The sequence below is a fragment of the Peromyscus leucopus genome, chromosome 3, assembly GCF_004664715.2.
Source record: "Peromyscus leucopus breed LL Stock chromosome 3, UCI_PerLeu_2.1, whole genome shotgun sequence".
NCBI classification, from domain to species: Eukaryota; Metazoa; Chordata; class Mammalia; order Rodentia; family Cricetidae; genus Peromyscus; species Peromyscus leucopus.
Genome location: NC_051065.1, coordinates 45,435,463 through 45,577,351, shown reverse-complemented (window position 1 = coordinate 45,577,351; position 141,889 = coordinate 45,435,463). Strand labels below are relative to the sequence as shown.

The 141,889-nt window shown below is 44.4% G+C and overlaps 6 protein-coding genes across 12 annotated transcripts; 5 read left to right on the top strand and 1 right to left on the bottom strand.

Annotated features, from left to right (window-relative positions):
- The first annotated feature begins 22,229 nt into the window (after positions 1-22,229).
- On the top strand, positions 22,230-23,192 carry Tas2r40 (taste 2 receptor member 40). Its single transcript, XM_028876424.1, has one exon. The coding sequence runs from the start codon at positions 22,230-22,232 to the stop codon at positions 23,190-23,192; it is 963 nt and encodes a 320-aa protein (XP_028732257.1).
- A 31,082-nt stretch (positions 23,193-54,274) lies between these two features.
- On the top strand, positions 54,275-58,712 carry Gstk1 (glutathione S-transferase kappa 1). The gene is made up of 8 exons (XM_028876467.2): positions 54,275-54,461; positions 55,138-55,219; positions 55,406-55,534; positions 55,982-56,082; positions 56,232-56,267; positions 57,640-57,756; positions 58,085-58,178; positions 58,476-58,712. Exons 1-8 carry the CDS (start codon positions 54,390-54,392, stop codon positions 58,523-58,525), a joined length of 681 nt encoding a protein of 226 aa, XP_028732300.1. The 5' UTR covers positions 54,275-54,389; the 3' UTR covers positions 58,526-58,712.
- An 11,203-nt stretch (positions 58,713-69,915) lies between these two features.
- Tmem139 (transmembrane protein 139) lies at positions 69,916-72,518 on the top strand. 2 transcript variants are annotated; one of them, XM_028876422.2, is made up of 4 exons: positions 69,916-70,094; positions 70,418-70,526; positions 71,025-71,286; positions 71,724-72,518. In XM_028876422.2, the coding sequence occupies exons 3-4, from the start codon at positions 71,042-71,044 to the stop codon at positions 72,121-72,123; spliced, it is 645 nt and encodes a 214-aa protein (XP_028732255.1). In that variant the 5' UTR covers positions 69,916-70,094; positions 70,418-70,526; positions 71,025-71,041; the 3' UTR covers positions 72,124-72,518. The 2 variants fall into 2 exon arrangements, with proteins under 2 accessions (XP_028732255.1, XP_037059505.1); XM_037203610.1 differs by lacking the exon at positions 69,916-70,094 and adding an exon at positions 70,160-70,272.
- Positions 72,519-72,998: 480 nt separating this feature from the next.
- On the top strand, positions 72,999-91,639 carry Casp2 (caspase 2). 4 transcript variants are annotated; one of them, XM_028876464.1, is made up of 11 exons: positions 72,999-73,211; positions 75,569-75,719; positions 75,992-76,159; positions 76,309-76,390; positions 76,981-77,075; positions 77,364-77,540; positions 81,641-81,769; positions 85,773-85,863; positions 88,877-89,026; positions 89,175-89,284; positions 89,441-91,639. In XM_028876464.1, the coding sequence occupies exons 1-11, from the start codon at positions 73,138-73,140 to the stop codon at positions 89,570-89,572; spliced, it is 1,359 nt and encodes a 452-aa protein (XP_028732297.1). In that variant the 5' UTR covers positions 72,999-73,137; the 3' UTR covers positions 89,573-91,639. The 4 variants fall into 4 exon arrangements, 3 of the variants coding, with proteins under 3 accessions (XP_028732297.1, XP_028732296.1, XP_028732298.1); XR_003735290.2 differs by having other exon boundaries at positions 73,070-73,211; positions 89,175-89,720; positions 89,964-91,639; XM_028876463.2 differs by having other exon boundaries at positions 73,070-73,211; positions 89,175-91,639.
- Positions 91,640-96,719: 5,080 nt separating this feature from the next.
- Positions 96,720-129,181, top strand: Clcn1 (chloride voltage-gated channel 1). Of its 2 annotated transcripts, XM_028876459.2 has the most exons (23): positions 96,720-96,988; positions 100,160-100,280; positions 100,796-100,927; positions 101,537-101,665; positions 101,864-101,997; positions 103,216-103,293; positions 104,338-104,416; positions 109,769-109,894; positions 110,203-110,287; positions 110,487-110,588; positions 111,064-111,148; positions 111,389-111,538; positions 116,280-116,349; positions 116,527-116,637; positions 118,576-118,789; positions 119,020-119,153; positions 121,714-121,946; positions 122,346-122,463; positions 122,732-122,811; positions 123,012-123,050; positions 124,926-125,030; positions 125,107-125,193; positions 125,702-129,181. In XM_028876459.2, exons 1-23 carry the CDS (start codon positions 96,803-96,805, stop codon positions 126,071-126,073), a joined length of 2,970 nt encoding a protein of 989 aa, XP_028732292.1. In that variant the 5' UTR covers positions 96,720-96,802; the 3' UTR covers positions 126,074-129,181. The 2 variants fall into 2 exon arrangements, with proteins under 2 accessions (XP_028732292.1, XP_037059504.1); XM_037203609.1 differs by lacking the exons at positions 96,720-96,988; positions 100,160-100,280; positions 100,796-100,927; ... (1 more) ...; positions 101,864-101,997; positions 103,216-103,293 and adding an exon at positions 103,424-103,799.
- Positions 127,283-136,846, bottom strand: Fam131b (family with sequence similarity 131 member B). Of its 2 annotated transcripts, XM_028876461.2 has the most exons (7): positions 136,653-136,846; positions 134,114-134,223; positions 133,792-133,827; positions 133,405-133,498; positions 132,939-133,136; positions 130,844-130,987; positions 127,288-130,619 (listed from the first exon to the last, which is right to left on the bottom strand). In XM_028876461.2, the coding sequence occupies exons 1-7, from the start codon at positions 136,678-136,680 to the stop codon at positions 130,147-130,149; spliced, it is 1,083 nt and encodes a 360-aa protein (XP_028732294.1). In that variant the 5' UTR covers positions 136,681-136,846; the 3' UTR covers positions 127,288-130,146. The 2 variants fall into 2 exon arrangements, with proteins under 2 accessions (XP_028732295.1, XP_028732294.1); XM_028876462.2 differs by lacking the exon at positions 133,792-133,827 and having other exon boundaries at positions 127,283-130,619.
- Between the last annotated feature and the right edge of the window lie 5,043 nt (positions 136,847-141,889).

Genomic DNA, 141,889 nt, shown 5'->3' with positions numbered 1-141,889 from the left:
TGGAAAGAGAGACAGAGAGCACACAGCTTTGAAAGTTGGGATGAATGAATCTACATGACCATTCAAACAGAAGGGCGGGCAATGTAGTCACACGTACCTAACCCCACACTGGTTTCTAATTCTATCAATGGTAACTCCTTTCTTTTAAGCAAAAGTGAGAAATTCAAAGAACTGCACACCTAGCTTGTGGGATAACCTACCTCTGATTAATATCTCCTAAAGTTTCCCCTTTCTGCTAAACTATAAACCCTTCCCATCAAATGGATAGAAGAAAGACTTATGCTTGCTCTATTTTTTCTATACATTGCTCTATTTCTTCTAGTCAGCTGACCAGCTCTCCCACTCAAATGCTCTACTGGACTGGAAGTCACATCTAGCAGGTAGCCCTACTTCCTTTAAGGATCATTACTTATGCCACCACCACCATTCTTTCCTGAAACATAATGGTTTACCACTGTCGAAAGGTCAAAGCATACCAATAGAGAAAAAGTAAAGTGTGGAGACCAAAGTGTCAACCTGAATTTAGAACACAAACAAATGTGGGGGAAGAAGAGGGAAGAGGAGGAGACTGATTCTTTTTTGGAAATAGCAGGGCACTGTACTGGGAGCGTGTATGTCATAATGAAGGATAGGCATAGTCTAACGTATTGAGGTAGGATAGTTTTAAGGGAAAAAAATGATATTAGGAGACTGCTATTGGGCATTATTGCAATAATAATCCTTGACCATGTTGATTAATAATAAGAGTAGTATCAGTCTGAAGTTAAATGGTTGGACAAGTGTACCAGAAATGTACATTGAAGAAGTATGTTTGGAATAAGGCTTCTGTGACACTTGCATTATGTTGTAGTCTGGCAGGGTCTTTCATGATAGTTATAGTTCAGTTGTGTGTAGGAACACTTTCTTGGGGCTGAAGAGACAGCTCCACTGCTAAGAACATTTGTTTCCCTTGCAAAGGATCTGAGTCATTACTCAACACCCACAACAGGCTGCTCAAAACTTTCTGTAACTCCTGCTCCAAGGGCATCTTATACCCTCTTCTGGACTTCACGGGTATCTGTACTTGTGTGGATATACACACATAGAGACATATACATAATTAAAACTGAAATAACTCCCTCCCCTTTTCTTGAAATACGGTCTCACTGTGCGGCCTCTGCTGACCTGAAACTCACTATGCAGACCAAATGGGCCTTTCACTCACTACTTCTGCCTCCCAAGAGCTGGGTTTAAGGGCATGTACCACCATACCCTGCATAAATCTTTTAAAAAAATAAAATAAAGTAAAAACTCTCCCTTCACAACTTCTCAGCTTTATTTACTTTTTTTTTTTTCCTTTTAAGGTTGACACAAGTGACTACATTTTGGTTCGGCCAATTTTCACATTTCTTTTTTAAAAGGAAAGCAAATCATTCAAATATTTTTAGACATTTTAAATTCCATAAATATTGATCAATATCCACCTGTATATACACAAATGATAGATGATAGATTAGATAATAGATAGATAGATAGATAGATAGATAGATAGATAGATATAGATAGATATAGATTCTTTGCATTTTAATGTTCATGACTGCTGTCCATGTTAAAGCACCTTATTTATGATAGACTCATGTATACTATCATGCAAGTAATTTATGAAGAGAAAGCAAGACAGTAGCTTCTGAGAATCATACAACACAGAAACCGCATCATTTCTTCCAAACATGCAACTATGGAACAAAAGGCTGAAGCCACCAAACATGAGCTGAGAAGGAGGCCTCACCCTCTCAGAGGTATGGGGACAGAGGCCTTAGGGCAGGAACGAAATAAAAGAGGCAATGCCCAGGGGGAAACTAAGTGGTAGATTGGGGGGGTGGGCAGCAGGTAAAGAGAGTTTACATTACAAGGGTCCTGAGCTAAATGGTGGCCAAGAGGGCTGGTTACCCTTACTGGTGGAGTAATGGCTGTACTCCAGCACCACAATCCTGAAAGGTATCTACCATCAAAGTAGCTTCTCTGCTTTCTCAATCACAAACCAGGGCTTGAGATTCCACTCACAGACCCAACTGTCCTCTCCCCTCCTGCTTTCCCCACTTGGCATTCCCCTTCCCTCCTTCCTCCCTTCCTCTCTCCTCTCCTTCTTAACTTCTCTTCTTCCTTCCTCACATTCTTCCCTCTTTCTTTCCCACCTTCATTCCTTTCACAAAATATCAATAGATACACCTTCATTCTTAAAATAAGATGATTTTGAAGAAAAAGTTGGGGTCAGTGGGATGGCTCCAGTGGGCAAAGGCACTGAGTTCCATCATTGGACACCTCGTGGTGGGAAGGGACCCCTGTGAGTTGTCGTCTCGCCTCCGCATGCTGTGACACATGGAAGCACACATCTCACACACAATAAATAAGCTAAATGAATGCTTAAAGTAAAAGAAACTATTCCAAAGTAGATCGTAATGCATGAGTGCACTGAGCAAGGCAGACTCTAACTTCACTTAGGTACTCCAGCGCACCTGAACGAGCTATTTCTACCCATGCCCTTTCTTGGCCAGATAATCTGTGCAAGGCTCCAGAAATGAAGACAGCATGTGGCCACAGTTGTAAGCACAGAAGCACTGCCTTAATTCCAACCATCGCAGCACACCTGCATTGGCACTTTAAAGGCTTGTTGCTATTTCTGAACTAGAATCAGGTTAATCCTACTTAACTCTCTTTGCTCCCCCTAAAAACCTCGTCTCACTATACTTACCATGTAAGAACTGTTAATAGATTGGTATTAATAATAATAATAACTGTTAATAATGTCATTTTGATTCTTAAAATCACATATAGATATATCACATATAATAAAAACCACAGGCAAGTTGGTTTTAGTCTAATGATTGTCATATATCATTTTAGCCTTTGTGGATAAATTCCCCTAATATGTCCCTGGGTCCCAGTAGGACAGGATGAGGTTGGGGAGGAAAGAGCCTCATTTACCTATGAGGGGACAATATTGGGTTTATGTCTGATTAGTGTCCTCAAGAAACCCACAAAACTTTTCTGCTTTTATCTAGAGAGTCTAAGCAAGCTATCTCTTTATGCACTGGGAAGCATTTGGAGGCTCGGTTCTGAGCTGCCGAGCTTCAGCCTGTGCGTCTTCCCCTCAGTAGCCATATGCCCCAGCTTTTCCTGCCAGCATACATTTAAATCTTGTCTCCTTGTTCCTCCTTCCTGAGCGGGCTGGTCGTCACTAGTCCAGGCTTCCCATCCTTCTCCCCCTCCACCTTCCTTCCTCTTACCTCTTTTCTCAAATATCCAAATAACAGAAACATACCCTGTGTTTCTGTGGAAATAGGGAAAGCCAGAAGCTTCCCAGGTCCCTAGCAACCTCCCATTCTGTAAGAGGAACCATTCCAGTCTGTGGCTGGCTCAAGAATTTTGAAGTCCCCTTTGCTTCCAAAACAGCACACTCCAGGTTTATCAGAATACCTGGATTCCAGGGGGCATTATGAAGGGTAACTTTCTCTACACCATTGCCTTTGATTCACTCTCCAAGACTGCCTCTCTTCAGCTATGAGCAGGCAACCTGGCGGAGCCTATAGCTCTGGGACAAGTCAGGAATTAAGATACCATGGTTTTCAGGTTAGAAAAGTTTAGTCCTGTTTTAATTTTTTTAATGACTACTATCATCTAACTGAATGTTCTCTCCTGCTAGACCTGACCCACAGAACTCCATTCTACCCCTAAGAATAAGGAAGAGTGGAGTGGAGTCTGTTTTTCCAGTTCTCCTTGCTCAAATCCACCAGTCTCTTTGAGGAGGCAGGGTAGAGAAGAAAGAAAGAACCTCAAGGACTTACCTAACTACACCATGGCTGCTCAATACTGACTGGTGATAGACAATGTAATGTCCCCAATGATGGCAGCCTTCTAATGTGTGACACACGTGGCTATGTCCACAGACATGGTGAAGGGGGATTTGCTGTTGTGACTAAATAGAGAACTGTGCAATGAAAAACCAGCCCCAGATCGTGGAAGTGAGCCTAATATTACCCAAAGCCTTTTTAAAAGTGGAGAGAGGCAGAAGGGTCAGCATCCAAAAGGGAATGTGACAATACAATCAAGGGTCAGAGTCATGCCACTGTTGGCTGAGAGCTAAACTAAGACGTGAGGGCAGTCTTGGGAAGCCAGAAAGGGCAAGCAAAGGGATTCTCTGGACAGCATATCCAAAAGAAGACAGCATCTCCTGACTTCCAAAATGATATGTTATAATAAATTAGCAATGCTTTATGCTGCCAAAATCTGTTACTTGATTATAAATACCAAGGCAAACGAAAGCACTTACTCCCTTGTGTGATACTTGATGGGTTTTCCAGACCCCACAGCAAAACTTTTGATGGAGCAGCTTTCTCAAAAGCAGAGTTTCTCAAGCATGGGTGCTGTATGACACCCCAACGGAGCATTTCTAATGCATGAAGGCATTCAAGGTAATCGTGACTTGGGCAATGCTTCTTGAATCAAGTGGATGCACACAAAGCTGCTGTTGAACACCCTGCAATGCACAGGAAGCCCCAGAGCGAAGAACTGTCTGGTCCAAGACTCCAGGGCTGCCGAGATTGAAAAAATCTTAACTAAATCAGGAAAGAAACCTCTTGACCTCTTATAAATCTCCTTCCTCTTCAACACAAAGCTCCATTAAAGTCTGTCACAAAACAACCTGAACCTAGTTTAGAATGCAGCTCAGTTGGTAGAGCGCTTGCCTAATATGAATGGAGAATCCCTGGATTCAAGCCTCAGCACCATTTAAAACTGGACATGGTGGAACACATGTGTAATCCAGAATTTAGGACATAGAGGCATCATTATCAGAAATTCACAATAAGCTGAACCTGGTTACTTGGAGAGGAAAGCATTACTCACACATTCCAGACAACAAAAGTGCAGAAAACCTGCTGTTTCTCTCTCCCTCTCCCTGTCTATCCCCCCTCTCTTTTTTTTCTGAGGATTATATGAAAATTACATTATTATTGAGGTTGGACAAATGGCTCAGTGGTTAAGAACACTTGTTGCATTTACAGAGGACCAGAGTTCTATTTCCAGTACCCATGTCATCAGGTGGCTCCCAATTGCCTGTAACCCCAACCCAAGGAGATCTGACACCCTCTTCTACCTTCCATAGGCACTAGCATGCATGCATACACACACACACACACACACACACACACACACACACACACACACACACTTCTTAAGACTTTGATTCTCTATTTCAAAATTTGGAGTTTGGGATGTCATTATGTTACTGTATTTTAGGCATACTCTATGGTATGAAACATTTGCAATTTACAAAGCTCTGCTCATCACAGGAAATGACGAATGTGGCAATGGACATGATACCAGCTGATCTACATAGTGCCACGTGCATATGTGCCAGGGTGTACACTGCATTCTGTTCTCCATGCCATCATAGGCAGCTGAGGAACCTCTTCTGTGAAGATTCACCAAACTAGTAAGGCATCAACCTCTATATGGATATCACCCTCAAAAACAAGGCAGTGCTCCTCAAACAGGGCACTTTGTTACCCAATGGATATTTGGCACTGTCTGAAAACATTTTGGCATTCTATAGTTTGACCAGGAGAAGTTATCTCTAGAAATTCTGGTAAAAGAGAAAGTAAGAATTTAAAAAAAAAAATGGACTCTATTCCAATGAAAGGGAAGAAAAAGGAGAACTTCAGAAAGTTGCAAAGCTATTGAAAAGGTAGCTTAAAGGTGTGGAGGAAAAAGAATGGGTACTGTACTAATAAGAAGTGAGCTGAACACAGCTGTAGGCATGAGGCTCCTTGGTTGGAGTGGAGGACAGAGCAGAAGCTACATCCAGAAGGTATGTGAGAAGTGACAAGACCTTCCCTCAAGACAAACTCTCACAAGCTTCAGGTCCAGTATCAGGTGTGGTGAGAGAGTGATTCCTACAGGACATGGGTCAGAGTGAATAAGAATCAAACCTATCATCTATATGACCCTAAGGCCAGCAGCCAGGTCCCATCTTAAGAGAGAAGCTATTGTTAGCTAGGGGTGGCATCGCATACCAATAATTGCAGCTCCTGGGAGTAGAGAGAGGAGAAGCAGGAGTTCAAGGTCATCCTTAGCTCCATAGTAAATCTGAGGCTAGCTGTCAAAAACTAACCTACCATGGGGCCTTAAAACAAAGAACACACACAGATCTGGGGGCTCAGTGTAGCCTGGCACAGGCCCCAAATAAGTGAAGGCCCATGAAGGCAGCTGTGGAGTGCAGGAGGACCAGAGGTCAATGAGCCAAACTGCAGGTGGCAGAAAGCTTGGCTCAGGCAGGAAACTGCATAGAGACAGATAGTTCCATACTCTGCGCCCAGAAGCAGTTCTCATTATCTGAGAATGGACTGGAGTTTGACAGCTCTTAGCCTGAGCAAAGGAGGTGACTCCACCCCTGAAGACACCGATGTGTCATTCACAGCTACAAATCCTGAGAACTCTGAAATCACAGCAGTGTACTTGATATTCATGGCCGCATCATTAATACTCAGGGGGTCTGGAGAAGTGAAGACAGGTTCTCTGCCTGTACAGATCTTGTTTCACACATGCCCAGCACACTTGGGAGATGCTCCAGGCTAGAATGTTAGTCGGCTTGGAAGAGGAGAGAACCTGCCCAGCCCATGGACTGCAACACCAAGTGTGGCCAGCAGAGGCTCCTGGTACACAAGAAAGGGACATGACAATGGGAAGATAACTGATCCACATCAGACATGTGTACCCCAGCCTCAGTCACGAGGAAGATGAGAGTCCATGAGCTCAATTCATCAGTCCACATATATAACTGATACTGTCCATTTTCTAAGGACCCAAGAAGGAAACACTTAGACATGCCATCTTTTGCTTTCTGACTTCTGTGCTTCCTTTTATCCTTTTTACTGAACTTTAGCAACATTTTTACTATATTGTATTTGGGGAAATGTTGTGCTTCCACATTTTTGTTTTGTTTTGTTTTGTTTTTTCGAGACAGGGTTTCTCCATGTAGTTTTGGTGCCTGTCCTGGAGCTCGCTCTGTAGACCAGGCTGGCCTCGAACTCACAGAGATCCACCTGGCTCTGCCTCCTGAGTGCTGGGATTAAAGGCGTGCGCCACCACCGCTGTCCGGCTTGCTTCCACTTTCTTATTCACTATACAGTGCTGTGATATTACTTATATATTATTTTCACTACTCTTTTCATAATAGTTTTTTAGTTTTTCTTCTTTTTTGCTTTATTACCTCCTTTTATTTTTTCTACATATCTTTTTAAAATACACCTTTCTAATATTTTTATTTCTTTTAGTGTAATTATCTTCTCTTGCCTTTGCTATCTTTTCCTTAACATGTTCTCTATTTCTCCCCCTCTTTTCTTCCTTCATTTATCTCATTCATAAATAATTTATTTATAAATGATTTATCACTCCATAGCACACTCTACAGCAGTGTTTGCATTTTGTAATTCATGATGTTCAGGACTTTAATCCATTTTAAGTGTATCCGTGTACACCATGATATTGGTGCTGTCACAGTAGTTCCTTTTTCTCCTGAGTTGTCCTGGGATTAAGTTGTCAGGAATCGATTCCTCAGTAAAAAGCTTCACAATAAACTAAAGCTAAATCCAAAGCAGCAGGAAACCCAGTTATAACACAGAAACTCTGGGCACATGGAAAAGCAAGACTGCATGACTGCTCTGTAAACCATAGCTCCTGAACTTCTGAACTCAAGCATGTTGAAATAAGTAAATTGCCACATGGATGTTTCAGAATTTTCCTGTTAAAAACAATGGATGACCTTAAAGAGGAATAAATAAGAAGCTTGATGTAGTGGGTAGCCATTCCAGCTTGGATCTGGAAGTTCCAACCCCCATTGAGACTCTGGCAACTGTCACGCCTACGAAGCAGGGCGAGGGGAGGCGCCTGGGGACCCGAGAGCTGGATGGGCCAGCGCTCTCTCTGTGCGCTCTCTCGGTGCCGGGACGCTGAATGGTGAAGGTGGACTGTGCAGAGCTCCGGAGAACACCGCTGGACTGCGTTACACCTTCCCCAGACCTTGCGACCTACCCATTACTTAATTTGTGAGTTACGCCATTAAATAAATATCCTTTTAACTACGTGGAGTGGCCAAAATAATTTTTCCAATAGCTTGTTGCAAGGTAAGCCCACCAGAGAACACTACATGGACACTCTTAAAGCCAAGAAGAAAGTACTGCCAGCCAGAGGCTGCAAGGGGAACTTGTCCAAATCATGCATCCCCAAGTATTATATCCCTTTGTCTTTTATTCACAGAAACCACATCCTAGTTGTCATACTTCAGTTAGCCAGAAGCAGAAGTACAGCAGCCCAAAAGCATTGCTAGTACATTTAGGGATTGTGCTGGAACCATGGGCTGAGTCTTTGATGGATTAGGTCTTTGTTCCTGCTTTGGCAAATGTTGGGCCCTATGTAAGGGGTCTTAAGGTCAGAATGGTGCCTCCAACATAGCATCAGTTGAGCTAAGGTCTGGGAGCCTGTTATAAACTAAATTCCATTCAGGACCCAGAGTTAACAATATAGAGGGAGATCTCATCAAAATGGATGAAAAATCAGCAATAAGCATGCAAATGTCAGCAACATAGAAGGGAAAGATCTCCAAGGAAGTTAGGATTTAAAAAATAAAAAAGTTGAAGATGAAAAACTCAATGAATCAAAAAACACAGTGAAAAGACTCACAAGTAGACTTTATAGAGCAGAAGAGAGAGTGTAGGGATGTAGGGAAGGTTGATTAAACACTATATTCACACATCAACAAAGAAAACAAAGAAGCAAAAGAACTCTGGGATACAGTCAAAGGATAGAGCAAGGAACTGAGACAAATGGTAATGGGAAATGAAATCTCTTCTATGAAACTATACAAGAGAACTTTCCAATTTGGGGGGAAGAAAATATCCAAACCCAACAGGTGTTAAGAATCCCAAATAGGCATAAACAGAGAATAATTTCTCTCTCCAAGGCATGGTAGAGACAAGCATGGTGTGTTAATCAAAATTCTCTAGAGGAACAGAACATATAGAATGAATTTGAGGGTGTGGTATTACAATGCCTTACAGGCTGCTTATCCAACAATGGCTTTCTACCACAAGAAACCCCAAGAATCCAGTAGCTGTTCAGTCCATGGGGCTGGATGTCTCAGTCAATCTTTATGCCCTAGAATACCAAAGAAGTAAACTCTAATACCAGTGGGGGAATGAACTTGCCAGCTAGAGCAAGAACAAGCAGGCAAAGAGCAAATGCTTACTTCTTCCATATCCTTTATATAGGCTACCAGCAGAAGGTGTGGCCCAGATTACAGGTGAATCTTCCCATCTCAAAAGATAAGGATTAAAGGTGGGCCTTCCTACTTTAAATATCCAGATGTGTAGTCAAGTTGATAACCTAGAATGGCCATGACAGTGCCCTACCAAGATCCAATGGATGGTTGCAATCCAATGCTCACTCAGATGATAACAAAACCACACCAAAAGTTGTGACTCTGGGAAAGGGACAGGAAGAGAGAAAGAGGAAAGTGACAGGGTGGGAACAGATAAGAGAAGGTGAGAGAGAAAGTAATCAGGATGCATCATATACACATATGAAATTATAAAATAATAATTAATAAAAGCAAAAGGAAGAATTGCATAGCAAATAAGAGTATAATGTCAGAAGAAAATGCCACCTCACCTACAAAGGCAGACATAAGGAATACCAGTAGAATTCTCATCAGTAACCCTGAAAGCCAAGAAAAATGAAAAGACATGTTTATTTCAAGCCCAGAAGGAAATAATCTAGATCTATATCTCTCCTCCTCAACAAAAATCAATTTAAAAATGGCCTTAATGGAAGACTTGGACCTTTGAAACTTCTCTAGGAAAAGACAGAGAAAATACTTCAAGACATAGGTTAGGTATGAATGATGACTTTCTGGAAAGAGTGCTGATAGCTCAAGAAACAATCCCCAAAACTGACAAATGAAATTAAAAGGCTCCTACACAGCAAAGGAAACAATCATCAAAGTGAAGAGACATCTATGGAATGGGAAAAAAATCTTTGCCAACTACACAGAAAACAGGGGATTAATATCTAGAATATAGAAAAGAACTGTGAAAACAGAACATCAACAACCATGCAGTCTATGAATGAGCTAATAAAATGAACTGACAGTTCTCAAAGAGAGAAATACAAATGGCCAATAACTATTTTGGAAAGTGTTCAACATCCTTATCTATCAAGGAAATGTAAATTAGTACTGCTTTGAAATTCATGCTCATACAAGTCGTGTTGCCTATCAATAAGGAAAAAATTGATAACAAATACTGGTGGGTATGTGAAGAAAGAAGAACCCTTTAAACTGTTGATGGGAGCATAAACCCTCCAGTCACTACAGAAATTAATACAGAGATTTCTCAAGAACCTAAAGACAGGCTCTTCCCACATCACCCAGCTACACCATTCCTGGACATATATCCAAAGGACTCTTAAGTCAACATATCACAGAGATTCTTACACATCTGTATTTATTGTTTCACTGTTTACTATAAGTGGGGAAAGGACACAGCCTAGATGTCCATCAACAGGTAGGGTAGATTAAAAAAAAAGTGTGGTACATACACACAACGAAATTTTTTCAGCTGTAAAGATAAAGAAATCATGGCATTTGTAGAAAAATAAATGGAACTAGAAATCATTGTAAGCAAAATGAATCATAGTAGTAAAGACAAATGTTACATATGTGGTAGGTACCATGATGTCAAACTGCCTTCTAAATGTGTTTTTGCTCATAGATTTGTGCTGCTCTCCACCTTGGTCAAAGAAGAGTCACTTTTCAGTGGGCACTGGCTAATGCAGATTCACAATTGGCTGGAGTACAGAATATTAGTAACTGTGGAGTGCTCAGCCACAAATGTCACATTTGCATCTGTATCAAAACACACACACACACACACACACACACACACACACACACACACACACACACCATGGCTCAGGGACCATGATGGAAGAGAAGGCAGGAAGATTATAAGAACCAGAACCAGAGGTCAGGGAGGATCAGAACAGAGCAGTGTCTTCCATACACGACAGGATGGCTGCACTCATAAACTCACAGGAGCTGTGGCTGCTGGCACGAGACCTTCACGGGATCAAGGCATTCAGCATCCCAGTATGGAGTGTGAAGGGGCTCAGGAGGCCTCAACCCTACCTGAGGAGGTAGGGGAAGTTAACAACTTCTGGAAAAGAGAGCTGGGTTTATTAAGGGTGTGGTTCCTGGTAGGTCTACCATGCTTCAGTGGATGCCAGAAGTATATTGAAAGCACAGATTGGAGGCAATAGGTATCAAATTTTAAGAAAATAAAAAGAGGACACAAAGCTAAGTGGGAACAGAGGTGATGGGTAGGTCTGGGAGGAGTTAAAGGGAAGAGTTGGAGGTGAATGTGATCAAAATACATTGTATGAAATTCTTAAAAGATTAATTTAAATTTTTCAATTTTTAAAGCTTTTTTTTTTAAGATTGACTTATTTATCATGTATACAGTGTTCCACCTGCATGTCTGCCTACACACCAGAAGAGGACACCAGATCTCATTATAGATGGTTATGAGCCACCATGTGGTTGCTGGGAATTGAACTCAGGATCTCTGGAAGAAAAGCCAGGGCTCTTAACAGCTAAGTCATCTCTCCAGCCCAAATTAAAAAAAAAAAAAAAAAAAAAAAAAAAAAAAAATTAAAAGTAAGAGGGGGGCTGGTTTGGAGACAAAGGCTTTCAGGGGACGTTGGAGGAAGACGAGAGAGAGAGAGAGAGAGAGAGAGAGAGAGAGAGAGAGAGAGAGAGAGAGAGAGAGAGAATCCATCATGGATTGAGAGGGCTCCCCTTGTTCCTACCACCCCTACCTGAAACAGCATGGGCAGCTGAGGGAGAGTGTGTCACTTTTTCTTTCAGGGTGTGATCACTAGTTTGTTACCCGTGCCCCAGTGGGTAGCCTCCTCATGTGCGTATGGCAGCATTAATTTGACTCCGTGGATTACAAAAAAAAAAAAAAAACCTGGACATGAATCTGTCAAATTTGTTGTGAGGCGGTTAGTTCAGGGAGTCAGGAGTGGATACGATCAAGATACACTGGTTACATCGTGAAATTTTCAAAGAATACATTTAAAATATCCTTTACAATGAAATTTTGTTTATGTCATGTATGTGTGTAGATGTGTCTGTGTTTCTCTATGTGAAGGTCATGAAATCAGAAATAAGGTCACGAGGGAGGAGGAAGAGGTCTTGAGAAGAGGGGAGAGGTAATGCATGTGATATGAAAGCAAAATGAGAGAGTGCCTAGTTGAAGGAAAAGAATCAGCAAAAGCAGCATGGGGGGAGGGGGTCAACTGGGAAATGGGTCAAATTGGAACATCGTGAGACAACATGTGTGTGTGTGTGTGTGTGTGTGTGTGTGTGTGTGTGTCTGTGTGTCTGCCATAATGAAACTCTTTGTATTGTATGCTAACTTAAAAATTAGTAACAACAAGTAACAGAAATACTGAAGAAATTGGCCAGACATAAAAGAAGGGTAGTGGCTTCTGGCACTTAGAATGTCAGGGCTGTACTTAAAGGAAGGGGACATAAAGAGCCCTTTGGGGGCCTACAATCAGAGGGCCCAACTTTAAAAAAAAAAAAGTGAGAGACAGGAGAACACGTGTAGTGAAAAAAGAGGGAGGAATGCTGAGGGTTTAGAGATCAGCTAGGGAGGGGGCAGTGGGGTGGGGAGGAGGCAGTAGTGGATGACTTAACCAAAACAAGGGATGTGTGAAAAGGGCCTCACAGAGACCCACAGGTCAGCACATTGCTCTCTGCTTACAGCAAATCCTTTTGAAGACTCTTCTCAGTTTGGAGGTGAGAGACAACTACAGGAACATTTCTTTAGTTCTGGGTCCACCTGTCATCCTAGATGCTGCTCAGAGAGCTCAGCTGAAGTTCAAGACCCCCTAATTAGCAAACTGTTGCATACCTTCCCTGTTGGATAGTGGAGATTTCCCTGTGAACTTTCAGGGAAACATTGAGAGCCAGCATTTCCATTCTGTGCATCTTCCACAGAAATATGCAGAACTAGAGTAGGAAGGGCACACTGATGCATGTACCAGAGGAAGGACATACATAGAGGACGAGAGAGGAGGAAGGAGATCGGCGCTCATGTGCTTCATGCAATATTTATTTCAGTAAGTACCAAGTGTTGCCTTCTTGCCAAAACTTTGCTTCGCCACACATTTTTAAATAATGCCACCACCAGAAACTATTTTGAAGTGGCCATATAGTCTAGAGAAAGGACCCTATATCTTCTCTCCCCCTCTAACCCTTCACCCTATTTTTCTTCTTTTCGTTTTTCTTTTTCAGAAACTGGTAAGTTCTTTCGCAAAGTGACTGCATCATTCACTGCCACCAGCAGTGGACAAGGGTTCTCCTTTCTCAACATCGCTGCCAACACTTTGCATCATCTTTTCATTTTACCACCCTAAGAGGTGTGGGATAACAGCAGCATGGGGTAACAGCTCCTTGGTTTTTGTTTGTTTGGTTGGTTGGTTGATTGGTTGGTTGGTTGGTTGGTTGGTTGGTTGGTTGGTTGGTTGGTTTGGGGTTTTGTTTCTTTATTTTGTTTTGTTTTGTATTGTGACAGGGTTTCTCTGTGTGCCTCCGGCTGTCCTAGAACTCATCCTGTAGTCCAGAGATTCATGTGCCTCTACCTTCCAAGTGCTGGGATTAAAGGTGTGTGCCACCATCACCCACTGTATGGGTTGTTTTGTTGTTGTTTATGTACATTTCTCCATGGGTAGAGAGACTTGGCATTTTTTTTTCACATGACTTTTTTACTATTTCTCTGTTTGGAAAAAAATATCCAAATCCTTTGCTCATTTTTAATTGACTTTTTCTTATTCATTAGTAAAAGTTTTCACATAATATCTTTATATAAAAGCCTCTTATATAAAGATAATGTTGATTTGCAAATATTTTTCTTCCACTCTGTACACAATTCTTCCATTTTCGTGTGTATTTTCATTGTCCTTTGAAGCAAAAAAGTCCTGTTTCTAATAAAAGTTTAACTTATTTTTTCTTTGTTTATTTGTGTTTTAGGTCTCATCTCTAAGAAACCATTGTCATTGCCATAATCCAGAGCCAAGACAATTTCTACGAATGTCTTCTTATATTTAAGTCTTCAATCCGTTTCTGTTAATTTTGCATGGAATAGAGTACTTGACTGGATATTTGGTTGTTCCACCATTTATAACCACTGTCCTTTCTCCCCTTGCCTAGCTGTCACACGCCTGTGGAAAATCAATTATTTGATTGCCATAAGTTGCCAACTGAAATTATATCATTTTTTTTTTACCTATCATGTGTCTTTTCCAAACTCCTTGATTCTCTTTCCTCCCACCATGTCCCCATCCCCCACACAAAGTAGATGGTTCTATTCATGAAGACAGTTACATCTCACTTAATATTTATTTCCAGTGAAATAAGGGGTCCTTACTGCATATTCATGTTAGGAAGGAGACAAGTTCTGCTGAGAAATAATGGTCATTTTGTCCATCTACACCTAAATGAAGTACACAACTAATTCTCAGATTAAATAAAAGGAGCCTACTTAGGCAAGTAACTACCCATTGGTAAAGAAGCCACAGAAATTTTAATAGAAACCAAGTACAAATATGAAAACACCAGTCAAAGCTCATTCCTTGATATTCCAAACAGGATCTCAATCGGTGTACAGCCTTAGGTGACTCACTTCTTAGTTTACTTGCTATGAATGGAGTGCTCTAGGGTTATACCTGTACTCACAAGCCATTATTCTATCATTCTGACTCCTATTTTCTTTAGAAATAGACTCTGTAGTTGCCTGAAATTCACTTTAGAAATTAGAATTTTTACTTGCAATTTACTTTTCAAAAGTAAGTATGGCCATTCTGTTTTAAAAGATAATACTTAATGAAAAGATATAACACTGACCATGATAACAAAAAATGAGAAATCTCCCTAAAAGGTTGGGCTGGTAAAGCTCTTAGCCAACTGCCTAAAATAAAGAAGGTTTTCTTGAAGGCTCCCACTAAGAAAGACAGAACGTGATTGCTCACCAGTGGATGAAGTAAGGAATTGCTTCACTTAAGAAAGCTTCATTCCTCAGCTCCATCTCGTGGTGAAAAGGGCTAAGTATTACGTAACTCCTTGAAGCTGCCAGACTTGCATTGATGGGATTCACCGAAGACTTCTGAATCTACAGGAACCAAAGGCATAAAGATGTATGGCTGACACAAGAAAATTCAAATTAGCTACCTAGAAAATAACTACTTTAGCTTGCCAAACTATGTATAAGTATGATGACTGTCATAAGTTCATTACTTAGAGAAAGCTGAAAGAAATATCTTATGTCAACATTTCTCTCACAATATATTATGTTTCGTTTTAACACAGAAATTTTTGACTTTCCTTTGACACCAAAACTACATTGAATATGTCACGTTGCAACATAAACACAGAATCCAGCCTTCGTTAGAAACCATTCACCATGGCAAATACTCAGCTCTATGTAGTTTAACAATGGAAAAGAACTGTTCACAACGCTACTTATTGGGCTTTATTTTAAGCATGTTTTGGGAGAGGCTATCTGGTCCCATTCTTAGCTCAGGGGTTATTGGCAGTTAATGGATGCTGGGGGAAGGACAGTCACTTTCCTTTTAAATTCTGGCTACTGATATGTTGCCCACTTCCCAGTGGATGGCCCCCACACTCATGCACATGTGGGCAGTGATACCTGGTCTCAAAGGAAAATAAGTGAATAAATCTGAAATTAGGAGGGAAAAGTGTTGGGTGGGCCTAAGTGTAGCATAAATCTTAAAAAGTTCTTATTAATAAGATCAAACCTGGACCAGGTATTGGGGTAAATTCTGGAAGATCAGAGAGACAGAACAAGCCACAGCTAACCTCACCTGGCCATCTTCTCAGCTGGTCTTGTTTCCTCAGACTGGATGCTTCTGTGTCCTCATCCCAATGGCTCTCAGCTGAACTGCTGCTAGAAGCCTGAAAGCTTAACCAGGCCAAATGCTTAACCAGCCAAATGCCGCTAGTTTCTGGTCCTCACACCTTATATACCTTTCTGCTTTATACTACCACTCCCTGGGATTAAAGGCTCGCTTTCTGGGATTAAAGGCATGAGTCACCACGCCTGTCTGTATCCTTGAACACATGGATTTCTGCCTCTGGAATGCTAGGATTAAAGGTGTGTGCTACCACTACCTATACTCATGTTTAATATTGTGGCTTCTCTGTCTCTGACCCCAGATAAGTTTATAAGCATGCACAATATTTGGGGGAATACAATACCACACCTAAGGGAGTTGGAGAGTGAAAGGTGGATACATTCTAGATATGTTGTACACATGCATGAAAGTTTCAAAGAGTAAATAAAAACATTATTTAAGAAATAATTGGTAAAAAGGTAAGTATTTTCATATTAGTTATTTTTCTTACCACTGTGACAAAATGTCTGGCCAGACAACTTAAGGAAGGGAAGCTTTCTTTACACTTTGACAAGAGGGAAATACAGTCCACTGAAGAAAGAGGGGCCAGGCAGTGGGGTGTGCGGACTGGTCACATTGGGTCCACAGTCAGGATGCAGGGAAAGCAAATGTTGGTACCCCCACTGCCTTTCTCCTCTTGGTTCATTCCAGAATCTCCATCCATGGAACTGCCCACAGTTAAAGAGAGTCTTCCCACCCCAGTTAATCTAATTAGAAACTCCCTGACAAACATGCTCAGATTTGCTCCTAGAAAGTTCTAGATCTTGCCAGGTTGGCGATTGGCACTAACTATCACAATTTTCCAAAGTGAGTCTTCACATGATTGTTAAAAGCGTTTGTAGGCATTTAGCCTTCCATCGTCACATCATCTATGACACCAGCGATTAGCCATCACTGCACAGGTATGACTTTGTGGCTCCCTAAACTGCAGGAGAATGCCTCAACGAATCTTAACTCAATAACCATTTGGAGAGAATAACACAGGTTTCATCATGCCCTCCATAGCATTCCTAAGAACTAATATACACAAAAAAGGTCTTAGAGATGAAATGCCTGATGCATCTCCACATAGTGTCTTATAACCACTATGGTTGCCTTTAAGGGAAACATTCACAGGGTTTGTTCACTCAAAAGACCAATTGTGTGATAACAATCTTTAGTGCTCAGCATAAGCACATTTTTTTCCCATCAGATGATGTAAGTTGATTTCTTTCAACAGACCAACAACAGTTCTTTTGTTCTGCTGTGGCTGAGCCTCCTGCCCTATGTGCTGTGAGTGGACTATGCACTTGCTCTGTATCTGATTGTCAAGTCTGTGTCTCCAGCTTGGCCAGGAAACTCAGTGCAAGTGGTGAGCAATGTCTGTGGCATCTTCCATTTTTAACTTCTAGCAAAAAGCAATGCCTGTTGAATAATGCAAATGAGCATATGCAAAGCTTGTGTCCTTACATAACTTGCCACATAAAACTCAAGTTTCAGTGCAAGTCCAGTATTAACTCCATACATCCCAGAAATGGCATCACACAGGCACACAGATACATATCCAATTGTTCAAAAGCTTCCCTTTTCACAAAAGCTAATTTCTGAATTGCTTCTCATTATTGCAGTACTTCACACTGTCCAAAATATTTCCAGTCGTAAAAATTTGCAGTCCCATGGTAAAGAAATAAAGTTAATTATTACATTAACATATTTTAAATATGAATTGGATAACATGCAAAAGCAAACTTTTTTACATAAATTATCTTTCAATTTCTTAGCATGCCCATTAGAGCAGCTAATGAAATAGACACTCTCTCTTGTCTCCCACACCAGCTAGGACTTGAAAAGAGAAAGATGGATGTCCAAGAGCCCATCCCATGGCAGCCAATCCAGGCAGACAGAGTCTGAGCTACAGCTAAGTAAAAGAAAGGGGGAAGATAAGATTTAAGCCAAATACGAAAATAAACTGAACTGTTAATAATTTTATTAGAAAATATAAAAACTGACCAATATATCATTGTGGGATGACAAAGGGGGAATTCAACAGCACTCAAAGCCCATGTTGACTTACTTAATCCCCTTATATGAGTTGACAGTACCCATAGGGTAATTATATTTTAGTGTTTTCTTAGTTATATCAGCCATATTATACATGTCCTTACTGGATTTTCTCAAGAGTTATCCTTCCTGCTCTTGCTGAGATGAAATCCATACCCTTAAGTGTCATACTCACATGGCATGGTAGAGGTTATAGGTAGAGGGATGGAGTCTGTCCCACAGTCTTCCATTGACTTTAACTGAATGGTTGACATCTTGTCAGAACCACTTTTTAAGTTTCCTGGATACGGCCTCTTGCTTCTTTGGGATTCACCAGTTTCTTCAATGGATTTCCAACTCTTTCCTGTGGGTGCTACGAGGGTTTAGCAGTCTTCCTAAGGGGTGTTTCTGCAGCCCCGTCCACCTTTGACACTCCCATGAAGTCTTAAGGAGGTGATCAGGGCACAGGTCTCTATCATAGAGCTCCTCCTTCCTCTTCTTCCTCCTCTTGTTCTTTCCTCTTGAACTCAAAAAGACATTTTCTATCTATGTGTTGATGGAGAGAAAAATATTTCCCCTAATTAAATACTCTTCCAAATCCAACGAAATTTTTCAACCTAATAGCCATGGTTCATTGTAGGATCTTCCCTGAAATACAGATCCCTCCTCTCTTGGTCAATAATATGCTATCATAATAGAATTCCACCAGTAAGGGAATTTATTAAGATTAGAATTTTTCTTGTTGTTTGTTTTGTTTTGTTTTTTCTTTTTTCTTTTTCAAGACAAAGTTTCTCTGTGTCACCCTGGCTGTCCTGGAACTTGCTCTGCAGACCAGGCTGGCCTCAAAGCCAGAGATCTGTCTGCCTCTGCCTCCTAAGTCTGGGATTAAAGACGTGCACCAACATTGTCCAGCTAGAAATTTATTAAAGTTCTAGAATCCAAGAATTACAAGGCCAGGTATTCTTCATGTGGCAAAGATCTTTTTGCTGCATTCTTCCAAGGAAGAAGGCAGAAAGAAAAAAAAAAGTCAGCAGGAAGTGGCTGAACCAATTTCTACAATAAACACACTGCTTGAAATAATATCAATCTATTCATGAGGGCAGAACTCCTATGACCAATCACCTCTTAAAATTCCCTCTCAAGTGTTCAAACTAGATGAGACAACTATATCACACCTCCTCCCCACAGGCTCTTCTGGCAACATCTTGGAAGAGAGGATAGAGAGATTGTAAGAGTCAGGGGTTGGAGAGGAGTGCTGGGAAACAGCGTCTTCTAGTCAAGCTAGCACTACGGATGGCACTCACTCTCATAGCATCTGTGGTAGATGCACAAGACTAAGTCACTCACAATTCCAGCACGTGTGAGAGAGGACCTCACAGTGCCCCACCCTCAGCTGAGGAAATATTGGTGGCTGATAGGTACTGGGGAATGAAAAGTCAGTTTTCTTTGGTTGTATGGCCCCTGATAGGCTGGTCCACACTCCAGAGGATGACACTCCACTCGTACATAAATTCACATAGCACTAGTTAGACTCAGAATGTCATTAAAAAGGACATAACGTTGGGTGTGGGAAATGCGTTGGGGACATCTGGGAGGAGTTTGGGAGGATGGATGTGGTCAAATTACATCATATAGAGTTATGAAATTCTCTAAGAATAAATAAATTTTTTTTAAATACCACCTCTCAATATTGTTGCATTTGGGGAAAAGGTTTCCAACATATGGACATCAGGAATCACATTCAAGCCATTGTTCCTCCATTCTAGCTCTCCAGACTTAAAAAAAAAAAAAAAAAAAAAAAAAAATGGGTTGGCACCACTACAAAGAGAACACTTTGAGTGGTTTGGATTTGGTAACCTTAGACTTGCAGCCTGTGTAGATACTGAGCACCCACCCCCAGAACCACTGCCTGCTGTCCACCCTCTTGCTCAAGTCTCTGTGGCTGCAGACAGATCCTGCCTAGCATGCCCTTTGGCTCTCACATCCTAAGAGGAAAGAAAGGCATGACTGAAAACCAACAGAAATGGTACCAGACAGATAGAAATCAACAGCTACATGTGAGATTTATTGCAAACTTTCATAGGTTGAGACAAAATAAAAAGATAAAGGTTGATGCTCTCTAATATGTAAAAGCTGCTGACAATCACCCTGTTCCTCTCCTAGGAGAAGTAACTGAAGCCAGTGAGCCTCTTACAGGAAATGTGAGACTGGTCAAGAAATACTATTTCCTGTTGCTGTCTGTGATGACTAAAGCAGCTATGAATTTTCTTGTGTAAGTCTCTATGTTGACATTCGGGTTTCTTTTCTCTGTGGAATACTTTAGTCATTTTGTGATATCCACCTTTGTCTAGTAGTATTTTTATGCAAACATGATCAAGTAACACAATATGATTTGGCTGGGTTTCATTTTTGTTTTGTTTGTTTGGGACACAGTCTTGCTGTATGTAACTTGATGTATCCTCAGACTTGCTATTCTCTTGTTTGAGCATCTTGAATACTGAAATAATAAGCAAATTACACTGCATCAGCTATACAACTCAGTTTCATAGTAATAAACTTTTAACTTCTTTATTTTAAATCAAATTAATTTGGGGTTGTGTAAAGTCATGATTTATCATCCTTTTCACCTAATAGGACAAACTCATAAGCAAATGGTAGCTGACACCAAATCTGGATGTCAACGGGTGTTGAGAACTGGGCCATATACTGTTCTACTGAAAAGCATATTCCTTGTTTAAAACAAGCAATCTGTCTTAATTAGAGTTACTATTGCTATGATGAAATATGAGGACCAAAAGCAACTTGGGGAGGAGAGGGTTTATTTCATTCACAGTTCATACAGCTGCCCATCTACAAAATGCAGGAATTCAAGCAGGGCAAGAAGCTGAAGGCAGGAGCTGATGCAGAGGCTGTGGGGGAGTGCTGCTTACTGGCTTGCTCCTTGTGGCTTGCTCAGACTGCTTTCTTATAGAAACCAGGACCACCAGCTCAAAGATGCCCCCACCCACAATGGGCTGTGCCCTCCCCCACCCATTAATCATTTATAAAGAAAATGCTCTACAGGCTGGCTTACAACTAAATCTTAAATTTTTTGGTTGTGAGCTGTGAGCCTAGCCTTGAATGTTTGAGCCAGCTCTCCAGCTCTGCCTACAACCCAATTTTAGGGAAGCATTTTCTCAATTGAGGCTCCCTTCTCACTGATGACTCTAACTTGTGACAAGCTGACAAGACAATGGCACAAAACCATTGACCAGATTCAATCAAATCACCATGCAAACTCAAAAACAAAGTAAAAATCTTCTGGCTGCCTTGAAGGGTGCTGGTGCTGCTGGGGGGACCAGGCAACCAGGTGCACGCACCCACACCAAGCAGCCTGCTGGTCCTCACAGGACAGATAGGTTCCTCCACACACCTACATCTATCCAATGACCAGAGATAGACAAAGCCATCTTCTCAGAAGACTGTGTCGTCATCGCACTTAGTCTTTACTGCTTGGGGCCTTTCCAGAAGAAGCTTCATTCTAAGTGAAGGATATTCATGTGTGTGCTAAAATGAGTTTGTCCTGTGCTTGCATGGTATCTTCTTGCAAAACAAAGGCAATAGGAAAGAAAGCAAGAAGACTGAGCACAGTGGTTGCATGCCTATCATCCCTGCTATTTAGGCAGCAGTAGCAAGAGAATCATAAGCTAGCCTGGGCAACATAGAAAGGAAACATGAGACGGCAGTATGTTTTTACAAATAACAACAAGTAATCCTAGTTTTGTGAGATAAGTTTTAAAAAATACACGGGACACTGAGATTCCTAACTTGGAATTCTAGTGAATATGGACTAAAATAAATGAAATGGGAAGATGCTGTACTAGACATTCATTGTAAATTCGGTTTAATAAGCTTCTGGGACCACCCCCCCTCCGCCAAACAAATGGGTGTTTATGAAATGGAGTCAGAGCCAGTAACCAAATCCTTTCATAATTTGCATGTCAAGCCTCTTACTTGTGGTCATATGACAAGCAAATGAAGAAAAACAGGACATGGCTGTCAACTAAGAGGGGGAGTTTTGCCATGATGTTGACTGTGGGGAGGATTATACAATAGCTATCACTTCTCGGTGAGGAACCTGAAAGTCAGAGTCAGACAGAATGGCAACAGTAACCACAATTGCTACTGACAATCATGATTCCAGGTATAAAATCTTTATCACTTTTGTGGTCTCTACAATAGACTGTGTCATTGGCATCACTGGCAATGGCTTCATCACAGTCATCTATGGGACTGAATGGGTCAGGAGCAAAAGATTCCCGACTGGTGACCAACTTATGTTGATGCTGAGTTTTTCTAGGCTCTTGTTTCAGATTTGGCTAATGGTAGATGTTACTTATAGTCTATTCTTCAGGATCATTTATAACCAAAATTTTGTATATAGACTCTTCAAAGCCACCACCGTGTTTCTGAGCTATTGTAACCTCTGGGTTGCTGCCTGGCTCAATGTCTTCTATTGTCTTAAAATTGCAAACTTCACTAACCCTTTGTTCCTTATGATGAAGCGGAAAATCATAGTGCTGATGCCTCAGCTCACGAGTCTGTCAGTGTTGGTTTCCTTCAGCTTGAGCTCCTTCTTCTCAAAAGACATCTTCAATGTGTATGTGAACAATTCTGTTCCCATCCCTTCCTCCAACTCTACAAGGAAGGAGTACTTCTCTGAGACCAATGTGCTCAGCCTGGCTTTTTTATATTATATGGGGATCTTCATTCCATTGATCATGTTCATCATGGCAGCCACTCTGCTGATTGTCTCACTCAAGAGGCACACCCTGAACATGGAAAACAGCACCACAGGCTCCAGGGACTCCAGCATGGAGGCTCACTTGGATGCCATCAAGTCAACCACCTACTCTCTCATTCTCTATATTATCAACGCACTGGCTCTATTTATTTCCATGTTAAGCATCTTTGATACCTACAGTTTCTGGAACACTCTGTGCAACTTCATCCTAACTGGTTACCCAGCTGGCCAGTCAGTGTATCTGATATTGAGAAACCCAGGGCTGAGAAGAACCTGGAGGCGGTTTCAGCACCATGTCCATCTTTACTTTAAAAGGTAGACCCAGTGACTGGGACCCAGGGAGTTTTACAAGACCTAGTCCAACCAGTTCTGCCTTTTCCTCACAGACCTCTTCATTTACTTTTCCTATACACAAAACCTGCTCTGACACTAACTACTCCTTGGGTAACTGGATCCTTACATGAATTTAAAGTTGGATTAACTTGAGAATCTAAGCAGGAATAGCTAAACAACTTGAAGATTGACTTTTTAAAAAAAAAAAAAAGTTTCTTGACCCATTCATTCAACACAGATTCATTCATGTCTCGGCCCAAACTCTTCTCTGCTCTCTATGAAGCCCTAAGGCTTGGAGGAAGATCTCAGTTTAGCCCAGAGAAGCTCTGATTGCTGTCTGTTATTTATTGACCACTCTTTGATCCTTGACGATATCTTGGTCTAGACAGAAAATTATTTGGTCAGTCTACTTTTGACACCCTGATAGCCCCAGAGTACAAAGAGGACTGCATCAGGCACAACATCCAGGCCTAAAAGGAGAAGGGAAACCAGAATTCCTACAGAGAAAGGAATTTAGGAAAGAACAGCTGACCACAGCTATTAAGGTGTAAGATATTAGGTCTTCCTAAGGAGTGAAACATGAAGACGCTTTGGATTGGATAGAGTGGAGGCCATGCTTACTACTAGTGGAGTGGTAAGGTTACATCCAACTTCCAGAAGTTTCCCAAGAGGGAGATGAAAAGGTAAGAGTATGTAAAGAGAGAGTTTGTAAAGACCAGTAACACAAGGAGTTTCTCTGGATTAAATGATGAAGCAGAAGGTAGAAGATAGAACCATATAAAGCCAATTGAATGATTTGTTTTTTCCAAATGGGAGGGGATGAAGAAAGAAGAGAGAAAAACAAAAATGGAGGGGAAGTGCCAAGTGAGCAGAAAAGCCAGACAAAATGTCTATGATGCTTACTAACCTACTTACTGGCAACAGAGGGGCCACCACTGGTTTACCTATTCCAGGCTACCTTGAAGAATCTAACGGGGAAGGGGTGGGTTATACGGGAGTGGCTGTGGAGAAAGAAGGCATTCCTCTTCACTGTCACTCTTCAGAATGACATTGGCAGCATGGTTTCACATGATTGTTTACAGCATGGGAACCTGAATATTTCTTCTAGTGTGTACTTTGTAAATTAAAATCACTGAAGAAAATACTGATGTACATAGGAATCTTAGGGAGCTCCCAAATAAAACCCAAGATTGACAGCAAAGATAAAGACTAATAATTCTGCATTTCTTGCCTCTCAGGTTTATGTGATGGAGTACATTACACCTAGAAACAGCAGATGAGAAAAACAAATCACACACACACACACACACACACACACACACACACACACACGGTGGTATTGTGTTCCCCAAAATATTGTGCACCCTAATAAACTTATCTGGGGTCAGAGACAGAACAGCCACTAGATACAAAGGCTAGAAAATGGTGCCACTCACACCTTTAATTCTAGCATTTCAGAGATTTCTACCTCTGGATCTCTGTGAGTTCAAGGCCACATTAGAAACAGCCAGGCAAGGTGACACACGCCTTTAATCCCAGAAAGTGAGCCTTTAATCCCAGGGAGTGATGGTAGAAAGGAAAGATATATAAGGTGTGAAAACCAGAAACAAGAAGCATTTGGCTGGTTAAGCTTTTAGCTGGTTAAGCTTCAGGCTTTTGAGCAGCAGTTCAGCTGAGAGCCATTGGGATAAGGACATAGTCTGAGGAATCAAGACCAGCTGAGAAGTTGGCCAGGTGAGGTTAGCTGTGGCTTGTTCTCTCTGATCTCCCAGAATTCACCCCAATACCTCGTCCGGGTTTGATTTTATTAATAAGAACTTTTTAAGATTCATGCTGTACACACACACACACACACACACACACACACACACACACACACACACATCCACTCACTCAAATATGTTACCTGGTGTTAATATTCTGACCTGCCCCTTGCCGCTGCCCTGTGTCCTGACATAAAAGTCTCTTTTTAAGGAAAAATTCCACCTCTTCCTCACTCTCTCCTTCCACTTTTCCTCCCACAAAGTGTGAACCCCCCCTCTTTCTCCCTCCCTCTGTCTCTCTGCCCCATCTCTCTATTATAATAAACTCTCCACATTGATGAAACATCTGGGTTGTGTATTACTAACTGCCACTGCCATGCCCACATGGCATGCATCTGCCAGCATGTTTCCTAGTACTATCGGGATACCCCAGGAGGATGGTGCATAATAAATCCTAACATCAGCCCCCAGCATTGCCGGGCAATCTCATTGCTTTCTCCTGCCAGCTAGCAGTCTGAGGAGCTTTTGGGACCCTGTACCACCCATCATTTTTCTGGCTGGAGGACCATGGGAAACTCTTCACCCTATCAGATCAGTAAGATTCTTCCCTTCCCTTTTGGCCATTTTCCCACAACTGAGGATTCGTCTCTCTCGACTGTGGGGCTGGTACCACTTATCTTTTGGGTTCTAAGCCCATCAGGCCTATGCCCTCCGTGGCCAATAGCCATTGTGACAATGGTCCATTAGCTATCTTGCAACATTCGTTCTCACTGACTCTCTGGGACACTGGAGGTCAGTCTCATTTCACTCGCTGGCACCACTTGTCTTTCGGGCTCACAGTCCCTTGGCTCCCACCCCAAAGTGACGGCTAATGGAGGCAGCCTGTTCCCTCTGAATTCCACAGCCCATAACCTCTGTGGCGATGGTCCGTTGCCTATCTTGCGTCATTATACCTCATTCTGGAAAAATGTGCCTACCCTATCCCAGCCCCTTCCTCATTGCCAACTCCCCGAGCTCCTCCAGCCTCCGCTAGGCAGTTACATCATCACCTGTCACCAGGCTCCTTTCCAGGACATGTAAAATTGCCCGCCAGGCAAAAAGCTCGCTGTCTTTGCCTGTCCCTTGCTCCTAATTCCCATCCTTGTCTGTTCTGTCTCTTAAATCTTTTCTCTCTGTTGCTTTGACTCTGCTGCCAGGACCGCCTGTTCCACCCTCAGGACTTGGGTGCGCAACCCTGAGCCCCACCCCACCGGCCGCCGAGCCCCTTCTTCCTCCCTCCTGCAGCCCTTGGACAGCTGCACAAATATTTGATCACTTCACCGTATTTCTGCCCCCACCGCCACCGCGCGGGCTGAGCCGTGGGAAGCCAAGCCCCTCCAACAACCTGTCTTCTTGCTGCCCTGTGATTGGGGCTCCACTCGCTGCTCGGCCACCACTTGGAGTCCCACCCTTCCCTCCTCCAGCACCCCACCTTTCCTCTGCTGCTGCTGCCGCTACTGGGGCATGAGAGATGGCCACGTTAACTTGTTTCTGATTGACTTTTGGATGCTTCACTTCGCCTGTTTATCTGTTCAATTTGTCTTGATAAGAAAAAATAAAATAAAATAAAATCACATGACCACATGCTCGCCACCATATTTCATAGGGACAACCATGTGACCAGGTGGTGCCATCTTAAATATGGACAACCATGTGATCAAGCCACCATCTTATATAAGGGCAACCACATGGTCTAGCTGCCATCTCAGCTAAGGTCAAAACAGCAGGTCATATGACCTCATCGTCAAAAGGCAGCTTGGGCAGGGCACCCAGCGCTGAGGCCATTGGTGTGGAAGGAGGTGAGCGAATTGCCTCCCATCACTCATTGTTTCACCCTTGTTTTATGGACTGAGGAAAAGTCCTCCGGTCTCGGCCTGGTGCTCCCCAGTTGCCTCTCTCAGGCTCCAGATGTCTGGACAGAGGAAATTTCAGTTGCAGCCTGGGCAGCCATTCAAGTGAGTGGGGACAGCACGCTCCTATGCCAGGATAGGGTAGCAGCACTAATGCTTAAGATTTTAAATTTCAGATTTTAACATTAATACAACTCTGATACTATTTGGGTCACAAGCTCGGGATTTTAAATCTATAGGTATGAGTCTACTGCTGCTTTTCAGATGTCCCATCCCTGCTCCAGTTCAGGAGTCTTTTCACATGTCTATTCCTAAGGATGGTAATATCTCTCTCTCTCTCTCTCTCTCTCTCTCTCTCTCTCTCTCTCTCTCTCTCTCTCTCTCTCTCTCTCTCCTGGTCTTGGGGCTCCTGCTCTTCCCAATTACTAAGACCATGGGGCCAAAAAGGCTCCAGATAAATTCATAAATTTTAACCCTTGTCTCCAGCCTGCATCTGTTTCAGTGGGTTGAAACTGGCTGACTGACATATTCAGGCATCGGCTACTGACTTCAACCTATGAGACATGGACCTGCTGAAGGTTGATGGTGGATCAGGTCAGCAAAACATAATTATTTTCTTTCTCTACTACTAGGTCATATGATAAATACCCCATTGCCTGGGTCCTGAACACCTGCACCCCAGTTCAGCTTGAAGCAGCTACGTTGCCCTGTGCTCCCTGTTCCCAAGACAGGATGGAGGGCAGGTTAGGGGTGGAAACCCTGGTGTAGAGGCCAAGAGGATCCTTTTCATCTTCTCAGAGAGTCCTCTTCTCAGAGTTGGGCTGCACCCTGACTCACCAGCTCCTTTTCTCCTGTTCTCATTTGGCCGTGGGACCTTTTCCTATCAATCTTCTTTGCCTTCTCAGGAGACAGCTTAAGAAATAATTATTTCTATATAATTTATTCAAGATTATAATCTGGCTATACTCAAAGGTTAGCCCCCCTGTCCTTGCTAACTTCATTAAGCTGTAACTAAACTGGAAACCTGTATATTCAGATTTAAGTCATATATATGCGCTCAAAGTTATAAAAAACATCTAACAGATTTTGTCCCCCAGTCCTCAAACACCTGTAGAGATCTGAGAATATGGCTTTTAATATAAAAGCTTTTTATGGTAAAGAGACATGGCAGCTCCTGGCAGCAGCATCCTGTATCTTCTCCAAGGAAGATAGATGGCCAAAGAACCTTCACCTGGAAGCTTATGGGAAGGCCAGCCATGCAGCAAAGTGCTGAGATACTGTCCAGACCATGAATAAAGAGGAGCAACGGGAATAGATTATCCTCTCTGCCAAGACAGGTAGGACGACCTTCCCAAATTCCTACTCCACAGAAAAATCTGTCAGATCTTCTGGGCCTATCAGCTGAACAAATGCTTCCTTTGGGGCTTCTGCCACCCCAACCCCCACACCTCCCCACACTCCCACACACCCCACCTCCCTATCCCCCCACCCCCCTACCCCCACAATGACCACAGAGAGACTTGGAATTGCTGCCTAGGTAGCTGGAAAGCTGTCTCACTTCTTAAATTTATCTTTCTCAGATATGGCAATGTTTGATGACTAGGGTGTATCAGTTTGACAGTCCTAATCCCAAGATTACTGACAGTTCATTAATAAGTTTCCAATTAAAATTACAGACAGCTATGCCTCATTCACAGACTTCATAGTACAGGATAGACTGGTATCAGATATAACTCCAGAGGTTCAAAACTTCAATACTGATAAATGCAGCTTTGATAAACTGATACAACATTGACTACAAATAGTTCTTAAAAGAATTTAAATGTCTATGGATTTTCAACCCTTTGGCTATGATGTAAATCTATTCCAGCTGTCTTACAGATACCTACAGGTTCCTGGGGAAAGTTCTGTTACTACATCAAAATATCTCCTCTGATAAAAATTAACAGTCTCCAGATCCCATTTTGACGTCATCCATTTTCAAGAATATTTTGCAGTTTCCCTCCTCCTGCCTGGGCCAAGGGCTCTCCAGCTACACCAGCCCCTGCACCAGCTGGCACCAGTTCTGGGGATGCCAAGCGCCAACCGAGGATGCCAACTGGGATGGAAGCACCCCCACCTCCAGAGAAATGACAGATGTGATGGCTCCTACAGTCTTGAAGAACACATCCTTGAATTCACTGCTGGTGCCACCTCTCCAGGCTCAGGCGGGCACCTGCCCAGCAACTGGAACCTGGCTTCCAAGATGTCGCAATGAAGGGCATATCTGCTCTCGTGTCTCACTCATTCACCCTTGCCTCTTCTGTACAACTGGACACTTCCCTGTCCCATTCTTTTTGGCAGTTATCACTCTATCCATGGCTAACACAGCTCCTAAAGCCAGTGATAACAATCTATTTTTTTCTCCTAGCAACCTCAAGGAACAGATGCCTGAGATCTCCACGTCAGAGATTTCCACGATGATAGCTAACAATGCTTCTTCACTCCTGCCTCCTGCCATGTGTGACTCCCAGCATACCCCCCTCCCCACTTCACCTCTTGTCAGCTTGAAGTAGCCTCGAGAATTCAACGCCCTTGTTCCCCCACTTGCTCCCATAACTCACCTCTCTTTATGATAATTCAAAACAGAGAAATGTCAATATTTTGACCTGCCCCTTGGTGTCGCCCTGTGTCCTGACATAAAGGTCTCTCTTTAAGGAAAAATTCCACCCCTTCCTTGCTCTCTCCTTCCTCTTCCTCCACGAGGTGTGCACCCCTCTTTCTTTCTCTCCCTTCCTCTCTCTCTCTCCCCCACTCTCTGTTTCTCTGCCTCTTTATCTCTCTATTATAATAAACGCTCCACATGGATGCAGTGTCTGCGTTGTGTGTTACTGGCTGCCACCACCACCACCGCTGCATCTGCCCAGCATGTTTCCCTGCACTCTCAGATACCCTAGCCCTCACCCCCAGCCCATGTAATAAATCAGAACACCTGGGAATTGTGAAAATGCATTGTTTGATTTTTTAAGTGATACCTTATTTATTTAAGTGATCATTCCCTTCTTACAGTTGTTATAGTAGAGATAAATATTAGATTGCAAAAATTCATTCCAATTCCTATGGAACAGAGAAGGAAAAAAAAAAACATTTTACAAGTAGCGGATGCTGACAAAGATCTTCCACACCCGCTGTATGTATGCTAACACATCACAAAAGAAGCAGGAAACTAACTTGGAGTTGATAGTACATTAGCATGGCTCCTGACAAGATGCTAACCTGGATCGTCCCTCTCTGGGCATGTTCTGAAGAAAGGGCACCGCCTTGTTTGCAGGCACCTACAGCAGTAGGCAGGGGTCTGAGTAGTTCCACGGTGGCTTCTATGTGTCTTTAAGTTTACAGGTAATTTCACTTTTCATTCCCTCCTGTGTCCTCTGACTTGGGTCCCTGGATAAAAGGCTCTCTGCCTCCTTTTCTAAATAGGCCAGGAGCTGCCAGCTGCAGAAGAAGCAACGGATTCAGGGAAATGCTCACCTCCTGTGTCCTCTGGCAAGAGGTAGTAGAAGTTTCTACTGATAAAAAGAAGATGGAAATATTCTATGGCTGAGAGCAGACAGGTCTGGGTAGGAATGAAGTGAGAAGAGGAGCTTGGGGAGAAGAAACTGTGAAAGAAAGGGTAAAGGGTGCTAAGAGCTCAAAGTCTGTCTTGGCCGGGTTGAGGTTGGAAGAAGTTTTCTTCCAACAGCTCTGGCTCAGTACTTCACATCCAGCAAAATAAGGATTTCTGAATAGCATGATTCCTGGTTAAGGGTGAGTAGAGCAGAGGTGCTCTATGTAGGTATGTTCAGCCTCCATTGAGAAAATAAAATGCACTGGTTCATCTTTCATTTATATATAAAAGACATAATTTATGTATATATTTATTTATGTTTACACATGATGTATGTATGTTATTTATACATACATATGAGAGACCATAGTAGCACCATGGTGGGCTTCTCCCAGCCCTAGAGGCCTGAGTTTCAGTTAAGTTTCAGTTTTTGTTTAGGTCTCAATTTCTGTTTCAGTGCCTGTTTCTGATTAGGCAGGTGAGGATGAAATTGCATACCAGGCATGATTCAACACTTACAGCCCCAGCCAATCAGAAACATGTTCATGTGGCTGCTGCTTGCTTGGCCAATCGTGTTTAAAATGACCTAGTCCTCTCCCAGCTGTCTATAAAAGGAGCCTGTGAGCTGCTTGGGGGGTTGTCACCATTTTGTTGTGTGACTGACCCCTGCATGCAGGAATTCTTCTCTCAAGAAATAAACACTCTTGCTTTTGCATACGTGAGTGGTGATCTTTTGTGGGATGATCTGCCTACCCTAACACATACATAATGTTTTATGAGTGCTCACTCTCTCAAGTTACATCAGGAGAGAGAGAGAGAGAGAGAGAGAGAGAGAGAGAGAGAGAGAGAGAGAGAGAATTTAAGTGATACAAAAAAGGGATGGAGAGAAGAGTTTCAGTAGTTAAGAGCAATTGCTGTTCTTGCAGAGGACCCAAGTTCAGTTCTCACAACCCTCTGTAACTCTGGTCCCAGAGAATCTGAAACCCTCTTCTGGCCTCTCTGGACATCAGGTACACACATGATACACATACATCCATGCAGGCAAACATTCATACACATAAAAATAATAAAACTTTTTCAAAAAAGTGATATAAAGCGAAGAGAGTCTATGGTTCTCTGCGCTTGGGTGTGACTCGGCAGTAAGCCAGGTTGCAGAGAAGAACCCCAGAGTGGAAAGTCAATAGGAAATCTTCTGGGACCTCTTGGACTGTGGCACACCCACCCTTTGTAGCCACTACAGGCAGGAAACCATGTTCATTCAAGTCCTGGCTCTGCTCTTATTAGTGTGGGATATTGGCTTGTGACTGTATCTCTGAGCCTCTATAAATCATAACACCCACCTCTAGACTCACAATGTCCAGAGCCCACTCAGACCCAGTTGGACACAGGGAGCACCGGGCCTGGACACTTCTCAGACTTGGGGACTGAATGTGAGCACAAGTTCAGTAGTAGTTTGTTCTATTTGAGTGGAAAGTGAAAAATGGAAGGCAGATGCCCTGAAGCCTTCAACCCCTGCATCTCCACTGGGCAAGAAGAGAAATGGTTGCCAGGCAGCAAGCATTCCAGTTTTAACTGCCTAGGAACTGTTTCCGTGTTGATTTGAACAAAATAGGGCACTAGGTCAGGGGTCAGCAAGCTTTTCTGCCAAAAGCCAAACAGTAGATGCTTTAATTTCTGTGAGGCACAAAAAAAAAAAATCTGTCACAGGGACTCGACTCATGAGAGAGTGAAAAAAAACTGTCAGAGACAATGTTTAAGAGAATGGGTGTGGCTATGCTCCAACACAATTTTATTTATGGACACTAAAATTTGAATTTCATATCCTTTTCAAATGTCAGGAAATACTATCCTGCTCTTGAGTTTGTTTAACCATTAAGAATGTAAAGCAATGCCAGGCATGATGGTACATGCCTTTAAAGTCATCACTGGGGCGGCAGAGATAGGCGGATTTCTGAATTTGAGGCTAGACTAGTCTATTACAGGACAGCCCAGGGCTACTCAGAGAAACATTGTCTTCGAAAAAAAAAATGTAAAATATATTCTTAGTGCCTGGCCTGTACAAAGAGGAGGGGGAGGAGAGGAGGAGTTCGGATTTTTCCCAAGCCGCAGCTGTAGATCCTGCGTGGCAGCCTGTTTGCACTGCAAATCACCAATGCACAGAGTAACAACCTTTGCCATTCAGTTTTTCCAGTACTTTATCGCTTTTTATTTCTCCAGCTCTTTCCCACGCCTTTTTAAACCTTTCAGACACAACCCTACAGAGAGAACCAACTCCCAAGCTGTCCTCCGACCTCCACACATGCTCTGTGACATACTTACATTTGGGCACACATACATACACACACACACTGCACCACACCCATACACATACAATCAATCAATCAATCAATGTGAAAAATAAAATTAGGGTCGGTGAGGTGGCTCATCAGGCATCAGGTAAAGAATGACCTAAATTCAATTCCTGGGATTCACATAGTGAAAGGAGAGAACCACACTCTAGCATGCATAAACCAGGCGTGTGGCCCAAGTCTGTAATCCCATCACTTGAAAGCAACAGGCTGGAGGACCAGAAGCTCAAGGTCATCCTCAGCTAAACAGCAAGTATGAAGCCTGAAGAGGATACAAAAGATTGTCTTTTAAAAAACCTAGCCCTCCAGTTCTTTGTAAGAATAAAACATCTAGTTTCAGTTTCCACTATGAAGGGTGTTAAGGGCCAGCACAGGGCCTAATGCTTTGAAAGACACTCTGAAGCCACTCACTCAACAGTAACAAACAAGAAGAGGTCCACAGCTTCAGTCTCAGAGTATCTGAAGGCATCGTCTGCAACTTTCAAATTATCACATCTTTGCCAACCATCCACACTACACTGAACCTCAGGCCAGACAATTTCTCTTCCTGTGTCTGACCCTGCATGGCAAAGCTTTTGTTTTGTGTTCTTTCCATGAGGAAGTAACAGGCTAGTGTATTATATAATGATGTGTGAGGTTGAGAGTCCTAGTGGACTATGTGGAAAACATACTCTTTGATGTCAAAGCTTTAGACTTGGATTTCTGCTATGGTGATCATGGATACTCTGAACCTGTTTCTCTGTCTGGAAAATAGAATCATAATATCCACTTCCAGAGCTGTGAGGCTCAAAGGTAATTGTAAGTGTATAATATACTAGAAAGCAACATATAAGACTGATGCATGTATTCATTCAAATGAATATATGTTCAGAAATTCAAAGATTAAGCTAATAAAACTTGATTCCTATATGAGTGAACTGTCTGAGATGGGAAGACTGACTAAATTATATCTGGAAAATACTCTGTGTGTGGGTAGGGTAGGGAGAGTCTGTACACTGTGGGTGGAGTCAGAAATGTAAAGTAAGCCTCAAATGACCACAATTAAAACTTCTACCCTGCAAAATATAAATGTTTTCTAAATCTTCGCCTTCCTCCCTTTTGCTCTTTTACCAGAGGAAGGGGAGAACATGGAGAAAATCTCTTGATCTCAATAAGTCAGCAGAGATCAAGGCTGGAAGACATGGGAATTTTCCACTGAGCATTTTCAAAGACCCACATTAGAGAAGATGCTGCAAATCAGAAAAGGGTCCTCTTACACCCTGCCCTCCCTAGGGAAAGCGACTATTTGCATCTTTTGTTTAGAGCCTTTGAATGAAAATGAATCTTTGGTTTATTCAAACCATTTTGTGGATGATACATTGAGGTCCCGATTGCAGCAGGGATCACAAGTGACAGAAATGTTCACAGGAAAAAAGGCAGCAATATTTCTCTTAGAAAAGACCAAGAACCACACAAGCCCCCTTTCTTTCTCATTGTGCTCCATAGTGGAGGACCACCACACACACCATACTTGCTCATTCAGTGGGAAAAAAAAGTGTGTTTGTCTTTGCATTCAAAGGCCCAGAAAAATACCTCAGAAACCAATAAGTAATAGACAGAGTCCAAGGGAAGCACAGACTACAAAGTGTTTAGTCACAAGAGATAAGCCAGATGGCTTTTCATGTCTCTAAGTATCTGTAATAGGGCAACCCTCTAGAGCCCAGGAAATCAGTCCCCACATATCAATAAATGAGCTCCAAAGTCCAAGCTGAAAACACAGGTGATTATGTGGGCTAGAACTATTCTCTATGCCACCTCATGCAGTCTCTGACCAAAGGAAATCATTCACTTTCTCCTTGGAAGATTAGGTCATCTTTCATTTACCCAGACTTAACCCAGGGCCTCAGTCATTGCACAGTTCAGCCACGCCTAAGGGCATTCATCAGAAAACCCTTCCCCTAGACAAACTAAGAGAGTTGGTCACCCTAGCACCACCCAAACCACTGAAGCACGGCTTTCAATAACGACCTTTGAACTACAGCTACGTTGTTTATTCTAACGCCATTACTTTGTGAGCAAGAGACATGTGAAACCTTGTGCCCTTGAACTACATATGCCCGAGCACACACATGCTTACACACACACTCATACCACCTACTTAAAATCCTCCAGAGACTTCTGATTGCCATAGATGTGTCCGTGGCATGAGGGGGGTAAAGCCCCTTGTTGCGTCTCAGGTCAGTCTTTTCTTGACAGATCTGGGTGTTTTCTTCATGCACCGTAGCAAATATAATCACTTAAAGAGTTTGATGGATTGGCTCCCTTTATAGTTTTGATTTTGGAAATTTTCAGTCTCACAGAAGAGTAGAAGAGATATGACATCATCCCTGTGTAGCCACTACTTAGCCTTGATAAGGGTCGTTTGGGGTCTGAAGGGTCCCATGGAAGGCTTAGGTCTTAACAGCTTTATTCCCAGATCATGGCAGAACTGAGAGGTTATTGGCTCAATGGATGAATGCACTGCTAAGTTCATTGCTGAATGGATCAGAAGGACCTTGGCTGGAAGAAGTACATCCATAGATGGGGAAGTTATGTTCTTGAAGGGTATGTGGGACCCTGGTCTCTCCCACACTCCTTTTCCACTCTTCTAAATCTCCCTCCTAGTAATCACAATGTACTGAGGAGCTCTTCTCCACGAGTCCCTCCCGACCACAACACTCTGCCACCACACAGGCCCACAGTGATGGATCCAAGTGACCATCAACAGAAGCTGCTGAAATTGTACACCAAAATAATTCTCTCCTCCCTTACATTGTCAAGTCTCGGGTATTTTGTTACAGCTCTCATCAAACATTTTGCCAGAACTGACCAGTGAAGGTTTTTGAGAGAGGTAACTATACTTTTCAAATATTTCTTGGGTCTCTAACGCTAAAAGTTTTTATGGGTTCTTTGACTTCACATAAATTTCTACTTCCTATAAAAATGAGTGGGGACCCAAAATCAGTCTTTGATGTGTAGGATGAACTGCACCAAAATGTGGCAGGATTCAAACTACCAACAGGATGGCTCTGGAAGATGATCTTCCTTGCAAATGTTGCAACAGAAACTCCAGAGATGCAGTTTTATTGAGTACAGCATTATATTTGTGGTGTTGGCAAAGTGCTCAGCTCCCGTAAGACTCCGTTTCCTCATCGTTAAATAGAGTGATAACTCATTTTAGGGATGAGTATTGATTTTACTTGGAAGCTTTCTCACAATGCCTAACATGGTGACTTTTGGGTGTCGGGCCACTAGATGGCGACCGAGTCATTTCTTTAGCATAAATCTTTTTTTCTATACCTGTTTCCAATTCAACATTCAACAAACCACAATTCAAATATATGAATTAAATTGACGGAGTTTATTTTCCTCTCTGTAAACTTTTTGTTATGAAAATTTTCATGTTTTCCCTTGAAATTCTCCTGGAGACTGGAGATACCGGCCCTTGTGTGCGGCCATCTCTCAAGCCCCATGCAGAAGCTAGTTCCCATTGGGAGTGACCATTCCCCAGTGAGCTGTAGGAAGAGCTCTATCTAACCAAAGCCACAGCAGTCTCTGAAGGGATCAACTTCATGGCCTTTGCTGTCCCTCTCCCTCAAGAGAAGACAAGGTGGCTTAAATTCTGACCTCCATTATTACATTTCCCACCTAATCAATGAAAGGGGATCATTAATCAATTCAAATAGTTTTATGGATACTGGTAGAGCAATATCGTGAACCAGATGTAGTATCAGACACAGGCCAGGCATCCCACAGACAGAGGAGGTAAAAGCAATCAAATATCATGGAGAAACAAGGAATTTACATCGACAAATCCTCCTCCAGTGCTGAGAGGGGAAGTGGACATAAGCGCCCATTCCTAACCAAGAAGCTATGTCCAAATGACAACCACTTACAAAGGAAAAATTAGTTTTCTCCAACAAAGTCTCACTGTGTATACAAACCACACTTAAGGAAGGCCTCATACCCATTAATAGATGGCCAATATGAAATGCACAAATGTTTTTGTGAAAAGGTTTTTGGTCTCATATTTCTTTGTTTAGGTTTTTTGTTTTTTGTTTGTTTGTTTGTTTGTTTTGTCTTACTGGCCTTTTGCTTGTATATTATGGTTTTTGATTTTGTGTTTTTATGGGTTATTTTTTTCCTGTGTGTGTTTCTTGGGTTTTTTTTTTCTTTTCTTTCTTTCTTTTTTTTTTAAATTGGGACTTGTTTGTTTTTGTTTGTTTTCTAAAGGGAAAGAAAGATAATCGAGTTGGGTGAGTGGGAAAGTAGGGAGGATCTGGGAGGGGTTGAGGGAGGGAAAACTGATCAGAATATAGAGTATGAAAAGTGTTTTCAATTTAAGAAAAAAAAGTAGTAAAGATAGAAAGGAAAAGATACCTCTAGCAGACACTGAGGCAAACTAAGTTACAAAGTAAGCATCAGAAATTACAGCAAAAGCAGATTCATTTACTCTTGGAAACATGACAAATGTGAATGATGTCTAAAGGCAGGTTATTAAAGGTACTCTACAAGAAAGTCAGAGTTTGTAGAGAGACAAAGTATGGCCTGGTGCTTTGATTTCATTCACAGGCAAGTTCACATGGATAGAAAATCCCAAAGAAAGCATTTAAAGCTATAAAACCAAACTGAGGCTACAGCTCCATCGGAAGAGTGCTTGACTATGAAGAAGGCTTTGTATTTATTGCCCAGCATTGCATAAAACTAGGCATGGAGGGGCAGACCTGTAAGCCCAGCACTCGTGAAGTGGAGACAGGAGGATCATCTTCAGCTACATAGTGAGTTTGAAGCCAGCCAGGATTACATGAGACTCTGCCTCAAAAAATATTAGAATTAATTAGAAATAATAATAAAGTTATAAAACAACTCGATAATAACAATAACCTTATGGCCAAAGAGTTGGGGGTGGCTTTTTAAAGAACATTCCAAAAGCTATGATCACAAGGCAAAGACTGATTGGATGTCCTTTCAGTAAGACACGAGTGACAGCCAGGTTCACCAGCTATATTTTTAAAAACAAGAAACAATTGGCTAGGTTGTACAAGGGAATGCACATGTATATGTGTGCACTCACACACAACACCAACAGACAGTGTGACTCCTACAGACTGGTGTATAGAAGAGGCATCCGTGCTTACTAATAACTAGATATATACCTATAAAACAGCAATAATCTGAGCAGTGGTGGTACACACCTTAATCCCAGCACTTGGGAGGCAGAGGCAGATCTCTGTGAGTTCGAGGCCAGCCTGGTCTACAAAGTGAGTTCCAAGACAACCAAGACTGACTACTACACAGCCTCCTGAGTGCTGGGATTAAAGGCGTGTGCCACCACTGCCCGGCTTCTGTCTCAAAAAGAAAAAGGAAAAAATCAACAACAGTAAGATTTAGCTGCCTCCATGTATCCAGAGCTTCAGTTACCCACAGTCAACAAGAAGAAAGGTGAGTGCTGGACCATAAGATTTTTAAGAGAGACCACATTCACATAACTTATATCACATCACAGTTACAATTCTCCTTATTTCATCATTAATAGTTGTTAACCTCTTACTGTGCCACATTTACATATTAAACTTTACCATAGGAAAAATATAGTATGTAGAAAGTTCGGCACCATCTTTAGTGGCAAAGATCCCCAAGGGGTCTTCAAAAGTATCTTCAATGGATAAGGGGTTGGGAGTCTGTCACAGCATTCAACATTCCTCAAAACAATAAAAAATTATGTGAGAGGGGGGTTTCTTCCTGCTGCTGGCTGGAGTGCCAAACTGCACTGTCATTCTGGATAGACCTTGCACACCTGCTGAAATAAAGTACTCGCACGCCCTTTGACTCAGAGATACACCCCTGAGAACGTTTCCAGGAGAAGTGTTGGCACCGGTTCCTAAAGACATACAGATAAGATCTTGTGTCGTTGATGTCATGAGTCGAAACCTCCCAATGGGAGAATGGGTCAATGGGGCGTGGTGGATAGCCAGGGTAAAGTGTGTAGGAGTCAGAAACAATTAACTTGGTGGGTTGATAGCCACGTAGACAGCACTGAGAGAGGGACGTAAGAGGACAATCAAGACCTGGAGTACAATGCCATTTACAGTTATGAAAAAACATATCACATGCAAAATGATACCATACATTAAAAAAGGTAATACTTATGCCCAAGGTTAACAGCAACCATAACAGCTTGTGCATCTAGACACACACACACACACACACACACACACACACACACACACACACACAAGCACGCAGAGCATAGGATAACACAGCATGGCTCTTAGAGCAGGGCACACTTGAGTTCAAGCTCTGCCTCGGCCACCAACTTGCTCTGTCACCTAGGGGGTGAAAAATCTGTAACTTTTTCCTAAATCTGTTTCTTTAACTTAAAAAAAAGGGGGGAGCTTATCACTGTAACTCTTCTGGGGAACTGCAGTAAGGCACAATTGAGTTACTGTAAAGTAATCAAGAAGTGCCTAGCCACTGGGGGGGGGGGGCAGGGGGTGTTGGCAATTGTTAGCTGCTGGGAGAAGGAAAGCGTTTTCTATAAGAGTATATTGCAGCCCCTGGTAAGTTGACTATGAATGGAAGGAGGACCACAAAGACAAGAACATTTGGGCAGCACAAGGGTGCCTTGAAGGTTTTGTTTTTCTTTTTTAAGGACACAAAGTTGGATGGATAAGGAAGGGAGTATGGATCTGAGAAAAGTTAGGGAGAAGATGAATATGATCAAAGCATATGGTACCAAACTCCCAAAGAACTAATTTTTAAAGGTGTCTGGCTGTAATGTGCCAAGTTTTATTACAATAATATAAGCAGGGGGATCAAGAATGAAGAGAAAAATAAGATCTTTATTTAAAAAAAAGGGTTGGTGGGAGGAGGATGGCCAAATGTGACAGTACCCTGTGTAATCCCAGAACTCATCCAACATCATCAGATTATTAATATGAAGCCAAGCTAGGCTATACAGTCTGAGAGAAGCCAGTCTCACGTTATAACATAGTAAGGCCTGTGGTAAGAGAATGCAAAGATAACACAACACCTGTGCTTAGTCTGGAGGTTTGCAACAGCATTCTGGAAAACAAGGGTCTTCGGAAAGGCGTGATTCAAGGCCTAAGATTTGGGAAGCAAGTCAGGATCATGGCTATGTCTGTATTTTCAGTAAATTACATTTCCAGGGCAGCATCACCTAGAAGACAACCAGGCCCTGTGAATGTAGCACTAGAACTCAGAGAGTCCTGTAAAGCCTCACCACAGCCTCAGTTCTGGTCAGCCTCAGCTCTGGTCAGCCTTCTCTAAAGGTAGTCATAGCCTGAGGAACCACACCCAGCATGCCTTCAACCAATCATGAATATGTTCACCTATAGTCCTGATGACACTTCTTCCCACTCTAATCAGAATATGGAGAAGGTGGCTCTCTACATTCTTTCATAATCCTCAACGAAGTGAAAATGCAGAGCATGGTGGTCATACCAAATTGCGAAAGCGGTAGAGGCAGACGATGATGGCAACCTTTAAAATCAGAAGGAAGCAACTAATAGCCAGAGGCAAAAAGGGTCCTTTGAGCAATTGGCTCCTGAGTCCCTGGCAGCCCACACACCATCATTGGCGTGTGTACTGCAGGCTACCAGCTGCTGTGTTAGAAAGAAATCCAGCAGGCACAAAGACTAAATCAGTAGCTTGGATGTTATTTCATCCTAAGAAGATGGATCTTGTTCCAAGAACAGGGATTTATTCACTGATGGGGGGCGGGGTGGGGAGGGGGCTTACAAATCCCAGCTGAAAACACTACCAAGGCTCTTTCACATTTCTCATGGAAAGAGCACAAAAACGAAAACGCTTCAGCCTCCTGTAATTTACTTATGGATCACCTTACAAGCAAAGATGAAAAATAACATCACAGGGATTCTGTTCACTCCCTATGGATAGAACCGAACAGCATATTCTCTAACATTGCTGAGACGAAGTACAGACAGGGGGTGTAGGCAAGGTTTATTCTTGAAAACTTTCAGCAGCTCCAGAGGCAGTCATCACCAATGTTCTGTGCAGAGTCTGCAGAGGCAGGCTCGGGATGGCAAAGCTGCAGCTGCCATCTCCAGCTCCTACAGGATTTATGGTCGTGTATAAATTTCTGCACACACTAATACAATAGAGATGACGGTAGTGATAATACTCCCCTGTTTTTGGAGTTTGTGTTGGTTTGTTTTTGTGTTTTTTATTGCTCTGATAAAACACCATGACCAAAGCAATGCTTAGAAGGAAGGAGCTATTGGGGCTTGTGGTTCCAGAGGGACAGCATCATGGCAAGGAGAATGGCAGCGAGCAGGTAGGCATGGTGATGTAGCAGCAGTTGGGAGCTCACATCTTGAAGCACAAACAGGAAGCAGAGAGAGCACAGTGGAGATGATAGGAGGCATTTGAAGCCTCATTAACACACCTCCTTCAATAGACCACACCTCTTAATCCTTCCCAGATAGTTCTGGTAACTGGGGACCAAAGATTTAAACACACAAGCTTATGGGGATCATTCTCATTAAAACCACCACACTACCTGAACAGCTGTTTTAGAAGTTTGTTGGTTTCTTAAAAATTTAAACGCACTTATCATTGGACTTCATGATTACACTTTTAGATATCCACTCAGAAGAAATACAAATGTATGACTCCACCAAGGCTGGATCCAAATATTCACAGCAGCATTATTCCTAATGTCCAGTATCTGGACACAACCCAGTCACTGAAAATAAGCAAAATGTGAGACATCCATACAACATTTTTGACAGTAGAGAGTAAAACACTACTGACACATGCTACAACATGATCACACCTCAACAGCATGCCAACTAAGCAAACGAAGCCAAGTATAAAAGACTATATATGATATGACATCTGTGTGCAAAGTCACAAAGACAAATCTATACTGACAGAAAGCAGAGAGCAGCTTGCTGAGGTGGAGCTGGGAGTGCGACTGAATACAAACTAGCACAGAGTAAGTTTGGGGGATGGTAGTAATGTTCTAGAACTGGATCCGGGTGATGCTTGTAAAGTGCACCTGGCAGAGGTATGGGTGAGCCAGCCCCGATGTACTGAGCACAGGAGAACTGTCCCCATCCCCCATCTGTTTTGTGATAGCATAGGTCAGGGAGAGTTGCTCTCCTTCCTCTTTCACTTCATCCCCCACCCATCAAACCCTGAGGCAGGTAGGAGAACTGGCCCTGAGGTTTCAAGAGTGGGAGAGCTGTCCCTGCCCCACATCAGCTGCAACACTTGGGAGAGCAGGCCCTGCACCTCACCTGGGTAACATAAACGAGCTGACCTTGTTGGCAAAGGTGTGGGTGAGCCAGCCCCAAAGTTGTGAACATGGGAGAGCTGCCCCCACTACTAGTCTGTCATGAGGTGGTCTGGGTGGGGGAGAGATGCCCCCCCTTACCCCTGACTGCCTACAACAGACCCTCCCCCTCACCAGCTGCAGCACTCAGGTAAGTGGGCCCTGCTCCTCACCTAGACAGCACAGCAGAGCTGGTTGGGCAGTTGCAGGTAAGGGTGACCCAGTCCCGAGGTTGTAAGCAAAGGAGGACTGTCCCCATTACTCATCTGCTATGTGGCAGCATGGGTGGAGGAAAGATACCCTCCTTCCCAACCCCCACCCATCAACACCTGAGACAGGTGAAAGAGCTGGCCATGGGGTCATAGAATGGGAGAGCTGTCCCTGACCCTCACCAGCTGCAGTACTTGGGAGAGTGTCCCCTGTACCTCATAGGGTAACACAATAGAGAGGGCCCAATGATGTAGGTGTGGGAGGGCAGACCCCGAGGGCATGACAGCAAGAGAACTGACCTCACCCCTCACCCACTGCTGCAAGAGGTTAATTAGCCCAGGGCAATGCTAGAGAGCTCACTCTGGAGGTGAGGACAGGGGAGAAACTGTCAGGTAAACCAACCCTGCAGTGGACTAGGCCCAGAACCAGGGTTATGACTTGACCTGCTCCAACATCCACCCTATCTATGATCTGCTGGAGCACATGAAGGGACCTGACCTGCAGACCCAAAGCTACAGGATCTCCATAACACAGACAACAATAGGATATCCAAGAAGAGGCCTAGTGAGAGCCTGGCCTGGATAGTGTAACCGAAACCAGAGGCCTCGAACCACACCAATGACTCTGCAATGAACACTTGCAAGTAAAGATACATGAACAAAGGGGTTTACTGAGTGACTCTCTGTGTCACACTGCAGCTTCCATGATGAGATTTTTTTTTAACTTTTCCCCCTTTTTATTTTCTTTTCCTTTTCTTCTCTTAAATTTTGTGTTATTTGGGGGAGGGGTGCAGGGGTGGAGAGCAGATACGAAGGGACAGGGAAATGAATGGGACCAAGATATGTGATGTAAAAGATACACAGAATACATAAAGAGAAAAAAAGAAATTTACATGTAGAGTAAACTACCATAAATAAAAACAGATTGGTGTGGGGAGGGGAAGCAGGAAGGGATGGAGGGCACGATTGCAAAGGATCCTAAGAGAACTTTGTGGGAGGGTCAAATGGTCACTGTCCTGATGGCAGGAAGAGTTTCATAGATGTACACACATGTGGAAACTTAGAAGGTACATGCTTAAACATGTGTAGCTTCCATATGTCGGCTATAATGCAATAAAGCTATTTAACAAAAGAGAAAGGGAGAGAAGGAGGGAAAAATTAGAAGAAAAGAGGAAAGGAAGAAGGGGTGAGGAAGGTATTTTTTAAAAGTTTAATTAATAAATTAAGAAAATTCTACATGCTCCCTAACACAGCTAGTTTCTTTTTCCTGTCTTTGTCCATGTGAACACATGTTTTACAAAGGCACGTCAGCATATACTTGCTATTCTCAGCTTTGGTGTTAGCACCTTGGTGTGTCCTGATGAGCTCTGAGATGGGGATGCCTGTTATTAATCATATCCAACGTTCCCTACATTGCCAGAGTTTCTGTCTTTGACTGCAGAGTGTGGTATATACCAGGGTAGAGCTGTAACAACATCAGCTCACTGTCTCACATTCTGGTGTGGCTGCAAAGTGAGAAAGCCAGCACACGGAATACTGCCGCACCCTCGCTAAGTCCCTAGGAAAATGTCAGGCTTCAAGAACCCGTGATGTAAATACTCAGCTGCATCTTGGCAAACATTACATCCCAACGCTGTTTCCCACATGTTGCTGCACAGCTTTCATCGGTGGAATTTTCCTTAAACCAAAGTAAAATATATAAGCTGTGCTATGCCCCATCAATGATAACTGTCTCCTAGCTCCCTGTGCTACTTACATGAGTTTCTAAGGACGAGCCTTTCTTTATTCATTTTTCTTTCTTTCTTCTACTTCAGTCCTTTTTTTTTGTTAGACCTCCACTCCTCTCTGCTTCCTTCCTTTAACCTTGGCTTTCTTTCTGGGTGTATTACATACTCTCATTTTTTTAAAAAAGCACACAAATATTAAGTGTTATACACAGCAACAGCTCTCTCCTACCCTGTCAGCTAGATAGCTGCGCTCCTCAAAAACCGATGATTTTCTCAGTTTTCTGTGTCTTTACTCAGCAGCATGAAGAAGCATATGTATAGAAGTGATGACTTACAAACCTGCCAGTCCCCAAGTGTAGCCACTGATAAGCTTCATGTTGCTGAGCAATTCCTGAGGGTGAAGGAGAATAAAAGCATCTACAGCTCGGCTGGATGCAACATACCTGGAAACACAGTGCTTGAGTGGTTGAGGCAGAAAAATCGTGAGTCCAACATAGCCTGAGCTACATAGCCAATTTGAGGCTATAGTAGCACTTATATGTATTTGTCTATTCACACAGAGTGTGTCAGTATTTTAAAATGATAATATATACTGCTTGATACTTCAACCTTTTCACAGATTAATATAACAGATTTGTGTGCATGACTTAGTCCCAAAGCTATATAAAAAGATCTTCTAGGCGCTGGGGAAATAGCCCAGTAGTTAAGAGCATTTGCAGGAAACCTGGCTTCAGTTCTCAGTGCCCATGTGGCAGCTCATAATCATCCATAACTCTAGTTTCAGGGCATCCAGTGCCCTCTTCTGGTCTCCTAGAGCATGAGGCATGGCAAACACTCATATACACAAAATATGTACTTTAAAAATCTTAAAAAGAGCTTCTAAATTATTTTCAAACTTTCAAAATATTTTAAATGTTGATCATTAAATTGAAACCATACTAATGAGCATTTTGACAGTTCACAATATGCTGCTATTACAACAAACAGTACTATAATAAATAACCTCAGAGGGGAGATAAGTTCATGTCTTTAGCAAAGAATCTGGCTCCGTATATTCCTAATGTTCATCAAGCACTGACTGTGCCCAGCTCCAGAGTCTAGCCTGAGGTGCTTCCCATGCTGGACAGGGGGCAAACCATAGCTGTGAATGTCTATAGAGCATCATCTTTGATCTGACCAATCACAAGTGCCCAAACAGCATCTTAACAAACATTACTCAGTCTGCCCCAGTGGCCCAGACTGACTAGCTCAGCTACCACCCAGGTCCAAAGCCAAGCCTTGGGTTGGACACCCTAACATCTACCCCATCTAGGACCTGATGGAGCTTGGGAAGGGACTGGTCCTGTAGAAGGATATCTGCAGATCTCTATGACTCCAGGCAGCTGCAGGATATCCCAGAGGAGTTTCAGTGAGGATCCAGTGATGATGGTGTACCAGAATCCAGAGGCCTTGAACCAGACCAGTGACTGACTCACTGCAATGAAGCTGACTGAACAAAAGGGTATATACTATGTGACACACAGCAATGCCACCAGGACAAATGAAGTGGTGTTGGAGAGGCAGGAAAGATGGAGAAGCTAAAGTTTTTTATTTGGTTTGCTTTCTGGGTTTTTTTTTGTTGTTGTTGTTGTTGTTCCTGTTTTTGTTTGCTTGCTTGCTTTGTTTTGTTTTGTTTTGGTGAGTGCTGCAGTGGTGAGGGGAGGATATGGGGGGGACTGGAAGATGAGCAGAATTAGGATGCACACACAGACATACACACACACATATGGCATACAACACAGATACAGAAATAAAAAGAAATGGAGAAAAATTGTTTTTTCAAAACAAGGTTTCTCTGTGTAGCCCTAGCCATCTTGGAACTCACTTTGTAGACCAGGCTCACCTTAAACTCAGAGATCTACCGGCCTCTGCCTCACCAGTATGAAGATTAAAGACATACACCACCATGACTAGACAAAAATAATAAGTGCACACATAAATAACCTTATACCACATCATATTGCATGTACAATGTCATGTTTTATCATAAAGTCTCAAAACTACTGAAGTCAAAGGGTCTGTGCTTTTGTAAGTCAGAAAGATGGTGCTAAATTGCCTTCCACAAAGCTTTACCAAAGTGCACTCCCACTTATTACATAAGAACATGCCTTTTCATGAATCCTTGCCAAGAGTGAGTCATCAAACATTGGTCTTTGCCAGCTACACAGCAAAAAATATTGTAGTGTAGCTTTAAATGGAAATTTTGGTATGTATGTGTAAGCAGGATTTTTTTTTAATATTTGAAAGTCATCTAATGTCCATTTCTATGAATATTTTATTCTCTTCACTTTTACATTTTCCCACTAAGGTTTTTTTTTTGTATTTAAAGAACTGAACTTTGGTTCTTTCTATACTAGGATAACTAAAATTAACTATCGAGTATGAAATAAACACAGATTATATTTACTCATTTTTCCCACCCACTAGGTTTTGCCAGACATATTTTTAATTGTATTCATCTGAATGTGTCAGTCTTTTGAGGCTTCTTCATTTGGTATGACAGCCAGCCATGCTGTCTATCATTCCAGATATGTATCAGATGTTTTTCCGTAACTATCTCAGGCATGTCGCTCATTCCTCTTAAACAATTCATTATTTGATGCTCCAAGTTTAACTGTAGTATATGTATCCAACTATATTTTACTAAAAATCTCTCAGGCTAAAATCATTATTAAATAATCCATCTTTTACTAAATTGAAAAGGTACCTTATTGAAAGCTTTTCCAGAGTTAATTCACAGCTCTCTTTATTGAAGGTTCAACTATAACCAGTGTCTCTGAGTTACATATGGAAGACGAGAATCTAGTTTATAAACACCACCCTTTCTTTCCCTCCTCCAATGTCTAGTGACTGTTGTTATATTTAGTCCTTCTACTGAGTCCTTTGGGCCATTTTATATAGTTTTCTTTGTCTCTTCGTTTCAACAGTTCTTATCAGTATCTGTGGTTCAACTGAGTAAGCACATAGCCAATGGCTCCAGTAGCGTAAGACTGTCTCTGTACCTTGAGTTTCTATTAAAAGGAGCTGCAGTCCAATTTATTAAAGAAATAAACTGAGACTTAGGAGTCTGAGTTTCCCAGCACGTAGCTGGGTTTCATGCAATTATTATTATTATTATTATTATTATTATTATTTTTTTTTTTTTTTTTTTTTTTTTTTTTTTTTTTTTTTTTTGGTTTTTCGAGACAGGGTTTCTCTGTGTAGCTTTGCGCCTTTCCTGGAACTCACTTGGTAGGCCAGGCTGGCCTCGAACTCACAAAGATCCGCCTGGCTCTGCCTCCCGAGTGCTGGGATTAAAGGCGTGCGCCACCACCGCCCGGCGGTTTCATGCAATTATAAGCAGCCGAGTTCAATGAAGCACAGGTAGTCAACCATTAAGATAATGTCCAAGTAGAGCCAACTCCTCATGATGACTAGCTATTTCTGAACCTTAATCGCTTTTTCCGTCTGTAAATATTGGCTGCCCATATTGCAGAGTGGAGCTCTTTGAACTTCTCCAGATGCTAAGAACTACCTGGAGCATTCTTTGCTCAAAAGTGCTCCAAGGTGTCTAAAGATTTCTTTTAATACCAGGTGCTGCTCTCAGCAATGTAAAGATGATGGAATATAGAAGCAAATATATTTTTAATCTGTGTGTGTGAGAGAGTGGGAATGTGGGCACCTCACATTGTTGTGCCTGTGTTGTGAGACCCCCCCTCCCCGAGCAAGCCCACCACAGAGCTGATATCTGATGCAAAACACATAGTGATTTATTGATAACAAGCAAGCCCAGGCTTGGTCTGTGTCTAACACTCCAATACAGTGGGCGGAGGAGAATGGCCCTGAGCTCTCAGAGTGAGGGTTTTTTAAAGGGAAAAACTGCAGACAGGGTGGTACAAGCCTTTGCATTATATGATTGTGTGAGTGTGTAGCCTTTGAATTTACTGATTGAGGGTTACAGTTATCCTTTTTGGGCAGGCCTGGACAAGTCCCAGGCAATGTCCTTGAGCTGCCATCGAGGCTGGCTAGCCTAGCATGTACTAACTGTGGGGGCTAACTCAGTGACCCAGGTTCTGTCCTTGACTCATGCACATAGCTCTAAGTTGGTGAGGGGTCCCAGACAGTAAACAACTGGCTGAACCTTGAGCAGTCAGAGTACGTGCAGAAAGGGAGCTGCTGCAAGGACTATGTCTTTTGTTCATGGCCCTCCCAGAAACTGCTTGCTCAAGTCTCAGGAAACTGAAATTGAGGGCTGATCTCCAAGAGAAGACTGAGCAGCCTGTTATGGCATCTGCTTGGTCCTTTCAACATGAGGAGGTCACTCTTTGCCTTCTACCTTGTTTAAACAAGGTTTTTTGATATTCAACAGTATGTATGCCAAGCTAGCAGGCCAGGGAGCTTCCAGTGATTCTGTCTCTGCCTCCAATCTTGCAGTGGGGTCACAGATGAATGCTACTAAGCACAGCACTGTATGTATTCTGGAGATCAAAATTCAGGACAATACAATTGCACAGCAAGAACTATAACCACTGAGTCACCTCTACAGACCAGAAGTGAATATATTTTTGTTGTCCCCACCACTGCCCCGTATCATCTATAATGTCCAAACTTTAATAATAACTAATAACAATAGTATATGAAGAGAGACTAGGGAAACTTAGGTTAATGTTTAATAATTACATTATGTTTAAAATATTAGTTTACACTGATATGAATACATATTTAATAAATAACAGATGGGAAGAAGGAACAACCCTTGTTTCAGAAGAATTCCCATTAATAAACGTAAAAGAAATGAGGGAAACAAAAACACATTATTTAAACACCATAGTCATAATTGCTATAGGCAATTGACAGATGTTAAAATTGGTGGCAAAAGTTTAATGAGCCATGAGGTAGTTGCATGGCTTCAGTACCGCTCCCCAAACAGTGGTTCTCAACCTATAGGTCATGACAAACCTCTATCTCCAAACATATTTACATCATGATTCACAGCAGTAGAAAAGTTACACTTAGGAAATAACAACAAAAATAATTTTATGGTTAAGGATAACCACACATGAGGAACTGTATTAAAGGGTCACAGCATTAGGAAGGTTCAGAATCACTGCCCCAAAATATCTATTTGTTGCAGTAGTGATTTTAATGTAAATGCTCAAATTCTCATGCTTCCCACTGTGGGGTGGACTTAATGCATTTAACCCTCTCCTCAAGAGTGAGCAACACTGACTGATTGCTTCCCAGACTAATGGTCATGAAATATGGAACAGGGAGGGGTGCAGTTGGTTGTTTTTTTACTCTTTACACTTCTTTTGCTCTTTTGGAGGCCTGCCACCCAGCTCCCAAATAAATCATATGTAGGCTTATCCTTTTTTATGAATGTCAGACCTTAGCTTGGCTTGTTTCTTGCCAGCTTTTCTTATCTTAACTATCCCATCTACCTTTTGCCTCTGGGATTTTATCTTTCTCTAATATATATATATTTACTTCTTACTCTGTGACTGTCTGTGTAGCTGAGTGGCTGGCCCCTGATGTCGTCCTCTCCTTCCTTTTTTGCTCCTTCATCTTTTCCTCCCATATTTCTCCTCCTATTTATTCTCTCTGCCTGCCAGCCCCACCTATCCTTTCTCCTGCCTTGCTATTGGCCATCAGCTCTTTATTAGACCCAACAGGTGTTCTAGACCAGCAAAGCAACACAACTTTGCAGAGTTAAACAAATGCAACATAAAAGAATGCAACACAACTGTGCATCATTAAAGAAATGTTCCTTGCCCGGCGTTGGTGGCGCACGCCTTTAATCCCAGCACTCGGGAGGCAGAGCCAGGCGGATCGCTGTGAGTTCGAGGCCAGTCTGGGCTACCAAGTGAGCTCCAGGAAAGGCGCAAAACTACCCAGAGAAACCCTGTCTCGAAAAACCAAAAAAAAAAAAAAAAAAAAAAGAAAGAAAGAAAGAAAGAAAGGAAAGAAAAGAAAAGAAAAGAAATGTTCCACAGCATAAACAAATGTAACACATCTTTAACTAATATTCTACAACCAAGGGGGTGCTGTAACAGCAGTTTCACCTTAGCCAAATGATCAAGGCTGGTGCTACTGTGATGCTAACATCATGTACTCCTTGGTGAGATACAGGGAGAAGGGCATCTCAGTTCTGTATTACCCTTCCCCAAAAACAAGACTCCCAGTATAATCTCGAAAAAACACCAGATAAACATTAAAGCAGAGATACTTCTACAAAATAGCCGGCCAGTACTTTATAACAGAATAAACATTGTGGAACACAAAAAAAAATCAAGAAGCTTTCATAGGTAGGGGTATGAAGAGACATGACAGCTAAATCTCATGGTGTGAGCTGAAATGCTCTGAAGAAACCACATCTGCATTGAATACCTGAAGACTGGCTGCCTAGGACTTCATGCTTTTAGAGAGTCAGAATGCTACAGATGTAGAGCCAAAATTTTACTAAGCTATCGTTATTCCTTGTGATAAAAAAAATTTATTACCAATCTTAATATCTGTCTCAACATGTTTGTGATTATAAGGAAAAACTTATAGAAAAGTGTTATCAGACTCCTAGCTTCCACCAGCCTTAATGTTAACAATGTTATGAGCTAATATCTGAAATCTTACTAAAGAAATTTCTCCCCTCTTCTCTAACTTTGAATGTGTTGATGGTGGCTGGGGAGAGAACACAGTTAGTAAAGAGCTTGCTGTAGAAGCATAAGAACCTGTATCTGATCCGTAGCACTCAGAAAAGCTGGGACCAGTCGTGCACACCTGCAGTCCCAGTGCTGGGCAGACAGGGACAGAAGGATCCCTGGGGCTTGCTGACCAGCCAGTCCAGCCCATCATCAGTGAGCACCAGGCTCTCTGAAAGACTCGATTGAAAAATAAGATCAGGAAGGTCTGGAGAGAAGACTCAGAGGTTAACAGAGTGCACTACTCTCCCAAAAGACCCAAATTCAGTTCTAGTACCAATACTGGGAGACTGCCTTTAACGCCAGCTTCAGGAGGAACCAATGCTTCTGACCTCAGAGGGCATTTGCACTCATGTGCACAAGCACACGCATATGCATACAGTTAAAAATAAATAAAACAAAAATTTTTAGAGGTGGAAAACGAATAAGGAAGGTACCTGATATTGACCCCTGATTTCCACAAGTACCCACATGTGTGCAGTACACAGGCACATGAATAAGTAAAGACGTAAATGTGAGCGCTTATGAATTTCTTTTATTCTGCTACTATGAAAGTTCATGTAATCTCTTCCACAGTGGAACATATCATTTACAGAAAACCTAAATCCATGTTCCTAGGCTGTGGCAACTCATATTTGTCTCAGAACAAACATCCCTAAATCTCTTCTGAACAAGAGTTGTATTTTATTATGTCAGCAGTGGCAGTCTTGGTTGAATCCTGGAACAAAGACAAAAGAATGTCTGTAGGGAAACTGGTGAAATGCACATAAGGTCTATCTTTTGGTTAGCAGTAATGGGCCAATGTTAGTTTCCTGGTTTTAATCATTAGGCTCTATTTATGTGAAATATTCCTCCTGTTCAGGGAAGCTGGAGCAAAGGGTATTCAGAAATTTATACTATATTGACAACTTTTCTTAATCCAAATTATTTTTAAAATACATAAATAAGTAATGATCAAATTTTAAAATATTATATTTCTATGCTTTAAAATAATATCATACATTTAAAATAATACCAGTGTTAAATATAATTGCTCAATTTCAGTGCTTTTGATCAACTGGCTTAATCTACATGTGGGTAGAAATAACATCATTTCTCATTTTATTTTGTATATTCCTTTTTATGTTAATCAACTTTCCACTAATGTAACAAATGCCTAAGACAATCCACTCATAAAAAGAAAAGGTTTATTTTGGCTCACAGTTTGGGGGGTTCAATTCATGTTTGACCCATTGCTTTTGGACCTAGATGAAAGCAATACATCGTGGAAGTAGCCTTAGACAGAGCAAAGTCATTCACTTAATAATCAAGATTCTCAAATAGGACAAAAAGGTAGAAATTGTGTGTCCTAAAGTCTCCTTCAAGGGCATGTGCCCTGTTCTAGCTACTTTCCTGTTGCTAGGATAAATACCATGACCAAAAGCAACTTGGGGAGGAAAGGGTTTATTTCAGCTTACAAGTTATAAGTCCATTATCAAGGGAAGCCAAGGATAGGAGCTCAAGGCAGGAACTGAAGCAGAGGCCCTGGAACACTGCTTCCTGGCTTGCTTTCAGGCTCCCTTCCAGATGTCTTTGTTATACAGCCCAGGCAGGTCTGGAGTCCAATGAAGGCAATCCTTTAATGGAGATTCCCTCTTCCCATATGTGCCAAGTTGACAGCTGAAGCTTATCATGGCAGTCCCGTGAGCTGAAGATCCCAGGCCCCACCTCTTGATGTTTCCACTGCATCATAATAGCACAAACCTTGGAACTGAGAGCATTTAGCCAGTGGGCCCCTGGGAGGCAATCCAGTCTAAACTTAGCATTTTCCCGGCCAGGGAGAGATTTGCTTTTTGTACTGAGATCACTAGCATGTGACTGTTTCCTTTTGTGAACACACAAATAAGAAATGAAATGTCTTATGTGCTTCTCCACTAACAAAACACATACTTTTCAAGATAATTTCATTAAATGAGATTTAAAATATATACATCTCACTGTAGTAAATAATATCCCAATTTACTATCACCTATTTGCAAACTAAAATTCCCGAGCAATCATTGCAGCAGTGAGGTCCCTAGTCCTATTAACACTGTCTCAAGAATGTCATTAAAATTTCCTCCATTTTTAAAAGTTTTGCTGCTTGTTCTCAGTGACCTTAGGATCAGACATACCAAGTACTTGACACACCAGGTATTAACTCTATAAGTTGTACTATCTTGCTGTAAAGCTGTCTTTGTGTATATCCTCCCCTAGGCCATGATAGGTGCGCTGTTTGGACTACAATAGTACCTCCCTTATCTAAAGTTTCCCTTCCTATGATTTTACTTCCCTGCAGTAAACAGGGTCTAACAATGGCAAATGGAAACAAGACAATACATTTTTGATTGTTTGCCTCAAGAATAGTGTGGGGAGAGCTAGTGAGATGACCCAACAGGTAAAGGTGCTTGCTTCCAGACTGCGTAAGCCTGGCCACCTAAGTTTAGTTCTGGTCACCTATGTAAAGATTCTGATCCCCATATGTGTGCTGGAGCGTATGTGTGCTGGAGCGTACGTGCGCGCGCGCATGCGCGCGCGCGCAGCACACACACACACACTATACAAACATACAGTAATAAATGACAATGGAGCCAGGCATGGTGTTGCATGCCTTTAATCCCATCACTTGGGAGGTAGAAGCAAGTGAATCTCTGTGAACTCAAGGCCAATCTGGTCTACATAGGGAGTTCCAGGATAGATAAGGCTACATAAATAAATAAATAAATAAATAAATAAATAAATAAATAAATAAATAAATAAATAAATAAAAGTAGCTGATGAACTGCTGTGTCTTCTGTCTTGGGATGTAACTCATCCTTTTGTTCAGTGTGTCCACACTGTAGACACTACCAACCTCCTTTCAGTAGTCACCTCCATTATCAGACCAAGTGTTGTAGTACTGAAATACTTGTGTTCAAGTAACACTTTTATTGTAACAAGCACAAATTTTTAGTATGGTATGTTCTGGCTATTCTATTACTCATCAGTAATGTGTCAATTTTATAAGTTAAACCTCATAGATATCTATGTATAGACAAAAACATAGTATGTAGTGTTGGATATTATCTTCAATTTCAGACATCCCTAGGTGTGTCGTAATGTAGAGGATGAACTTAAGGAAAGGCCACTACGTGGACTGTCAGATTTGTTCCGGCCACTGTGCTAATCCCTGAGAAAGTGAATGCAAGAAAAGATGTAATTCAGAACTTCCACCCTGCCTCGGTCTTTAAAACGCCATGCACCCAACAAGAAATAATAATTATAGTTACATCATTATAGTCCCTTCATTCCTCCGAACTCATATCCTTGTGCATTGCCTCTTTGCTTGAGAGCTTAAGTTCCAGAGCCGCCCAGAGACCTCACACACCTGAGAGCCTCTTCTAAGTCCCATCTTCCGCTTCAACTCAGACTCCGCCCTTGTCGCCCTTGCGCCCTCATTGGTCGACCAGGCTACACCCCCTGGGCCCGCGCGGGGCGGGGTCTCCCGGAGGCTGCGCACTAGGCCTTCAGGGTTCCCCACCTGCAGTTTGCAGACTGGAATTGGCTCTTCTGCTGACAGCAGCTTCTCGTTCGTTTTCGCCCTCCGCTGCAGTATGGGGCCGGCGCCGCGCACCCTGGAACTGTTCTACGACGTTCTGTCCCCCTACTCGTGGCTGTGCTTTGAGGTGACGCGGGGAAGCCGCCACGGCTGTGGCCTGCGGGGAGAGTGCAGAGCGGGGCACTGGGCGCCGGGTTGCAGAAATTCCTGGCGGTGCCCTCAAGGTTAGGACTAGCACAGACTGTTCCTGGGCCGAAGTTCACTTCGTGCCTTTAAACGGACTGTGGCTCTAAGTAGGGTCCTGATTTCCTAGGGTCAAACATTCTCTTCCTACGGGCCCTAGGAAGAACAGTGGCAACTCAAAAGAAACAAGTCAAGTTCAGAGGGGGGAATTAGGGGCGCTAGGATGCTCTACAGTGGCGGTTCTCAACCTTCCTCATGCTGCGACCCTTTAATACAGTTCCTCATGAAATTTTTTTCGTTGCTACTTCATAACTGTGATTTTGCTACTGCTGTGAATCATAATGCAAATATCTGATATGCAGTATATCTGATGTGCAACCCCTGGGAAAGGGTCGTTTGACACCCCCACCCCCACCCCACCCCCGCCACCAAGGGTCACGCAGGAAACCACACACTAGAATAAGAATTGTGGTATCTGTTTCAAAGAGCTGAGAGTTTTTTTCCTTTTAAAGCAAGCAGCTCAGTGTGGACTACAGGAGACAGTCCTGTAGGCCACTTGAGCCATCTGTCCTCTCCAAATGCCACACAAGCTCCCTTTCTTCTTATCCCTGCACCGGCAGGTCCTATGTAGGTACCAACACCTCTGGAACATCAACCTGAAGTTGCGCCCAGCTTTCATCGCTGGGATCATGAAGGACAGTGGTAAGCAGGGAGACGTCCTCCCAACTGGGCAAGGAGGGCTGTTTTCTGTGGCCTGAGGGCCCTGTCCTACACTGAGTATGCAGACCTCAGCCCTCCTAAGCTAATAGTTTGCCCTTTACAGGAGGGGTTCCCCAAGCCTGAGACCCTCATGTCCTCTCTCACAGTTGTCTGACTCTCCACTGCCAGGAAACAAACCACCAGCTATGGTTCCCCGAAAAGGCCAGTACATGAACAAAGAGATTCCCCTCCTGAGGCAACACTTCCAGGTTCCCATCAGCATACCCAAGGATTTCTTCAATGTGATTCTCAAGAAAGGTACGGAGGGGTTTGGAGCTCAGCAGTTAAGAGCACTGGCTGCTCTTCCAGAGGACCCAATTTGGTTCCCAGCAACCACACAGTGGCTCACAACTCTCTTTAACTCCAGTATCAGAAGAAATAGAAATAAAATAAATAAGTAAGTAAATAATAGAGGTCAGAAGAGGTTGGTGAATCTAGTGGGGAACAGAACAGTTGGGACTTTCTTAGGCGATCAATAAGTAAATTGTGTGGGGGACCCAGAACCAGCTACCCAAAAGTGGGGGATGGGCAGAAACAAGGGCTGAGCATAGTGAGTCCATAATGAGAGACTGGGATTAAAGACTGCAGGTGATTGAGCCTGGGGGAGGAGGTGCAAGGGGGGTGGTGTCAGAAGTAAGGATGAGCTGGTCCTCTATCAGGACACAAGAAATAGGAATCTTAGCTTTATGTGCCTCTGCCCCACAGGGAGTTTAAATGCCATGCGCTTCCTCACCTCCGTGAAAATGGAGCAACCAGAGATGCTGGAGAAGGTGTCCAGAGAGCTATGGATGCGTGTTTGGTCTCGAGTAAGGGCTGGACTCTGAATCCTGGAGGGAAGGGACGGGCAGCTAGGTGACATTCTGACCCTTCCCAGGGCAATTTCCAGAGATAGAATCTTCCTGTCATACCCCTCTCTCTGCTAGCTCCTTCCTGCTAAGTGTTCTCTTCTCCTTAGGATGAAGACATCACGGAGTCCCAGAGCATCCTGGCTGTGAGTGTCCGAACTGGACCCCACCCCCTACTAAGGTTACAGGAAATCTGAGAACATAAAAGATTCTTAATGACTTAGAAAGAAATGTCTGTGTCTGGGGGGACAAATGACTATCAAGTTGGATGGAACTGAGAAGGTTCTTTAAAGAATGTTCCATGGGCTAGGGTTGTAACTCAGTTGTAGAGTGCATACTTAATCTGCTTGAGGCCTGAGTTCAATCCCTGGCCTCCAGAAACTTCTAACACAAACGTCTCTAATATATTCCTATTACCAGGCAGGAGACTTTCCGCAGACAAAAAAGATAACTGACAAGTGAGAATTAAACAGATGCTCAGTGAGGAATAAATGGAAGTGCATGCCAGACAGGGATGGGCCTTTAAAAGTCACATGTTCTTTGGGATGAAGTTAAGAAACTCAAAATAATCTTTCCCTCCTGTATATGTATGATAGTTGACACATAGTCTCTTAATATATGAGAATCAAATCAATCCTAAGCTAGATATGCAAAGAATGGCTAGTTTATCCTCTAGTGTCTATATCTAGTTCCTAAAAACATTTGTGTGTATACATAATTTTAGCCTGCTTTTACTTAATATTTAACAAATCTTTCTAATAACCCACTTCTCTCAGTGGCTTATCCATCCCCCTGTTGTTCAACAGCTCTCATTTAACTGTCAGAGACAGCGACTTATAGGTCAAGTTGTAGCTTCTCAACCTGGGCTGTACACTGACATCACCAGGAGTGCCAGTGTCACCCCCAGAAAATCTGATGTCATCATCTAAGGAACGGTCTTCATACTGGGGCTTTAAAAGCTCCCCAGGAGATTCCAGGTAGACAGCCACTAATTCTAAACTTTAAGAAGCATCCTAATCAGAAGCCCTCTCACTGTCTGGAAGCCACGCTGGTAGCTGTACCGATGACGTCATTCCAAGCATCTTCAGGAAGTTCTACAGGACTCAAAACCCAGCCTGAGACCGTTAGGAATTCTAAGACACAGGGAAGAAGGCACTTTGGACTTGAATTCCGGTGGTGCGGCATTTAATCTGCTACTGACAAACTCTGTGCCTCTAAGCAAGTAATAAATGGCCGTTGACTGCTGTGCCCTCATTGTGAAATGGAGAAGTGGGGCTAGCTGGTTTCTGTGATGCCCTCCAGTGCTGTTTCTGTGACTATGACATCTTTTTGCCCTCTACCTTTCCCACTTATCTCAAGACACTGGGAAAAGTAGACAATTTGTCTTGACTAGGATAGGTAACCTGTTGCTTGCAAAGGTCTTCCCAAGAAAGCTTGAGGGCAGAGAAGGACAAGAATAGCCTTTTCTCCCGCTCCCATAAATGCAGACACAGCTGCATGCTCTTCTTGTCTCCCCAGGCTGCAGAGAAGGCAGGAATGTCCACAGAGCAAGCGCAAGGCCTTCTGGGGAAAATTGCCACAGCACAGGTGAAGAGCAAGCTCCAGGAGACCACTGAGGAAGCCTGCAAATACGGGGTGAGCAACTCCATGTGTATCCCCATTCCCAGCCTGCGGGTAGAGAAGGAATATCACCATGGGTGCTCATGTTCCTTTTCAACTGCCTTCTCCCCAGCTCTCCCGAAGCACTTCATCTGCTTCCTTCCTCCCCCTAAGCCTAGTCAAGAAAGGCAAGGAGGCAGATGATGGTTTCTAAAACTGTGAAGCTATGTGGCACAGAGGTAGAGCAGAGAAGATGCCTCTCAGCCAACGTTTTGTCTGCTTGTTCTGTGTCACCCGAGCACACTCTGCCTCAGCCTGATGAGCTCCTGCTCTATCACCTTTCTTCCCACTCTGTTTTCCCTAGGCCTTTGGGCTGCCTGCCACTGTCGCCCACGTGGACGGTAAAACCTACATGTTATTTGGCTCCGATCGCATGGAACTGCTAGCTTACCTCCTGGGTAAGTTCGGGTTTCCATTCTCTTGAGCTTTTGACCCCGGTTCAATATCCATTATATCAGATGACCAGAAGAACAACAATAACAGACGTTCCTGGTATTTCCAACAAGGAAGCCTTATATAGATGGTGCTGATCCATGGTGAATGGGGGTGGGAAGTCTTCCCCATAGGGGAGAAGGAAGCCTTCTACGCCTTGAAGGCAAGCAGGTCCTGGAAGGTCCTATGGCTCTTTGAGACCATCTCCTGCTGCTAACATGTCTGAGAACCATGTATAGACATCTGTGGTTTTCTTTATCTAGGAGAGAAGTGGATGGGCCCTGTGCCCCCAACCCAGTGTTCCAGACTTTAAGATTGCCTTAGAAAGTAAACTTCGATTTCTCAATTTGACCAAGCTGACTTCCGCCGTGGCCCTATGGACTGAAGCAGCAGTCCGCCTTAGCGGTGGCTGCCTTTACTTCTGTGCCTCACAAGTGCCTTTTGGAAAGCCTTAAGTTCTGCATTCCCAGACAATAAACCTGACGCCACTAGACAAAACATTTCTGGGTCTGAGTCTGCCTGGCTGGTGTTGGTGTACCACTGTCTGCAGGTCGGGCAAGAAGAACTCTTTCTGGATTCTCAGCCCTGACTCCCCAGTGCACTGTGGGGCCACTGTGGGGCAGGGGCAGGAGATAGTCTCCCTTTCTTCCTACTAAAAAAACCTACTTGTCTATCAAAGACAGAAAACTAAGTTGGGGGAGGGGAGAGCTAGAGAGATGGCTCAGTGGTTAAGAGCACTGACTGCTCTTCCAGAGATCCTGAGTTTAATTCCCAGCAACCACATGATGGCTCACAACCATCTAGAGTGAGATCTGATACTCTCTTCTGTAATACATGCATACATGCAGACAGAGCACTCGTACATTTAAATAAATAAACAAACAAATAAAAAGAAAACTAAGCCCAGTAGACTTAGCAACAAATCATCTTGGCATTAACTGTCTCTGACCAGCCAGGGACATTGGGAGAAGAGTATGGCCAGGGACCCTGTAACAGTGGGCACTGGAGGGAAGCAGCAAACAGTCCAGCTGTGCTCAGCTATTTAATGTGAGTCCAGCTACACAGGCCAGCAGAACCAGAGCAAGGCAGTCTCTGGCCTTATGCTGTGACCTGGAGATGTTGTTTAATCTTTCTATTTTCTTCTTCTTCTTCTTCTTCTTCTTCTTCTTCTTCTTCTTCTTCTTCTTCTTCTTCTTCTTCTTCTTCTTCTTCTTCTTCTCCTCCTCCTCTCCTCCTCCTCCTCCTCCTCCTCCTCCTCCTCCTCCTCCTCCTCCTCTCCTTTCCATTGTTGTTAGGTTGTTAGTTAGACAGGGTTTCTCTGTGTAGCCCTGGAACTTCCTCTGTACAGCAGGCTGACCTCAAACTCAGAGATCCACCTGCCTCTGCCTCCTGAGTGCTGGAATTAAAGGTGTGCGCCACCGTGGGCTGGCTCAAGCTGTTTAATTATTCATAACTCCCTGAGATCCTGAGAACACACTGAGCCTCTGTGCCCAGTCTGCTGTAATACCTGTTCCCTCCTAAGCATCTTCAGCTTTTCCATTCCTCTCTCCCTCTGGCCAACTACTTACCTAAATCTCCACTTGTGTTTATTCCCTACTGTTCAATAATCAGAAACTTCTGCATTTTGATGCCATATTAACTTACATGGTAAGACTGTTCTGATGCTGGGTCCACTCTTGGGACACCTGATGGGAACCAGGGAGAGCTTTAAGTCAGGCTAAGCCTTTTTGCCAGCTTCTCATAGCTGTCATTTTATATCCCATTTCCCCCTGGATACCATATTACTTTCATCTTCCCTTCTCTTCTGTGATCCCTGCATCTTCTGGGATCTAAAATCATCTTTACCCAGGTTCACTATGATGTAAAGCCAGAAGTACATCTCAAATGGACTATTCTCTTCTGCAAAGGAGTCTTATAGTACATGCAGCTCACATAAAATAAAAAGTATGAAGACTCCCAATGTTTACAAATATAAGGCCAAGCTAAAACAATGAGTAGCTTTGTGTATTTAGAGTTACCCTGGCAATAGTGAGTATAGAGTTTTGGAGATAAAGATGAAGTGTCTCTGCACTGTCTTCTCATTCATACACTGTGGCTTGGCCCGAGAGATGGCCCAGGGGGTAAAAGCACTAACTGCCAAGCCTGATGACCTGAGCTGAACTTAGTGTTCATAGTGAAAAGAGAAAATTGACTCTTGAAAGTTGTCTCTGAACCACTCCACACCACACACACACACAACATGCACCGTGGCACACACATGCCCGCACACATACAAACACAAATAAATGTAATTAGTTACTTATTTTAAAAGCATGCTTTATGCATAGCAGAGGTTTACATATTATATACCACAATAGAATAATTTAATATTGTCTTAGAAGAAAAAAAATCAAGAAATTTCAGTTTATAAAATCCTCATTGTATGATTACTTACCAGGCTATTTCCTGATATGCCTGCAAGAAATTAAACCAGGTTCAGGTTGGAGAGGTCACATCAAGACTCAGGCTGTGACAATTTTTATTGAGAGAAATCAGACTTTTTATTCCCTTATCAGAAATAGAGTATAGTGGCAATTACAATACAGCTGTTGCCAGGATTGGAGGGGGGATCGCCCCCACTTTTTCCTCAGGGTACCCTTGAGTAGGAACAGATAAGAGATTTAGATAAAAAAAATATAGAGGAGAGAGAGACAGATAGAACACAGGATAGCCTTGGGAGGGCCTGAATCCTTATCCATGGGGCCCCTTCTGTCTCTTCTAAAGGACTTTTTATAGAAATGCCAAGGGGTGGAGCAAAAGACCTCCTCCTAGCACAGCCAAGTGTAGACCCTTTCCAAACACCTGGTAACCATGCACGTGATCAACCCATCCCCTTACGCAGCCCTGCTGGGTAAAGCAAGCTCAGATCTCACTAGAAAACCTTTGTGGGCTCCCACACAGGATACAATGACTATACAGGGTACACAAGATTAATGCCTAAGACCAGTTGTCCTGTCAGGCTTCCATGCCTCCTTGACTTCTGAGGGAATATACAGAGAAACACAAAGCAGCCTGAATGCTTCACTACCTGAGGGAGTGCCTAGCTTTCTCAGGAGCTGAAAGGCTCACAGTGTTCCAGGAGCTATGAACTCTAACCTGAAAAACCTATGATGCATGCCTCTCAAGGCAGCTAGGCTAAGCCAACTTCATGATTTCCTGCACCTCACCTCAAAACATCTTTTAATCACTTGTCCTACGTGAATCAGTGTGACAAATGTGTTCGGTGTCCAGTCACGTCTTATTCCTATTGCACTAATGGTCAATTGAATTAAAAAGAAAGCCCAACTTTCACAATTACTGTCTCAAAGGAGCAACACACATTGGATTCCTATGAAATGTAAAAATAGGTCTGGGTACTTTAATAGACAGTTGATAGTGCATGAAAAAAAAAAAAAACTATGAAAGAACTGAAACTAGAAAACAAATACCTTTATAGCCTGTCATGGCTCACGTGTCCTTTTGTCTGCATTCCATCCTCCCTCATTACCTAATAATAGCCTCTCCTTTCCAAGTTTTAGACTGTGTTAGTTACTTTGCTGTTTGATAAATACAATGACCAAGAGCAGCTTCTAGAAGAAAGAGCTCATTTTGGCTTATGGTTGCAGAGAGAGAGAGAGAGTCCATAATGGAAAGGGAGATGTAGCAGCGGGCAGCTAGAGCAGGAAACTGTGAGCCTATCCAGTAGCACACAGGAAGCAGAGGGTGCAAGCAAGAAATGGGGTGAGGTTGTAAGCCCTCAAAGCTCAACGGCTGTGATGTATTTCAGCAGGCAAGGCTGCATCCCCTCCAACAGTGCCGCCAACTGGGGAACAAGTGTTCAGATACATGAGCCCATGGGGGACATTTTTCATTCAAACCACAATATCCACTACTAACTGTTCATACATATTTACATCATTTGCTGGGATCTATATATGAGGGAGAACATGTGGTTCATTCTGAATTTGGATCATACATTTTCAGAGTCCTTCTGTTTTCCTGAAATTTTCATGATTTCATTTTTTCTTTATTTCTAAATAATATTCTATATGGTATATACATTTTCATTGTTCATTTATTGATGGACGTTTAGGATGGTTCCATTTCCTGTCTATTGTGAATATAACATCAATAAACATGGATACAGTGTCTCTGCAGTAGGATATGGAGTACTTTGGGTATATGCCCAGGAGTGGTGTATCTAGATCTTATGGCAGTTCTATTTTTAGTTTTTTGAGGAATCGCCAAACTGATTTTCATAATGGTGTATTAATCTGCACTCTCCCCAGGCAAGAATAAGGGTTCCTAGTTCCCCACATCCTCTCCAACATTAGTCAGATTTTTGTTTTGTTTTGGTTTTTGGTTTTTGTTTTTCCGAGACAGGGTTTCTCTGTGTAGCTTTGCGCCTTTCCTGGAACTCACTCTGTAGCCCAGGCCAGTCTTGAACTCACAGAGATCTGCCTGCCTCTGCCTCCCGAGTGCTGGGATTGCCACCACCACCACCACCACCACCACCACCACCACCACTCAGATTTCTTGATGACAGTGGTGGTGCAGTATTCTAGAGTAGTCTTAATTTACATATCCCTGATGACTAGGGGTATTGAACACTTGAATATAGTTATTGGCCACTTGTGCTTCTTTTGAGAACCTTCCACTTCATTAGCCCATTTCTTGATTGGCAGCTTTATTGGTGTTTAATTTTGGAAATTCATTGTAAAAATTCTGGTTATTACCTCCCAGTCTGAAGTAAAGATTTTTCTCCCATTCTGTAGGCTGTTTATTTTGCTCTGCTGATAATTTCTTTTGTTCTACAGAAATTTCTAAATTTCATATAGTGCCATATGTTGATCCCTGGGCTAAGGTATTTCCTGTGCTGCTGAAATTCTGTTCAGAAAGCTCCTGCCTACTCCAATATATTGAGTATTCACTATGTTTTTCTCTAGAAGTTTCTGTGTTTCATGGGAGAAGGAAAGAGTTTACAAACACTGAACTCTATTTTGTTCATGCTGAAGTATTTAGGCAGAGGAGTATTGTCTGCAGACCCCTTTGAAATATACCAAAAATTAAGATTCATTGAAAAAATGAATAAAATGATAAAATAATGGATATTCATGTAACAAAGCAAGTATAGTATAGTGTTGATTGTAAAAACATGTGGTGAGTGCTGTGGAATAATCATCTTGTACACTTGTAAAGATTTTTCACTCAAATTGGTTTACTAAAACGCTGATTGGCCAGCAGCCAGGCAGGAAATATAGGCGGGGTGGCCAAACAAAGAATGCTGGGAAGAAGAACGGCAGAGTCAGGAGTAGCCAGCCAAATGCAGAGGGAACAGGAGATGAACGATTAATGTGCCATATTAATAAAGGTACCGCCATGTGGCAGAATATAAATAAGGAAAATGGATTAACTTAAAATGTAAGAGCTAGTTAGTAATAAGCCTTAGCTATTGGCCAAGCATTTATAATTTATATTAAGCCTCCAAGTCAATTATTTGGATTGACTGCCCAGTACTTGGGAACAGGCAGGCAGGAGAGAAACATCCATTTACAGGTGAGTATGTGTATTTATTATAAAATTATTTTCTCTATTTCTAAAAATGATAAAATGGTGTATTTATACTAAAAAGGAATAATCTACAATGTATAGTTACATGAAAAAGCAAAATATAAATCAATATTAATGAAATGCTCCCGAACACATTCAGAAAGGTTGTATCAGTTTTTGTCTGTTCATGCTCTTTGTTTGGGCAAATTGATGACCTTTAGGGAGAGGTACTGAGGTTGGAGATAGAAAGGTTTTTTTTTACATAATTCTCTAAACTATTATATGTATACCATAAATATAGATTGTTTTAATGAAATGGAACAATTATATTTTAGTGAAAGGGACTTTTGATTCGTTAATATACAACATTGATACTTTCTCAGACCATCATTTACCATTATTTAAATTTTATGAGTGTCTTATCATTCTGCCTACATCACAAAACCCTGGAGACCAAAATCAAATGTGCTACTTCTCTGGGTAGGTCCCCTAGGAGGTTAGCATAAAGCTCTGTAACAGTGTAAACAAGTGCTCTTCAATGACATCAGGTTCCAGTGCAAGATGGTGCCCTCTGCTGGCCTCACCAGACACACCCATTACACTCAAATCTGGCTTTAGCTGCAGTTCCAAGTCAGAAAGAGGCACAGGGTGGGAAATCATTGGTAAGGGGAGGCTGTTTATTTTCACAAGTTTATAGACTAGAAGTTGATGCTCAGAAAACCCACCCAGAGTCCTGCAAGCATCTGCCAGTGGCAGAATTGAAACTGAAACCAGGTTTGTCAGTCTCTATCCTGCATGCCCAACCCTGAGGCCTTCTGCTTGTTCGTATTTCGGGATGCATGTATACACAACTCGATTATCTGTCTGCTCCTTACTTGTTTGTTTACTTACGTTTTTCAGAACAATGGCTCACTGAGTCACTTAGGCTGGCCTAGAACTCATGAATCTCCTACTTTAGCCTGTGGAGTACTAGCGATTGCAGGCTTGTGCCTCCACTCCTGGCTACGTATGGGTCTCTCTCTACCACCTGTTGACATTTGTAACCCTGGACTAAAACTTCTGTTGTTGTTACTGGGCACCAACCATGGTCAAGTTCTCAGATTTCGTTAAAGCTTTTGGTGGCTTGGTGAATACCTGAGTCAGACTGGCTACCTACACCCCCCTGTCTGTGCCACTCCTTCCCAATGAGTGGTGTGCAATCTTAAGCCTTGCTTTTGAGGGTGAGATCACATATTTACACTTCCATATTGGAGAATTTACAGCTTTCGGGAAGCAATAAGGGATTAACAAAGAAGAAAGCACTGCTGAAGTAAAAGGTCAAGGTGTGTCTGGTCCTAACTCATTCACGTTATCTGAACTGGCTGGATCCTTCAGAGACTGAAAACGACAATGAACCTTACCCAACAAGCTTGTGCCCAAGGACCAAACAAGACCTTTTAAAAAAACAAACAAACAAACAAAAAACCAGAGTCTCATGTAGGCTCAATCAATCATTTCTGTTCATAGATATATCTATCTATGATGTGTGAGTCAGCCTTCTCACACTGTAACAAAATATGCAAAGAGAAATTAACTTAAAGAAGGTTTGTTTAGGCTCATGGTTTCTAAAGGCTCAGGTCAGCTGGATCCATTACTTTAGGCTGAGAAAAGGTGGCCAAAGTGTCAGGCAGAGGAGGCTGCTCACCTCACAGTGGTCAAGAAGCAGAAAGAAAGATAAAGGCAGGGTCTAGGGCTAAAATACATCCTTCAAAGTAATTCTCCCATGACCTACTTCCTTCAACAAGACCCTTCCTCCTACTTTATTCAGCTATGAACTCATCAATGGATCAATCTCCTAATAGAGACAGCATCCTCCTGGTCTACTTACCCCTCAATGACCATTCGGGGTGCTGCTTTATGTCCAAACTGCACCATGCTTTAAGAAGAACCATCAGCATCGAGTCCATGCCTATTCGGTCTTAATTAGGTGATGGGAAGTTAGCATCTTGATGGAGTACTGCACTCATTACTTCCTCACTCTGCCTCATATGGTAATACCTCAGTACCAGCCTTCTCTCATGGTGCCAAACAGGAGGAAATATTTCAACTAACCATTCCTTGGGCAAGAGCAGAGTAATAATTGTAGAATGTCAGAGGCATTTTTATGAAGTTATCATTACAAGTGTCCCCCAAAAGTATTTGATGAAGTATACAGTGATTAAGAATTGGGGTTCTAATTGACCTGAACCCTAAAATTTGTGTTCCCTGTTTTATTTGAAATAGGGTCTCATTTAGCCCAAGCTAGTGGCCTTGAATTCTCTATATTTGAAAATGACCTTGAATTCTTGCTTCTCCTGCTTCTATCCTGAGTGCTATAACTAAGACATGTACTACCACTACATTGAGTTCACGGCCTACTAAAGATAACCTAGGGTCTCATACACATTAGGCAAAAACACTCTACCAATTGAACTACATCCCCAGCTCTATATTCATTAAGTTTCTGACCTCATCCATAAAGTGAAAATTATCACAGTAACTCTTTCATATTATACACATTATAAGTTTTTTATTTTGTGTTTTCAGCACAGTGAGGTATACACACTAAACACTCTACACATTAGCCACAGTTATAAAGGACATCCAGATTCACAACCACAACACTGCAGAACTAAGAGGCCACAGAGATAAACACACAGCAGAGGACAGCTGCATCTCCCTGACTGGCAATCACATCAAGAATCTATTACCTTATCTGCCTATCACTCCATCATCCCTATCTTGGTTGTTTTTTGTTTGTTGGTTGGTTTTGGATTTTTTGGTGATGGTGTTTTTGTTTGTTTGTTTGTTTGTTCTCCTTCTCAACTTGACACAGTCTAGGATCATCTGGGAAGAGGAAACCTCAATAAGAAAATGCCTCCTTCATGTTGGCCAGTAGGCAAGTCTGTGAGAGCATTTTTCTTGATTAATGATTGATGTAGGAAGTGCCATCCTTGGGCAGGGGGTTCTGGCTGTATAAGAAAGTAAGGTGAGTAATCCACAAGGAGCAAGCCAGTAAGCAGCACTCCTTCATGGTTCTGTTTCAGTTCCTGCCTCCCGGTTCCTGTGTGGAGATTCTGTCCTGACTTGCTTCACTGATGGAGTATGTCCTTGGAGTTGTAAGATAAAATAAACCCTTTCCTCCCCTAGTTCCTTGTGATTATGGTATTTATCACAGGAATAGAATCCTAAGACAGTCCCCTAAGATGAAGTGAGAATAATGGGCACAGGAAGTTACTGGAACTCAGTAGGATTTGTCAAAGGCTAAATAAAGATAATGTGATGAGCTGGGCGGTGGTGGCGCAGGTCTGTAATCCCAGCACTCAGGAGGCAGAGGCAGGTGAATCTTTGTGAGTTTGAGGCCAGCCTGGTCTACAGAGCTAGTCCAGGATAGACTCCAAAGCTACAGAGAAACCCTGTCTCGGAAAAACCAAAAAAAAAAAAAAAAAAAAAGATACTGTGATGGTAAATGGTAAATGTTGTCAACTTGATTGGATTTCGAAACAAAAGAAAACTCTTTGGATATTAGTGGGTGTGTCTAAGGATGTTTCCAGAGAGCATTAGCTGAGGGGGAATACCTGCCCTGACTGCAGGCAATCCCATCATCACATGAGCTGGAGTTCCAGACAGAATAAAAATGGGAGGAGGATAAGCAGAAAGGTAGATGAACACCAGCACTCTCCATTCTCTGCTTCCTGATCCACTCAGCTAGGAGCAAGCCCCCGATGCCACATCTTTCCCATTACAAAAGACTTCACACCCCTAAACCCTTAGTCAAAATAAACCTCTCCTCCCTTCAATGGCTTTAGCCTGTATCCCATCAGAGCCACAGGAAAATAACTGATATAGCTACTAAGCTGACGAGAAAGAAAAGGGAAGCGCAGCCTTAGAGAACACTTTGGCCATTTGTATTCAGGGCAATAAAACTTTCGTTATCTATTTGTCTCTCAATAAAAACTTACATTAGATTTTATTCCCCTCTCAGAATTCATCACTCAATCCATAAAAAACAGGAGAAAGTACGTGTGCAATGTTCATTGCACTGAGCGGTCTTTGAAGGGCAGGAGTCCCCACCACCATCTAATGCGAGAATGTCTGTCACTGCATAGGAACCCCATTAACAACCGCTCCTCTGCTCCTCCCCTGCTCTGGTCCTGGCACTCTCTAGCCTCACTGCTATCTCCTCTAGCACCATTTTTAATGATAAAGTGAATTTTAAGAAAAGCTGGTTGTTATTGAGTAAAACTTCAAGATGGTATGTTAACAGAATTATGGCATATCCATTCAATAAACTGTTTCATGGATTTTAGAGCTAACTTCATGGGATATATCGTTCAGAGTGTTTGCTTAGTCTATGAAAGGCCCTGAGTTTGATCCCTAAACAGAAATTACTCTAGTAGAGGCTTTATCATCAGGTGAAATACATGCCGCCTAATTTCTAAAACATTTTACAGTTGCACAGTCATTAGTGTACACTAGCATGAACCAGAGTATGGTCTGTCTTGTGAACAGCCTAGAATTACCAAACTTTTAAAGGGTATCAAGATAACTACTAATCTTCATTTTCCCTTTCTCTTTTAAATATTTTGTAACTTTTTGAAAGTAATGCAATTGGTTTCAAATTTCTGGGTTAGGGAATTAAAGAACACAGACTGAGACAGTCCAGACTCTCTGACTTACATCTAGTGCTTACCACAGTTATCAGATCTCAACGTTACAGCCTCCGCTGGCAACCAAGAGCCTTAAGCTACAAAGGTCCCAGCTCTCCCCTCAGGAGCGCAGCCAGGTCCTCCTGCTGTAGACAGCTCCTACCCACACCCTCTGGCCTTTTGCCTCTTACCCCATTCCGCTCCCTCCCCAACTCACACCTTGAGAAAACTTACAATGCATACCAAGGACTTCCTCAGCAACTTCCTCCTATTGGAGTATTAACTGAGGGTTTAATTCTGGATTCCAGTTATACTTTCTCCATATGAGCTGAACAGTAAGGGAACTGGTACCAAATACTCTGGTACAAGTGGCCCTCCTCCCTGTCCCCATTCCATACTTTATATAGAGATACACCTCACATGGGCACTACAGCCTGCCATGCCCCCGCTTTCCTCCAAAGCAAGCTCGGACAGAGGTTCATTCAGAAGTCCCACCACAACCCACAGATACTACTCAGATATATTCATTTTTCAAATCCAGTCTCTCTGTCTCTCTCTCCGTCGATCTCTCTGTCTGTGTCTCTCTCTGTCTCTTTCTCTCTGTCTCTGTCTGTCTGTCTCTCTGTCTCTCTCTCTGTCCCTCTCTCTCTATCTGTGTCTCTCTGTCTGTGTCTCTGTCTCTCTCTCTCCAACCTCCCCCCATCAGTCTTGTCTATGGCCCCCACAACTGTTCCTGGAGACCCTGGATTATATTTGTATTCTAGTCTCTCTTGGGTTTGCCCAATGCTAACGTGGTGAAGGAACAGAGTCCACTCTTCTGTTCTGGCTCTAGGACACAGCAGGGCCCCAGCCACCTCCTTCCCTCCCTCATTCTCACAGCCAGACCCACATCCAGAGCACTAGAGTGGGTACAGCCCCTGGTCAGGGCATAAACTCAACAGCACAAAGTTCCCCAGTGTCAAGAGTCCACTTACTTTCGGGGATTCAAAGAACATTGAAAGAAATCACTTCTCTTGAGAAACTCAAAGTAGAACAGGAAAGAAACAGAAGATACTATATAACCAGGCAAAAGCTGGAGCAGAGAAGAAGGGTGTGGTTACGCAGTGTAGACTCCAAAGCAGGCTTCAGCTAGGAGCTGGGTTTGTAAGAAGCCAGTTAATTGAGCGGGGAAGCAAGAGCACACCTCCGACTCTCCCCGAGACAAAGAATCCACAGACACAGCAGCAGAGGCAGGATGCACCACTCCGATTTCGACCATGGCTCCCTCTGTACCCAGCATTCTAAATACGCCACGGTCTCTGCTCCAGTCATTCAGGAAAGACAAGTACAAAACGAACCTGAAGGTACTTTGTGCTTAGGATTGTGATCAGCACCCAAGATGCCTTGAGTAAAAGGACGGAAAGACTAATTCCGATTCCAGTCCTAAGTACAAAGACCATTGAGAGGGAGGGGGCAGGACTTTGGTGGTGGGTGAAGGGAAAGGTAAGGTGGAGCAGTAACAGGACAGTCTTGGGAGAACGGGGTGGAGAAAAACTAGGCCCGAAGGAAGGATTGGGGCAGAGGAGAGGGTGGGGCAAGTGGGCTCCTCCTTCTGTCCCTGATTTCCAGGTCTGAGACCGGTTTTCTGCGTCCTTCCGAAAGAGACAGGTGAGCCAGAGCTCCTGGGGCCTCCTGAAGGGGCGGGGCGCGGCGCAGGCGGCTGGCGTCTGGCTGGTGTGGGCGGAGAGGGTCTGCGAGTTCTTGCTACACCGAACTCAGGACACTGGGAGTTTGCCCGGTGGGAGCTGTCTTGAGATTGACTGTTGGCTTTTTTCTCAGAGAAAAGGTGTCCCCTTCCTACACACCTCCCAGTCTCTGTGCTGACAGGAAACTTGAAATCAGAGCTTAATGACTTGGGGGAAGAGGCTTGGGTCGGGACTACGTGGGGTGCAGAAAGTCATTAGGTCTTTCTAAGATTCTTTCTCCCTTAGTTGGTGTCCCTGGGGCCTTGTGTGTGGCCTTGTGTCTGGGTTCACATTCTCCTCCATCCAGAGCATGGGTTGACTCAGCTGTAGCAGACAGCAGAAGTCTGGCTGACAGGTAAGTGATGGGCCCTCTCCCTGTGTCCAGCAGGGCCATACTGGGGGGGCCTCTAACTGGGAGGAGAAGAATGAAGGTCTGACCAGAACAGGAAAAGGGAAAGGCCTGACCCATCACCTGGATTCCAGAGATGCCTGTGTGCAGAGGCCACAGGCAAGGTAACTGGCCCTGGATCCTGCATGGTGTTCGTGGGAGCTGGAAGGGGGACTGCAGGGGGGGGGGCAGAAAGCAAGGAACACAGCAGGCAGTGCCATGGTGACCGTAGTAAAGTCACATGAGGCTGAGAGTCCGAAGTGGACTAGTTTCCCAGCTTCCCACACCGATAACCTAGAGAGAATAATGGAGGCCTCTCCCCCTTCCCCCGAGGCCCTGAAGATCATTTCTTTCAGACTGAAAACCAACCGGGAACCTACACAGAGGAGCATATTTTTACTTTGGGGTCTGGCACTGCTGGGGTGCCAATGGCTAGCTAACACACAGCTGCGTGTCTTCCTGCAGGTGCCCTGGGAGGGACCATGGTGCCGAGGCAGTTGTGGGGAAAACTGAAGCAGCCGTTTCTCTTCCTGAGCAGCGCCTCGCTCCTCCTGGGTCTGGCTTTACTGGTCATCCAGCCTGATGTGGCCCCTGCTTCTTATTTCTTCCTCTGCTTGGCTGGCTTCTGCTTTCTGGCCTGCCTCCTGGCCTGCGTTGTGGAGCGGGGCCTCCAATCCAGGCAGCGCTCAAGGCAGACTGAGAATCCAGAGGCCTCGGTCAGTGCACGGTGAGTTAATGGGGAGAGCAGGATGACAGGAAAACGCCCTTAGGCCAGTGGTTCTCAACCTTCCTAAGGCTGCGTGCGACCCTTTAATACAAGTGCCTCATGTTGTGGTGACTCCCCCAACCATAAAATTATTTCATTGCTACTTCATAACTGTAGTTTTGCTACTGTTACGAACCATGATGTAAATATCTGATATTTGTAGAATACCCGATTAGACTTCCAAGGGGCCATGACCCACGTGTTGAGAACCACTGCTCTAGGCCCTTATTCCCTCCATGCCTTTGGTTTCTTAAGCCGAGATTCTGCTTTCCTCTGTCACTGGTATTATTAAGAGCAACAGTCAGCAGACAATAGATGGTCTTTTGCAAGAGTGGAAGAGAAAAAGAAAAAAGACTCCTTTCAGGCAGCCACTAATGACCCTATTTCTCCTCCCACAGGGACAATGCAGCTTTTGAGGTGCCAACCTATGAGCAGGCGGTGGTGGTGATGGACTCACAATCACAGCCCCACCTCCAAGAGCTGGAGCAACCACCTCCTTACAACAGTGTTGTAATATCCCCAGGAGCAGAGGGGGCGCAGCCTAGCCAGCTCGAGAGGCCCAGCCCAGGAAGGCTGAAAAGGCGAGTGGGCTCCGAGGGGACAATGACTCGCAGAGGAAACCCTGGAAGACCTCTTCGACTTAGGGGTCCACGAGTTGTGTCCACTGCTCCTGATCTGCAAAGCTTGCGGGTGGCCCCCAAATTGGAGCCCGCTACTCCACCGCCTGCCTACGAAGTCTGTTTTGTTCACCCAGACGATGACAATGTTTTCTATGAAGATAAAAGGATACTTCCCTAAGCGATGCTCTCAGAACCTGTCGTTTCTGCACTCATTTGCCCAGCATGTCCTAATATCTACTTCATCAGAAACTGGTTTGGCCCGGACATCACAAATGGGACCTTCAAACCAGCGGGGAGTCAGGCTACGGCAAGTCCTTCCCAGTTGAGACACAGGTGGCACACCTGGATTCTTCTGGAAACATTCTGGAGCCTACCTGATGACCAGCATTTCGAGGTGATCAAGAGAAACCGGAGCGGCACCTCGGAGTGACAGCTGTGCTTCATCAAGCCTCGCTTAGATTCCTGGTGGGGTATATTACCTACCAGGGTAATGAGAGAGTCTAAGAGTGAGGGGAGCTGAATGGTTTGCACAAGAACTGGAGGCTAGTAAAACCATCAAGAGTCAAATCCCAATTCCAGTGCCTATTGTTTTCAATACCAACTGGGCAATCCACACGACTTGATAATCTCGTCTTGGGACAACTGGTAGAGAGAGAGAGAGAGAGATCTAAATACAGACAGAACGGGAGGCCACACAGGGTAGGATCAGTGCGGCCAAGAGCACCCCCAGCTTCGGAGAAGCGCGCCTTCTAGTGCTTCCCATTTTCCTTGCACCCCGACCCTGGAAGTTCTAGGCGAACAATGAGGAGAAGCCCAGCCCCCTTTGGTCTCCTGGAAGTTATTGCATGAAGGGGAGGGGGTGGGAGGTGCCGGGGGGGGGGAAGGGGGCTGCGGTTTCCGCGGGAATCCATAGCCAATCAGACCCCCCGGTGGGAGAAGCCCCGCTCTTTTCCCCGCCCTTTCCCGTTCCTCCCTGAGCCTCCTCTCTGCTCATTGGATTGCGCGGGCCCCCCGCGAGCCGTGTACGCTTGCGCGTGCCCCGGCGGGGGTGGGGCCTGCCGGCGCCGGGGCGGGGCGGTGCGCAGGCGCGGCGAGGGTGGGCGGCTGGGGGAGGGAGGCGGGGGCTGGCGGGGCCCGGGGTTTGTTTGTGTTGTGGGTGGTACGTGTGCAGCCCGCGGGGGAAAAGCTGGAAATGGACGCGCCGAGCGGGAGGTCGCAGTCCACGCTGCACCGGAAAGGGCTGATGGCGGCGGACCGGAGGAGCAGGTGAGGAGGGCAGGGCGCGGGAGGCGGCGGGGCGAGTGGCGCGGCCTCTCGGCCTGGTCCCGCGTGGGCAGAGGCTGCGGCAGCCTCCCTTTGTCCGGCGCAGGGGAGTCTGTACCAGAGTGGGTCTTGTCAGTCCCGCCAGATCTCGCCTGCGGCGGCTCTGGGAAAGATGCTCCGTCCTTTACCCTCTGGTTCTCGCCGGAGGGTGTAAACTCGAGTCTCCTCCAAAGCCGAGGAGACCTTCTGCAGACTTCGCTGCTCGGCCTGGGGGCGCTTGTGGTTTGGATTGACTGTAACGTGACCTGCGCTGCTTTCCATATAATAGATGTTGGGCAGAGAACTCCACACAGGCGTAGGAGATTGGAATCCTTTGAGAGGGCTAGATGGTTCCCTTGTCTTCGCCTCCTCCCCAGTCGGTTTCGATGCAAACATGGCTCGGGAGGACAGAATGCAATGTTTCCTGTTCAAATCTGTAACATTAACTTAGAAACGGGAGCCTTCAGAGGACACAGAATCAAAACATTAGAATCCTCTCGACGTCGTTTCTCTTCATTCCCCTTTCCACGGGGTTCCTAAAATTCCAGGTGATTTTTGGAACTTTTGGAAAGTTCATATTTAAGCCTCTTCTCGTAGTTTGAAATAAAGGAAGTAGCAGGTGTGCGGAATGGGTGGTGCTTCAGATAAAAACCGGTGACTGCTTGGCTCAAAATTCAGGTCTGGGACATAAGAGGGTTCAGAACTGGAGTCAGTAAGTTGTGCGTGTGGATGAAATTGTCCAGGCAAGAGACTTTTTTTTGCAGGGGAGTCCTAGTGCCTTGTCAGCATTTAAAGGCTACGGGGCTGTAATCCTGGCACCCTGGTGGCTGAGACAAGAGGGTCAGAACCTCTAGACTTGCTTGGTCTACACACAGCTCCAGGCCTAGTCCTATCCAAGGGAAGGGGGTAATGGGGAACAGGTCAAATGCCCTCTAAAGGAAACCAGAGTGTGTTGAGCTGTGTGGCCCTGGAGAGAATGTAGTGTGGAAGCTAAGAAAAGACAACCTTTGAAGAAATGGATGTTCCTGATGAACTAAGAACTCTGCTGTACCATTGATTATGTGCCTGAGGATATGCCCAGCCAGTAGCTGCAGTGTTAATTTTATTTTCATCAGATTTTATATTTAGCCTCATCATTGTGTTTTTACTTGTAAGATGATTCTTAACTGAAGTTTTAAATTCATGTAGATGTAGTTATAGCAGGTTCCAGTGAATTTAGAAATAGCGGATACATTCTAAATACTTGATCTGCCTGTGTACCTCTTGCTAACACAATTTCACAGGACCCTGTTTTCCCATCTAACTGTTGACCTCTAGCTCAAGGAGTCTTTAAGATAGGGCATTTGACCAATGCTTGGTATTTCACTGATGGAAAAATGCTTATTTGCTCCCCTGTATTTTACCCCCTTTGAAATCAGGATGCATCTAAAATGTTTGTTGTATAAAGTGAACCTGTTACAATATCACCTCTGCTACCATCAGACCTTAAGCATTGTCTTGTACTAAACAATCTGGAGGTCCGGATTTATATATATTGGGCACATAAAGGACAAATATTGGAAATGGAATTTTTCTATTCATGAGCAGAAGCAGGTCTCTTTCCAAACTTGAGAACAAAACTAGGGACTCTGTCAGATACAGCTATTGCTGGTAACCTAAATCACCAAAATAATCAAACCATGGCTTGCCCTATCCTTGTGATTACAAGTTATGTCGTGATCATCGTTGGTATCTATCTACTGTGGCTTTGTCAATTTCTGCTTACCTATACCTTGTATTATTTTGATCATTTTTTTAGTATTTATCGTGGAATTGTAAAATATTTTTGATATAATTTATGTAAGCAGTCTAGAGAACGTGTGTGTGTGTGTGTGTGTGTGTGTGTGTGTGTGTGAGAGAGAGAAACATGGCTGTTGGCTTTACATTTTCTATTTTATTTCTGCCCTAAGATCATTTTTGACTTAGGTTAGTTTCCTAAGGAAAAAAGTATGCCGTATTTTCTGAAGTTTAGAGCTTGCCTATCCAAGGGATGTTTCCTCTCTTGGATATACCTGTGCTTCTTTATATTAATTTGACCAACATAGCTGCTTCCTCTCCTAGTCAGATCCTTATTTCAGATAGTCTGATGTAAACTTTCTCTAGAGAATTAAACCTAATTTCCTTAGGGTCACTATGTTACTCCTTAGTACATTTTGGTTTAAAGAGATTTAACAAAATATGCCTCATCTTCTCCTGAGTCCATTTTGTTCCTACCCACCTCTCTTCTCCTCTTCTGTGTCCAGGCTTACCTGACAATCCCTCTGTCTGCCTTCTTTCTGTAGGATCCTGGCAGTCTGCGGTATGCATCCTGACCATCAGGAAACTCTGAAAAAGAACCGCGTGGTGCTGGCCAAACAGCTGCTGCTGAGTGAACTGCTGGAACACCTCCTAGAAAAGGACATCATCACTTTGGAAATGAGGGAGCTCATCCAGGTATCGAGGTGAAAAAGGCGCCAAGAAGATAAACTGGTCTTAGGGGTGGGGCGGAGAAAACCTTTGAAGAGGATGTGCTTCCTGGCGAAGGAAATGGAATGCCCTTCTCAGCCTTGAGAATGTGACAGAAAAAACGTCACCTGTGCACACTCACTCTGCAAAAAGGAATTCCTAAGATGAATGAGAACACTGCTTAGAAAACTCATGTGGAAAAATAGCATTTATAACAAGATAAGTAAATGTAATGTGATGTTTTATTTTTTGTGCCTTAGGCCAAAGGGGGCAGTTTCAGCCAGAATGTGGAGCTCCTCAACCTGCTGCCCAAGAGGGGTCCCCAGGCTTTTGATGCTTTCTGTGAGGCCCTGCGAGAGACCAGGCAAAGTCACTTGGAAGACTTACTGCTCACAACCCTCTCTGATATTCAGCACGTACTTCCGCCGGTATGAAGCCCTAGAAATGTATCATCCTGGTACGGGTTAGGTTGACCAGAAAGGAAGTGGATGGAGCAGGGGGCCCAGGGAGAGAGGAACTGGATTTTATTTCATTTGGACAGAACCATCTCTCTAAGGTGAATCTTGATTTCTTACAGTTGAGCTGTGACTATGACACAAGTCTCCCTTTCTCGGTGTGTGAGACCTGCCCCCCTCACAAGCAGCTCCGCCTATCCACAGGTGAGAATGAATGGGACAAAAGGACTCTTCCCACACTGACTTACCTGCTTTCTGAATGATGTCTGATTTTCCCTTAAAGGTGAGGTGTATTTCATGATAGGAACAGTTCTTTATGAACTTTTGACGTGCTAACAGGGCAGGTTAGAGGGATATAAGTTGAACCCATTTCCCTCCATCACAGGTAATATTCTTCAGAACAGTTGGCTTTTTGTGCAACTTATTCAGGTGGGAACTATGATTTCCTGTGTGAGATATGACTTGTCTTTTCTTTAAAGCCAAACAAGAAAAGGCCACTACACTCAGGGCTCCCTATATATACCGAGGTGATTATAACCAGGCTTGTCTCAGAAGCCCTTTCCATCATTCAGCGAGTTGAGTATCTTCTGTGTGAAGCCACATGTGGGGGCCTAGGGATGAGCAGAAGCCAACAGGGTCTGTGCCAGCATGAGGCTTACGTGTTGGAGGAAAAAGAACAGTGTTCATTCAAGCTTCAGTTTAAAGGGCAGCCTGCAGCTAAAATGATGAATTAGGGGAATTGTAAAGAGCAGTGCTGAAATGTCTACTAGCTTTTGGCATTCTCCCTACCACAGGTACTACGGAACACTCCTTAGATAATGGGGATGGTCCTCCCTGCCTTCAGGTGAAGCCATGCACTCCTGAGTTCTATCAGGCACATTACCAACTGGTGAGTTTGCATAATTTCTAGGAGGGGTGGGGAGTCAGAGGCTTTTCCTGGTCTGCTGAACCTAGTCCGCATGTTTTCTTACTGCCTTGTCAGGAAGTCATTGCTGATTGGCACCTTTTTTCTTTGTACCTGGTATGGTGAAAAATAGCGGAAGTTGGATTTGCAGAGTTGTCTGCTTTGGGGATGAGGGTTGTTGTTGGGGTTGTGTTTTGAAATGGTTGATCTCACGGGGTAGCTGCATTGCCTGTCATCAAGAAGCTCATGGTCTAATTGCCCTCCTCCTTCTAGGCCTACAGGTTGCAGTCTCAGCCTCGTGGCCTGGCACTGGTGTTGAGTAACGTACACTTCACTGGAGAGAAAGACCTGGAATTTCGCTCTGGAGGGGATGTGGACCACAATACTCTAGTCACCCTCTTCAAGCTTTTGGGCTATAACGTCCATGTTCTACATGATCAGACTGCACAGGTATCTGAGGCTGGGAAGGCTGACATGTAAATCGGGGTGGGCTGCACTTTGGAGCTAGGTGCTTCTTCTGTTCCTCTCGTGCCTGCTGGATGTTTCTCACTCTGTCATGCTGTCTGAACATTGCCGTCTCAGGGTAGCTGTGCTTTCATGGAGTTCCATAGTCCAGGGTTGGGTTCCCACATATGTGTGTTCAGAAACTTGACTCCCAGTCACTCAGGAAGTAATGAGACTGAGATCCTTCCAGACAAACTCTGAAAGGATATTTATAAATCAGGCTACACAGGCATTTACTTCACAGTTGATACCATTACTTAAGATCTCAGTTACTGTTTAAATCATTACTTTTGGCAGATTCGGTTCTTGCAGTTGAAAAATATATGCAAATACTATTTAGTGATCGTCTGATGAAGTCAGTGTTGGATTGTTGTAGGGTAGGCTGCTTCTGGACAGATCTCATATGACCTGAGCATTTCCTTATAAGTGGGCTGGTCCTCACTCACTTTGTTCTGAGCTACACTGGTCACTTCGCTGAGGATTTCTATTTTGAAATTAATAAGAATCTATTTGTACATTACTCTAAACTATTTTTGTTCTATAATAATATGTTCCTAAACTTGGTCTTTGGGCTTATCAGAGGTATAATTTAAAATTCTAAGCCATGGTGAGGAAGTTGAATCAGCAGTTCAAGTTTAAGACCAGCCTTCTTTACATAGTAAGTTGAAGGGTGGCATCCAGGCTACGTGAGACCCTGTCTTTAAAAGAAAAGAAAAAACAATTCCCTTTGGCCCCTTGAGGTAGTAGAGGATCCTGGTTTTTGTATTGAGAATTTGTTGTGGTCATCTTGGCTGTCCCCCTCCTTGAGAAGAATTATGTATTTGCTATGCCTTGGGTGTGGCCAGTTTCACTGGTGGGTACTTCAGTGCTGTTCTTGACATGGTACTCCTGCCAGCATGGCCGTAATTGCCCATTTAATAGATCCATTCTTGCTTCAAAGCCATAGCTGGGAGTTGAGGTTGTGGCGCTGTGGTTAGAGCAAATACTTAGCATATGCAAAGCCCTGAATTCAATCCCCTGCACCAGGAAGGACAAAAGCCATGGTTGGAACAGCTGTTTTCCACCATCAAAGGGACTGAAGTAGGTCACTGGTCCACCTCAGTTACTTTTGAGGGAAGTGGACGGTCACCTAAACAGATTTGTGCTGTTACTTGTTTTCTAAGGGTATGGTCTGTCCATTCCTTATAATTTTCTAGGAAACCATTTTGTCATGGTTTTCTAAATAGTAAGTTTGACGATGGCTCTTAGATGATAAAGGACTCAGTACTGTGTCCCTAATATAGCTGAATGCTGCTGGTTTTTGAGACATTCAGGAGATGATGAGTCCATGAGCTGTGCTTTTTAAAGGCCATTTCCATTCAGGCAGTATCTAAGGCAGATTCAAGGGATTCTGAGTTCTCATTCCCAAGTTTTTCTGTCACTTGAGTTGCAATGAAGCTAAATTTTGAGCACCTTGTAATTTGAGGACTGTTAGCACACACAAAGATGTAATGTGGTTCTCAATTCAAGGATAGTTTGGATAATTGGAGTGAGCTCTCAACATCTGTATGTTCCCATGTATCACTAACAGAGCTAGAGCTTCTATTCTTACAAGAGGTGAAAGTAAAAACCACCTGAGTAGATGAGGTCAGAAAAGTGGATAGAGCAGGTGGATGTTACTGATGCTCCTAAGGGAGATAGGTTAGGCAGGAGAGCAGTGTGCAAATGATATGAACATGTCATAAGCCAGGTGGTTGCTGTGAATATCATACTTTGTTGCATTGGAAGGTGCAGAATGCCCTCTTCCAGTAGGGCCTCTCTGAAGACTGCCTTTTTATCATATGATTATTTACCAAGCAGAGAAACAGGACCAAGAAATCTAAGGCCCTCTTTTTTTATCATTATTAGTCCTTTTTGCCTAGTGATAATTCCCTTCAGATATAAAATAGTATAATTAATTATAGAGAATCTTTCTGCTGTTGGTGCTGAAGAGAACCCTAACTAGTGCTTTTACCACTCAGTTATGTATTCAGTGTCTGTCGTCAAATGTGTAGTGTGTCTACCTCAGGAGGTTACTTGACTCTTGAATCACAGTTTAACACATTAGCAAGTGAAGGTGTGTTCTAAAGTGGTAAATTTTACTCTCACCATATGCTATTGTTTTTTTAATTTGCATTTGGGTTACAGAAGGCTAGGAGAATATAAGGATGTGTGTTATCCCTGGAAAATGGCAGCTATCTATATAGCTTTGCATTTATTTGTAGATGATATACTCCGCATATGATCTCCAGCCCCCAGCCAAAATATCCCCAAGAGCTACAACCCCTGCTATTTATAGAAGTACTATACTCTTATAAAAAATAAGTCTACATATTGTTTTTTAAGGTATGTCACTTGTAAAAAATCCACCCAAATAACTAATCTATATTTGTTGAATGATTTATTTTACACTCGGTTACAAAGTATATATATACTTAGCTTTATTATCTTCCTTTCTTTTTACTGATATCATAATCAGCAAGTTTAGAATAGCCAAATATATATAATGTATATTATATATATAGTTTTTATTACATTCTTCAAGCAAAATTAACTTCTAACTAGACTCCATAGAGCACTTGTAGTTACTCATTCTTGTGAAATTATACATTTTATAAACAAATACTATGCTGTGGCTTGCTTCTACTTACCCAGAAAAATCTCTGCTTTCTCACCAAAACCAATTTCACCATCTCCAGTTATTACAGTGTATTCAAGCAGAAGTATCCAAACAGGCCAGGTATGATAATGAGTGTTTGTGATCCTTGCACTAGCTTAGGAGACTGAGGCAGGAGGATTGAGAGTTCAAACCCAGTACGGGCTGCATAGTAAGTTCTGGGTTAGCCTGAGCTACATAGAAAGGCCATGTCTTTAAAAAACAAAAGCGAAATAAAACAAAAAAACCTAAGTATTTCCAAGCAGATAGTTAGCAACTCTTTTGTTTGTTTTTGTTGTGTTTTGGTTTTGGTTTTGGAGACAGAATTTTTATGTGTAACAACCCTGGCTGCTCTAGAACTCACTCACTCTGTAGACCAGGCTGGCACAGAGATCCTCTTGCCTTTGCCTCCAGTATCCACAGTACCAGGATTAATGGTGGGTACCACCATGTCTGGTTTTGATTAACAGCTCTTAAACTTTGAAATACCAGAATTAGTAGGAGAGTTTATGAAAGCAGTTTGCTGAAGCTCAGACTTTCATGTTTTGTACAAGTTCTGGGTGCTGCTGCAGTCGCTGCTTTGGGAACTCACACCTTTAGAAACTCCAAAGCATGCACAGGTGAGCTGCTTATTGAGAGTGGAGGGGTGGTAAGTAGGAGGCTGTGTGCTGTGACTGCTCTGCTTAGGAGCAGATTCATCCTCATAGTATTTGCTTCAGATCTTGATAAGATGAACTGACATAATTTTTAACGTTTATGTGTTTGTGTTGACATGTGTTGAGGCGTGCGCATGTGTGTGTGTGTGTGTGTGTTTAGAGGTCCTAGGGTTGATTTCAGGGTTCTTTGGTCACTTTCTAGCTTACTTGTTGAAGCAAGGTCTCTCAGTTGAACTCAGAGCTTTCCAGTGTGACTGACTAATAGCTAGCCAGATTCCTCTAGGAATTCCCCCATGTCTGCCTTCAAGGTGTTAGAATTACAGGCAAGCCCTATGCCCACCCAGGATCACTCATGTTCTGGGATACAAGCTCTAAGCCTCGGACTTTAATGGCAAATCCCCTACCTGTGGAGCTATCCACACACACACTATGTAGCTTCTTTAGTAATTCACTTTAATGCAGCAGTTCTTACTATTTCAGTGATGCTGTGACTCCTTATTCAGAGGTTGATAACTGAAGTCATGTGCATTTTTCTTGTGAGTGCATAGTTTTCTTTAGCCCTTCAGAGAGTTGGTACCTTATCAGTGATCATAGGAATGTACAGAAAAACACTTTTATGTTCTGTAGGTAGGGTTTCTTTCAAACATGCCAGAGGTTAGTGTCTACATTGATGCTAACTGTGGTGAACAACACTAGCAGGTGTCTCTGTCTTCTAGGAAATGCAAGAGAAACTTCAGAATTTTGCACAGTTGTCTGCACACCGGGTCACAGACTCCTGCATAGTGGCACTCCTCTCACATGGCGTGGAAGGTGGCATCTACGGCGTGGATGGCAAACTGCTTCAGGTGTGTATAATTTTGTGGAAGCTGAGCATTGAAAATAGGCCATTCTGCCTCCTGTCCGTCCATCCATATTAGCTGCTGCTCCCTTGCTGTGACCAAATACCTGACAAGAAGCTTCTTAAGGGAGGGTTTATTTGGGCTCATGGTTTGAAGGGGTGCTGTCCATCATGGCAGTGGGGACATAAGGCACTTTGTTATACCATGTCAGCTGAATATTGAATACCCCCAGACATAGAAGTGCTTTTCAGAGTTGATTCATTTTTTATTTTATAGTCATCAATGCTAAGAATACTGCTTCACATGAATACATAGCATAAAATGGCAGATATATGTTTTGTGCTATTTCAGAAATTATTAGAAAAGCTGTCCCAATCCCAAGCCAAAATTCATTTAATAAATTTTTTATGAAACTCAATCTAGCAATTCAAACAGCAATTTTTAAAACCAAACATTCAAACAGTACAGTTCAAAGATTACCAGTCTTATATGTCTGTGCTGAAGAGTAACGGCAGAAAAATATTTAAAAATTTCTCTTTTTTTTTTTCTTTTTTGTTTTTTGAGACAGGGTTTTCTGTGAAACAGTCCTGGCTCTCCTGGAACTCACTCTATAGACCAGGCTGACCACAAACTCACAGAAATCCACCTGACTCTGCCTTCTCAGTGCTGGGATTAAAGGTGTGCACCACCACCATGCGGCTGAAAGTCCATTTTCTATAATTAGACCTTTATGCTTCTCTAAAGAGAAAACTTTGTATGTCCAGTAAAGACACTATGGGAATCTGAGCTAGGTGTTTAAGGCAGCTTTGCTGGCACATGCAGTGCATAGTGTCTATGTTACATGTTCAGAACTAAGGCTGAAATGATGTCACGCAATAGAACACCAACAAAGCACTAACAGAAACACCTCAGGTTCATTATGCATTTGAGTTTAAATGAATTGTTGGTTATTGTTCATGCAGAAACCTTTTGATAAATTTAGACCTCTTATGAAGTTGTGACCTATAGTTTAAGTAACTGGTCTAGGGGCTAGAAAGATAGCTCAGCAGTTAGGGGTACTTACTGCTCTTTTAGGGGACCCACACCCCATTCCCAGTACCCACATCAGTCAGCTCAACACCCTCGTTACAGTTGGAGACTATCCAATAGCTTCTGTCTTCTGTGGGCATCTGCAAGCACATGGTGTAAATGAACTAATGCAGGCACACATACACATAAGTAAAAATAATCAATTTTTAAAAGAAAAAAAGAAACTGTTCTTGATGATTTTAAGTCCTGTCCTAAGATGTTGGCTGTTTTTTACTCTTTTAGGGGGCCAGCCACCCAGCTCTCAAATAAATCCCACTTGGAGGCTTATTCTTAATTACAAATGCCCAGCCTTAACTTGGCTTCTTTCTTGCCAGATTTCTTTAACTTTAAGCTAGCCCATCTACCTTTTCCTCTGGGCTTTTCCCATTCTCTTACTTGTGTAAATCTTACTCTTACTCCATGACTTGCTGGGTGACTGGCTCCTGGTGTCTTCCTTCTCTGGCTCCTCCTGTTCAATTCCCTTTTCCCAGATTTCTCCCTCTATATATTCTGTCTCCTGCTTTACTATTAGCCATTCAGCTCTTTATTAGACTGTCAGGTGTTTTAGACAGGCACAGTATCACAGCTTCACAGAGTTAAACAAATGCAACATAAACAAAAGTAATACACCTTAAAATAATATTCTACAACAATAAGACACCCAAACACACAACTTTTTAACTATAACCTGTTTCCAGTTCTCTTAAGACTTAATGGGCATCTCTTGGAAAAAAAAAAAAAAAGTATCTGCAAGAATCTCCTAGGTTTTACCTGTTTAAACACTGTTCAACAGGATGAGCTTAAAGTATTGTGGGACTGGGGGTAAAATTACAAACAAACAATTAATACTCAATATACAGTGACAGAATAACCATTTCTGTTCCAACAAGAAAAGGAATGGGGTCATAATAAGGAAAGTGGATGAAAACAAGAATGAAACCCTCCTGAGTGAATACAACACCACGAAGCTCCATGTTCAGCATCTGTGGTTCCTTACTGCATCATTTGCTCCAACTAATGTGATAAACTTGTCCTTCCAGCTCTAGTGTATGGCTTATATGGGCTCTTTGGGGCCTGCATCACTGGGTGCCAACAGCTTTCCTTAGCAAAGATCCCATGTTTCTGGTTCCCCTATTATGTGGGCTCTCCATTACAACTTAAACTTCACTTTAACTTAGATCCACTCAGGAGTTCCATACAGGTATCCAGCCCTGCTGAGGCTACACATTGCCTATCCATGGTGGCTTTTCTGGTACCTTGGTGCAAGTATCTGTGATTACACCTCACTCTGCTGCCAGCTTGAGGTGCAGGCTGGCCCTCCTGAGCCATAGCTTCAGCAGCCTCTGCTCTTCTAGCTGAACCTTGGAAAGTACTTCCATGGGTATCCTGTATCCAGCAGGGAATGCCTAAGGATTATTTTTTCAGGTACTCTCCTTTGTATGAATTTGTACCCTCAACCTTGGAACTCTCTTGGTTGGGATCTTACCCCAACGCACCTTTCCTCTTGTCCAATGCAGAGTTCAAATTTTGCTTCAGTGGCTCTAATAGAACTCTCTCCCATGATGTCTAGCACTGGGTTCTATCCTCCTTGAGAACCTATGACATGGGAGTCTGAGAAATTCTGGTGATAAAATAAAGAACTCCCACCCTGTCCTTAAATTAACTTGAACCAAACTCAAGAGCCTTTCTTCATAAAACTTCATTTTTATATCTTTATGTTGTATACTTCACTCACTATAAATGTGGGTAAGTTTAATGAGTGATAACCGTGTCGCACAGCCTGAATGTTATGCTAAAATAGATTTTGCTAAACCAGTTAGTCCATTATTTTAAATTCAACCTCAAGTTTTCAAGATATGGACAGACTACATCTATATTCCTCACCAGAGCAGAGCACAGTGTGATCTCATCAGAGTCCTTGTTTTGTGGTCTCCTGAGCCTAGCCTGTGTTTGTATTTGTCTTTGCACTGTGGTCTCTTGAATTCCCACTTAAATGGCCCATGAAGCCCTGCTTACACCATTTTAGGGCTTTCTAGCCTGCAGCTTCAGACTCTTTGATGTTCCTCCAACAAATTAGCTCCAAAGGCCTGTGAACCATGTGGGAAGATTTGTTACTGTATTGACCCCAGTCTCTGGCACCAGTTTTCATTATTAGTTTTCTTGAGCTGAGACCAAATGCTTAAGACGAAACAACTTGAGGAACAGTTTGTTTGGGCTCCCTGTTTGAGGGTATAATCTATAGGAGACCAGCTCCCACTTTTTTATGACAAGTAACTCTTGAGGAGAGAGGAATAAGAGCATTAGGTAGAAATGAGGCAGAGGGATAGAGGGGAGAGAAACAGAAACACAGGATAACCTCGGGAGGACCTGGATCAAAACCCACCAGCCCCTACTGTCTCTTCTAAAGGGCTATTTATAGGAATACCAAGGGGTGGAGCAAAAAGACCTTCCCCTAGCACAGCCAAGTATAGACCCTTCCAATCACCTAGTAACCATGTACATGGTCAGGCCATCCCCTAATGCAGCCCTGCTGGGTAAAGCAAGCTCAGATCTCACTAGGAAACCTTTGTGGGCCACTACAATAATCCACCATGGCAAGGAAGCCAACTCTTCCTGGGAGACAGCAGCACAAGGCTGCATACCTGCATTTGGGTAGATCACGCAGCAGAGAAGAAGAGATGCCGGCATATTTGGCTTTGTTTGCCCCAGACCCTTCTTTCAGTCTGAGTTCCTGGTCTTTCCTCCTCAATTAGTTCTTTCTGGAAATTCAGTGCCATCATGGGCACACTAAGGTGTGTCTCCCAAGGGGTTGTAAATCTAGTCCAGTTGACAAGATCGGCCGTCACCCCACCTTTCAGATGATGGCTGCGTTTGTATATATTGGACTTAAGGGGTCTCACTGGCTACCTAACTTCCCTTCTCCTTCATTTGTTTCTGGTAGCTCCAAGAGGTTTTTCGACTTTTTGACAATGCTAACTGTCCAAGCCTACAGAACAAGCCGAAAATGTTCTTCATCCAAGCATGCCGTGGAGGTGAGTGCCCTGGCAAACCAGCATCTGGGTGGTGGCTCCTGGGCAGCCTCCACCAGCTCTCACTCTGCTGTTTGCTCCTCTCAGGTGCTATTGGATCCCTTGGGCACCTCCTTCTGTTCACTGCTGCCACCGCCTCTCTTGCTCTGTAAGTGTCTCCCAATGCATGGGGTGTGCTAGGACTTGGGCAGCCCACGGCTCTCAGTCTGCCAGCCCTGAACACCTCCATATCTTGTTCTCAGGAATCTCCTGCCAGTATCTGCCTTTCTCCTAAGAACCCGGCCTCTTCTCTGCTTATTAACTGCAATGTACTTGGTTTTGTTTCTCATTCCAGTTCAGGATTTCTGCTTGTCTCTTCCAAATCTTCCTCTCTTATCCTTTTCCATTTTCTGTCTGTGCCATGTTCACGATGCCATGCACTTGCCTCCTTTCTTTACCATTCTCAGAGCATGCAGGAGAACAGTACAGCACCCATATCTGCCTCGGACTCTCCTGAGCTGCTTCTATCCTCCTCTTTCTTGCATGCAGTCTCTCCTACCCCTTTAAGAGCCAGGCCTGTGGAACATGGCTCAGAAGACAACACAGGCCTCCTTCTCATCTAGAAGAAAGCAGTAGTAATTAAGAGTCTAAATTCGGAATCAGATTGTGACTCTGCTTAATAACCATGTGAAGTTAGAGAAGTTCCTTCACATCTCTCCACTTCCATTTCCTTCTTAAACTGTGGGGAGTTATTATATACAATTTCTTTAAGCTGTTGTGATGATAAGTGAATTTGCACCTACATGCTTACTTGGCTTGTACCTGGCTCATGGTAAATCTGGAGAGAAAGCTAGCCATGGCTGTTAGAACGTGATTACCATCCTCAAATGCCTTATAGTTTGGGTTAAAGTTCACCATATCCAAACATGCAGATGCCTTATGTTTCCCTCGGGGTATATTTTAAGGTCCTGCAGTGTGACTAGGGCTATAAGTGATATCACAGAAGCAGAAGAAAATATCTAAGTGTGTCTTAAGTAGTATATGGACTACTCAGGAAATCAAGTATATGTGAAGGACAGCTTGCGGCTAGTTCTCATGCAAGGGTCAAGTTTGTACAATAGCAGCTTTGGGCTTACTCCCATGCACTCATAGCAGATCATTTTATCTGAGGTTGGTTTGAAGAGATATTTATGGATAGGGAAAGGCTTAACCTGGACCATGGATACATGCTTTTACACAGGTGTGGAGAAAGTCCCAGAAAAAGGGATGGTGTGGCATGACAAGCCCAAGATTATAAGATTCATCCTCTAGTTATACAGTGTGCTACCATGTCCCACATTATGTAACATAGCCACAGTACTCAGATCTAAAAAGCTCAGCATCTCTGTAAGCGATGTAGTGAGCTGTGGCCAATCACAGGCAGTTGCTCAAACTAATTGCAAACCTTTAGTCACAGTTGAGATTTTGAGCTTTAACAGATACTACTTTGGGGAGTTTAACTGTGAAATAGTGTGGTGCATTTTTCAGGAAAGTTACCATGAAGGAACTGCACTAAGAAAAGAGCATGTAAAGGCAAGCCTTTTCATCTATAGAAAAGCCAGAGCACTGCTTTACACACAGTAGCACTTAAAAGTTATGAGATGTATGTCTAAAAATTGAAATAGTATAGAAAGCAATTGTGAAGAAAAGATGATAATGTTTACTGAATAATAGGCCTGAAACTCGAAGGCAAGATGCAAGCTCTCCATCCCTTAAAGGATATGCATAGCCTGGCCAGATCGCTTAAGAGGCAGTAACAAAAAGAAAATGTTAGTGGTCATTTTCTTCCCACCTCAGAATTATATGTAGTGCTAGGGCTGGATGAAGAAAGCTTCTTTTCTGGAGTCATTTGAATCTTTTGTTATGCCTGTCCAGTCCATATCTAAAGTCCAGTCCATTAAAGTGTGACCCGAAGCCAATGCTTCTTTGACGATTTGAACTTGCCAATCCTCCTGTGATACAGTGACTCCCGAACTAGAGTGTGAGCTTGATGAGAGCATGGTGTTTTGGTTTGGCTTTTTGTTTTGTTCTCCTTTGTTTTTAACTCAGTATGTCCCTAGATCTTAGATCATGGTAGAAGACAGTGCCTGGTACATACATGTACGATGCTTAATTGAAAAAAAAAACAAAAAAAACTTTTTTTGAGTTAATGAGCTTTTCCCAAAAGTTCTTGGAACATCAGTTCGTTATGCTCTTGAGAATCTTACACAGGACATCCTGTGGAAAGCCACGCTCTTACGTATGGTGTGCTGACATGTGCACCTTCACACTATTCTCATTCTACAGCCGTGATTACTGCCTAACCCTAAAATAAACAGCAGCCTGTTGTTAGTTCATTTTGTAGGAGAAAATACTCAGTTTTGTTCTAATTTTAAGTTCTCCCTTTTTGAACTTCTCTAATCTTAGCCACCTGCTATAATTTGTCCTACAAACTTCATAAACCAGTAGTCTATTATAAAAAAGTTTTAGAAGTGTGAAAACCTCTGATCACACTTAGTCTCAGAGGTTTTTTTTTTTTAAACTGGGAACATAATTTGAGGTTGTAATTTTAATGTAGAATATGAATAGGAAGCAGATTTGTTTTTTCTTATAAGACTGAATATCACTATTTTATTGTCTAATACAGCAAAAAGAAGTTGTTATTTCTATACATTACTAACTGAACAAGTTAATGTGATGATTTCTGATTCCATTTGCAAGGAGTACTTTATTTGGCACTTTTATCCTTAGGCAGAATGAGATATGTTCAGAACTATATAGGTGCATGTGCCTGGCCTTTAGAAGTTACGCCTTGAGCAGTGGATGCGTGTCTAGAAAGTAATGACTTTTTCATTTTTTATTTATTTATTTATTTTTTTAGTTCATTAGCCATAGGTTGGAGCATCCGCTGAAAATGGTTCTGCAGTCGAGATTAGAGGGGACTTGGGTATACCCATGACAGATCTGTAAAAGACGGGAGAAAATAACAGCTTTGTCTCTTCTGTTGGTCTTTTTATAGAGGAGACAGATCGAGGGGTCGACCAGCAAGATGGAAAGAACCACCCACAATCCCCTGGATGTGAGGAGAGTGATGCTGGCAAAGAGGAATCAATGAAGATGAGACTACCTACTCGCTCGGACATGATATGTGGCTATGCTTGCCTGAAAGGTATTTTGAGACACAATATGAGTGTAGAAGATTATACTGTCCTAGACTTGGGTTTGTTTTGTTTCCATACCTGACTCGGGAAGGTAGAAGAGGCCATAGAAGTCTGTCTTTATGAGGATTGCCCTTGACCTTCACACCCCGGTTGTAGGCACTGCTGCCATGCGGAACACCAAACGGGGTTCCTGGTACATTGAAGCCCTCACTCGGGTTTTCTCGGAAAGAGCTTGTGACATGCACGTGGCTGACATGCTGGTTAAGGTAAGTCAGTGCCATCTGGTGCTACAAACCTTTATGTCTCCAGTGTTCTCCTTTCTTCCTGCCTTGCACACTTTATTAGTCTACACTTCTGGTTGGTCTGCATCGTGGGAGTACAAAGTGATCTCAGACTTCGGACCATTGGTTCTGCCTTCCCAGGTGAATGCCCTTATCAAGGAGCGTGAAGGCTACGCCCCTGGCACAGAATTCCACCGATGCAAAGAGATGTCTGAGTACTGTAGTACTCTGTGTCGGCAGCTCTACCTGTTCCCAGGCCACCCACCCACGTGATGCCACCTGCTGTTCATGTTGTTGGAGGCCACTGGACCGCTGGAGGCACAATGGAGCCTCCTCTTCAGGATGGTTTTTGTTCTGTCTACCCCCTCAGGGATAAGAGACTCTACCAGGCTTGTTTCCGGTCGGCCAGCTCCATCTTTGGGTATGAGACTTAGGACAGCTCTTCCAGTGTGGTGCTCTCCCCCTGTAGAGCCAGCTCTGAATGGATTTGTTGCCAGAAACATTTTGGCTACAGCCAAAGAGTCTGGAAAATGACATTATGAACACAGTATTGTTGTGGGGAGAGAGCATGTGGATTTCTCAATGTTTGATATTTCTGTTCCCAAGGCTCTTAGGGATACTTTGGTCATTGCTTTTTTTTTTTTTTTTTTTTACATCATTTAAGGTATCTCAGAGATCATCTCCTATCTTTTTTTCATATCTACAACCTCATTTGTCCCACAGTGAAGATTTGGAAGATGTCCCAATTTAATGTGGGTATGTTCATCTATCTTGATGAGGCAGAGAGACTTAGACCCTGCTACTGTGAGCAGAAGATCCTGTGCATACTTTTGAGTGTAGGCCTGAAGTGAAGGACCATCTCCTCAGCTTTACCCTGGGCTCCTTTGTGCTCTGTGCACCCACCCTTTGGCCAGAGCCTCGGGTCTGCATGCTGTGACACTGGAAGTTGTAGACAGTTCCCTGGTCATGCTTTCTTTGAATTGTCACTGAAATGAACCTTGTAGGCATTTCAGTATAAGCACGTGGTGATAGGTAGATGTGCTGTGTCTCACACTGTCACCTGTCACCAGGATGTCTCCTTCCTTACTGCGATTTCTGATGTGCAGTTAAACAACTTCATAGCCAGCCTCCAGGAAATTTCTTGCTTTGCACTGATTCCCCTCTTCATTTTCCTCCCATTCACTGTTTCTGCCAAGTCTGTGAAGTCCTCCTTTGCAGGATCTTCTGGCCACTGAAGGTGTGCTGTATCTTGTTCCTGCCATCTGCTTGAGCATGCAGTTCTTTCAGTGTTATGAGGCATTACCCCCTTCTCAGTCTGTGTGTTAGTGAGGATAGTAGCATACGTGATAGTCCACTAACCTAGAAGCACTTGTCTCTGCTTCTATGAAACTTTGTTATTCTTTAAAACCTTTTGCATTTCCATTTTTACTTCTCTCCCAGTTTATTCTCCACATAACAGTAGTTTCAGTTTTTAAAATATCTGATGATGTCACTGCCCTGCTTAGAACACTAGCTTCCTGTTACACCTCATCTAAAATTCAAATCCTTACCCCACTTTATGAGATCTGGCTCTCACCTTCCCTTTGGATCTCAGTAAATGGTGATTTCTCACTGTGCTCCGGCCCCTCTCAGTTCCTCCTTCACTGCCGCAGGTGTTTTGAGCACTTCTTTAGGATCGTGTCTGATTCTGGAGTCTAGTGGAGGCCTCTGGTCCGTGCTGTCCACGAGCAGTCTTCTGTACCTCTTCTGACTGCATCCTGGTAGCCCTTCATTGTGCTTACTGTGGTTTGTAAAGGCACATTTGCATGTTTTGCTTGTTGATACCTTCGCTACTAAGCTGAAAGCTCCCAGAGAGCAGAAACCATGTTTCTTACTTACTGTATACTCAGTACCTGGAACTTAACTAGGTCTTCAATGAATGTTTCTTGAATAAAGGAAAGAGGCAAGTAGCTAACTCTAGTTAAATCCTGCCTTTAACAATTTCTAAATTGCTATTATAGTATGCAGTTTAATTAGTATTTGTACTCTTCTGGTTTTTTTCAGGTGTTTTATTTTTATCAACTGATTTATTGTTTGTTTTTAAACCGTTTGAAGACATATCACGTGTGAGACAACTTCCTTCACATCTCCATGGTGCCCAGCATATTTGAGGCCTATGGTAGTTGAGGTGCTCAATTAATATTTGTTGTATGAACCAGGTGGTTTGAAGACTTGCTGCCAAATTCTGCCTTTGGGTCAGTATAGGATGCATATATTTGTGTGGTAGAATCTTCACACTTCCCACTGCCAAGATTTTGTATTGCCAGCAGGTGCCAAATAAATGTTGATACTTATTACTGATGTATGCCTGGTGTCTATTTTTGTAGCTGCTCAATCATCTAAAGCTTGTGTATTTCATTTCCTTACCCCTTACACTGCATCATTTCTCCTTCTCACAAGGCATGCCTAGATCTAAAAACCCCTGGAGTTTGCTATCACTATCTTTCAGTATGGCCAGATGTGGGCCTATCTTCACTGGCCTAACCCTGGGAGTTCTCATGTTCAAATGAGCTAGAGGAACAAGTAGTTAGTACTGGTTACAGCTTATTAGATTATGGGATGGAGGCTGAAAAAGCAGGTAGAGCTGAAAAGGGGAGGTAGAAGTGGGGAGGATACTGGAATTCCATTTTTCATTTGGCCCAAATTAGATTGAAGGTTTTTCAAAATAGACAAAAAGGTAGCAGATTCTAGGTGGGCCATAAGAAGATGTAAGCAATGGACTCTAAGTTGGGGTGCATGCATGGAGAGACAGATGGTTGAGTTGTGGCTAGGGAGGCTTGTGAGAAGCAGGACATTCTATTGGAGCATTGGAGTGTAAAGAGCTGTGGAAAGCTGCTGAGGGATGACGGGGTGTCCGTCAACCAGCTGAGTCAAAGCATGTCGCCAGCGAAGGGAGTGCAGGTGGGAGAACAGGGGCAAAGGAGCATAGAAAAAGAACAGGTAGCTCAAGTGAGGGAGGATACAACATTCTAGAAGTTAAGTAGACATAGGTACCCATTTTCAAGATAGCAAAGACAGGAGGTATGGTCTATTGGAGAATTACAGAGCAGTGCCCGCCTGAGCTGGAGTCCATGTCCTTCCCACCCGCCCTTGAATAAGGGTGTCAGGTTGAATTTCACAGCTCTCCTCCCTTCCCCCACTTACCTCTGCCAGGGGATTCTCTTCTAAAATTATCCCCCTCCCTGAGGTGGGGGCCGCCCTCTGCTGCCCTTCCCCATCCTGTTTTCTCAAACAGGAAAGGAAAACAGGAAGAAATGAAACTGTTCACCAGAGCAAAGCTGTAAGAAGGGGAGGGGAGTGTCTAAAGAGGAAGACCCAGGGCTAGAGCTGGTGGAGTGTTGCAGGCACCAACCTGGGAGCCTGCTTCCCTGGAGTGCCATAAGGGAGTCACTTCCCGTTTTTCCCCAGGAGAGACAAGGCTCAGAGACTGAGCTATCAAAAAAGAAAGGTAGGTAGGTTTGAGGGCATGTCCTCTAAAATCACATAACTCTGGTTTTATGGTAGTGCTGCCTTTAATGATGCTGAGACACTGGCTTAGGTAGCTAACAGTCTCTGTTTGTCCTTACCTTAAAAAAGGTTTATGTCTTAAATCACTGTAAGGGTTAAAAAGGACGATGCCAGGAAAATACTGTGTTCGACAAGACAGGTGAAAAACGGATATGACGACACCAGAAGGCCTGATCTGCAGAGCATGGGAAAAGATCAAGGATTCCTTTTTTTTTTTTTTTTTTTTTTTTTAATTCATTTTACATACCAACCACAGGTCCTCATCCCTTCCCTACTCCCCCACCCCCACCCCGCCTTGTTCCCCAACCCACCCCCCATTCCCTTCAACAAGGTAAGGCTTCCCATGGGGAGTCAACAAAGCCTGTTACACTAAGGATTCTTAAAAAGATAGAGAGTATTATGGAGTGAGGACTGCTGCAAACCAAGTGCCTTGGAGAAGTGGTTGCTGAAATTATAGGAAGTAGGTGGATATGGCTTCCATGCTGCCTGGATACACACAGGAAAAGAGATGGATAAAAACATCCTTAGAGAGTGATGGTCAGGGTATGAGCCCTTTGTCAGACCCCTTGTCTAATCTGCCCTTGGGCACGCTTCACTTGGCCGTAATGAACTGCCTGTTCTCATGCATAGAAACAGTGGTGTTTGGGTGAGAGTATCACTCAGTGATGATAGGATGCTTGACTAGCCTGGCCTCACTTTAGTCCCCAGTACTGCAGAGTTATGGTCATATTTATTGCCCTGGGCAGTGGGGAGGTCAAACTAGCAGAGGTTGGAGCTGGATAATGAGCATAGCTTGGGAAGAAAATCCATCAGTTCTTAAAATTTGATGGGGGTAGAGATGCAAAAAGACAAATCTCATACCCAGCTACTTATATCCCCATCTTCTTGTATAATTTAAATCTTAGTATCATGGACCATAGGAGATGGTTTAAAACTTTAGGAGAGTACACATACATGCTTGCTTATAAGTTTGTTTCCAAATTTAGGACCTTTGCAGGACTACCCACAGCCCACTGGGACCCTCCACATCAGAGCCTAAGCACCAAGCCCAATAAGAATTTGGAGTAATGGGTGGGCATAATTCACATTTAGTTCTCCTGTAAAATGATAAGTTCGTGGGATTTAAACTACTCTTAATTTAAATAAACACAAGCTATTTAACTCAAATCCTTGCAGTCCAACACTAGTAGCCTATATACGTGGATGCTTCTGCTTTGAGAGTCTGGTTCTTACAATTGCAGTTGGCACTTTTCCTGTGGACTGATTGCCTCCCCACTCAGCGTGGCAAGGTGTGGGCTCCTTGCAGTCCCTGCTCATCTCTGATTTTGGATCACAGTCCATGACCACACTGCTCTGCTTTAGGGCACTAATGTGCTCGGGGATACTTTGGAAGCAGCGATCACATCTGACACTTGTTTGTGAAAGTTTCCTGCAGAAAGTGGTCACCTCCAGAGAGCCAGGCTCCACACAGGTGTAAAGACAGTCTCTGAAGGCCTCCAAGAAATATACAGTCTTTGTAATCTTGGTGGGTGGATTGTAAGCCTTGCAATCTCAGGATTGATTCTAGAAATGGTGTTTTTATTATTTTCAGCTTGACTATTAGAAATGGTATACATAGTGAAGGCACACAACCTGATGAACTAGCATATATGCATTGTGAAATGATCCCCAGGGTCCAGGTTCTTAACCATCACCTCACATTACCTATATGTATATGAATGCACACTTGAAGCCTACCCTTAGCAGATTTCAGGTACACGGTACAGCAATTGCTAACTGTAGCCACCATGTTTATCAGCTCTCTAAAACTCAGAGCAGAATAGCTGAAGTGTGCCCATGACCGGCATCTTCCCAAGACTCCCAAAGCCCACTCCATCTCAGCCCATGGCCTTCAACCCTGTATGTGTTATGATTCTGCATATAAACGGCCAGCACAGTATTTAAATATGTCTGACATCTTAGCCTTGTCTAAAAGGAAGTGTCTTTTTTGCCGCTGAGTCGTGTGTACACGTCCTTTATGCATTCACCTGTTGACAGACTTGGAGGTGGTTTTTGTATCTTGTCTGTTATGAATATGCCACAGTGAACAAAAGAACAGATATCTGAGAGATGGTGCTTTGTTTTCCTCTCTCTATAAACATAAGTAGGGTCTGAGTCAGACAGGAGCTCTGTTTCTAACTTACTGTGTACCATAAGGACCACGACAGTTTCTCCCACTATTCGTACCCAGTAGTTCCCTTTTCTCTGCGTCCTCACCAGTGCTGGCCACACTTGTCCTTGGTGTCAGCCACCCTAACAGGTGTGATGTGATGTCTCACTGGTTTTCATGTATACTTCTCTTTGATAAATGTTATTCAACATCTAGAAAAGGTATTGTTTAGCCAGCAAGACTACTCTTGTAAGGGCACTTGCAGCCTGTTGACCTGAGTTCAAGCCCAGGAATCCACATGGGAGGAGAGAGTCAATTCCCAAAAGTTGTCCTCTGACACACACACATACACACACACACACACACACACACACACACACACTGATTTTTTTTAAAGGCCAGAGAGATGGCTCAATGGTTAAAAGAACTTACTGTCCTTGTAGAGGATCCACCAGCACCATGTTGGGCCCCTCACAGTTGCTGTAACTCCACCTGCAGGGGGGATCTGACACCTGGTACATTCACACAATTACAAAATTAAAAATAATGACAGTAAAAAATAATTGTTTTAATTGCAAAAGAAACAGTACTTTTAACGGTGTCTAGCTTCCCACTTTGAGCAATTCCATTTGGCTTAGGTCAGAATCATACTGCAGACCAGAGATTCGGTGTCCATACCCTTCAGTCCCTGACCACTCTTGATGGTGGATCCTGAAGTTCAGTTTGCCTTAGTTTCTTCTATAATGAGTTCATTGGGAAAGAATGTCTTAGAAAAATTGATGGGAAAAACGCAATGCCTTATGGAGTACTTTGTCCTTCATCAAATTTAATTTATTGACTAGGAAAGAGGTTACCACTCCATCTTCTTTTGTTTGCTGGGTTCCCACTCCCACCTTCCCTATGACTCTTGCCTACTTCCTCTTCTTACCTGTTATCTAACCTGCTGCGGTAGAGCTGTCATGGGCATCACATTCCAGATGGAAGCTCAGTCCCTCCCTCTTGATCTGAGCTTCGGATGGGGCTAACACGTATGTCTGGGAACTGAGAGACTCTGCAGAACCCAAGGCTATTACCCCTGCTTCCCACAACATTCCACACCCAGTGCGTGATAAGGGTGGGATCAAGGGGGAGGCACTCAAGTGTTTTTAGCAGCCTCTGGCAGACTCAAGGGCAGAAAGCTGGGAATAGGATGTATGTGGAGAGCTGGCCACAGAAGAGTTCAGGGTCCAGATGAAGACTGAACCCTTAAGAGATACCGAGCTGAAGACAGTCCGACAGGGAGAGATGGCAGAGAGGCGTCAGCTCCTCTTCCAGGTGAGTTGCCTGTCTAATGTTATCAGGATTCTGAGTGGCTTCATTCGACTCTCCCTCTCCCCTCATCTCCCATGAGGTATTCAAGGAAGTTCAACACTCAGTTCTACACACAGCCTAGAACTTGCACTAGGAAATTTTTCATCGCAGTCCTAATGGTATTTATAGAGGGACTAGTGACCTGGAGCTGTGAGCCTCCTCGGGAAGGGACAATACTGCTGGCTCACAGAGGGAATCCCCTGTTGGACAGTCCCGTAGGTTTTCATCCTAACCCCACCCCCCACACTGCACTCACACCTGCTTCGACCCCAGGAGGATCAGATGTGGCCCTGTGAGGGGGGGCGTGTCATGTGATGGAGTGATAGCTATAAATAGCTGGAGGTGGGCATGGTGCCCCAGACGCCTTGGGGACAGGCAAAAGCAGAGGCTTAAGGAGCTACTGGGGGGAGAGTGGGAGCAAGCAGGCCAAGGCCTGGCTGGGGGTTGGGGGAGGACACATGGAGCGGTCCCACTCCCACTCCCAGCAGCATGGGGGTGAGCAAAGCTGGTGGGGCAGTGCTCCCCAGTACCAGTACATGCCCTTTGAACATTGTACCAGCTATGGACTGCCCTCAGAGAATGGGGGCCTTCAGCACCGGCCCCGAAAGGACATGGGTCCCAGGCACAATGCCCACCCAACACAGGTAAAGTCTGGGCGGGAGGGAAACAGTAGACAGGTGTCAGCGGGGCCAAGGATTGGTGGGAATTGGGAGTTAGATGAGAAGGGGGAATGGTGTTTAATTTGAAAATTAAATGGTAAATAGGTTCAAAATATGAAAGCCTTTTAAAGATCTAAGCTTAGTGTATTTACTGAAGAATTTCGTGCACTTTCAAATAGCACTTTCAACTGGCAGAATATTCGAACCCTGTGGGAAACCAGCAGAGCCACACTAACATGAAGAATGCATGCTTACATGCTTACGTAACCAGAGTGGTTCTTGTAGGAACTGTAAATGCTATGAAGATCTCCTCTACCCTCACCCAGGTGCAGACAGCATGGGGTTTCTTCACTCAGGGAATGCCCTGTAGAATGCATACACACACACACACACACACACACACACACACACACACACACACACACTTCCACAAAAGCCAGAAGAAAGGCATTGGGACAAACAAGGAAAACGAGTGATTTATCAATGATCAATGACCAGTATTAAAATGGGCACAGAAATGGTGTCCAATTTTTAAGGGCTTAGAGGTAGAATTCTTGTGGAACATTTACCTAGCTTGTGTGAGTTTCTGGGGTCTTTGTTGGGGGAGTGTTGTCATAATTGTGAAAAGGCCAGCAAAATGATTCAGTAAGTAAAAGGTGCTTGCCTCTGAGCCTGACAAACTAAGTTCAATTCCTGGGACCCACGTGGTGGAAAGAAAAAACCCACTGCTACAGGTTGTTCTCTCTCTCTCTCTCTCTCTCTCTCTCTCTCTCTCTCTCTCTCTCTCTCTCTCTCTCTCTCTCACACACACACACACACACACACACACACACACACACACACTAATTATAAAACAACTTAAGATTCCTATGAAACGTAAGATACTTAGGAAAGTGCAGAGTTGTGTCCAGAGGCAATTACCATCCAGGGCTTGGGGATCAGTGGTCTATGGACAACTAAGAGAAGAGAAATGGGGATGGGACAAAACAGGAAAGGTGAAATGGCTTTGGGAGATTGACAACTCACTATTAGCGTAAGTAAGTGCGCCTCTTAACTACAAGCATGCAGAATGGGACAGAATGGAAAGAGTCTTGAGGGAAAGAGCTCAGACTTCAGAAGGGTGTTGCTGACAGAGTCCGGCTGGGAACCTGGAGGTGGGCTGTGTGGATGGTGTCAGCACAGGGTCATGAGGATCCGTTCTCTGAGCAGTTGCTAAGGGTAGGTCCCAGTGGGGAGAGAGGTGTGTTGAAGAGCAGGATATAAATGTCAAAGCCAGCTCATTCTCACCCTAGTGCCACGTTTCTGGGGAAGGCAGGCTGACCACTTGAGCAAAGGAGCAGTTAGAGCATTTTTTTTTTTTTTTTTTTTGTAAGATTGGGGTTTCTCTGTGTAGCCCCGGCTGTCCTGGACCTCATTCTGTAGACTAGGCTGGCCTTGAACTCACAGAGATCTGCCTGCCTCTGCCAACCAAGTGCTGGAATTAAAGGTGTGCACCACCACCATCTGGCTAGTTAGAGCCCTTTCTGGTGACAGGACACTTGGTTAAAAGAACTGATGCTTCGTGTAGGAAAAAAATGGCAAGTGAGTTTGGGTGCAGGATTTATCCAGATCCCAACCTACTTTGAAAGCAAGCAGAAATGTAATGTTTTCTTTGTCTAATGCTTGTGAGGGAAAAATACAGACTTATAAAAAAAAAAAACTAGGATGGCGTAATGAGCTCCCAGGATTCACCAGTCATCACCATTTTGTCAAGATGGTTCTGTCGCCCATTCCCACCCTTAGCCCTGCACACACTAGAGGACTCTCTACACTTTGCAGACATTCCATCACTTGTACATTTGGGTTTTGATTTCTCGCTCCCCTCTAAACCTCCCATAGTGTGGTGGTTACTGCTGGACCAGTAGAATACATCTGGCTCTTACAGTGTTTTCTCAGCCTGGGTGTTGGAAGAGAGCACACTGTTTCCTCATTTCTGCCAGTCCACAACTCAGAGTGCTTAGGCAGCCCCAATAGTTGATCTTCAATGGAAATATTTTCTGGTTTGTTTGTTTTTGAGATAAGACCATACTATGTATCCCTGATTGGCCTGGAACTTTCTATGTAGATCAGGCTGGCTTCAAACTCACAAAGCCTCTGCCTCCTGAGTGCTGGGACTAAAAGTGTGCACTACCATGCCCAGCTGGAAGTATTTTTTATCTCTGGGTCATGGGCAGAGTTTGAAGAGAAATGCTGCTTTCCTTGGTCACTAACCTCATGAGCAGGATAATTAGTATGTGCCTGCTCAGGAACGAAACATCAAACTGCTGCTCATATTGTGAAATAAGATCTCTTCTACCCAGGCTCTCCCAGAATGAGCCACATGGCCTGGACTGACCCTGGTCCCAGAGGATGAATTGGTGTAGGGTGTGTGGGGCCAGCATGAAATGATTAACACTCTTACATCCTTCACAGCACAAATGCTAACATGGGGGCGGGTCTGCTCCCCTTCACTTGTTGGTAGAACCCAGTTGGGATACTTTGGGAAGTAGATGAACTTGCCTTTCTGAGCCCAGTTCCTGTTTGTGTCTACAAGCTCTGGAATGTGAGCTGGATGGACTTTGTACAACTTCAGTAAGGAAGCTGAGTGTCTCCAGGCAGACAAGCATACCAAGGCAAAATGAAAGCGGCCACCATCTGGCCCCGTAAAAACAGAGTCCATTGCTGGCTAGGTTAGTACAGCCTCTCTGTGTCTAATTTGGGATCCTGAGGTGGGAAGTCAAATGCAGAGGTACTAGGAAAATATAGAGACATGAGAAACACAGGGTGACACATGAAATGCCTACGTGATATGGATGTATGATTTCTGCACAGTCCTTAGTACCTTCACTTCCAAGAATAAGTTAACTTCCTTGATAAAGCTACTATGGATCAAGATGTGCCTGTTTTGGGGGAAAATGGTAGAACTGAAGCAGGGTTGGTCAAAAATGGAAAACAGACATGTGTGAACAGACAATAAAGATGTGAGACGGGACAAGCTTAAAGTACCCTGCAGCAGCCTTCAATGTCTAGATTCAAAACCGGTTCCCTTTTCTCTGCAAATCTAAGTCTACGTGATGTCTTCTGTATTCTTTCTGACTCTTCAACGAGATAGACACTGACCATTCTTCACCCATACAGATATATGGCCATCACAAAGAAAAATATTCATGTAAGGAACAAGACAAGGGGATGCCCAAGAAGACAGGCTCCAGTTCTACTGTGGACACCTTGGATGAGGACCACTATTCTAAATGTCAAGGTGATGGGGACTGAGAATAAAAGGAATCTGGAATAGGAGGTACAGGGTTGAGAGAGTAACTTGGATGTCTCATCTCCCAACACACACACACACACACACACACACACACACACACACACACCACACACACACACACACACACACACACCACACACACCACACACACACACACACACACACACATACACACACACACACACACACACACCACACAAACCCCTCACACACCAAAGCCCTCTCCTGAGTAAGCAAAAGACACCTCCCCTCCACCTCTTTAGTACTTTGCCTTGTTTCTTCTTTCCCAACGGAGAGAAGTGAATTTTGCATAGAAACTCATGTATTCGCGGGGAGTGTGGTCGTAGTACTTCCCGGCAGGATAGGCACACCAACTGGCAGAGATGTGAAGAGATGCCCGGTGACTAATACACAGACGCTCCCATCTCCGCTCCTCAGCCTGCTCCCCGAGAAATGACTAGAGAGCTGTTTCCCCCTTGTTCACCCTTCCCTCTTCCTAGATTGTGTCCACCGCCTGGGATGCGTGGTCAGAAGGAAGCTGGGGGAAGACTGGATCTTTCTTGTGCTCCTGGGCCTACTGATGGCTCTAGTCAGCTGGTGTATGGACTACGTCAGTGCCAAGAGCCTTCAGGGTAGGTTCTCCCTGGACTGCCGCCCTCTACCTTCTCCATGTTGAAACTGTTTCTGAGTTCTTGTCTCCGGTAGCCCAGGTGTGTTTGGGCTGAGCATGTTGCATGGGTGGTTAGGTATGACTTTGACTCCAGATAAAACTACACTAATTGAGAACCAGATCGCCACTTGGGCCTTTCCTGCCAGCTGCCACCCAAAGTATAAGTGCCCCTTAGACAGGCTGACTGACTTGGGTAGCTTTCCCAGGGTTCCTCCTAATTTCATCACTGAAATTTCCAAGTCTCAGGAGTCCTTTTTAGTTGTCAGTGGTCACCCTCTGGCCTAGAGCCAGGTGCTACAGCCGCTTACTCAACAGTGACATGCACCACAGCCACCACATAGAGACCTCTGCCAGAGGGGACTTTGGACAGATAGCCACCTCCCTCAACTCAGACTTCCTACTTGTACAGTGAAAGGAATGCCCTGGGGCCAGGCAAATAAGATGCCCAAGGCATGAGAGCAAGCTGGCACACTATCTGGTGGTGTGAATGTTGGGGTGGAGGTGAGGTGGTCTCACTGTCAACCTCTCCTAGACCCTGACTGTCCTAGGTTTTATGTTCATGTTCCTGCAGCCTACAAGTGGACCTATGCCCAGATGCAGCCCAGCCTTCCTCTGCAGTACCTGGCCTGGGTCACCTTCCCGCTTATCCTCATCCTCTTCAGTGCGCTCTTTTGCCAGCTCATCTCTCCCCAGGCTGTGGGTGAGTGCTTTCTCTAAGATGATGATGCAGTCTGGTTTTTTACAGACCCCCCACTCTGAACTCCCTCCACCCTCCAGACTCCTTTGAGGCCTCACCACAGTTATCTCCTTCTCCGGGTCTGCTTTTCTCTCCCATTTAAACTCTAGCTCGAACCTGTACATTATCCTTTTTTTTTTTTTTTTTTTTTAACCCTTTTAGGCTCTGGAATCCCTGAGATGAAGACAATTCTCCGTGGTGTTGTCTTGAAGGAGTACCTCACACTCAAGGCCTTTGTAGCCAAGGTGGTGGCCTTGACAGCTGGCCTGGGCAGTGGCATCCCTGTGGGGAAAGAGGTAGGTCCGCATAGCTGAGCAAAGGACTGGCAGAGCTGACTGGACTCAGCCAGGGCCAAAGGGCAGTAACAAGGGGGAAGCCTTGGACGTTCCTCACCCTCATTCCTTACTCTGTAGTTGGTGACAGACTGTTAAAGTTGGGGAGACCTTACAGCAGCCCCTCAATCTGGACATAAGTGTGGGTTGGGACTGGAAGGCTCTGCTGGGAAAAGGGATGTTGCTCTGTGCCCTGTGGGATGCTAGCTTTATCCCTGGCTTCTAACTATAGATGCCGGTAGCAGGCCCCAATTATGACAACCAGAACGTCTCTAGACAATGTCTGTCCTCTACATAATCTGAACCAATCTCCTTGTCCATTTTTTTTTTTTGTTTATTTATTGCCTATTTTTGTTTGGCGTTTAGTTGTTTGCTTGTTTGAGATAGCCTCATCCTGTAGTTCAGGCTCACCGGAAACTTAAATGTATCCTCATCAGCACAGTCCTTGGGTTTCCCCTTATTTTGACATGAGAAAACTAAGACCTAGAATAAGACTTCTTTCTTCAAGGTGGCAGCTAGGCTTCTTAAACTCCAGCCTTGTGGGCACACTTGCCCTCTAGCATCAAAGTTCCGCACAGCAGCCAAAGCATCTTTCAAAACGGAACGGAACTGGACACCTCTGCCCTCTACTCAGTACTGTCTCATGAGCCTTCCATATCACTTAATATAAGATCTGCACACCTCCCAACAGCTGACCAGCCCCAGGCTGACCCACCTCTTCCTGCCTGTCTGGGTCTTCAGCCTCACCACCTGCCTGCTTTCCTGTGATGACAAGGCTTTTTCCACTTTCCACCATGTCATGCTTGTCCCAGTCAGGACCCCTGCTTTTGCTGTTCCCTCAGCCGAGAACACTCGCCCTCTGACGCCCATGAGACTCCCTCATGTAATTATCACTGAAGGCGCTACCTCCGGTGGTGACTGGCCAGGGGAGGACACCTTCTCCTCCCCACCCTACCTCCTTTGCCTTATTCCTCTTGGTTGGCTTCCTAGCCCTAGCGTTATCTGAAAACACACGGATTCATCATCTCTTCCTCCCTGGGATGAGGCTCCTTTAGGGCAGAGCTCTTGTCTGGCTTCCCTCTTTCACCTAGCCCAGGGCCTGGAGCAGGAAATTCTGGTTCAATGGCATCTCCCGTGCTTCTCCTCCATCCCTGATCCCTGGCTCTCCTGGTTCTCTTCCAGGGTCCCTTTGTTCACATTGCCAGCATCTGTGCTGCTGTCCTGAGCAAGTTTATGTCCGTGTTCTGTGGTGTCTATGAGGTAAGGGTGAGGCAGTACTGCACTACAGCCTGGTTCTACCTGGTTGGTAGAAGGAAGCCCTCAGTGTGTGCGGGAGAGCAGGGGAGGGTTGCCTGCTCTGGGCTGGCCTTGGTGCTGAAGGTGGCATCTCACTAACCCATGCTCCAGTTCCCCATGTCCGTGCCTGCTGATCCTAGCCAGAGCATCCCCTCCGTCCAGCTTCTGTCTGTCTTCCTAGTGTCTAGCCCTTCCTGATCTGTGCCCCCTATGGTGACCTGAGCCAGGCCTGCCCCATGTCACCCTCGTCCCCACACGGACTGTGTCAGTCCCTCTCCACGTTCCTTCCTGTGCCGCCCCGCCCGTCTGTAGTTCCTGACACCCACCCACCCTGGCTTACATACTGCCCGTCTGTCCTACCTGCCTTGCTCGTCGTGCTTCTCTGTTGCAGACCGTGCCTGGGCAGCTTGATCTCCTGGTGCCAGCCTGTGCAGTGGGCGTGGGATGCTGCTTTGCAGCCCCTGTTGGAGGCAAGTTTCACTTCCTCCCTACCTGGGTTGCCTGAGCCAGACTTGGAGGGGTGGGTGGGTGTCTGCTGTAGCTTTTGGGTAGAGGGGCCAGTGAAGGGACTGATGGGTGGGCATCCAGGGAGTGACTGGATTGTTGCCTGTGGTCTCCAGGGACCCATGCCTTTCTGCTACAGAGCGGAGTGTTCTTTTGACACTGCTGTTCTCTCCTGCAGGCGTTTCTACTACTCCTTTTGCTACTTATCCTTGGCCCCTCTTTGTTTGGTCATTATCTGTTCATTTGCCTGCCTGATGTCTATTTACTTAACATTTTCCATAGTTTGTTTTCAATTGTTGGCCTTGAGTGTATGAGGTCACTTCTTGGTTGCCAAACTCATTGAGTTTCTCCTGGTCTGGGAACCACAGGGATGATGGGACCATGTTCATTCCTGTGATGTAGGCCTCTCATTCTTCTTTGTTTCCCATCCCTGCTTATTCTCCCCCATCTCTCTGTCCTACCCTTCCCCTCCTACCTGTCTGTCTGTCTGTCTCTCCCTAGTAGCAGCCATACTATTACACTGACATCCTGACAGTGGGCTGTGCCGTGGGGGTCGGCTGCTGTTTTGGAACACCACTTGGAGGCAAGTCTGTCCCATCCCCAGTGCATGGGCTCATTTGCCTTGTCTTGCTCAACAGCTAGTTCTCATCAGCTTCACCAAGAGCTTGGACTAACTGTTTCTACTCTAACAAGAACAGCTACTCTTAGGTAGTGTATGCCTCGAGCCTTGTTCTAACCACTTTACATGGATTCCTACCTAACACTGTGAGTGCGATTTGAGAGAACTGCATTATAGAAAGAGCAGTGACTGGAGGAGACATGTTGGTAGCACCTACAGAGCCAGAGATTAGACCCCCAGCAGCTCCCCTGGCCCCACTTACACTAAAGTCTTTTTGTATTGCCAGTACCTTTGCCTGACACATGCTTTTCTGTAGCAGGAGATTTTGTGTACTTCCTTCTCCAGGGGAAAACTTACCTCATGTTGTGTTTTTATTAATGACACTAGGGTTTTGGTAGACTGTGATAGATTAATGGTGAACTTTAGAATGAGAAGTACTTACGGGAGCTTTAAAGAAAGTTGTTTCTTGATATGCCAGCAATTTACAGGTGGGTGTAGCTCTTTCTATCCATTTAAGGAGAATAGTGATGTTATCATGGGTTATGTGTGTGTGTGTGTGTGTGTGTGTGTGTGTGTGTGTGTGTGTGTGTGTGTGTAAGTTAATTCTTTATCCTGCCACATGGCTCAATTTTTATTATTATTATTAAGACATTTTCTATTCATTTTACATACCAATCACAGATCCTCCTCTCCTCACTCCTCCCACCCCCCAGCCTTCCCCCTGTACCCCTGCCTGCAACCTACCCTACATTCCCACTTCCTTTTATCATGGGTTATTAATGACAGGACGTAGTCACAAAAGGAAGACCTGTTATTTCCTTGTCAGAAATAGCTGTGACTATGTTAACAGGGCAGGGATTATATGGCACATTCATTGAAATCACTGATGATGAAATTCCATGTTGATAGCTGAAGAAATATGGTTATAGGAAGGGTATATGCTTTTTAAACAACCAGCTGCTAGAAGGCTCTTTTCATATGATGGAATGGCAATTAGTCTTGTTTTCATAGATGAGTTTTCCAGGTATCTGAAATGGCTTGCCTCAGAAATGGTGTATGGGTGAGAGTTCAGAATTACTGAAAGCACATCCCATATCCCTGTTCTGACATGGTGGAAGCATGCAGCATAAGGAAATCCAGGATGCGTGTGCATCACTGGCATCCCATTTGCACTTCCGTTGTCAGCTCTAGTCATTAAAGTCATTAGCCTCCACCAGTGAATGGTAGTGTGTTTGCGTTGCTGTGCGCGCAGATGTGCGCGCCTGTGTTTACACACACACTGCCTTTATTTACCCCCTAGCCTTCCAGATCAAAGAAGAATTTGTGGTTGTTTTGGTTTTGTTATAAACATTTTAAAGTGAAGAGAACCTGCCTTCTCTTCCCGAGACAACAGCTTATATTAGGAGTCAAAAGGTTCTTTCTGATCTTGTGACAAGGATGGGAATCTTACCTTAGGAAAGTTACAGTAAAGCATTGTTCTTGACACAAGAAATTGTTAGGCACTTGCAAGTGAAGGGGCTACCCTCGGGCTGTTTCCATTATGCTGCAAATGACAAGCCTGTCTGCAGGTGGCAGTGCTTGATTCTTTTTTATGAATATAGAATAACTGAAAGAAAAAAATGCAGTTTTGAGATCTTTTACTCACAACATAGGCAACTCCTAATTCCGTATGTTGATAGAAGGAATATAATTCGGCATCCTATAGAAACAACCAAGGCCCTTTTGCTTCCATTGTGTGCCAGGTAGTGGGACTGGTGCTGCCTTCTCAAGGGGCTCAGGGAGGCAGACCCTGAGATCATCACAGGCAATTAATGACCCTGTGGCATTCCTAGGCGAAGTGCAATGAGCCGTCAAGGCAGCCTGGGGGAGCCTGTGAAGCTTTATGAAAGAGACAGTGTTTGTCATGGGCGTAATTAGTAAGTAGGAGCCTGCAAGGAGGAAAGGAAATTCCAAACAGAATGGACAGGATCCAAAGTCAATATCTGCCCTTACAGTAATGAGTAGTACTAAGGAGAATGGGAAAGTATAATAGGAAGTGACTCAGAACAGATAAGTGGGGCTGAATCATGAAGGTCTGCAGAAGTCATGCAGAATAATACAGGTTTTATCCTCTACGGTAGTATTTGCCCAAATATGTTTTACAGAGCACAATTCTTCTTGGTGAAAACCCATTGCAAGTTCCAATTGGATAGAAAATGTATGATTAAAGGGGAATAAATAAGTAGTTAAAAACTAATGAACTGGAAAGGTTATGAGAACATCTGAGATGTTGGGATGCATTGTGAACACCCAGAATAGCTGCAAACAGCCCTCCCCACCAAGCCCCTTCGCAGAGACCATGCCATAGGACTTGTGTCATCTCATGGGACTGACTTGGTGTGGTATTGTCGTGGGTGAAGTGAAGCCACGGAAGGATTTAAAACAAGGAAGTGACATGGTTAGCTTGGCCTGCTCGTCCAATCCCCTTGGCACATGCGTGCAGGATAGAATTGGTTGTGGATTAACAGGATTGATCTAAGATTAACAAGAAGACTATTGTCATCTTCCTGATGCTGGACGCTGACAGACAGAACTGGGCAGCAAAAGAGGTAGAGGAGGGGCTGAGAAACTCAAGGGATATCAAGTCAAATTGATGCTGCCCGGTGGCTTATTTTATGTGAAGATAGGAGAGAGAGTTCTGTGCCAACACCCGTGCTCACAACACTGGCAATGCAGTAATAGTGATATTAGTGACTATGGAAGAGGGCACAGGAAGCAAACTCGGTCTGGAGGGGAGTGAACAAATTTTTCTTTGAGGATATTGAATTTAAAGTTCCTACGGCATGGCCAAATAGCATGAAGTAGGCAGCTAGGTCGATGAGTCTACAATCCAGGCACTGAGCGGAATCTAATCAGTAGCCTGTGTTCTTGGTTAATGCCATGGGCATAAGTGAAACTGAGAAAGAAGTTATGTGTGCAAGTAGCAGGAGAGGGAGACCAAGAGCAATGCCTTCCCTGGACAGAGGCATGGGAACCAGAAGAGAAATTAGAGAGGGAACACAGAGTGGAAGAAGAGAACAGCATGCCAGACCTAAGACACCAGAGTTTCTAGCAGCTGTTCATGTTTTTAAAGCTCTCTTTTCTTTTAGCAGCACATGTTATGCTTGTCTCAGGTAATATGAAAGTTGGTTCTCACTCCTGATCACGCTGTGACAAACTGCTAGAGAAAAGCCTCCCAGGTCTGTATCATGGGGAGGAAATGCTTGTAACATATAAGTTGGATAATTGTACCCAGGCAAAGTAAAGCTGGTTTTACTTTTATTATGGCAAATCAAAGAAAAGAGACCCACCTGATTCCCACTGCAGACTTCTCCCCCTTAGGATTTGAAGAGCAGGGCAGAAAGAGTGGCTGGCATAGCTCTGCATCACTTGGCTCTGTTCTTTCTTTCTGTTTGTTTGTTTAGGTTCTTTGAGACAAGGTTTCTCTGTGTGACACTGGTTGTGCTAGAACCTGCTTTATAGACCAGACTGGCCTTGAACTCACAAAGATCCTCCTGCTTCTGCCTCCCGAGTGCTGGAATTAAAGGTGTATGCCACCACTGTCTGGCATGATTTACTTATTTTTATCTTATGTGAATTGGTGCTTTTCCTGCATGTATGTCTGTGTGAGGGTGTCAGATCCCCTGAAACTGGAGATATAGACAGTTGTGAGCTGCCACGGGGTCCTGGGAATTGAACCTGGGTCCTCTGAAAGAACAGCCAGTGCTCATAACTGCTGAGGAATCTCTCCAGCACCCTTGGCTCCATTCTTTGAAATTGCCTTGCTGTGTTCTTTCCTTCTCCATATCCTCTCCTCTCCTGCCATTCCAGTATAGGCATTGAGCCCCAAATGGGTGCTCACCACTGTGCCAGGGCTTAGTTTACAAGGAACCTCTAATCCCAGGGAAACTCAGCAATGTGGACAAACAGCTAGATCTGAAAGTGGAAAATAGAATAACCCAAAATACCACGATGAGAAATACCAGGATAAGAAATGGATGGTCTCTACTTGACAAGAAAGATTGGGGATGGCTTTTTAAAGAGACATTGCGAAAATCTTCTGCCAAAACACAACTTTGGCTCCAGGAGACAATAGCACCCAGCTACCATCTCCTTAGTACATAGACTCAATGTGACTTAATCACGGTGCCCTGCCAAAAGGATAGTGGAGGTCATGAGGGATTTGAGAGATGTGGCTTTTGAATACAGGATGGGAAACATTATGTGAACTGCTGTCTGAAGAGGGAGGGCATGGCCAGCCTTGAACAGACCAACAATGTACACCGTGGAAAAAAGAAAAAGACAAAGTTTGCCTTGCTAATTTTTTTTCCCTCTTGGACTGGTCCTCATCCCCCGCTATCTCAGTTCACTGTCCTCCTGTTTGCTATGGATGAGGCTTATCCAAGCTTTAGTCATGTTTTTGATGACCTAATCAAAGATCAATTCCCTTGCCCCAAAGCTTACAGATTCTCTTCTTTGTTGTTTCCAATGGTGCGCTCATGGCTTCATGGGCATTGCTTCCTTTGGTTCGGCACTCCTCATGTGAATGCTCCATTCCCTCCTCCTCCCTCTCTGCTTGAGCATCTCCTCTCAGAACAAGAATCAGTGACCGATAGCCAGCTCTCCTTTAATCTCCTTCACCTTTCTAAGCATTGTAGTTTACCTTCTTCTCACCTTGACTGTCCTGCTGGCTTAGGTCCTTGGGGGTCACATTTTGTAAGTATCATCATCATTATCAGGGTGGCTCTGCTTTCTCTTCCTGGAGTATTGAATCCTGTAGGCTTTCATAATGCCCTATCCTATTTTTCTTATTTCTCATAAACTTGCCCTGAAATGTAGGAAGCAGTAGGGAGATAAGAAGGGGGTGTCGAGGAATATGCAAATCCTGAGCCCTCTTTGGCAATGGTACTGACCACTGCCTGCTCTGGAGCCTTCTTCCGTTTTTAATATTTCTATGGAACTGTTTCAAATCTCCATAAGTCCCCATGGATATTTGACAGTTGCGAACCCCATTTAGTCCTTTACTTTAAGTGCACAGATACTTGAGCCTGAAGTTCGGGGAGTTAAGAACCTATCCGTTTCTTATCGTCTCTGTAACTCATTGGTCCACATTCCTGGTCTGGGCTGGGGGTGGGGGGGGGTGGGGGCTTCCATGGGCATGTATGTGGTTTATTACAAAGAACAAGAAGAAAGGCATCACCGGCCCTTCCCAGACTGGCAGTTAAGGTGAAGCTCCTGGGATCCCAGCAGTGGGAGGTGTGGGAGTGTCTGCACCTGACCTGCTTCCCTGTCCCACAGGAGTGCTGTTCAGCATCGAGGTCACCTCTACCTACTTTGCTGTTCGGAATTACTGGCGAGGATTCTTTGCAGCCACATTCAGTGCCTTTGTGTTCCGTGTCTTGGCGGTGTGGAACAAGGATGCTGGTAACCGGAGGTCCCGGGGGAGGTGGTGTGGAATAGGGACGGTGGTGAAGAGGCAGGAGGTATGACTGGAGCACATCAGGAAGGGAATGGGCAGTGTCCTTTGGGAAGCCAGACCAAGGCTGGGGTATAGGGGAGGATTAGATCATGGCGTAGAGAATATAACCACCGAGAGATACTGGTAGGGAAAAGGAAATTAAATGGAAGAGGAGAGGCTGGGGTTGAAGGAAGGGAAGACACTTTAACATCTCTCCCCCTACCTACGGCTTTCTGTGAGTTCCCACCATAACGCTTGCTTTTTCATCCTCCAGTCACCATTACCGCTCTGTTCAGAACTAATTTCCGAATGGATTTCCCTTTTGACCTGAAGGAACTTCCAGCTTTTGCTGTCATTGGGTCAGTGGGACCACTCTTTCTGGGTGTGGGGAGCGGGGACTGGGGTGCGGTTGTGGACTGGAAGGACCAAACGGGATAAGTTGTGGAGGGCATGAGTAAAGGCAGGAACTGCGGGGCAGCTGGTAGAAAGGGGAGAGGCTTGTTTGCTCCCCTGCAGTGTCTGGGTCAGAGCATCAAGCCCTGCGTCTTGCACCCGCAGGATCTGCTGCGGGTTCTTGGGAGCTGTTTTCGTTTATCTGCATCGCCAAGTCATGCTCGGTGTCCGAAAGCACAAGGCTCTCAGCCAGTTTCTTGCCAAGCAGTGAGTCACTGTCCTTCCCCTTGTCCTGCCCACTTACCTCTGATTTCCCCTGGCAGTCCCTTCTTTAGGTGGAACTTTAGGTCCTTTCGGTCAACGGTTCTCAACCTCTGGGTCGAGAGATCCTGACTATCAGATATTTTGCATTACAATTCATAACTATAGCAAAATTACAGTTATGAAGTAGCAACTAAATGATTTTATGGTTGGGAGGGTCACCACAACATGAGGAACTGATTTAAAGGTTTGATAACCACTGCTTTCCGTGGAGTTGCTGAGCACAGCTATGGGAAACTCTGATACTGTCGGTAGGGGTTAACCATGCTGGCTCTTCCCCAGAGATCGCTTTCTTGGCAAAGAAAATATGTTCGCTTTACTGAAAGAATAGACTATGGGAAACAACAACTTGGAAGCTGAGTGTGAATGCATTGTGGGCTGGCTGAGTTGGGAGGTAGGGTTAACTCTGTTTCTTTTTCAGCCGCCTGCTGTATCCTGGAATTGTTACCCTTGTCATCGCCTCACTCACCTTTCCACCAGGAATGGGTCAATTCATGGCGGGAGAGGTCAGCTCTAGGGGCGTCTGAGAGCAAGGGGTTAGGTCTCATCTGTGACTGGGTCTCTAAGCCAAGGGTGGGGCTGCCGCTCAGTCTTGGAGCTTATGGAGTTTTGCCCAAGGGTAGACTTTCTCCAGGAGAAAAGAACAAAAAGTCCTGGACTAGTGAGGCTGGGGGTGAGTTCTGTAACATAGGAGGTACAGTAGTACATCACTGAAAAACCTGGTTCCTCTGCTTCTTCCTTCACAGCTGATGCCCCGTGAAGCCATCAGTACCTTGTTTGACAATAATACCTGGGTAAAGCACATAGGTGACCCCCAAAGCCTGGGCCAGTCAGCTGTGTGGATTCACCCCCAGGTCAACGTGGTCATCATCATCCTTCTCTTCTTCATCATGAAGGTATTCTGCCCCATGTGAGCCCCTCTATGTTTCTGCTTTCAGTAGAGGAACCCAGGCCTTGCACAGGAAGGGTAGAACTTCATCTGATCTGTGTCTGACCTAGACAGAAACCGTGAGGAAACCGCAGCATAAACGGCCTGTCTATCAAAATGAACCAGGATGTAGCTTAATTGCTCTGCTCATGTCAACTTCGTGATGTTTGCCGTAACTCTAATAACCCTTCTAATAGTTCCACTTGTTATCTTTCTAAGGCATCAAAGCAGTCAAGTAAATTTGAGCAAGACAGAGTTTAGCAATATAGATAACTGTGTAAAAACCCCAGACCAATTAACCAAATTCCTCCCACGTGTTAGATAATTAGATCCTTAACCTCCGAGGATCTCTTGTTCACTTTTAGGTGATTTGCACTCAACTCTCTCATTTCTTTCTAGAAATTTGAAGGTAAAGGAATACCAAATCAACATTATTAATGACTATAAATAATTTTTACAAATGTAATTATTCTCCACTTAGGCAGTGAGAGTACAAGGACTTTTCTAGATGAAGAACAGTTTTTCCTAACATTTCCTAATTAGAAAATAAGAGTAAATTCCTTTTACTTCCTTTCTTTTTCAGATCTGCCCATCACAAATTATAAATGTAGAAGCTTCATATTACTACCTTGTATAAAGATTTTTTTTTTAATTTCCGAACCTGATTGTGACACCTATTATAGCTGATGATTGTCTGTTTTTTTCCTTTTTGATGATTTCTCATTTACTAACAGCATGCCTTATGTATAGGTATCTCTGTCCAGCCTAAACTCTCATGTTTTTCAATACCTTGTTCTTATTTATGATGCTTTTGTGATTCTATATTGTACAAGAATATGCATCACTGTTATATTGATATTGTTCTTATAATACAGTGAATTTATCCAATAAATGTTATAAAACAGCATGTGCCAAGTACATAACTCTTGGTCATTGGCCTTTGGCTAATTTTACATTTCCTTGTTTTCTGCTGCTGCTTGTTAATGTATTTTTCGATAATATTATTATAAAAACACCAGCTGCTTTACACACCAGGTCGCAGATCTCAGACTTAGGCTCTCAAGGGTTGTTGTGGATTTCTACTTCCCTACCTCACCAAAGGTGGACTAACTGAATCTATAGAATCCATATTTTGGACACTTTGTTTATTTTATCCTTTGTGTTTCTTCCTTTAATATACATGATAACTTTTCATAAAGATGTTCTAAGAATCTTGGTAGGGATTTGATGTCTAGATTTTTATTTATGTCTCATCTTCTCTAATTTATAAGTTCTGGCTTTCTATATTGGTTAAGCTTTAGGAAACATGGGGAGTAAAGAAACCCAGGCTAGTCTTGAACTTATCCTCTCCTGAAGGCTGAGATTTACAGCATGAGCCCAGCATATGGACTGCAACTTGCCTGTCAAGTCTCTAATCCCATCTGCAGTAACCCAGTCCATGTTTTGACGGTATTTCAGGATCTATGATCCAGTAATGATACATCTTGGTCTAAGCTGTATGTTACCTTTGCGGTCTTGTAGACTGTTAAAATGCCAAGATTTTTTAAAGTTTTCTAAAAATAAAATAGATGTTTTTCAACACTTACTCTTTACCTTATCCACATCCCCAGATTTTCTGTTAAGTATCTTCACGAAGTCAAGCTTATTTTCAGAACCCCACTTGGATGATATAGAAGGACTCATCTGTATGTCACTATAATTAACTTCTCACTGAATTACAGCCTAGAGAACATTCATATTGTAAGTGTATAAGAAAAAGAAACACATTCTGGGCTATATTTCAAGCCCAACAGTTTACAGGAGGTCTCCAATATTCTTTAATATTTCTAATTACAAAAGTATTCCTTGCTGCAAATTCAGTTTTACCAGCCACTGCTTCCCAGCATTTTCTTTGCCTAATCATTGGACTTATAACAGTACTCTTATTTTTTAAAATGTGAAAATAGAACATGTAGCCAAATTAAAATATGAAAGTACTTATATCCATCTATTTTTGTTGTAATTAAATATCTGAGACAGGCTCTACCTTATAAGGAAAAGAGTATTTTTGGCTTATAGTTATGAGCACCCAATATCACAGAGTCACACCAGTGATGGCGCTCTTGCTAGCAGAGTCCTAAGCTGTGCAGAACAGCACACAGTAAGCACCAAGGAGCGCCCATGTCTGTGTGCATCTCCTCTGTTCTTGTTCTCAGAAGGCTGCCAGGAAGCCAGCCAGCACTGATGTTTCACACTAGTGTCTTGCTTAATCCTATAGAATTTTGAAAGCCTCCACTTCACAGCTGGATTAGGTCCTCACCCTCTTGGTATCTCACAACAGAGATAACATTTCCAAATGGAATCCAGTGAGACATTCAAATTGTGTTCAGTCCAAAGCAGGGACTAGAACTACTTTTCTGCAATTGGATCTGAAATCTAGTCCATGTGGCCTTTCTGACAGTGTCAGTGGGTAGGTTCTAGGCTTGGTTCAGCTGTTTCTTAATATTGGGAAAGGAACATCCTGTTTCCCCAATTTCAGGGTGTACAGGGTATCATCATGTTGTAAATCAAGAGATTTCTGATGATAACATGAATATAATCCCAACATCTTGCTCCCTTTTAATAAGGCTAACAGCATTGCCTAGTGTTGTTGAGTTTCAGCATTGCCTGAAGCTCCATGGAAGCCTTTTTGCCTGTTTTTCATATTATTCCTTCTTGTGATGGGTCTAAATATAATGAAGTCAGTGATAACAGGTTTCTAGTTTCTCAGTTCTTCAGAGGGAGCTTTAAAATCTTAGAAGTTACTTGTGTGCCACATCACTCTTGTGTTTTTTCCCCTTCATGTGCCAATAGCTAAAAAAGTTTGCTAATCTCAATCACCCCACTTTGTACCATGGGAGTTGTGACTTCAGTACCCCTGGTCTTGATCTAGGTGTTCCACTTATCTGTGAAGATAATCTACTTTACCCTCTGAAATTAGACCTATCCACCACCCATCATCTGTATCACTGGAGCTTTCAAATAACCCAACCCTACAGAATCCCTTATGATTTCCATGTGCTTATTCTAAAGAGATGGTACACGAGAGCATAAAGCTTTTTGGTATGTTAAATATCATCACTTAACAAGATAAAGCAACAGGTACATGGATCCTGCCTCTAGATTGTCTGGTAGAATAGTCTTCAGAGGCCTCTGCTCATCTGCATTTTCAACAAGTTCTCTGCATGAACATTATTACTTTGGAGTGTTCATTTGAGGATCTTTTACTGTTTTGCATGACTATTGTTCCGTTGACATATTGTCTTTCTTTACTTCCTTCCTACCTACATTTATGGAGTACTGTGCCTCTGAAGAGAAGGCAGAATTAACAAGGTTCACCCTCTCTCCCCAAGAAATCGTCATTCTGTGTTCTTTTCATTTTACACATTTAACTTGCAGTCCTCAACTATCTCGATGATCATATTCTGACATGAAGTAGATGTTCTATTTTGTCTCACACTTCTAGAGTAAAATTTTTTTGGGGTCTTCATCACAGCCTCTTGGGTTCAGCTTAGGCGTAAAAGAATGCTTTCTAAAGTTCATAAAATTAAGAAATTTATTTCTCATTAGTGTATCATACATATGATTCAAGGACTTGCAAATACTTTAATCGTAACAGCCTGTTAGACATTTAGCTGTTTTCATCTTGTACCTAATTAGTTTGGAATCCTTTTCTAAGACTGATTAACTTACATTGGAATTACTTTCAAAACTAAATCTCACACTTTCACTTTTTCTTTAGATATTTAATGTTCAGCCACTATTCCTGTTCTGCTCTATTTCTCAATTCCTCTGCATTCTTTGCCTCAGAGTGTACTTACTGCTTTTACTATAATTGTCCCAATTTCTGTTGGAATAATGCCTTGCAAAGTTGACCTTGGATATCTTTTCTGTTATATTGAAAGACTAATCAGGTTCTCAGTTTGCCCCTGTGGTACAGCCAAGACAGATCTTTTTTTTTTTTTTTTTTTTTTTTTTTTTTTTTTTTTTTTCCCTCAGTACTGGGGATTTAACACAGGGCCTTGTGAGGCCCTTCTAAGAATACACTCTATCACTATGTCCCCAGGATCCAGATATAATTTTGATCCTTGTTTAAGGTGGTTTGATATCAAAGACAAAGGCTCAAGCAGAGCAGTCTTCTCTTCGGGTTTCTGTGAGGCTTACCTCTTCCATGACTTTGTAAATGATCAAATCAAAGCTAATTTAACCATACCAAATTTCAGTAGACTTTAAAGTGTCTGCCACATTGATCTGGGCTCTGTTATAGAAACATTAGCTGAGGAGGAAAAATCATGCTCCAGCTTAGTGTCTCAGACTACTGCACAGAGGTGGAGTGGGCTGACTCAGTTCACTGGGTGAGGGTCTTTTGGGAACAGTGAAAGAGGGATCCTCTGGGACTTCCTTGTTCTAAATTGCCAAGAGGAAAATATAGTCACTCAAAGTTGGAAGGGTTTGTGTTAGCCATCTGGAGGAACTTTCTTATCCTGATGTCTTTGTTGATCTCTCAGCCTGAAAGTGCCAAGTTTTTCAGGTTCTGGAGGATGGTGATAGACAAGATTTCCAAAAGGGTTAGCTGTCCCAGGGCATTTCTGTTATGACTTTTGAAGCAGGTAGGAGGAGGGCAGTGAGGAGAGAGGGGCATGGAGATACTTTTGGAAAGGGTATTCTAATGTTTCTTTTTTTAATCCTAGTTTTGGATGTCCATTGTGGCCACCACTATGCCCATACCTTGTGGAGGCTTCATGCCTGTTTTTGTGCTAGGTAAGGGTTGATGGCATCTTGTTGATAGCTATAATCTGGGTGGATGGTGAGAAAACAAGGAAGAACCTAGCTAGCATACTGGGAGTTTGTGGTCTTAGTGCCTAAACACAGATTATGCTGAAAACATAGAAACAAAGAAAACTTATCTTAATAGTTGCCTTTTTTATCTTCCTCTAGGAGCTGCATTTGGAAGGCTGGTAGGAGAGATCATGGCCATGTTGTTCCCTGAGGGTATCTTATTTGATGACTTCCTCTACAAGATCTTACCTGGGGGCTATGCAGTAATTGGTGAGACATATTTCTAATCTCTATAACCAGACATTGAGTACCCCAAATCCCTACAATCAAAGTCTTCTAATACATCTTCTTTCAAGATACAGCAATTTAGTTTAAATACAACACTATTTAATTCAAGTTTTGTTCAAACAACCAGCTCTTGGCTCTGCCTCTCACTTTTTTTTTTTTTTTTAAATAAGCCTTAGTTTCTGCCTGTGGGAAATGAATCATAGGAATCAAATAAGAAAACAAGGATGGTTCACTGTCAGCCAGATCTACAAAGTGAGTTCCAGGATAGCCAAGACTACGCAAAGAAACCCTGTCTCAAAAAACAAAACAAAACAAACAAACAAAAACAAAAAAGAAAAGAAGGATAGGGTACCTTGCATTATCATTACATGGTTAGTAGGCTCTTTCTTTCCTAAGAATCAAGGAACCAATACTGCAGGTGATGGGCTCAGTCCATCCAAACTGGACTGTGTTTATGTAATAGGAACTAATAACACAGGAGTAAGAGCTGAGAAACATAAGCCCTGGACTTCTAAAATGACTTCTGAGGTAGACTTATGTGTGACATTCTACTGCCTGATCCTAGTTCATTTATAAAAGCTTCATTTATCAATCGAAATCTTCTGTTTTCTTCATGCCTGTCAAGTATCTCTCATCTTCCATAATGCGCATTTCCCAGTATACACATACTATATAGTTTATGTTCTGAATAATGCTCTGTGCATTACCAACTAAGGTCATATCTCCCAATACTATTTTATTGTTATATTTTCACATAAGCCTTCTCCTGTATTCTCCCAATGGATATTTCCATCATTTTATTTTACTAGTTTTAGCTTTGGGGATTTTTTTAAAAGACAAGCTGTCTTAGTTAGGGTTTCTATTACTGTGAAGAGACACCATGACCATGGCAACTCTTATAAAGGAAAACATTTAATTGGGGTGGCTTACAGTTTCAGAGGATTAGTTCATTTTCATCACAGCAGGACATGGCAGCATGCAGGCAGACATGGTGCTGGAGAAGGAGCTGAGCGTTCTACTTCTTGATCCACAGGCAACAGGAACTGAACTGAGTGCCACAATGTGTGTAGCTTGAGCATAGGAGACCCTGAAAGCCCACCTCCACAGTGACACACTTCCTCCAACAAGGCCATACTTCCTAATAGTGCCACTTCCTATGGGGGTCATTTTCTTTCAAACCACCACACAGGGTCTCTTTACATAGCCTGGCTGTCCTTGTGTAGACCAAGCTGGCCTTTCCCTCATATTTGAATAAGAAGTACAATTAAAATATGAATAACTATTGAGTTGATAAGAATACAACTTAAAAATACATTAGATTGCTTATACTTTTGGTCAGCTTATAGAATCATAATGATTTAAATCCGTAAGAATTTTAGAAGTTATTTAGTGACATTTTCACTCTGTGAATGAGAACATGGTATCTCATGGAAGTAAACATCATTCAGATGGTAGAAACCAAGTCAGGATCTGTGGATCCTGATCAATGGAGGCCTCATTGCTCTATTCCACAACAAGGTTCTTGAATTTTCATGCTATTCATTCATGAACTGTTGGCATCAGCACCTGAGGCTCAAAATAAGATGCCATTATTGGATTTTTAAATGTTCAGTTGAGAGTGAGCCAAACTTTGAAAAGCAAAGAATGGATAAGATATCACTCTCTTCACATTATAAATGAAAAGTTCTGCATGTACATAGACTTTGTGACTTACTGAAGGTTATATATAAATTAGATCAAATGGATAATTTTCAAAAAGGCCAGCATCCTCAGCCCTGCTCTTGAAAAGTGGTAATCCTGGGATTGTTGGCACCAACCGAGGTCCTGTCTCCTATTCTGTATCATTCTCATTGTACCCTCATGTATTCCTCATGTCAGAAAAGACACTTCTAACCCACCCATGCATTCCTCTCATTCCAGGAGCAGCAGCTCTGACAGGGGCTGTCTCGCACACAGTCTCCACAGCTGTGATTTGCTTCGAATTAACCGGTCAGATTGCTCACATCCTGCCCATGATGGTGGCTGTTATCTTGGCCAACATGGTGGCTCAGAGTCTGCAGCCCTCTCTCTATGACAGCATCATCCAGGTCAAGAAGCTTCCCTATTTGCCAGACCTTGGTTGGAACCAGCTCAGGTCAGGGCCACTAGCCAGAATTAGTTTAGATATGATGGGATGTGGGAGGTCCTGAAGTAAGAACAAGGCTAGCATCGTGAAGCATGCTTTTTTTTTTTAATTATTGTTTTCATGTTTCCACATAATTAATAAACACTGTGAGTGAAAGAATGCATGGCAGACCTTGTGGGAAGAAGGAAGGGCGGCATAGGCCAATAGTGGGCTAACCCAGGATGTTTTCTCCCTCTTAGCAAATTTACAATCTTTGTTGAGGACATCATGGTACGTGATGTGAAGTTTGTTTCAGCTTCTTGCACATATGGGGAACTAAGAAACCTACTCCAGACCACCACAGTCAAGACTTTACCATTGGTTGATTCCAAAGGTAAGTAGGAAGGAAGGAAGCTGACTGACTACCCAGCTGGTGACCGAAGCAGAGTTGTCCAGAGGCAGAGAGCACCAGTGTCACCTTAGCTACTTTCTAACATTGATATTAAAACACTTACTATTGGGCTGGAGATATCGCTCAGCGGTTAAGGGCACTGGCTGCTCTTCCAAAGGTCCTGAGTTCAATTTCTAGCAACCGGATGGTGGCTCACAGCCATCTGTAATGAGATCTGGCACCCTCTTCTGGCCAGCAGGCATACATGCAGACAGAACACTGTATGCATAATAAATAAATAAATAAATCTAAAAAAGAAAAAAACAAACAAACAAAAAACACCTAATATAAACAGATAAAGGGAGAAATGCTTATCTCAGCTCATGGTTTCAGAGGTCAGTCCACTGTGGTAGAGAGAGAATGGTGGGACAGAACAACACACATCGTGGCAGGCCAAGATGCCTAGGAGAAGAAGCTGGTGCTCAGTTGGCTTCATTCTTTTTTTTTTTTTCCCCTTCTATTTTTTCTGGGATGCAAAGCCATGAGATTGTGCTACCTATATTCAGAGTGGATCTCCCTGCTCCCATTTGATCTCTAGAAATGCTCTTGTAGACACACCCAGAGGTGTGCCTCACCAGTCTCCTGGGTGATTCAGAATCCAGGTAAGCTGACAGTAGGATTCACCACCGCAGGGATGGACTTGAACTTAGAGCTTTCTAGCTACTAAGGAAGCCAGTTTATAATTGAGGAGCATGCTCTTCCTTTAGGATGTGATAAACACAGCCATGGCACAGGCACACAAAGGCAGTTAAAAATCCAATTAAGAAAACACAGGCAATTCTGGCTGTTCATGGCAGCCATGAATTTTAAAGTCTCCATGAGCCTGGAATTAGTGAACAGTTTTCAGAAAAATACTCCAAGAGGAAATACAGAGCTAAGTCCCTGGATTCCGCTCACGGAATTTTCCCCAAGCAATCAATACATAACCATGTTTTCTGTTTTAAGGTACCTTATTTAATAGACCTTTCTTCATTTATTAGCCCTGAACTCATGGCCAACAGCACTGCCATCCCACCTAAGTGGAAGTCACCTAAGGCATTTACTCAACAAGGCAAAGCACAGCCTCTCCTCGCCCTGCTTGGGATCAGTAGACAGCATTTCAGCAGTGCGTCTGGGGGACATGTTCGCAGCAGAGTCACCACACAAAGTGCAGAGAGTCCAAAAACAATGTGCATTCATTAGATAGACTGCTAGCCGAGCACTGTTGACTCGGGCCGAGATGAGAAGGCTGGGTGGGTGTTTGTTCAGCCTCAGCTGGGAGCATGAGAGTCAGGCGGCTCACTTGGTTGTTGTTCTCTGCACGCCTGTGAATTACGGTGGAAGCATCCCTAGCATCAGAATTAGAGATATGTTCATGGCCGGTAAGCGATTCCAGAAGTAGAGACTTCATAAGCAATGGGGGTCAACCGAAAATCTTGGGCCCTCTCCTACTTAACTAGATTCTGTCATTTCTCTAATGGCCAACCTAAGGAAGAGTGCAAACTGTACCTCGTGGAGAAGTAAATGGCTTTCATAAACGTTGATTTCACCTTCCCTTTCATCCACCGCTCTTCCTGCCCACCATTGGCGTTTCGCTCTGCTGAGCATCGCTTCTCACTGTACTCTGTCTTTCTCATTAGATTGTCCTTGAATGGAGAGACTGTAATCTCTGCATTTTAGAGTTCTAAGTGTTTCCTGGACATTCATCACTTGCTTCTCTAGTCTGTGAATTAGTGCATTAGAAAATAGACACGAGGAGCTATTTGGAGACAGGATTAGTGTTAGTTTTGACTTCAGACATTCTGAGCATCCAAACTTCTCAAACTACATTAGTTCAGACATTGCCCCTAAGCTTGGAGTCCTTCTGAGTAGCGTCTGAAGCCACGACTCTTCCTTAGAGCAAGGGTGCAGTCATTGGGGTGCTAAGTTTTCATGATGATGATGAAGATGTAACAGTGAGGCCTGTCTTAGTGCCCTTGATGCAGTGATATGGCAGTGAACTTAAAGAAAATGTTCAGCACTGTAGCGAAATTTCTACAAACACATAAAAGGCCGCCTGGAAAGGGAGCATTTTGTTCATATCCTTTCAGGGCCTGGGTGCTTTAGGGGATGAAACTTCTTCCAGAATGGAGGACCCGATGTTAGTGTTGCTTGTAGACTTCTTTCAGAATGTGTTTGAGTTTCAGGCTCTTACAACTGCCTCTCAAGTTTCTTTACTTTTGGATAGGGTTGATCAGCATATTTTAATAGCGAGCTTACATATTTGCAAATACTACATTAGGGCATCATACAGATAAGTACAGATTAGCACCAATTAGTGTGCTGCTGCCAGTTGGGTCTGTAAGTGCTAAATGTGTGAAATGAAAGGGATCAAGTGAGGCCACCCTGGAGGGGTTTTAAGATGAAGTTTTTGGTAAGAAAGGGTAAGAACTGGAATGAAAAAAGGCCCCGAGCTCCTGCTGCATGACTTGATAGACATGCAGGTGTGGAGCAGGCCCTCAGGGAATCATTTGTCGTCCCCCAGATTCAATGATCTTGCTGGGCTCCGTGGAACGCTCAGAACTGCAGTCCCTCCTACAGCGCCACCTGTGTGCAGAGCGAAGGTTGAGGGCTGCCCAGGACATGGCTCGCAAGTTATCAGAGCTGCCCTTTGATGGCAAAGCACGGCTGGCTGGAGAATGGTACCCTGGCGGTCGACCCGAGTCCTTCGCCTTTGTGGATGAGGATGAAGAGGAGGACCTCTCCAGGAAGACGGAGGTAAGCAAGACAGAAGGGAAAGGGAGGCTGACAGAAGGGAAAATGTCAGTAGGGGGCGCTAGTGATATCTCTCCTGTGATAGCTGGGCTGGGTTGGACTGGACTGTGCTGGGCGGGGCTGGACTGGATGGGGCTGAGCTGGGCTGCACTGGGCTTTGCTGTGACAGGTGCCGGAAAAAGGAAAGAGGAAGGGAAACACTGACAAGTGAGAAAGTGACCAAACTGGATCCAGTGCAAAAGAGAGCAGTGACTGAGTGGTGTTTTGAGAGGGAAAAGGGAATTCGCCCGCGGAGGGGGGGGCAGTATAGAGTTAGATCTCCCAGGGCCCCTGCTAGTAAAGGCAGCAAGGTATCATGTGGCCTCTTTTCTGAGACTGAGAACGTTTTTATTTTATTTTCAGCTTCCACTGTCTCCTCCTCCTCCACCTCCTCTCTTTCCTACTGTTCCATCATACCCTGAAGAACCTAATGGGCCACTGCCCAACCACAAACAGCCACCTGAAGCCCCAGACCCCGCAGGTAAAGACCTCAGCATATCTTGAGAGTTATGTTTGGACTTACCTTTACTAAGAGCTACTCTTGTAAGATGTGAGGCTAGGTGACTTCAAGAGCTGACTCTCATGGATAAATCCCATGATGCTGTCCTAGGGAGTTGGAACAGAGGTAGAAAAGAGGAATCCACTGAGGTACAGCATAGAAAAAGTACAGTTCTTTGGTGGCGCAGTGTCAGGGGCCATTGGAAGCACCTGGTCACCCCACCCCTCAATCTTCTCACTCCTCCTTTTAGGTCAAAGATCATCCATCTTCCGGTGCCTGCTGCGCTGCTTACTGGGCAGAGCTCACTCTACAAAGAAGAAAATAGCCCAGGTAAGAGAAGATGTGTCTAGAGCAAGATGGAAGGTTAGGTCCTTAGAAGGGCAGAGGTCCTACCAAGGGTGATGATTTGAAAAGGTGGCTTCTTGGACTCACCTGCCCAGGAAGACATGGTTTCTGCTTCATTGAAAACTATAACTAGCCTGAGAAGGAAGGAAAGGTAAAGAACTTGGCCCTGTGTCTTTCTTCCTTAGGATTCAACAGACTTGGTGGATAACATGTCACCTGAAGAGGTAAGAAAATCAACAGCCTGGAATGGATTGTTTCATCCAGTGAAGGTATTGCTTTTTTTGTTGGGTTTTTGAGACAGGGTCTTACTGTGGAGTTCCTGGCTGGCCTGGAACTCACTGTGATGGCCTTGAACTCACAGAGATCCATCTGCCTCTACCTCCCAAGTGCTGGGATTAAAGGTGTGCATCGCCATTTCTTATTGTACCAAGAAGACTGGAAACCAGCCAGTCGATGAATATGTCCCTTTAATGCCTCTTAGAAATGACGTGCAACTAGGAACAAAAAGAAGACTGATTATATATTTCTAGTGTATACCTTTCCAAAACCAGATATTGAAGAGACATTTCTGAGGAACAAAGTCCAATGAAAGTAAAAAATCCGTATATTTTGAGAGATGACAACCTTGACAATATCAGGGTATTGATTTTGACAAAAATCATGTTGAGTCAATATAGAAGTTAGAGAAAGAATTCAAAGTGAAAAGAATTCATCTGCTGTCCCTGCTGTGATTTAAGCCTCACATAGTGAGAGCTCTGGTTTCTAACTGGTGTTGAACTTTTCATAAAATCCAGCAGCAACATCCTCCTCCCTTTGGACAAAAACTGGAGATGTATCTGGTATGTGTTCAGCACACAAATGCCAGAGTCCTCCAATCCTTGCCTATGGAGCCTCTGGTACTGTGTGTCCCCACTCCTTCATCTGCAGGCTGCAGACGAAGGTGGGGTTGTTAGGAGGATTCGATGAGTAAGACATGGACAGCAATTAGAATTTTGCCCAGTACAGATGAAGTGCTTGACAAATATTCTCAGAAAATGTTGCTGCTGTTGTTACTGGGAAAAAGAGGGGTGGGGTAGCTGAGAAGGCCTGGTGTGATCTCAGAAGGACCAAGAGAATGAGTCCTCTCTAAGTCCTCCAACCCCGTCCTCTTTGCAACATTTCAGACAAGCATCCTCTTATACTAAGAGCCAGTTAGGCTCCATGTAAACCTTTAGTCAGGACCATGGGAGTTTAGAGGACCCATGGCTGTGTCCAGAAATGTCAACAGAACATGAAACATGGAGGGAGCCTCCATGTGGACTCACAACTCAATCCTAGAACAAGGAGCAAGCTAGCCTTTGCTGGTAATCTCTGAAGGTTAGAGTGAAGATTTGGACAAATAAGAGAGCTGAAATGTGACATCATCTGGTAGGGCTGAAGAACGTCTTAGATTAATTTATGAGTCCTGGAGAGAGTGGCTTATCTGGCATCTTGGGTTGTAGGTATGTAATTCAAGATAATAGCTAGCTTTGAGCCTGAATGATTTGGTTAACAAACTTAAAAAAAAAAAAAAAACAAGCAAAACATAGACAGTCCAAGTCAACTAAATACCAAGTGGTGCAGGGAGTCTACTCAGATTCAGCAACTGTTCACCGTGCTCTACTCATAAGGGGTAGCTTCCTCCGTCTCCAACTGTTGATATCACTTAGCCCTACCAATGAGTGTACATCCAGTCAGCAGAGGAAAGGCAAGTGCCATCAGAAGGCTGGGTATAAACAATGCCATTTCTGAAAAGCAAAGGCTCCCAAAGTGTCAAGGTATGATAGGAATCACTAGATAGCAAAACATACATCTGAATGGGAGTGTCAATATGGCACACAATGAAGGTTGGAAATAAGTGTTTGGAGACCAGGAGGACACAGAAGACTACAAGAAGGACCCATATTCTGGGTACCTGAGGGTGAAGGGTGGCCTTTGAGGCCAGATAATGGAGGAGAAGGATGCTGTGACCCTCTGAGAAGAAAAGGTGTACCTATTGATCAAGCATGTCTGTGATGGTTCTTGTGGGCCAAAGCTGAGCTCCTGAAGTTGAAGGGGTCTCTGTGATACTCTGTCAACAGATTGAGGCCTGGGAGCAGGAGCAGCTGCGCCAGCCTGTGTGCTTTGATTGCTGCTGTATTGACCAGTCTCCCTTCCAGCTGGTGGAGCAGACCACGCTGCACAAGGCAAGCCCTTGCTGACTGCCCAGGGCTTTAGGGAGGGCAGAAGTGGGGGCCTGCTGACCTGTGCTTTCCCCATCAGACTCATACACTCTTCTCACTTCTTGGCCTCCATCTTGCCTATGTGACCAGCATGGGGAAGCTCAGAGGTGTCTTGGCACTAGAAGAGGTAAGGATGACTAGGCCCCACTTGACCAGAGAGAGAGGGAGGAATGGACCCAGGACAAGGGGACATGGGTGGGGAACGTGTAGAGCAGAGGTCCCTCCAGAAGGGAGAGACCGTAAGGCATGTTGTAGTCACAGTCCTCTAGGTGACATAGTTCTCCAGCCCAGAAGGGACCCCATGTGGTTTCTCCCCGTGGCCTGGTTTGGGGAGTGGGGTTTAGGTGAGCTATGGGGAAGGGTGTGGGAATATTCGGGAGGTGTGAAGCAATCACTAGGAGGAAAGTGTCTCCTGGGAGGTGCTTTCTCAGGGAGGATGGCGAGTAGGTGATGTGCAGGAATAGTTTTTTCTGTCTTTCCCTCTGATGGTTCGCTGTCTGTCTCTGCTTCTCTTCTTGCCAGTCTTTCCATTTCTGTTTCCCCCTGTTTTGTCTATTCCTGCGGTCTCTCCCATTGTCCCCCATCTTCTTTCTCTTCTCATTGTCTATCTCTTTACCTCTCCCCTTCCTCCCCAGCTACAGAAAGCTATTGAGGGCCACACCAAATCTGGCGTGCAGCTCCGCCCTCCTCTTGCCAGCTTCCGGAATACAACTTCAATTCGGAAGAGTCCAGGGGGGCCACCCCCTCCTGCGGAGGGCTGGAGTCTGCCTGAGGGTGGAAATGGGGCTCCTGGAGCAGAAGTCATGGTTCCTCCCATGCCAGAAACTCCTGTACCACCACCAACTCCTGAGGTCCCTCACTGTGTGGCCCCAGCTAGAGCAGAGGGTGAGCTGGAGGAGCTGGAGATGGTGGGAAGTCCAGGACCTGAGGAGGACCTGGCTGACATTTTGCATGGCCCCAGCCTTCGGTCCACTGATGAGGAAGATGAAGATGAGCTGATCCTGTGAATAACCTCCTCCAAGCTTTCTTCATAAAAACCATGGGGCCCATGCCAGGAAGTGGGCTTGTGTGTCACAGGGGTGCCTTGAAGTTGAGGAGGCTCCCACTTCATGTTGTTTCTACCCCTACTGTGAAGGTGATGGTGATGGTTTTAAGGAGAACTTGGCCTTGAGCAGGGAAGAATTTGGGTCCATCAGACCTCTTCCCCCATTTCCAGGCAGGGTTCAAGGCCCCAAGCTTGGAAGATCCCTGTGTTTTCCTGCTGTGCAGGTTCAGTCCCCATCAGTCTTTAACCTCCCACAGTTCCCAGTGTTGTTCAGCTGCCATCCTGGCCTGCCTGTCTAGGTTTTGGTTTCCACATAGAATAGGTAAGCGGAGGCTCAGATGGATTGACTCTGCAAGTGCCACGTTGGAAGGGATGTGGGACCACAATATTGCCCTGCAGACTGACCACCTGACAATGTGCACCTCAACCCGCCAGCCCTACCATCTTCATATCGGCTCCCCACAATCTGTTTCCAGACCTAGTCATTGCTGCCGCTGCCTGTCCCCGGCCAGGCCGATGTTCAGGGCTGAAAGAGCCAACCCTTGCTTCCAGGAAACCAAGTGCAGTTCCCTGGAAAAGAGGTTGGCAGAGGCTCTGTGTGGAGAGGCAGGTGTCATGGCCCAGTGCATGTGTCTGACCCTGCAGCAAAAGGCCTTCCTATGCCTCAGTCTCCCGGCCTCGTTCCAGGTCACCCCTAGAACATGCATATTCCCTCTCGTCCGCCGCAATGGCTGGCGTAGCTGCCAAGAGCCATCTCTGCCTGGGAGCCACCCTTCCGGAGCTCCTCCCTGAGCACCAGTAAGGCTCTCATCCAGCAGTGGGTCATGCAGATTCCAGTCCTTTATAATAGCTCCTCGGGATCTTCTGGCATCGACGTGGGGGTGCCCTGGGGGTGGCAAGCTTTAGTTTGCCCCATCCTTAGAGGACTCCCATCTTTTTCCTTCCAAACCAGGCAGGAGGTTGACAGCTGTCCTGCACAGCATCAGCCTGCTTCACCTAGAAAGAGAGGCCACGTGCTCTGAGCATCCAGACGCCCAGCTCCGCTCATGGGCTCTTTTCCTTCCCTCTCTGTGTGCCTTTAGTTTGGCAGTTGAGCCCTCGGACATTCTCCTTCTGCCCCTCCCCCTTGCCCAGGTCTGTTCTGTCCCCCCAAATAAGACACTCGTAGTCAGAGGATGCCACCACATTCTGTTTAGTGTCATTGAACACAGCCTCTGGCCTTCTCCAACATGGGTTCCCTCCACCTTCCCAGGCCAAGAAAGACACTGAGGCCTAGGTAGGAGAATTAGCAAGGGGCATCCAAGCCCATGCCCATGTGTATATAATCTATAATACTTATATATATTTATATAGAATTCTCTCTGTAATATATGTCATAGAATCCTTCCTGGGCTTGGGGTGAGTTTCACATTAAGAAAACATGCTAAGACTGACCATAAAAATGGGTATGTCTCAGACCTGGAAGACAGAGTGTGGGATATAAAGGGTTAAGAACTCATCCTTCAAGATTCCCTCCTTAACACAAGGAAAAGAAGGGAGGTGTGTGAACTGGGGGAGGGCAATGGAAGGGAAGGAATGGAAGGTTTGGATTTTCATTTAATAAAGTCAATTGAAAATTAAAGTGTACCCCCCCCTAAAAAAATCATTCCGCAAGAGCAGTTCCATTCACAAGAATATAAAAAACAGCCCTGCTCCCCAGCTGCTGTAAAACGTGCTGCACAGCCTTTAACCCCAAAGGAAAAGCAACCCTTCCCACCCACCCCTAACAGCCTCTTCCTGAACATGCCCCACCCCTCCCCTTAAAGTAGGCTAGAAGCAAACCCCCATGCACCCTGCCCCCAGCACCAGAGAGGTGGTCCCTCCCTCCAAAAAAGTTCAAAATGGTCCTGGGCCAGCTCCTTGAGTCTTCTCTCTTCAGAGTGGGGTGGGGCTCATCTGCCTTTGTGGCAGTCTGCCAGCAGCCTGGGGAAACCAAGCCCTGCTCAGGTAGAAACCCTACTAAGTTCCTTCAGGTCCTTTGTAGTCTTTCATAGGGGACCATTTGGCTTCCTTGAGGAACGGAAGGAGGAAGGAAAGCTGTTTTTGTTTAGTCTTCCTAACTCTCCAGGGCCCTGAGCAAAAGGGGATCAATGTGAATAAACCTGCTCACTGGACTCGATGTCCACCGTCACCTCGGGGAAGACTGCGGGGGCACTGAGATGAGACAAACACGTTGATAGAGCAGGATAGACAAGGCAGAGAGACCCTGGGAGTAGTTTAGCTTGAACATGCAAATTCCCAGGGAGCTAGGACAGGAGACCAGGGGTTAGGGGCAGTTGCCAGGGTTGGCAGGCTAGCCCTTCCTAGTCCTAGAAATGAGGTCCTGATAGGCTAAGCCACAACACACTGGCACACACGAGGTATCCTCTCCCATTCAGGCAGCGTCAGATGGGCTAAGTGACTGTTCACCTCTCTTGGCTCTCCGGGTCTACTCCCATGTTTCCTACATGAACAGAGCCGGGGATCCCATGCTTCCCCCTCCCCTGGAGGATGTGGGACACCGACTCTGGTTACACGTCGGTGTATGAATGAGGTGCAGGACAGAGTCACGGAAGAACAGAATCACTCCAGCTCTGAGTCTCATCGTTCCTGTGGGTGAGGGAGTAGTTGAGGACCCCTGACAGTTAGAGTAGGACACAAAGCCTTGGAACTGGAGCCATGGACAGACAGGAGGCAGAAGAAAAACGGGGCGACAAGCTTGGGCATCTCCTATCGAAACTCTGTTTGTGCCAAGGGCCAGACTGAGTCTGCGGCTGCTCCAGCACCCTCATAGCAATACTGTACCGACTTGCTGCTGTTCCCTGTCCTCATGGTCCACTCCAATGGCAAAGGAGGTGTGGGAGGGCAAGCTTATGTCTCGCCACCACCAGTCCCGTAAGGAACAATGGGCAGAGGAGCACTGGGAACAGCTGGCAGGAACGCAGAAGCAGCCAGTGTCCGCCCTGGCCCTCAGCCATCAGCCCAGCCCAGCCAAGGCAGTGACAGCACCAGACTCCCCACTCCTCTCTGCTCAACCCTGAGTCCCCAAGAAGTTATAAAAATGTAGAAAAGGCAAAGAGAAAAGTGTAAACAGCTCCAGAGAATTAGGGGAAGGTCGAGGGAGGCCCAGCCCTCACGGTACCCTCACTGACGGGGACAATGCATCCTAGGTCAACAATCTGAGGGTGAGGGTGCCCGCTCACCCTCCTAGGGTCTGGGCTCCAAGTGGAAGAAGGTATAAAGGGAAGCCAGAATTGGAGTAACCAACCCTACTGGGCCTTCTTCCATATCCTAAAGGTCCTCCTTCCAGCCACAGGACATTCAAGTGGCTGTGTTTATTCTTTGTCTCATCGGTGACCCTCTTGCTTCTGCGTGGGCTTTGGGATAAAGAATCATACTGTGACCTCTGTCAATCCCAGCTGCTACGTCCATCTCATCCTTGGCTCCTGATCCCAGAAGCCAAAGATTGCCTGAATTGGGCACACTGTCTATGCTAAACACAGAAGGGCCGTTCAGGCCACTCTCCTGTCACCGCCAAGCCATGTCCAACAGCCCCCGAGGCCTGCTTTCCCACAGTGGGGATGCACTGATGCCATAGCCAGAGAAAACAGAATCAGAAAAGCAGGAGTGAAATGGAGAAAGGAGGCATTCAGACAGCACAGCCAAGGCTCCTGGAAGACGGAATCAGGGGTGTAAGAACTGAGATTCAGTGTTCAACACGGCGCACCTGGGCATGGACCCAAGAACCAGAGCTACGGCTCATCTCCCACCACCATGCCAGGTTCGTAGCCACCTAATTGCCTGGGTCTCAGTTCCTGGAATGATGGTTTCTGGAGTACAAGCCTAGATAAAACCCCCTGCTGATCCTTCACTTTCCAGGGCTGCTAGCGGGCTGGTGAAGGCTGGAAACTCCCAGTTCCCCCGCTGTCTTCTGCCCGGGTTTCATCTGTGCTGCTGGAGCTTGGGAGGGTATGGGCTGCAGCCATGCCCCTCAGGTCAGAGTGGGGCGGGAAGAAGCTAGTTGTTGGCATCCCCCTCCTCCTCATCAAAGGACTGCACACCTGAGGATGTGACATCAGACACCTTCCGGCTAAGAGCAGTGGATATCTCCGGGTCTTCTCGTGGAGAAAGCGACTCCAGGTCCCGGCATCCTGCATCCTCTTCCTCCTCGGGGGCCAGTGGTCTCTTCTCTTCTTCTACAGATCCCCTGGCCAGGTCCACCCCACCAACCTCTGGTGCCCAGTCAGTGTCCACCCCCAAGAAAGGCGGAGGCTCCTGAGCAGAATATCCTGAAGCAGGTTGGGAAGGTCCCATGTCATGCAGGCTAGGCTGTGAGTCATCAAATGCAGGACCAAGATAGGATCCTGTAGCTGGAGATGCAATGAGGGACTGATCACTCGCTTCCCAGGCATCTGATGACCCCAGACAGTACATCCCCTGTGATACATAGGAGTGAGGCCATCCATCCATGGGGGCTTGAGCCAGTGCATCTGTAAGGAGAATGAGCAAGGTTGGAGGAGCCACAGAACATCACAGGCAGTGAGTGAGAAGAGCACACAGAACTCCTATCATATGGTTACGGTGCAGGAATGGGGGCACTGGAGAAGCTGAGGCAAACAGGAAAGCCCTAAAAGAACAGAAGAGGGTAGAGGGAGCCCAAATTGCTGGGAAGCCTCTTAGGCATCAGGGATTGCATTCTAGAACCGCCTCTCACCTTGACTCTCAATCAGCTCCTGGTAGTTGTCACTGTAGTTGCAGTCCAGTGGCTCCTGGGTCGAATTGACACTCATGTCCTCGCCATCCATGGAAGACCAGGCCATAAGTGTAGCCTCAGAAATAGCAAACTGTTCCATGACTCCTATGAGAAGAAATGAAATTAAAATTATCTTAAGAGTCCTCATGTAACCCTTAGACCCATGAAAGGGGTGTGGAGAAACCTGGTGCAGCATGGTTCAGTGAAGTAAAAATATAAACCATGTATCATTTCATTTAATAAAACAAAACAGAAACAAGTGAAATTATTTTTTATAACAAATCTTATTTAAGTTTATATATATATGATTGTCTTTCAATATACAATCAACATAAACATTATTAATGAGGTATTTTACATTCTTCATAGGAAGCCTTTGAAATTCACTTGGTACTTTACTTACAGCACATCTCTGTCGAGACAGGTCACATTTCAAATTCTCAGTACCCACATGTAGCCAATGACTACTCTATTGCTCTGAAACAAGGCTAGACCATGGGGGATATTCCAAAAGGTCACACTTAGAATTCCTAGAGGGGAAAGATGGGCTCTTCTGGTGAGAAAGCCCGGGAGAGTAAAGTTAGATATTCCAGAAGTTTGTCTTTGGAGGTTTTAGAATTTGAACCTGGAGCTGGAGAGATGGCTTAGTGGTAAGAGAGCCTACTGCCCTGGCAGAGGGCCTGAGTTTGGTTCTGAGCCCGAGCCAGGCAACTCACAGCAGCCTGTAACTCAAGCTTCATGGTCTCCAACACTCTTGGCCTCCAAGGTCACTTGCATACATGTGGAGCACACAAACATATGCAGACAAAAAAACACAAACATAAATAAAGTAATAAATATTTTTTAAAGAAATAAACTGAGCCGGGTGGTGGTGGTGCACGCCTTTAATCCCAGCACTCGGGAGGCAGAGCCAGGCGGATCTCTGTGAGTTCGAGGCCAGCCTGGTCTCCAAAGTGAATTCTAGGAAAGGCACAAAGCTACACAGAGAAACCCTGTCTCGAAAAACAAAACAAAACAAAAAAAAAAAAAAGAAAGAAAGAAACTGAACCTAGTTTCAGATGGTCTAGAACAGCGGAATGTAGGTAGTAGGTTTCAAGATCAATGAAGAATTCCCAAGGGAGCATCAGGTGAGCATGGGTCCCAGCCATATAAGGGGCTATATTAAGAGACTAGAAGAAGGGAGGGCAGAATAGTGAGGATGGGAGCGTTGTGGGTCCCTCATCTAGTCAGAGCCATGAATAAGCCGAAGCTCCCATTGCTATTACCTTGTCCTCCCTCTCTGCCCTCCACGTCTATCACCCAGCCCCACTCAGACTTCCTCTACCACCCACCACTCATAGCAACAGCACAAAAAGTCTTCTCTTCAGACCTACCCCTCTTCTTGGGTATCTTCCTGACACCTGCCAGCAGGATTAGTTCACCTCTGTATGTGCTTCCCATGTCATCAGACCCATGCCACTGTCATCAGGATCAAACCACCGTCAACAGGGCCATTCCCCTGCATCATCCACTAGCTGTCACAGTCATGAGTCCAGCAAGTCAATTCATGAAATCAAATGTGGACGAGCATGGCTAGAAGACATTCCCCAGGCCTCTTTCATTTTTGGAAACAAATATAAGCAGAGTCATTTGAAGTCCGAGGCCACTGTTCCCCCTATACTAAGAGAGGCCAGGGAAAAGACAGTACCATACTAGAGGAAAGAAAACATCTGGGACACATGGCCTGACAAATCTCATCTGAATCCCATTTTCTAAGGCTATAATAAAAATACATGTTCGGCACTTACCAGAATTAACAAGTGCAAAAAAAAAAAAAAAAAAAAAAAAAAAAAAAAAAAAAAAAAAAAAAAAGAAAGAAAGAAAGAAAGAAAAGAAAGGAAGAAAAGGAAAACACTTAAAATCAAGGCTGTTAGAAAATATGAGCTGAGCTTGTGGTCCACATGCAGGGAGACCATTTTGCCATAAGGGAGCAGATTGGAGGGTCAGCCTCTGACCATCCAGGAAAAAAAAAAAAAAAAAAAAAACTGTATCATTTGAGGGTTTAGGATACAAGTACCTGCTAGGAAACGCGCCTCCTTCTCGCCATCGCTGAGGTCGGAGTAAGCATCTGTATCCCTGCGCACAGCCTCGTGGCTGTGCTGCGGCTGAATTGCCGGTGCCTTCCCCCAGCCCTGCCACTCAATCATGTGGGCCACCCGGCCTTGCCCCATGGCTGTAGGCTTTGTCACATGGTCCTTCATGCTTCTAGAGATCCCTGTGGAATCAGACAACACCCACGTCCATCAGGATATCACACAATACTCATAGCAGATCCTCCCATCATTCCCCACCCAGGTTCCGTGGGATTCCATCCACCGAGGAAAGTGTCCCCTGGTATCTTGAGGGGCAGCCTCAGGACAAGAGATGCTTTGATAGGAAGGCAGATGTGTCAAAGTTGTGGGGATGAACTCTGAAACCTCTTGAGGAGCAGGGGCACAAGGAAGATCCTGCCAATATTCCCATCTCCGGGTTTGGAGTCTCACCTGAGAAGGATGACTTGGCCAGGGCTCCAATGCCATAGGCATTCGAGTTTCGCTTCAGCTTCGGGAGGATGGAAGTGGTGTCCTCCATGGAGAGCTAGGACAGGGAAGGTAAGAAAGTGGGCAGAGGAATAAGAAGGCATGGGGTGCCTTACATGTAGAATAGAGTTTTTGGCTCCCAGGAAGGTAGATACCCAAGGAAGCAAGTAACAAAGAAAACCAAAGAAGTATAAACCTGGCACACCCCTGAGAACTGGGAGGTTAGCAGAATGGGGTGGGGGCGGGGGCGGGGGGGGGGGTGTCGTGCAGCCTCTCTACAGAGGGTCCCAATGAACATAAGAAAAGAAGGGTCAGGGTAGATTGAGGAGGGCTAGAGGTGGCTACACTCACATTGATGCCGTCCCACGAGAAATCTGTTCGTGTTTGCTGTAGGAGAGAGGAGAGGGGATGGTATCTGGGCACCTCTAGACGTGCAATCCTGACTTCCACTGAGGGACTTGCAGATATGCACAGAGAGGTAGCCCTTCCTGAGGCTGAGAAAGATCTCAGGGTGGAGCCTTTGGTGTGTGTTTCAGGGAAGCAGGAAGATGTGGTCTGTTCAGTCTACAGGAGTTGCTATAGAATTTATGATGAGAATTCCCCCTTGGGACTTTATGGAATGATGAGGGTGAGGTTGCTGTAGTTGGTGGGTCTCTGAAGCACCCAGCCTTACCTCTGTAGAAGGCCGATGGAGGCTGCTGCCGTGCAATGAGCTGGTGCTGTCCATGTTGATCTGATCGACATCCTTGAGGCCTTTCCAATCCACTGCAATCACTTCGTTCCCTGAAGCAGCCAGAAGGTTAGTTGCTCACCCTCATTCCCATGGATCTCTGCTTGCTCTCTTCCCATAAAAGGCAGAGGCCACACCCTAGGGTCCAGCCCTTCCACCCCTGCCCCCCATTGTCATGCCTTCTGACTACCCATTTCCTTCTATGTCTTTACCATGCCCAAATTTCTGGTGAGAGAAATAATAAGTGAAGCAAAACACTCATTTTCAGCTCAATGGGGAATAGCACATTTAGAAAAAATGCTTCCCAGCCCTGTCTGATGCTGTTTACACAGAGAGGGAGGGGTCAGAGATTGGGTTGTATCAGGAAAACCATTTTCCATTCTGTGCCGAGGAATCTTTGAGAATTGTCTATATTGGATCCAGACTTCTCACCAATTAACTGCCCTACAAACAAGGGCACAGCTTTCTAGGGGAAGCTCTGCAGCTGGCTTTGATATTTGAGGGATGAGAGGAATGTGGCTCCCCTCTCGGGCCTTCCTACTAGTCAGGGAACTTGGTTGATAGGAAAAGATATGGTGGGGATAGAGGCAGGCGGTAGGTGAGAACTTGAGACCGTTTCCCCTGGAGCCAGAGAACTCGGAGATGAGATGGAGACTTTGAGCCCAGTTCTCTCAGGGGACAGGAAATGGATTCAAGAGGAGAGACCGAGATGGGAATAGGTAACAAGAGGACTTCGTAAGTTCAGAGCTAAAAGAACAGAAATTCAAGGTGAGATGAGAGAAGATGGGGGAGGTGGACAGGACACTTTGAGAACTCGTGAAAAAGTGAGGAACCTAGGAGACTCCTGACCTGAGTTCAGAGTATCCTCTGGAAGCCTTGGGGAAGAATTTCTTGAGTATTTACAGAGAGATTCAAGAATCAAGGGGCAGCCTGAGCCATCTGCCCTAAAGCCATTGCATACATGAACTTTTGCCTTTGGGGTTTAGGATTATAGGTCCTTTCTCTGAAGCAGTGTACTGGCTGGGTCTTGGGCATGAAGAAGCATCCAGCATATAGCAATAGAACTGGTGAAAAACAAGGAGGATGGAGGTCCCAGGAGCTGAAAGGTGGGGCTCTCTGTACACCCCAAGTTGTCTTGCTCTCTCTTGGAATCTTGTGAAATGATGAGATTCTTGAGACTCTAAGACCTGTGGCTATGTCAGAGAGGAAAGACAGCTGGACCTAACAGTGATGGGGCAGGCAGAGAAAGCTCTAAGAGGAGAGTGGGAGCAAAGGGAGGGAGGGGAGGTGGCCTTTGAGGAAGAGGGGGAGCTGAGTCAGAGCCTGGGGGGGGGGCAGAGAGATGGAGGGAAGGAGAACCGGGAAAGAGGTGAAAGCAGAGGAGGGTCTCCATGGAAATAAACTGGATCTCAGAAATCAGGCTTCTGGAGTGTGAGTTTGTTTGTAATAATAATACGAATTATTCTCTCAGCCTGAGGTCACTAGGGTGTGTAGGCGGGAGAAATTGGGAGTTAGGAAGGGGAAAATTGGGGGGTTTGGGAGAGGACTGTATTAATGTGTTCAGCCCTAAAGTGGAGTGGATGCGTGGGGTGGGGGTAAGGGGGCGGTAGTAAGGCAGGCAGAGGCTGGAGGAAGAGGACCGTTAAGGAAGCGCCTTTCTTCCCTCCCCCTGTCAAAGGTAAATAAAGAGCCGGCCCTGCCCCGCCTGCCCCCGCTGACAGGTGCAGGCGGGTCCCAGAGTTCCTAGGCGGACCCCACCCTTCTGGGAAGCGGACTCCCGACCCCTCAAGGGCGGTAAACCTCTACCTCCTCCCGGAGTCCACAGCTCTTCCCAAGCACCCTGGCCCAAGCCCATTCCCTCCGGGCGTGGAACCCGTTCCCTCCCGGTGGCACACGCTCTTCCCGCCCCCGCCCCAGAGGGAAAATGCACGTGAACAAAGCAAATCGGGGGAGGCAGGAGCGACGGAAAAAGGCTACCAAGAGGGAAATGGTTGGGGGCAAAACACACAAGCCATACGGAGGGGAGGGTGAGGATGGGAGAGGGCGTGCGGAAGAAAGTCAGGGCTCAGGCTGGGGAGGAGGATCTGAGAAGAGGGGCTGTTCCAGAAAGAGGGGCGCTGGGAGGCTCTGGCCACGGCGGAGTAGACGCGGATGGCCTGGGGATGGAGGGATGGGGCCACCGGGAGTGGGGAACAGCGACGGAGCAACGAAGGAAGCTGGTGGAGAGGTGATCGGGGAAGGACCGCGCCTGCGGGAGGGCGATGGAGAGAAGGCAACCAGCCGAGAGGGATGGAAGCCCAGGAGGCGCGAGGGCAGAGGGATGGAGGGACCACAGCGGATGGAGGGAAAGTGAAGGCGCGAGGCAGGGCCAGGCGAGACCTGAGGGAGGTCCCCAGGGGCGAGGATGGGGATGGGGGAGGGGGCCGGAGGAGAGCCCCGGGGCAAGCTTGCCCCCTGACCCGCGCCTGGCCGCCGTACCCACCCACAGTCCGCGAGCCGATGCAGCCCATGACTCCGGGGGCCGCCGGGGCCCGGCCCTCACCGACTCGGGGCGCGCGCCGGGGGGAGCACCGGGAGCCGCGCCGCCGCCCCAGCCGCTCTGCAGCGCCGCGGCTGTCTCCGCTCGGCTCCGCTCCCCCCTCCCCTCTCCATCCCTCCCCACGGCAGCCTCCGTCGCCGCCGCCGCCGCCGCCGCCACCGCCTGGCTCCCCCGCCCCGCTCCGCTCTCGGCGGCCGGGGAGGGGGCTGCTTGGGGATTGGCTGCGTGCGGCGTCTCCCCGCCCTGCCCCCGACCGGCAGCCGTGCTCCCAGCGCCCCTCGCCGCGTCCCTCCGCCTGTCCTTCGCAGCCCCCGCCCTGCGCTCCTCGCCCATCCCCGCTGGTGCTCCCAGGAGATGCTGATGGAGAGTGGATAATAACCGGCTTGGGTCTCGGGAGCCGGGTCAGGAACCCAGGGCCCACCCCTAGGATCTGCTTGATGGACTTTGAGGGCTGCGGGGTGAGAAGGCCGTGAGAGAAAGTGGGGCGGAGATAAGAGGACACCCTGCTGAATAGCCGTGGGTACCAAATTCCGCAAACACTTGTTTTCTTCCTGCGGCTGCATCTGGGACGCACGAATCGGGATTGGATGCTGTTCTGGTTGCCTTGCGTTTCACGTGCGTTGCTTTGCCCACCCAAACAGATCGTAAAAGTCTTTGCCAGTGGATGTTGCGAGATGCTTCCCTGTCCTCTGCCTGTTCTGGGATGGGTGTGGGGCTGGAGCAGGTAATCTAGCTCTAGGCCTGGGTGGGGATGGGAGGAGAATGGGAATAATTTTATTGCAGCTATAGAGAAGTGAAAATATCAGGACTCGAAACCGGCAACAAGACATGGTTTTAAATCAGATTTAACTTTTCTGAGCCTTACGTGGATGTCCGGAAGCAGCAAAGGGAGAGTACTGCCCCCTGCCGAGAGGGGTCAGCACGGCACCACAGGCCCTATGAGAAAGGCGAGTCAAAGGGGCACTATTATCACAACTGGCAGGAAGACTCTAGAAGACACACTAGAAAGGACAAGGAGACCCTTTCGTCTTAGCAAAACCAGTAACCTCAAACTGTGAGCACGTGGGGCTGGGTGGTACCACTGAAGAGAAGCAAACACTAATTCAGGATACAAATCCATAGGTTTTGTAACCTTCCTGGGTCTAGAGATGGAGAGGACATTGGGGCAGGTGCCTTTGTGGGTTTGAAGCAGAGAGAAAGGGCAAGTCTTACAGACATAAGTTTGTGACATTTAGATTATGATTGAGAAGTTACATCCTATGAAACCCCAGATGAATACGAGGGAGAGGATACTTTTTTTCATTTTCTGGTGCCATAACAAAATGCCCAGGACCAGCAAGTTTATAAAGAGTAGAAGTTTGTTTGGAGGCTGGGAAGGCCGAGAGCCGGGTTTAGCAGCTACTGCAAGTGAGAGCCTTGATGCATTGTAACACTCAGAGGACATCCTATGGTGAGACAGGATGACTGTGTTAGCACGGGCCTCTTTCTCTCATAAAGCTACTAGTGCCAACCCCTGTGACCTCCTCTAATCCTTATTATTACTCTAAGACCCTGTCTCTAAATACCATTAACATATGAATTCAGGGATTAAGTCCAAGTCATGGGTTTGAAGGGCCCCTTGTAAATTCTATCAGGCACTGACACTAACTGCAGATCTGGAAGGTGGACTTGGAACAGAAGAACATCAGGGGCTCGGTTCTGCCCAGCTGCCTTCCGATCTCTGCAAAGACAGTAACTTCTCGCCACTTAAGGGCAGTCTCTGAATCTTTTGAGACGGGGCTTAAATGTTCCAGTTCTCATAACTGAAATAGGCTTCCTGGAAGACAACTTGACAGTACTGATAATATATATATATTTAAAATCTGCTTTTACATATTATACCTCAACACAAGCTGTTTTGAAGACCTAGTGGAAAGATTGAGAGTCCAGAAGGGCTGGGTGAGCACTTGCCTAGAAAATGCAAGGCCCCAGGTTCAATTCCGGGGAACACACTCTGTCCTAGTTAGCTTTCTATGGCTGTGATTGTAGTAGGAAGATTTCCTGTGTCCCGGCCTGCCATTTGCCAAATCTCTCACACTTGGGTCCCCCAAGTAAACACACAGAGGCTTATATTAATTATAACTGCATGGCCATGACTCACGCCTTTTGCTAGCTAGCTCTTATATTGTAAATTAGCCCATAACTATTAATCTTTGTATCTCCACATGTTCCATGGCTTTACCTGCGTCCCATTACATGTTGCTCTTTGGGCGGCTCGCTGGTGCCTCTCCCGCCTTCCTCTTGTCTCTCTCTTTGAATTTCCCGCCTGCCTCTAAGATGCCTTGCCATAGGCCAGATGGCTTCTATTTATCAACCAATCAGAGCAACACATATGCTCAGCCTACAGAAAGACATTCCCCCATCATGTGATAAACACAATGACTGAAAGCAACTTGAGAAGGAAAGAGTTTTTTCATCTTACAGCTTGTAGTCCGTCATCCAGGGAAGTCAGAGCAAGAGCACAAGGCAAGAGCATCAAGGCAGGAACTGAAACAGAGGCCATGGAGGAATGCTGCTCACTGGCTTGCTCCCATGACTTGCTCTGCCTGCTTTCTTAGATAACCCAAGGCCACACACCTGCCCAGAGGGTGTCCCACCCACAGTGGACTGGGTACCTGAGACTTGCCTACAGTCCAATCTGAGAGAGGCATCTTCTCAGTTGAGGGTGCCTCTTCCCAGATGACTAGTTTATGCCACGTTGACAAAAAAGCAAAAAACAAAAAATAGAAAACAAATTAACTAGCACACACACATACACACACACACTCTCACACACATACTCCTTAAATCCTTAACATATGCATTGTTCTTGTTGTAAACTATTACACATTTATTCTTTTTATACAAATATGTCCATAACATACAATATGGACAAAAATTTAACCTGCATCTCTTACAGCACAACTTACATTATGCCTGGAACAAACTATGTAAATTGTGGCACATATCTGTAACAAAATAATATGTGACCCATAATAATGTTTCATAACTACATTAGCTGGCATGGAAAATCATTCATAACAGATTTTAATACTATTAAAATCAGGCTATAATGCAAAATTATAGTTTTTAGTTTTTGTTTAAAATACATACATATCCTTCCTCTCTTCCTGTCTTTCTGTCCAAGTAACTGATGGAATTTCCTGAGCAATGCTCATGCTTAACACAACTCCAACCTAACCAAAGATTACAGTGGGTGACACTTCCTACCTGGTTCCCTTTGGGACACAATCCCAAGGTAAAACCATGTCTTCTCTTCTCTTGTTACTAGTGCATGCCTGTGTCTCCTTGGACCCGCTCTTGGATAGAAGGACACAATCAAGTTCAGCGACAATACTGTATATTATGCAGATTCTTGTCCCAGGATCCATGGACAGAATGAAAAAAATCCATAACCTTGTATGGGAAGAAACTACACTTATATTCAATAACGGGTAACTGAAATCCTGCATTTACTTGAGCTACACATACAGGCAACAATCCACACTAGTGTTACAGGTAGTGTGTCTTCATCACCAGTCAAAATCACAAATGCTTATATTACAAAATAATCATTGGAAAATTTTTCTCTGGTATTCCTTATATTCACTACTCCTTTGAAATTATTAAAAAAATATTTAAAATTGCATCTCCTTTTACCACTTGTTATTAATGATTTTACTGAGAAGCAATGAGGTCTCAGGGATATTACTCAGTGATAGAGCTCTTGCCTGCCATGCATGAGGCCCTGAGTTCTGTTTTGTTTTAGTTAAGCCAATGATAATTATTTATTTTTTGAGAGTTTTATATACATACACAATGTGTTGTGATTACATTTAGCTCCTACTTCTCTTTATTATCCCTTTTCCTGTGAACTCTATCTTCTCCCTAGAATCCCAGTGGCTATACCATTGAAGAAAACCACACCCTTCTCCCCCAAGCTGGCAACCATTAACAATCAACAGCTCCATAGGAAGGGCCTTGCAGGCACCCTCCCTATCCATAATGGAATGCTGAAGAGCCAGTCTTTTTTAGGTATCCATAACGGTTGTGAGTCCAGGATTCCAGCAGCCATAGAAGGCAGCATTCCATGGAATGCCTCGTCTCCAGCTCTTGAAGTCTTCATAGCCACTCTTTCATAATATTTGATGGCTATGATGGTAAAGACCTCTAATAGCATTTTACTGTAAAGTGAAGACAAGAGGATCAGGAATTCAAGGTCAGCCTTGGCTGTAGAGCAAGTTCAAGGTTATCTGGGCTATATGAAACCCTATCTAAAAATAAACAAATAAATATAAAAAGCATGTATGTTACTATATTAGGGATCCAGGGCATTGAAAAATACTTCAAGCCTCCTGAACTCTAAATATATACACAGTGGAGGATTCTCTTATTCTTTGGGGGTTTAATCTGATTAAAAGTCACAAATGGAATGACCAAGTAATACACTGGGATTTTCTGGAGATTGGTGGTGTGTGCTTCCTTTCATCGGGAGGACTCTAAGAGGGCACTGCAGCTCAGAGGATAAACAATTCTCATCACACACAGTCCACACACAAACCTCTTGTGCCCCACTGCCCAACCCTGTGGTGTTCCTTAGCAAATAGAGAGTGCCAAAGCCCTGCAGCTTCATGATCTGTGTCTTTGTTTTAATGGAGACATCAGATTAAGATAAAGAACTAAGAGAAGTCCTGACTGAGTTCAAAGTTCAAAAACAGGCAAGATTAGTTCCCTGGGCAGGTAAAGAGGTGGGTGGGGGCTCACACACAGGGAATCTGCACTGCTCCTCCAGTCCAGCAGAGGGGATATGGGCCAATGCTAGCAGGTCACATGGCTTTAGCATTAGGAAGATGAGGGATTCCCATCTAATGGCATCTCTTTCTGGAAAGCAGAAGACAAGCTTATATATTGAGATTTGGGGCATGGGAATGGCAGAGGGGAAAAGATAATATGCAAATAACATGTTGCAGCTGGAGAAGACCTTTCTGCCTATCTATACTTACTAAAGCCTGAATACGAAGACATGTCAGTCTTGCATCTGAGACCCTTGTATGTGTGTACATGTGTGTGTGTGTGTATGTGTGTATACATATATATTAGCGTGTGTCCGTGTGCATGTATACAGAGGACAGGAGTCAATGTGGGTGTCTTCCACTGTTGCT

Bases quoted from the DNA above. Each gene is read 5' to 3' on its own strand.
- Gstk1 (XM_028876467.2), top strand. From the start codon at position 54,390: ATGGGGCCGGCGCCGCGCACCCTGGAACTGTTCTACGACGTTCTGTCC. The intron at 55,220-55,405 runs GTAAGCAGGGAG...CTCCACTGCCAG, and splicing joins TGGGATCATGAAGGACAGTG to GAAACAAACCACCAGCTATG. The intron at 58,179-58,475 runs GTAAGTTCGGGT...TTCTTTATCTAG, and splicing joins ACTGCTAGCTTACCTCCTGG to GAGAGAAGTGGATGGGCCCT.
- Fam131b (XM_028876461.2), bottom strand. From the start codon at position 136,680: ATGGGCTGCATCGGCTCGCGGACTGTGG. The intron at 133,137-133,404 runs GTGAGACTCCAA...CTGATTCCACAG, and splicing joins GGCCAAGTCATCCTTCTCAG to GGATCTCTAGAAGCATGAAG. The intron at 130,988-132,938 runs GTACTTGTATCC...TTCTTCTCATAG, and splicing joins GGAGGCGCGTTTCCTAGCAG to GAGTCATGGAACAGTTTGCT.
- Tmem139 (XM_028876422.2), top strand. From the start codon at position 71,042: ATGGTGCCGAGGCAGTTGTGGGGAAAACTGAAGCAGCCGTTTCTCTTC. The intron at 71,287-71,723 runs GTGAGTTAATGG...CTCCTCCCACAG, and splicing joins GAGGCCTCGGTCAGTGCACG to GGACAATGCAGCTTTTGAGG.
- Tas2r40 (XM_028876424.1), top strand. From the start codon at position 22,230: ATGGCAACAGTAACCACAATTGCTACTGACAATCATGATTCCAGGTAT.
- Casp2 (XM_028876463.2), top strand. From the start codon at position 73,138: ATGGACGCGCCGAGCGGGAGGTCGCAGTCCACGCTGCACCGGAAAGGG. The intron at 75,720-75,991 runs GTATCGAGGTGA...TTTGTGCCTTAG, and splicing joins AAATGAGGGAGCTCATCCAG to GCCAAAGGGGGCAGTTTCAG. The intron at 76,391-76,980 runs GTGAGAATGAAT...TCCCTACCACAG, and splicing joins GCAGCTCCGCCTATCCACAG to GTACTACGGAACACTCCTTA.
- Clcn1 (XM_028876459.2), top strand. From the start codon at position 96,803: ATGGAGCGGTCCCACTCCCACTCCCAGCAGCATGGGGGTGAGCAAAGC. The intron at 103,294-104,337 runs GTAAGGGTGAGG...TCTCCCTAGTAG, and splicing joins TGTTCTGTGGTGTCTATGAG to CAGCCATACTATTACACTGA. The intron at 122,812-123,011 runs GTAAGAGAAGAT...TTTCTTCCTTAG, and splicing joins CAAAGAAGAAAATAGCCCAG to GATTCAACAGACTTGGTGGA.